At 41.8% G+C, this 119,144-nt stretch overlaps 4 protein-coding genes across 6 annotated transcripts; all 4 read left to right on the forward strand.

Annotated features, from left to right (window-relative positions):
* Positions 1–17,609: 17,609 nt before the first annotated feature.
* Positions 17,610–23,569, forward strand: LOC119911386 (mas-related G-protein coupled receptor member X4-like). Its single transcript, XM_038730274.1, has 4 exons — positions 17,610–17,801; positions 18,035–18,226; positions 22,706–22,893; positions 23,003–23,569. The coding sequence occupies exons 2-4, from the start codon at positions 18,050–18,052 to the stop codon at positions 23,499–23,501; spliced, it is 864 nt and encodes a 287-aa protein (XP_038586202.1). The 5' UTR covers positions 17,610–17,801; positions 18,035–18,049; the 3' UTR covers positions 23,502–23,569.
* An 11,847-nt stretch (positions 23,570–35,416) lies between these two features.
* LOC119911384 (G-protein coupled receptor 4-like) lies at positions 35,417–80,363 on the forward strand. Of its 3 annotated transcripts, none has more exons than XM_038730272.1 (4): positions 35,417–35,514; positions 51,234–51,449; positions 53,868–54,055; positions 54,165–54,714. In XM_038730272.1, exons 2-4 carry the CDS (start codon positions 51,249–51,251, stop codon positions 54,658–54,660), a joined length of 885 nt encoding a protein of 294 aa, XP_038586200.1. In that variant the 5' UTR covers positions 35,417–35,514; positions 51,234–51,248; the 3' UTR covers positions 54,661–54,714. The 3 variants fall into 3 exon arrangements, 2 of the variants coding, with proteins under 2 accessions (XP_038586200.1, XP_038586199.1); XM_038730271.1 differs by lacking the exon at positions 35,417–35,514 and adding an exon at positions 50,309–50,982; XR_005445850.1 differs by lacking the exons at positions 35,417–35,514; positions 53,868–54,055; positions 54,165–54,714 and adding exons at positions 50,310–50,982; positions 80,271–80,363.
* Positions 61,992–72,849, forward strand: LOC119911424 (G-protein coupled receptor 4-like). Its single transcript, XM_038730319.1, has 4 exons — positions 61,992–62,179; positions 69,857–70,044; positions 70,154–70,657; positions 72,813–72,849. Exons 1-4 carry the CDS (start codon positions 61,994–61,996, stop codon positions 72,814–72,816), a joined length of 882 nt encoding a protein of 293 aa, XP_038586247.1. The 5' UTR covers positions 61,992–61,993; the 3' UTR covers positions 72,817–72,849.
* A 12,627-nt stretch (positions 80,364–92,990) lies between the features above and the next one.
* Positions 92,991–102,137, forward strand: LOC119911413 (synuclein-like). Its single transcript, XM_038730307.1, is given in 7 exon segments — positions 92,991–93,214; positions 93,217–93,246; positions 98,322–98,363; positions 98,533–98,660; positions 99,154–99,180; positions 101,244–101,297; positions 101,979–102,137. Coding segments are annotated over 6 exon segments (369 nt in total). The 5' UTR covers positions 92,991–93,126; the 3' UTR covers positions 101,979–102,137.
* Positions 102,138–119,144: the final 17,007 nt, after the last annotated feature.

A 119,144-nucleotide genomic window follows, 5' to 3' on the forward strand; every position in this document is an offset into this window, starting at 1 on the left:
AATTAACAGTAAATAAAATGACCTTTCACTTTATGACCTCATCCGTGACGAGCCCCCCCGTTCAGACACCGTTAGTGCCTACAGGACACCTTCGATTCCGCAATGTGCTTGTTGTGGATTGTTGCAAAGAGAGCAGCACAGTTGTTGTGTATATTACTGTGTGTCGCCTGCCTGTAGAAGTAACATCAGCTGCCAGCTAACACGCCAACACACCGACAGCTAACGTTACTTCTATACACAGATAAACAAAGGTGCTCTGTTCACTTCCATGCTCTGTTTGGGGGAGAAAAGTTTCACGGGCGTCAAGAGGTCTGATCTTTTCTATGTAATTTGACTCAAATCTTTGCACTTGAACTAGGATTATTAATTATTATTTTATTATAAAAAAAAGCCTTGTGCCTTAAAATAAGTATAACAACATTGGTAAAATTCTAAGCCTATTCCTCCGACTTCCTCTTTATCAGCAATTTAAAAAATTATCATTAAATTCAGAACAGTATTGAATATATTACATATTGACAGCAACAGTAGTGTTTACAACAACTCAACTACAATAAAAACTCAATAACTGGAAATAGATATAAAAATGTCAGTGCCAATGTAAAAAAAATAATATTCCTGACATCAAAGTAAAGAGTGAAGAACAAATGGCCCTATAAGATTTCAGAAAAATGTATGAATTGTTAAAACAAACATAGGATATATATTAGCTGATTTAAGAATTATGTGACCATGAAAAGATGTAACGATTGTTGAGTGTTTGGGACTGGCTCACAGTGGCTGACTGCTCACAGAGCTGCACACCAAGAGCTGCAGGTAACATCTCATTTTCATCATTCTTTCTTTATCTGATTTTAATTTAAAACACTTTCTTTATTGTATGTTTTCACCTTAAAGTGTTTTAAGGAAAGAGAGTGAAAATACCCCACAGGAAATAAAACCTAACTGGTTTAACCTCAGTATCCTGTCCACCTACAGTCCAAAGCTGTCTGCTTGTTACAGTTTGCATGTTCATTTATCTGTTTAATACGCTCTACATAGAAGAAAAAAGTAATCTGTTCAAATTTACTTTTAAAAGCTGAGAGACCCACCTGAATGAGTTCCTACACCAGTGGCCGATGTTTGTCCTCTGCATCCAAACCTCAAATATGGGAAGTGATAACAAGCGGCAGGCTGATGATGATCTACAGCTGCTCTTCTAAGGAAAAGGAGTGACGTGAATATGGAAATGATGCATCATGGAAATATAACACAAAATGTTAGCGGGAGAAAAACCTGTCACACTCCTCAAAATGTATTTGACTAAGAAATGTGCATGTGACCTGCTGACATTAAATGGCCACAGTGATGTCACACCTGTTGATGTTTTCTTCTGCTTTCCAGCAGCTTATTTCTCTTTCTAAGGAAATCAGGATTTAAAAAAAATCTAATCATACCTTTAAAATCTGTCTACTTAATGATGCTGATTATGTTTCATGAACTTTAATTTCTTAGCTGTCATCATTTACTGGAATAAAACATCAGATAATGTTAGCATTAATGTTTAATCAGCACAAACAGCAAATTAATAACAAATACAGAATGAAGTAAAAAGGTATGAAGTAAGAACTTTGTGAGCTTTTACTAGACTCCATTCCTGAAATTTCTAAGCACCACCTTGCTTTCTTTACCAGCAGCTGTGGCTCAGGGGGCAGAGCAGTTGTCCACTAACCGGAAGTTTCCCCCAGTCTGTATGTTGTCCGTGGACAAGACACCCCAAACTGCTCCTGGTGGCTGTGCCATCACTGTGTGAATGTGAACGAATGAATGTTTATCTCCGTTCTGATGAGCAGTTGGCACTTTAGCATTTGTCCAATATTCAAATACATACCATTTACCTCATGTTCTTTATTCAATCTTCCATGATTGTTTTTATTCTCTAATGTCTCTATGGCCTAGTCCACACAAACACGGGAGTTTTTATAAAAAGAGTTTTTCTTCCTTAAGCTGCTCTTCGGAGCAGTTTAGAGATGCAGCGTAAATTGCCAAAGTGAACCACCTTCGTGGTACTGGAAACCCAGGGTTAACCCCGAAGTTACAGGCCCCTGCTGGTATTATTTATCAAAACAATAAACATTAAAGAGGTGGTATTGTGCTCATTTTCAGGTTCAAAATCCTATTTAGGGGTTGTTCCAGAACAGGTTTACATGGTTTAATTGTCAAAAAACACCATATTTTTGTCATACTGCACGTGTGAGTGAGTTATTAATCTGTATCCATAAAGTTTTAACTGAGCTCTGTCTCTACATCACAGGAACAACTTTATGTCCACTGACTGCCTGGAGGGTAGCTAGTGTTTGGAAGGGAGAGGAGAGCTGTGTGAGTGTTTTTCCACCGCTGTTTTTGAGGGCGTGTCAGACTAGTCGCTCAGCGAGCATTATGACGTATGACGTATTTTCATTGTGACATCACAAGAAAGGGAAGTAAAGGCTGGACTACAAACGAGCTGTTTTCAGGCAGTTCAGAGCAGAGTTTTCTGTGGGAGATGGGAACTCCCTTTGGGCTGGACTTTGGGCTTTTTCACTTTGCAAACCTGTTACATGCACAAAAAAGAAATAAAACTCAATAAAGGAGAGGGAAAAAAGCCTAAAAGCAGAATACCACCTCTTTAAAATAACAACAACACTTCCTGATGATGTGTGGACATGTTCGTTAGATCTGATGTGAGGCTGAACGGCAGTCACATCAGCAAGCCAGCTGTTGAAAAATGATTTACAATTCTGCAAACATACATTCACACAACTAATTCAACTCAGATATGACTAAGCTCACATCTCTCCGCACAAGATGGTTTAGAGGAGACAGCTTGTTACAGTTTGCATGTTCATTTACATTCACAGAGTCTGTTTTGTCCTCTGTCTCCACACAGTCTGCAATGATGTAAATCTTTCTGAAAACATGACGTGTGGACCTGGAGATGACTTTTCATGAGTCAATTGACTGCTGTCAACAACAACAGACTGTTGAGGCTCAACTCAGGGAAAAAGCGGCAACATGTGAATATGGAGCCTGGAGAGATGAGTTAATCAGGGACAAAATAGTTCTTGGCGGATGCTAAGGGAAAAGGACTTAATGCTAGCCAGTAGCCTACTGTTGATGCAAAGCTGAGATCCATGGAGCATGAGAGATCTCACTTGGACACTGTAAATGTCATAGGGAAACAAATTTACAAAAGATCAGCCTGCATTACAGAAAGAAGAGACCGCAACAGAGCACAGGGTGAGGGTTTCTCCACATGCAAATACAGTGGCACATCATAGGGCTGGGGAAAAGAACGCTGCCCAGCATATATTACTACTACTAATAATAATAATCTTTATTTATAGAGCACTTTCCAAAAACAAGTTACAAAGTGCTTTAACAAGTGCAAAGGATATAAAACACATAAAAACAAATACACGGCAAAAGCAAGAAAACACTTAAGAGACAAAAATTACATGTTACAAGTAAATATAAATATATATAAACATAAATAGAATAAAATTAAATAAAATCAGGAAATGCTCTTCTATTAAAGTATGTTTTAAGAAGGGACTTAAAAGAGTTCACTTACTCAGCTGCCCTGATTTCCTCAGGCAGGCTGTTCAGAGCTTCGGGCCCCTGACAAATGCTTTGTGCCTTTTAGCATGTGTTAAGGCCTGCAATGCCTGTGGCACAGCCAATCATTTGGCAGGACTGTGTGAGAAAAGTAAGAATAAGATGGGAAACTCCATGCATTTGAGGGGTTGAAGAACAGACAAAGATACACGGTCTTGGAAACAAATGATGTGTATGCAACAGAGAGCATCGGTGCAGTGAGAACAAAAGGCAAAAAATGGTTTGTCATTCTTGGGCTAAATGGAAAACTACAGAGGAGCTACGTGCAATGTCCTGAGTCTCAGAGACAATAGGAGACTAGGTCCTAGAGAGAAATTAAAACCTTGTAGCACCACTCTGAAACTTTACTCAGACCAAGGACTGGAATCTTTAGGGGTCTTTACCTCAGAGTGTGTTGTACAGGGCTGCAAATATGACCTGGATTTTGAGGTTGTGCACATCAGAGGAGATGGAGCTCCTACACTTCTCCATCCCAGATGAGCTCAGAGTAGAAGGGCTGAACATGGTGGATGACAGCCTTGCCGTGCCTCTCACCAGAAGTACGGTCATCAGAGCATCTCATGATGTCTTCACCAACCCTGTGGAGGTGCACTTTGAGTTGGACCCAGCTGTTCAGCCGGTGCAGTGTGCACCACACAACATCCCGGTGGCCATGAAGGAAGCTGTGAAGGCTCAGCTCCACAGATATGAAGCAGAGGGCCACATCACAGTGAGTCCACAGATTGGATCAGCAAGACAGTCACAGTCAAAAAAAAGATAAGCTGCACATATGCTTACAGCCTCATCATCTCCACCCAGCGCTCAGGATGCATGATATCATGCACTCACTGGAGGATGTGCTTTATAAACTGCCAAACGCCAAAATCTTCACACTGGTGGACGCAAGAGATGCTTTTCTGCAGGACAAGCTGGATGAGGCAGCCTCATGACCACCTTCTGGACACCCTGGGGCAGGAAGAGGTGAAACTCCCGTTTGGTGTGTCAGTTGCCCCGGAGGTCTACCAGTGAAAACAACACGAGCTGCTGGAAGGGCTTGAGGGGGTGGAGCCTATAGCTGATGATATCCTCATCGTAGGCTGTGGAGACAGCGAGGAAGAGGCAGGCAAAGACCATGATGCCAAGCTGGTAGCCTTTCTGGACCACTGTCGACAAGTCAAACTGAAGCTCGGGGTCAAGAAGCTTCTTTAATTGCTTTCAGAGCCCAGTTATGTTCAAGTGATTGTGTAACCATGTCTTTGGTTTAGTTCACAATTTGTTAATACAAGTGAAGTTTTCCTTACTTGAAGAAAGGGGAGATGTTTAACGCTGGCTCCATTTCCACCTTGGGCTGGGACAAGTTTCTCAAACAATAGAAGTCAAAGCTATGGGACGAAAGTCATTATTCACTGTAGCAGAGAGCTTTTTTAGGCACTGGTGTTATAACAGACTTCTCCCACAAGGCTGGGATGTGTTTAAAGACCGTTGGATTATAAGACACCGTGTTGGTGTTGGTTCCTCTGCACAGCAAAAAAAGCTGGCAGTCCTCTGGGCCTGTGGACTCTTTTTGAAGAGACTCTGAACGCTGGATGGGTCCACTTCCAGCCAGCGGGTGGTATCAGTATCTGTCAAAGACCGATACTGGCCACACACTGTCCAACTCCTGGAGAAGTTTTGTGACTCAAACTTGGAGACGCTCTCGCTCCCGTCTTCCTCGCTTTAGCCATGGCCGTCTCAGTGTACTGGTGTGTGTTGCTCGGATGACGGAGACAGAATATACAGCATGTTGTAGTCTACATTCCCACTGTGAAGTTGTTGCAGGACACGAAACTAAAAGGTCACTAATGACCTGAGCAGCTGAAAGGAGTGTTGAAGGATCCTGATGGAGTCTGCTGTTCTTTTAATTCTGTGGCTGTAAAGGTCTGAAAGTTAAATTAGAGTGGTGCCCGTGATTTGTGTTGCATGTTTAGTGATTTAGTGAGTTTTTTCTTGCTTCTCTCTGTGAGGAAGTTGTACCAGGATGCAATGTTGGATTTGAAAACTGATTCAATAAGTGACCAGTATACTGTTGTTAAAATCTCCTGTCTGACATTAAAACCTTTCAGCCTTGTCAGGAGGAACATGCGTTAATGTTTCTGTTGACCCCATCTGCTGTGTGAAGGACAGGTGGTGGTTGATCTCAGTGTCCAGTGTATTTATAGCCCTCGACCTGTTCCACCACCTGCCCCTCCATCCTGAGTGGTTCAGAGAGGGTTTGAGGTATCAGGTGCCCAGCACCACCCGCAACACAGCTATTCGTCTTACTGATGTTCAGTTCCAGGGAGGTCTCCTGGAACTGAACAACCATGATGTCCACATCCTGCCTAAATGTGGAGAGGGAGCGTTTGTCTGTCAAGCAGCACACTTAACTACTACTACTACTACTTAACTATACGACTTAAAATGTGTCAGTCCGTTGCCGGTGATGTTGCTTGTTATATGGAGAAGAAGATGGGGGACAAGACACAGCCCTGTGGGACCCCAGTATTTCAAACTATGTCATTGGATTTAAGACCATTCACAATGACATGTTGGGGTCCATCCATTAAAACATTTCTAATCCATAAAGCCAGTGTTGTGTTGAAGTGTGTTTGTGTTTACTGTGTTTGCGGTGCATAGCTACAGTTTCCAGGACATAGGCTGGCATTCCCCACTCCCCGTTTCACCTTGGAGGCAAACTGAAGCGGCTCCAGACTCTCACCCACCATGGTGGAAAGCTCCCCCACATCCACCCTCTCCATGCATTTGCAGAGGTTGGAGGTGATTGCCACAGGCCTGAATTCATTCATGGTGTTGGCGGGTGGCATTATGGGAACAGGGATGATGGTTGGCTCCTTCCATGACCCGGGGAACAAGCTGGTGTTCAGGAACAACTGCTAAGCCCGGCACTCCCTCAGAATGCGGCTCTTCAGCCTGTCTGGTCCAGAAGCTTTTTCAGGTGTAGCTTGGAGAGGATGGTGGGTGTAGCTGGCGTTAGTCGGGGTCCATTCCTCCACGGGCTCAGTCCTGTTGAACCTGGTATAGAAGGGGAGGCAGGTCCCTGGCAGTTTTCTGAGCTCTATCCATCATACACATAAGCAAGAATCACAGTCTGTTGTGTAAACTCACGAGGTAAATAGTGAGGATAAAATGACATTATTCTGTGGTGCTGTGAGCAGTCAGTCTTTCTGTAAAGTCGGTTGCCCATTCATCGTTTGAGTCCATGAAAAATGTCCCGGTCAAAATGTATGAATGTAAATTTAAGGGTGCATTTACACACTAGTTTAGTCTAGTTGAACTGAACCCTGGAGCGTTTACCTCCTTGGTGCGGTTTGTTTGGGTTGGTGTGAATGGCGTACTTGACCTCCGGTGCTGATCAGACAGGCACTGCTGCACAATCATCTTATTAATTTTTTGCAATTCTGTTTTCTTTAAAAAATCTTTACATATCTAGAATAAAAAAAGGTCTGAAAATGTCCCGTTGAAAGCTGCATGACAACAATGACCTGCATGAGTTCTATAAATAGTTGATGCTTTGTGCTTTGCATGAAAACCTGCTTCTAAAGAAATGAAGGCAGGCATGAACACAGTGTATGTAAAGTACATCAGAACAACAGACTGAATCAACAAATGCTACTTGTACGGCCTAATAGTCATCCAGGATCACCAAAGTTGGGCTCAGTGAAGGTGACCCAAATAGAAATTGAACTTCATGATACCGTCCCCTGAACGAGTTCCCTCTGCCACAGTGAGATGTTTTGTCCTCTGCATCCAAACATTCTGCAATAATGTGGAGCTTCCAGGTGTGAATGTGTGTAACTGTGTGAATACTAGCAGAGTAAAAAAGTGAGCACTGTTCTCTGCCGAATGAATCTAATGTGGCAGATAAATAAAGGTAGAATAACATTTCTAAATGTCTTCATTTATTGTAAACAGCAAAAGACTCAGTGACCCTGGACAATCAGAACCAGTTTGGGCTGAACAGAGCTTTATGCAGCTTTGGGCTTTCCTCTGGTTCGTGTTGAAAGATTTGAAGCCTGAACTCAGCTGACACAGTGACATCTGGTGGTTTACAGAAAATACAGCAGCCCAAACACTAAAACACCTCACTGATTTCATGCTGTAGTTTTAATCCCAGGGATCAGTAAAAGTCTAGGAAGGCTATGTATTGTTTATTTGATTTATAATATTCTCTCCAAGTTACTGCAGTAATATTATTGAACTTATGAAAAAAGTATTTATGGTAGTGACCGCACTCTCAGCCCAAAGACTTATTGATATTGATAAAAGGAAGAAATCTGGCTTCAATATTCAACTGATAAGCAAAGCAGTGTTAAACTGCCACAAATTGAACAGGTAGATTTCAACTGCACTTATCAGGGCTGTGTTCAATAATGGAAAACTAGCGTACACTGTTCAAAGGGATTTGAATGATAGTATCATCACATCAAGGCCACTTTTTCCTTTAGCCCCAAAGCCAGATCAAGATCCTTTACAGACAGACAGACAGACTGTATAAGAGAAACATGAAAATACGAAATACAAAAATCACCTGCATTAACATCTAAGTTATTTTGGCAAAAATGTCATGTAACCAAATGTAAGGTTATTGTGGATAGAAGTACTCATAGTCAGACTAAATGTCTATTGCTTGCTGGGTGGCTTATCAAGGTAACTTCAGGAGTAACTTTGTGACATCGGGTGCAATTTCCCGAGTAACCCGTACTATGAAAGGCAGATAGATGTTAGCCGAGGTCTGTTGCCATGGCAGTTTACGCTGCATCTTTAAACTGCTCCAAGCAGGTTTTGTTCGTGGTTAACTCGAGGTTACCCTGTATGTGTGGACTACACACCACATCTGTACTCAGAGTTGATGATGAGAAGTATTAATACACACCACTTGATACAATATTTTAAGATTTAATCCTGACCTGTTCCAATGCAGTTGTAGCTAAAATGACGTTATTCTTGAGAATAACAGCAATATATGAGAAGCCGCCTAATAATGCTTGATCATACATACATACACGTTCGCACATACATACATACTGTCATTTGTAAGTATGTATGTATCCGCAAGGTGAGTATTTTTGTATGCGCAAGCTTAGTATGTATCTATGTGTGAGTTTAAGTATGTGTATATGTGAGGGTAAGTATGTGTGTATGTGCAAGGGAGTATGTATGAACGTGCATGCAAAGTATTAAATTTTGGCCTAGGCGGCTTCTCATATAAACAAGAGACACAACTTGTAATTTGAAACAATACAAACAGTACTGTTTCAGAAATTTACTTGCCGTGCTCGAAAGCAGTTTTTTACGAAGACGGCCGCGGGAAACAATGACGAAATCATGTGATATTTGGCCGCTCCATCAAGGGTTGCGCGCTGAAGGTGCTGTCACAGCTTGGACTCCAAATGCAGTCAGGGCTCTGAGAAAATCGCTGTGTTGCTTTTGTCCCGTGTTACTTTCGTCCCGTGTTACTTTCGCCCTGGTTTACCCCTTCCGGCCTGGATCCGCTGTTGCTTTCAGAACGGTCTTACTTCTTCGTGACATACTTTCAACAAGGTGTTGTTGCATTTTCGTCCACACAACTGCTGCTCACTGGATATTTTCTCTTTTTCGGACCTTTCTCTGTAAACCCTAGAGATGGTTGAGTGTGAAAATCCCAGTAGATCAGCAGATTCTGAAATACTCTATACTCAGCCTGGTATAGAGTATGATGACCTGGATACCATATTGTGCCAGACAGATTTTACTTTAACAAGAGAGTATTAATATACTCCTTTGTCTGTTTTATTATTTATTTAATTATGTATTGATTTGTCACCGGGCCGGACAGGGGGGCAGACACGGGGATGGGGGGCACAAACAGGCAGCACAGAGAAAGGACAAGACCTGTAAGAGAAGGGGATGGAAGGTGGGGACAACAGGGAAAAGTTGTGGGAAACACCAATTGCAGAAAGCAACAAAACCTGCAACAGAACAGAGAGGGGGGGCTTGGGGAGGAGAAAAACAACAACAAAACAAACAAACAAAAAATAGTAATAATAAAAGACAACCAGCCGAACAGCAGCAAAAAACAGCTGACATACAAAGACAACTAAGAGAGAAATGAAAACAAAAAACAGTCACGCACACTAAATAAGCAACACAGCACAGCCACGAGAGCTGGAATAATAACAATTAATTTAAATAAGTAACTTTAAGAAAAGCATCAAGAATAATTCTTCTCAAGGATTCAATTGATCTAAAATAATATCTGCTTTGCTTCTGGGATGAAAGGAGAATAATGACAGACATCAACTTCCAGCTCCAAACTAATAAAACACATTTTATTTCCATGTGTTGAAGCCATCACAGTGAACCAGAGCAAGTTGACCAAAACATTTCCCAGCAGCCACTTCTCCCACAGCAGAGTCCAAACAGTGCTTCCTGTTCTCTACAGTTAGGTGTCTTATTGGAAATGGTCTCAGTAGATGACAGGATCTGTCTCGTCTCTATCCTTTCTATTGGCCTCCATTTCTCCTCCTGTTTCCTCCCCTTTCTCTCTCTCCCTCTTTCTCTGCCTACATGAAGCTGACTTTGGAAATGTTGTCATCATTCATACTGATGAACTGCTGATATCATTGCTGTCCATTCTGCAGCAACACACAGAGGCCAAAAGCTTGTCTATGAACCCTTTCCTCATGAACACATACAGGACTGAGTCTGCAAGAGGACTGAACCTGACAATCATAAGACACAGAATGAAATTGTCATGAATTACATCCAGGTAGAATATGATGCTGGGCAGGAACAGCAGCGTGTAAATAAGCAGCAACAGAACCAAAACTCCCATAGTTCGTCGTTTTTCATCAGAGGGGACCGAGGTGGAAGCAGACAGGGATTTGAGGGTCCCAACCAGGGAGAAGATTAACAGCAGGAAGGGAAGGAGGAAGAGGACATTATGTATGTCCCCAGATTTTCAACAAAGAAATAGAAACGGACGGCACAGACAGGAGAAAGGACCCAGACCAGGACACAGACCACCACAGAGGTCTTGATGGTTCGTCTGAAGCGGTACCACAGTGGGTGGGCGATGACCAAATACCTGTAATACAAGATGGACACAAAGTCTTTGAGGAGCTTCAGAGTTATAAACTAATATAATGTTCAGACACAGAAGGAGCTGCACACATACTGGATAGACAGACAGATACCTTTCCAGGGCGACGCAGACCATGAAGTAAACACTGGCAAACAGAGCAGAGAAGTAAATATACATGAAGATGTCAGATATAATCTCATCCACAGTTGGTGCCACATCAGCAATCATGCAGCAGAGCTGAATCAGGTCGGTAATGAGAAGGTTGATGACGTAGATGGGAGCAACATGATCTCTTCTCACCTGCAGGAAAACATTGGTAAAAGTCAACAAGCAGTTGGAAACATGTTGTGAAGTCCACCTCCTCCCAAATCTGTCATCCTGCTCTGCCCAGCAGCTGCAGTCAGAGCCATTTCTGACTTTTTCATCCAACAGAAATCTCAGATGTGACCCACTGGCCAATCACTGCAGGAACAAGACTAAGGGCCAGATTTCCTGCAGCTTCTGCAGCAGTTTTTCAGCCACAGATATGAAGCGTTCTGTCTCAAACACATGACCTGGATTTATCCAGACTGGAGTCGCAGTTTGAGGCTCATGTTTGTGTTTGTAAGGTGAGAATCTCTCCTCCTTGAATCAGCATTTCAGGGAGGATCGCACAAATAAGAAGAGGAGACATGTTAACAGAAGGTGGGAGTGAGCTGGGAAAGTCTGAGTTTTAGTTTCCTGAACAGATGATCAGAATTAGTTCAATCAACTCAGGTATGTTGAACCTGATGGAAGCGCCTGCGTGGGGATGAAAAAAAATCATCTATTGAGCTCTGATACTACGTGGGTAAATAACGAGCAGAGCCCCCATTTTAATCCAGTGGTGCTGTAGAAACATGGATGGGTGCCAACGTGGACCATGACAAAGTCTTTAAAAACAGGAGTGGAGGAAGGATCAATACGTTGTGTCACATTTTATACAGCGTTGCTCATTCATCATTTAGCAGACTGGAATTTCATTAATAAATGATAAAGTGCTGAAATTCTCCTGTAGCCTATTAGGCTACTTCCAGTTTTTAAATAGGTTGTGTTTATTCAGCTGGAACCTGACGGGACAAAAGGCCGGTGCCTGAAGATGAAAACATGGATCAAATATAAGACGCAGTTTTCTCGTGGACCTGTGATTGTAAAGTCACAGTCCGACCCAGCAGGTCAGCCTATTAATGATTTTCTTGCAGCTGAAAATGTGTGTAGGTTCAAACTGACTGTTTTGACGTCTATTTTACTTTAATAAAATCTGGCTCATTTTGTATTTTATGAAATGCTGTCACACACATTCAGACTCTCAGCAGCTAATAATGAAAAACTCACTTATAAAGTACATGAATAGTTTCAGCTGCACCGCAGTCATCCTCACTCAGAAATAGTCACATTATCTCCAGCATGATAACTAGATAGGAATGCTCCGATCAGTGTGACTATAGTATGAAAGATTAGGCCTCTTGTTCACTGATCAGTTTTAAACAGATTAGTTTAAACAGTGATCACTATGAAGCTCACAGTAAGTGTTTCAGAGCATCTGAACCTGACAGCTGCCTTGACGTCCAGAGTCACTGTGTCATAAAGGACAGTGCAGCCTATAGATTCTATTCTGTGCTGATGTCCAAAGATAATCCTCTGTCCATACATCGATGACAGATTGAGTGGTCATGTCCAAGATCATGTTTGGGTAACAAACTAATAGCTTATCTAACTGGGATTTTGATGTTTCTAACGCCGTACTAGCGTTCCAGCATGTGCTTTGATATCGACAGTCTGAATGAGGAAATGTCAGACGGCGCTTCAGGCTCCGCAGGAGGAGTCAGAGAGAAACTCAGGGTTAGTTGAAGTCAACCTCCTTCTGAGGAGGTCAGGTTCGCAGCGTAAGTTTAGAGTTTATCTGATCTCGGTCTGTGAAACTGAAAACCCAGAGTTTCCCTCATCTCAGGCTGAACATACTCAGAGTTTTCACTAAACCCACTTTCTGAATCGGGGCCCTGTTTAAACCTGCTTTAAATCTGTAATCGACTAGCCTAACCTGTTTTCTGTCTTGTTTCCATCCTGTTTTTATGCTGTTTTGCTTCGTTATCTAGTTGTTTGTTATCTCTAGTTTCTCTATTGTGGTTTATATCTTGATCTTGGTGTCTTTGTTTTGTCATGTAAAGGGAATTTGAGTACCTTTAAAAGCGTTATAGAAATAAAATGTAGTATCATTATTATAATTAAATCATTGGACGAATGAACATTTATGACCTGATGATGGCGCTAAATGAAAAGTCGGGGGATCACGAGTGTTAGTACGATTCATCCTCCATGAATGTCTCAGAAGGATTTTTAAAAATCAAACAACAAAAGGCCGAAAATTTAACTTTACTGGCTTAACTAACGTTACCTGCGCGGGAGCGAATGAGAGAGCGAGAGAGATTGTTGTTATTATTTATTCTCCTGCACAGTAGCAGACAATAAGATGATCCAGCTGTAGCTCTGTGTCTGTCCTCTCTGCTCCACCTGAAGCTGTGAGCTGCACTTTATCAGAGGCGCTGAAATTAACTTGTGTGGATTTGTAGTGAGGTTGATCACCTGATAGGCAGAGGAGGCATTAGACATATTTCATTTCAAAATCTATGTTTGGTCCCACCCCTTCCTGGCTCAGGCGATTTCGGAGCTGGCATATAGAGGAGGCGGTTTATTAAGAGAACAATCAATCACACAGTCCACATCAGTCTCGGGCAAAATGTATAGAAATGTTGAGGGAGAAATAAAAAGTTACTCGAGGCCGGTGCAGCTTCTTCTTTTGTGCTGCTGTTACTTCTGAAGGCAGCAGTGATGATGTCTGCAGCAGGGGTGGGTACATCTAATGTAGACCTACTCTTAACTTCGCTACATTCTCCATTCAGACCTTTTATAACTTCTCCAGTCCGTAATCTGCATTTTGCTTCTTTAACCAAAATGAGCTGTGATCCAGGCTGTGCGCGCAGTTCAGCAGTAAAGCGCTGGTCGGGCGCTTGTCACAGTCACAGAGCAGATGCAAACTTTTAGAAAATCAGGCAAACACCTTCTCAGTTTAAGGCTTTATTGTTCTACTAATACAAATGAAATCCAGTGAGCACACACCACGGCACTGGTGACCTGCTGGAAAGCAGCCTGCGTCACACTTTAACAAGCCGGCAAGTGAAAAACTTCTTAAAAGCGTCTTAAGTTTCCGCAGAGCAAATGAAGACTTCACACTGTAACATCTACGTCAGACGATCACTGCATTGACTGAGATATATTAAAAGTGTCCTGTTGTTGAACAGAGCATCGCTTTGGACATCAGCCTGTTTCTTTTCTTTATCTAGCTATTTGTTTTATAGCGATGTCCGACGGTGAGTCCATAAACCGAAGGTCGCCGGTGAAACTAATCTTTCACTCAGCAGCTAACAGCTGTTATTGTATTTTTGAGATGCATAGAGAGAGAGAGAGAGAGAGAATAATTCTTTGCGTTGTGAAGATTATTTAGAGGCTTCAGGAATAATCAGATTGCATTGGCAGCCTGTTGTGCTGCAAAGCAAGCGGTTTGGTCGGCTATCTCCACAATAAAAGGCACAGGCAACAAAAGTGATATTTTAAAATGATCTTATAAACACCTTCATGGAGATTTAAAAAGGAAAATTAAAGCTGCAAGCAGCGTTGGGCGGGCCCTCGCACTTGTAGCGCGTCCGCGTGTGAGCCGGCCGAGTTGCATATTCTGGAGCTCTGCCGGTGCGGCTGTGAATTTCCTAAGCGGTTCCGACGCCGCATGAAGGTGCTATATGTCACTTCCTGTGTCCCCTATGTGGAGCTACATAGCACTTGCCTCTATGAATATAAATCGGTATTGACGTGTAGATGTCTGCGGGGTGGGAGAGTTATCAAGCACGTAAAGTTTGTTTCAGATGTGACCATGTACACTGAACAATAAAATAAATTCCTTTTATATTTCCCTGCCTTGTTGTTTATGTGTACATACAGAGGAAGAATGTGAGAACAGCACACATTTCATCTTTACTGTGTGTTAGAGCATGGGAGAACAGTGGATACTTTTAATACAGCCCACACCCCTAATACTGTGTAACTATAACAAGTAGAGAACAGAAGAAAAAGATGTTCTTTCTTTACAACTGTCTGCATAGCTTATTCATATTGTGTAATGAATGAAATAAATAGGCCTACTAGGCTCCTCTCTACTTTGACATTTAAGATTAGCTGGTTTGATCCACCTTCATACACATGTGACATTACTGTACAACTTGAGAAAGGTGAGTTGTTTTCTGCTCCAGCCTGCCTAAAAGAAAAGCGTTTTTGGGATTAAATGGACTTTATTAGCTGCTGCAGTGCAGGATGAACTCAGAACAGACCCATTTCTCACCTTATTATTCTAAATCATGCAACGAAGAAGAAGAAATGCATAATAAATCCTGGGACAAAATCTGTCCACAAATACTGTACAGCATGTAGTCTGATGAACAAGACTTGTGTTATAGCTGACTTGGGCAGTGAAATGTTTAATTTTTTTAATTCATGTGGTCATAGTTGTCCACAACTCAAATCAGAATATAAGAAGAAATGTTTTATACCACCTCAAGAAGGCTTCCTATCAGAAAGGTAGGAAGGTATTTCAAATGTACAACTGCAGTACTTAAATCTAAGTAAAGTAATTTCCCTGACATTTTTGTGTTACTTTACTTTTAATAGACCCATGTAAGAGGTTTTATACTTCCTGTGAGTATAATCCAATCAATCTTATTTTCATACTTTATATCTGTTGTGTAATTTGATAAATTGTGTTGTATGTGGTGCTCGCATCGGGTACTACTGAGACTTCATTGCCCTCTTCAGAGAAGACTCTGACTGCAACATGCGTCTTTGTAAAGAGAGAAACGGACAGAAAAAGTCTCTAACTCTGCCTGTCAGCTCGCTCTGCTCCGTTAAAACTGAATTTACCATACAGAATTGAATACGAGTGCACTCCAGATTTAGCTGCAGCCAGCTGACCGTGTGCTTCTCCCTATACCGCAGTTCTGTGTCCATGCATGCAGCAAACTGAAAGCACTGTCTGTCGGAGCGTCTACGTGAAAAGAGAAGGAAGACATGGCTGGTAGTGTCTTCAGAGTTGTTAAACACCTCAGCGCACTGAAGGAAGCCATCTGACTGTGTGAGGGGCAAGATCGTTGATGTCTGCAGGCAGAGTAGGAGCTCTCCTGTCTGACTGGTCCACCAATAGCAGAGAAGATGACCCCTTGAGACACAGCCCCTCCTCATTTGCATAATGAGGCAGAAATGCATACAGAAATTTAAAAAAAGCTTGGATGTGTCTGCTTGGATTTCACTGTTCTATGGCCCCTCCCTTGAAGGTGTAGTTACTCTTGAAGCTCAATTAGGACGAGGTCACGTTCCTGAAGCTCGGCTGAACAGAAACATTTTGATTTACAGCAATGGAAAAAGTTTCATCAGTCTGCAAACATGAGGTCAAGCAGGGTCCTGCCTTACGTGCGACGTGTCTCTTCAGACCTACGTGACTCAAGAGGGCGCCATATTGTTCTTTCATTCACTACATTCATTTTGCACTCTGTCACCAGGAAGTCCTGCATCTCATCAACCCCCACAGAACATCTGCATGTACTGTTTGGCTACAGAGGAGAGATTCACATTCTTGCACATAATGTTCAGCAGATTTATTGCCCTCCTCCTTTAGATGAATAAACTTTGATGCTGGGTCGAGTCTGTCCACGTTCAGAGTTTTGTCTCCCCTGTTTGTTATCTGTGTGTCTGTCGGCGTGACTTTCCTTCCCCCACGTCTCCTGGCTGCTGGCTCCACACACCTGTTCACAATCCACCAATCGTCCTGCTCACCTCACTCACCTGCCTCTCATTAGTTTGCTCACCTGCAGTACATCAACTGCAGTTTTCCATCCACTCTTCACCAGATGTGTTTTCAGCCTTAGTGATTCTCTCAGTCAGCAGTTTGCTCTCTGGTGGATTTTGCTTGTTGTGCCTTGTCTGTGCTTTACCTGTCTGCTAACATCTGTCTCTGGTGCTGCAGGATCATCACATGCCCGTCTGCCTCCTGTATGCTTCCTGCCAGGCTCGCTTGCTCCTTGAGCCACATAGATCCATCACCTCCACTCTCTCTCCGCCTCCTCTGGATTCCCCTGCCGCCACATTCATTCTCCCATTATCACCTGGTTTGCAGCAAAGACTTACGGTACAACAAGTCCTGCGTTTGAGTCCAGCCTGTTAGCAAACACAACGTACCTGTGTAGCGGTGTAGATGGGCAGACGGTTAAGTTTGTGTTTCAGAGGACCCAGGAGCAGACACACACTCTGAAGTTTGTTGACAACAAGGTATTTTAATGAGCAACACAACGAGGCTGGAGAGGAAAGGGGAGCGTGGCTGACGATGGTGGGAGGCTGGCTCGCTGACTGAAGAGGAGTAGTGGTCTGAGGTGGTCTGAGGAGTCTGGGGTGCAGAATATGGAACAGGAGCCGAGGAGACAAAAAAGGCACGTGAGCGATACAGTGAGAGAGTAATGGAGAATACAAAAGACAAACTAGTTTTCTGGGCAGAGAGAGTAAACGAAACCATCAGGTGACGAATGGCAGGAGAACAGGAGCGTCTGAGTGGAGGAGGTGATTGGGATCAGCTGTGGAGCTTTTTAGAAAATTGTGATTCACAGATTTTGAAACACACAAGTGTAACAGAGAGAGGATTTTGCTGCCGTGCTGGTAAAGCAGTTCACGTTGGAAACCATGTCATTATTTTAAGACAAGCAGAGTCCATCTTTTCATTTCAAGCCTACAGGAAGAGTTTGAGACTCAAAGCAGCTCATCTAAACTTACAGCTGAGGTGACGACAGGCAGTCATCTCAGGACCACAGAACAGAATAATGCATATTTGTGCCTTTCTCACATCTTCAGAAGAGGAAGTGCAGATTAACAGGAACCTACTGCATGTGATCACTTACTATATTTACTGTAGACTGTTTAGCTGCAGAGGACAACACATCAGACTTTGCAGTAGCAAAAACTCTTGCAGCTTTCAAAGGTAACATTGCTTTATTCCTATATGTAGAGTTAGAACTTTAAACAGTCATGAAGATGGATGTGCGGGAATATAAAACTGAAAGACAGCAGTTTGTGATTTGATATGATTGTGGGTAAACTATAGGGACACTGTGTTTGTGTGAACTTCACCTCACAGCTTTAGTGATGTCACTGAACAATGTTAGGTAGATATTAAAAAACCTGCTCCCTTTAATAACCTGATCTCTCAAACAGGTTTCACTCTGAAGAATGGAAGGTCTCTACTTTAACAGCACCTCACAGGACCAAAGCTATGATTACAGCGACAACACTGAGCTCGATGACTATAACAGCAAACTTTATTTCATCATGAAAGTGGTGACATGCATAATTGTTGCTGTCGGCCTTCCTCTGACCCTGGTGGCCATCTATGCTCTTTATTCTATGGTATGTACATTCTGACTGAGAGTTATTTATTTCCTGTCTGTGTCGTGTGTCTGTCCTACAGTCTGTCTGTCTGTAAAGGATCTGGATCTGGTTTGGGGGCTAGGTGTCAGGGGGCTGGGCAGGGGCGTTTTTAGGATCTTTAAACACTGGGGGCTTAGCCCAGCCCATAAAACTTCATATCTTCACATAATAATTGACCTCCACCCCCCTTCCCAAAGTTAAGTCTGTAAAGCAGTAAAGTGACAGTAAACGTCCTCTACTTCCTCTCCTCTGGCACAACAAAACTCACAACAACACTAATAACTGTCTCATTTTGATGTTGCTAAATTGTAATGTCATGTGTCTAATTATAATATTATAACAACAAAGCTGCGACAGTATGAACACCCAGTATGTCTGGGTGTTAAACACTTAATTTCCTGCATTCTGGTCTTTTCTGCACCAATTTATTGTGGAAATTATTTATGTAAAGGGACACACAAAATTCAGGTGTTGCTGAATTGTGGTGAGTATTTAAGAACATTTTGATAATTTATGACCTTGTAACTGATTATTTATTTCCATCGTAAATGTGCAATTGTACTACTTCCTGCCTTGGCCAGGACACTCTTGGAAAAAGAGTTTTTCTGGTTTAATAAAGGTTTAATAAAACAATTTAAAATCTAAAACTGTAACAGAATATAATGCAGAGCAGCTCTCAGCTTTCAGATATGTTTCTCCTGTAGATCAACTTTTAATATCATCACTGCTGAATCAACAAACACGCAGACGTGACTGATTGGGGTAACCTCTTTAAATGCATGTGGCACCTTTTTACCTCATCAATAATAAATTAAATCATTTTAATTCAGTGATAAACTCCTGGACTTTAATAGCTCCTGTGTTTCAGCAGGTTTTCTGCTCATGTTCAAAGTTCTGCACATTCAGAATCTAACTGGGTTCTCTGACATTTCCACAATAAAGGATATTTTGAGAGGTCAAACAGGATAACTCATCATAAACTTTGCAATCAATCCGCGGTCCACCTGCGTGCCGCACCGTGTGAAAGGGATCCATACCACGGATTCTGCACCACTACTATCCATGTTGGTGTGGGGATTTAATTCTTGCATGTTTTGTTGTGCAGGATCACAGCCCCTGTGTGTCCTCATGAGGAAAGGTTAAGATAGGCTATCAGAGTAAAAGTGGACTGTCTATTGCATCAGACAGGCAACTTGATGAGTTTATTTTTTTAAGTAGCCCATTAAAATATTCCTGCAAATGTTATCTGTAATTTAGCTGTTTCTACAATTATTTTCCTTTTTAAATCTCCATGAAGGTGTTTATAAGATCATTTTAAAATATCACTTTTGTTGCCTGTGCCTTTTATTGTGGAGATAGCCGACCAAACCGCTTGCTTTGCAGCACAACAGGCTGCCAATGCAATCTGATTATTCCTGAAGCCTCTAAATAATCTTCACAACGCAAAGAATTATTCTCTCTCTCTCTCTCTCTATGCATCTCAAAAATACAATAACAGCTGTTAGCTGCTGAGTGAAAGATTAGTTTCACCGGCGACCTTCGGTTTATGGACTCACCGTCGGACATCGCTATAAAACAAATAGCTAGATAAAGAAAAGAAACAGGCTGATGTCCAAAGCGATGCTCTGTTCAACAACAGGACACTTTTAATATATCTCAGTCAATGCAGTGATCGTCTGACGTAGATGTTACAGTGTGAAGTCTTCATTTGCTCTGCGGAAACTTAAGACGCTTTTAAGAAGTTTTTCACTTGCCGGCTTGTTAAAGAGTGACGCAGGCTTCTTTCCAACAGGTCACCAGTGCCGTGGTGTGCGCTCACTGGATTTCATTTGTATTAGTAGAACAATAAAGCCTTAAACTGAGAAGGTGTTTGCCTGATTTTCAAAATGTTTGCATCTGCTCTGTGACTGTGACAAGCGCTTTACTGCTGAACTGCGCGCACAGCCTGGATCACAGCTCATTTTGGTTAAAGAAGCAAAATGCAGATTACGGACTGGAGAAGTTATAAAAGGTCTGAATGGAGAATGTAGCGAAGTTAAGAGTAGGTCTACATTAGATGTACCCACCCCTGCTGCAGACATCATCACTGCTGCCTTCAGAAGTAACAGCAGCACAAAAGAAGAAGCTGCACCGGCCTCGAGTAACTTTTTATTTCTCCCTCAACATTTCTATACATTTTGCCCGAGACTGATGTGGACTGTGAGTGACTGACTGGTCTCTTTGTAAACCGCCTCCTCTATATGCCAGCTCCGAAATCGCCTGAGCCAGGAAGGGGTGGGACCAAACATAGATTTTGAAATGAAATATGTCTAATGCCTCCTCTGCCTATCAGGTGATCAACCTCACTACAAATCCACACAAGTTAATTTCAGGCCTCTGATAAAGTGTAGCTCACAGCTTCAGGTGGAGCAGAGAGGACAGACACAGAGCTACAGCTGGATCATCTTATTGTCTGCTACTGTGCAGGAGAATAAATAATAACAACAATCTCTCTCGCTCTCTCATTCGCTCCCGCGCAGGTAATGTTAGTTAAGCCAGTAAAGTTAAATTTTCGGCCTTTTGTTGTTTGATTTTTAAAAATCCTTCTGAGACATTCATGGAGGATGAATCGTACTAACACTCGTGATCCCCCGACTTTTCATTTAGCGCCATCATCAGGTCATAAATGTTCATTTGTCCAATGATTTAATTATAATAATGATACTACATTTTATTTCTATAACGCTTTAAAAGGTACTCAAATGCCCTTTACATGACAAAACAAAGACACCAAGATCAAGATATAAACCACAATAGAGAAACTAGAGATAACAAACAACTAGATAACGAAGCAAAACAGCATAAAAACAGGATGGAAACAAGACAGAAAACAGGTTAGACTAGTCGATTACAGATTTAAAGCAGGTTTAAACAGGGCCCCGATTCAGAAAGTGGGTTTAGTGAAAACTCTGAGTATGTTCAGCCTGAGATGAGGGAAACTCTGGGTTTTCAGTTTCACAGACCGAGATCAGATAAACTCTAAACTTACGCTGCGAACCTGACCTCCTCAGAAGGAGGTTGACTTCAACTAACGCTGAGTTTCTCTCTGACTCCTCCTGCGGAGCCTGAAGCGCCGTCTGACATTTCCTCATTCAGACTGTCGATATCAAAGCACATGCTAGAACGCTAGTACGGCGTTAGAAACATCAAAATCCCAGTTAGATAAGCTATTAGTTTGTTACCCAAACATGATCTTGGACATGACCACTTTTATGATCAATCTGTCATCGATGTATGGACAGAGGATTATCTTTGGACATCAGCACAGAATAGAATCTATAGGCTGCACTGTCCTTTATGACACAGTGACTCTGTGGACGTCAAGGCAGCTGTCAGGTTCAGATGCTCTGAAACACTTGAGCTTCATAGTGATCACTGTTTAAACTAATCTGTTTAAAACTGATCAGTGAACAAGAGGTCTAATCTTTCATACTGTAGTCGCACTGATCGGAGCATTCCTATCTAGTTATCATGCTGGAGATAATGTGACTATTTCTGAGTGAGGATGACTGCGGTGCAGCTGAAACTATTCATGTACTTTATAAGTGAGTTTTTCATTATTAGCTGCTGAGAGTCTGAATGTGTGTGACAGCATTTCATAAAATACAAAATGAGCCAGATTTTATTAAAGTAAAATAGAAGTCAAAAACAGTCAGTTTGAACCTACACACATTTTCAGCTGCAAGAAAATCATTAATAGGCTGACCTGCTGGGTCGGACTGTGACTTTACAATCACAGGTCCACGAGAAAACTGCGTCTTATATTTGATCCATGTTTTCATCTTCAGGTGCACCGGCCTTTTGTCCCGTCAGGTTCCAGCTGAACAAACACAGCCTATTTAAAAACTGGAAGTAGCCTAATAGGCTACAGGAGAATTTCAGCACTTTATCATTTATTAATGAAATTCCAGTCTGCTAAATGATGAATGAGCAACGCTGTATAAAATGTGACACAACGTATTGATCCTTCCTCCACTCCTGTTTTTAAAGACTTTTGTCATGGTCCATGTTTCTACAGCACCACTGGATTAAAATGGGGGCTCCGCTCGTTATTTACCCACGTAGTATCAGAGCTCAATAGATGATTTTTTTTCATCCCCACGCATCTCACCTTGCAAACACAAACATGAGCCTCAAACTGCGGCTCCTGTCTGAATAAATACAGCTCATGTGTTTGAGACAGAACGCTTCATATCTGTGGCTGAAAAACTGCTGCAGAAGCTGCAGGAAATCTGGCCCTTAGTCTTGTTACTGCAGTGATTGGCCAGTGTGTCACATCTGAGATTTCTGTTGGATGAAAAAGTCAGAAATGGCTCTGACTGCAGCTGCTGGGCAGAGCAAGATGACAGATTTGGGAGGAGGTGGACTTCACAACATGTTTCCAACTGCTTGTTGACTTTTACCAATGTTTTCCTGCAGGTGAGAAGTGATCATGTTGTTCCCATCTACGTCATCAACCTCCTCATTACTGACCTGATTCAGCTCTGCTTCATGATCGTTCAGGTGGCACCAAATGTGGATGAGAAGATATATAACATCTTCTTATACATTTACCTCTCTGCTCTGTTTACCCGTGTTTACTTCATGGTCTGCATCTCCCTGGAAAGGTATCTATCTGTCTATCCAGTATGTGTGGAGCTCCTTCTGTGTCTGAACATTATATTAGTTTATAACTCTGAAGCTCCTCAAAGACTTTGTGTCCATCTTGTATTACAGGTATTTGGTCATCGCCCACCCGCTGTGGTACCGCTTCAGACGAACCATCAAGTCCTCTGTGGTGATCTGTGTCCTGGTCTGGGCCATTATTGCTGTCTGTGCCATCCGTTTCTATTTCTTTGTTGATGGTGTGGTCACACCCATAATCTGCGCCGTCCTCTTCCTCCTTCCCTTCCCACTGTTAATCTTCTTCCTGGTTGGGACCCTCAAAGCCCTGTCTGCTTCCACCTCAGTCCCCTCTGATGAAAAACGACGAACTGTGGGAATTTTGGTTCTGTTGCTGCTTATTTACACTCTGCCTTTCCTGCCCTTCATCATGTTGCTTTTAGTAACAAATTATTACATCGTCACCATCGTGTCACAAACATTTCTTAGGTTGAGTCCTCTTGCAGACTCAGTCCTGTATGTGTTCATGAGGAAAGGGACCATAGACAAGCTTTTTGCCTCTGTGTGTTGCTGCAGAATGGACAGCAATGATATCAGCAGTCCATCAGTATGAATGATGACAACATTTCCACAGTCAGCTTCATGTAGGCAGAGAAAGAGGGAGAGAGAGAAAGGGGAGGAAACAGGAGGAGAAATGGAGGCCAATAGAAAGGATAGAGACGAGACAGATCCTGTCATCTACTGAGACCATTTCCAATAAGACACCTAACTGTAGAGAACAGGAAGCACTGTTTGGACTCTGCTGTGGGAGAAGTGGCTGCTGGGAAATGTTTTGGTCAACTTGCTCTGGTTCACTGTGATGGCTTCAACACATGGAAATAAAATGTGTTTTATTAGTTTGGAGCTGGAAGTTGATGTCTGTCATTATTCTCCTTTAATCCCAGAAGCAAAGCAGATATTGTTTTAGATGAACTGAGCTCATTCACGTCTTTATCACTTTTTACTTTCTCATAAATACTCATTTTCTCATACACGTTTTAATTTACTTGTTTTTTAATGTATGTTTTCCCAAAACTGTGTTCATTTATCTCTTAGCGTTTTGTTCTTTGCTGACTAAGAATAAATAACATGTTGTTTATTTCTCTTTATTTAATCTAAGTGTAATTTCTGCTGTTTTAGTGGTAGGCATGCTGCTGTTTAGGATGGGATTCAGAGCAGCTGTTTTGCAGCAGCTGTTGTGTTTTTGGCAATATGGATAAAATCTTAAACCACAGTTTATGTCAGTTTATATGAAATTGTACATTTTCTGGAAATCCAATAAAAATCAGTTTGTAGACCAAACTGTGAATGTTTGTCTTTGAGCAACTCAGTGAATTAAAAGCTGACAAATGAAGGTTCAACAAAATCTCTGCTGGTTGACAAATCTCTGTTGTCTATATGAACATAAAGCCCAACCTGCTGTTAGCAGGGAGGCATCCTGCACTTTCTGACCAAATGAGGTTTCCTCACAACTCTTAAAGTTTTCAGACTTTTTTAGATAATAATTTGGGGCAGAAATGATAAAGTGTGACAGGGACAGTCACAACAGATCAGACCAACATGTTTCAGTAGAAGTTAGTAAAGTCTGCTGTATGTTTCCCCTTTTTAACCTTTAGCTCATTATTAGCTGAGATCCAACAAGAACAAGCAGATTTCCTGTCAGTGTTGCAGAGAGCTGGGACTGTATGTTGTTTTAGGGGGATTCGCTGTAGAAAACTACAGACCTGTAGACCACTAAAAAGACCTGTAGAAAAACCACAGACCTGTAGACGACTACTGACCTGTAGGTCAGTACAGACCTGCAGACCACACCAGACCTGTAGACCACTACTGACTTTTATACTACTACAGACCTGTAGACCACTAAAGACTTGTAGACCACTACTGACCTTTAGTCCACTACTGACCTGTAGACTACACTGCAGACCTGTTGAAAACTACTGACCTGTAGATCAGTACAGACCTGTAGACTACACTGCAGACCTGTTGAAAACTACTGACGTGTAGAACACTACTGACCTTTAGTCCACTACTGACCTGTAGACCACACTGCAGACCTGTAGCACACTACAGACCTGTAGACCACTACTGACCCGTAGACCACACTGGAGACCTGTAGACCAGTACTGACCTGTAGACCACTATTGACCTGTAGACCACACTGCAGACCTGTAGCACACTACAGACCTGTAGACTACACTGCAGACCTGTTGAAAACTACTGACGTGTAGATCAGTACAGACCTGTAGACTACACTGCAGACCTGTAGACCACTATAGATCTGTAGACCACTACTGACCTGTAGACCACTACTGACCTGTAGACCACACTGCAGACCTGTAGCACACTACAGACCTGTAGACCACTATTGACCTGTAGACCACACTGCAGACCTGTAGCACACTACAGACCTGTAGACCACTACTGACCTGTAGACCACTACTGACCTGTAGACCACACTGCAGACCTGTAGCACACTACAGACCTGTAGACCACTACTGACCCGTAGACCACACTGGAGACCTGTAGACCAGTACTTACCTGTAGACCAGTACTGACCTGTAGACCAGTACAGACCTGTAGAAAAACTACAAACCTGTAGACTAGTACTGACCTCAGAATCAGCTGCTCTGCCAGTATATCCGTCTGGTCAATGAATTGAAGGATTTTCCGGTACAACAGCATTAACAGGGACCGTGTGACAGTTAGTTTCACGGACAACAACATTCTGTGGGGACTTTTGCTGTTTTGAAAGGGTGATCTAGGTAATATTAATGGTGTTCACACTACCAACACTAATGTTTTCCATAGCCAACTAATATGACCTTTCCTTTACCTAAAGGAAACGTAGCTTAAGTTCAGCAAGTAACAGTCACAAACAACAACTTAGAGTTGATTTCTAGATTTCTATCAGCTTGAAGGGTAGGCAGCTTTCATGCTTTGATTTGATGTATAGGTTAACAGGCTAAGGAATGTCTTGTCTTATAAATCAATTTCAGTAATTTCACACTGTATAACATTTTGTCCAGTTGGCCCGAGGAGTAGAGAAGACTTGTATGAATATCTCTTATACTTTAGTCACATTCACATTTATTCATTGACGCTTTTGTCTAAAGTGACTTATGAATGAGGAAACTTGGTTTTGTCTGTAAAAAGTCTGAGAAGCAGACAGTAAAACAGGAAGCTGCTGCAGGGGATCACTGACACCATCTGTTAACTGACAGATTAGTAAACTCTGCAGCACTTTGAGGCTTTCATCTCAGAGCTTTCACACTTTGAACTGTATGTTTTCCTTTTTAGTACACTCGATGGTTGATCCGCTGTTCATCAGACTGTAGTAAATGAACACGTTTCAGGACATTCTCATCTTCCTGACTGATTGAGATCAGGTTATTAAAGGGAGCAGGTTTTTAATATCTACCTAACATTGTTCAGTGACATCACTAAAGCTGTGAGGTGAAGTTCACACAAACACAGTGTCCCTATAGTTTACCCACAATCATATCAAATCACAAACTGCTGTCTTTCAGTTTTATATTCCTGCACATCCATCTTCATGACTGTTTAAAGTTCTAACTCTACATATAGGAATAAAGCAATGTCCCAACTTTACCTTTGAAAGCTGCAAGAGTTTTTGCTACTGCAAAGTCTGATGTGTTGTCCTCTGCAGCTAAACAGTCTACAGTAAATATAGTAAGTTCCTGTTAATCTGCACTTCCTCATTCTGAAGATGTGAGAAAGGCACAAATATGCATTATTCTGTTCTGTGGTCCTGAGATGACTGCCTGTCGTCACCTCAGCTGTAAGTTTAGATGAGCTGCTTTGAGTATCAAACTCTTCCTGCAGGCTTGAAATGAAAGATGGACTCTGCTTGTCTTAAAATAATGTCATGGTTTCCAACGTGAACTGCTTTACCAGCACGGCAGCAAAATCCTCTCTCTGTTACACTTGTGTGTTTCAAAATCTGTGAATCACAATTTTCTAAAAAGCTCCACAGCTGATCCCAATCACCTCCTCCACTCAGACGCTCCTGTTCTCCTGCCATTCGTCACCTGATGGTTTCGTTTACTCTCTCTGCCCAGAAAACTAGTTTGTCTTTTGTATTCTCCATTACTCTCTCACTGTATCGCTCACGTGCCTTTTTTGTCTCCTCGGCTCCTGTTCCATATTCTGCACCCCAGACTCCTCAGACCACCTCAGACCACTACTCCTCTTCAGTCAGCGAGCCAGCCTCCCACCATCGTCAGCCACGCTCCCCTTTCCTCTCCAGCCTCGTTGTGTTGCTCATTAAAATACCTTGTTGTCAACAAACTTCAGAGTGTGTGTCTGCTCCTGGGTCCTCTGAAACACAAACTTCACCGTCTGCCCATCTACACCGCTACACAGGTACGTTGTGTTTGCTAACAGGCTGGACTCAAACGCAGGACTTGTTGTACCGTAAGTCTTTGCTGCAAACCAGGTGATAATGGGAGAATGAATGTGGCGGCAGGGGAATCCAGAGGAGGCGGAGAGAGAGTGGAGGTGATGGATCTATGTGGCTCAAGGAGCAAGCGAGCCTGGCAGGAAGCATACAGGAGGCAGACGGGCATGTGATGATCCTGCAGCACCAGAGACAGATGTTAGCAGACAGGTAAAGCACAGACAAGGCACAACAAGCAAAATCCACCAGAGAGCAAACTGCTGACTGAGAGAATCACTAAGGCTGAAAACACATCTGGTGAAGAGTGGATGGAAAACTGCAGTTGATGTACTGCAGGTGAGCAAACTAATGAGAGGCAGGTGAGTGAGGTGAGCAGGACGATTGGTGGATTGTGAACAGGTGTGTGGAGCCAGCAGCCAGGAGACGTGGAGGAAGGAAAGTCACGCCGACAGACACACAGATAACAAACAGGGGAGACAAAACTCTGAACGTGGACAGACTCGACCCAGCATCAAAGTTTATTCATCTAAAGGAGGAAGGCAATAAATCTGCTGAACATTATGTGCAAGAATGTGAATCTCTCCTCTGTAGCCAAACAGTACATGCAGATGTTCTGTGGGGGTTGGTGAGATGCAGGACTTCCTGGTGACAGAGTGCAAAATGAATGTAGTGAATGAAAGAACAATATGGCGCCCTCTTGAGTCACGTAGGTCTGAAGAGACACGTCGCACGTAAGGCAGGACCCTGCTTGACCTCATGTTTGCAGACTGATGAAACTTTCTCCATTGCTGTAAATGAAAATGTTTCTGTTCAGCCGAGCTTCAGGACCTCGTCCTAAGTGAGCTTTAAGAGTAACTACACCTTCAAGGGAGGGGCCATAGAACAGTGAAATCCAAGCAGACACATTCAAGCTTTTTTTAAGCAGCTGCTGTTTTTAACACAATATGACTTTCCTATGAATAAAAACACCTGTATTATCATGTGCCAACTAGACGCTTTGTCAGTGTGTAGCTCCTCCAGGGGGTGGGGGCATTGACCTCTTGTTGTCAGCAATTCAGGTTTATACATTCATTCAGTCCAGTCCTCTAGCAGACCTGGTTCTGTATGTTTTCATTAGGGAAGGGGACGTAGACGAGCTGACGAGCAGTGATTTTAAAAGTGTGTGGGGCTGTAAGGGAGGGACGTGAGGCCTTTGGCCCTCGTTTCAGTCTCCACAGTCTCTGCCATACTGCTCAGTGTGAATGCCCTCAAAACAGCAAGTGTAAGAAGAGAAGAGATAAGATGAAGTAAGAAGTACGAGAAATAAAAACACTAATTGAGACACAGTCAAGGAAACTAAACTAAAACTCTAACAATAGATCAGAAAATCTCTCTTCTATGTTTATACTGGTATTTGTGTGAAAGAGAGGGTGTCACAACAGCCATGGATGCTTCTTTAGCTAGTTAAGCTTTGTTTGGCCCACTAATCAGCAACGCAGTAGTTTGCAGGACTGTGATGATCAGAGAAAATGAAAAGTTGTTGGTTTTATCTGTGCCGTAATTCATAGTATATCTGAGTCGATGAATTACTTAGACTGAGTATGAAGCTAATTTACTGTAGTGAAACTCTGCAGGTGTTGACCTCATTAATAAACACAACGGGCCGTACTTCTCTTCTAAACGTGACTCCAACACATTTCTCAGTCAGGAAGATGAGAATGTCCTGAAACGTGTTCATTTACTACAGTCTGATGAACAGCGGATCAACCATCGAGTGTACTAAAAAGGAAAACATACAGTTCAAAGTGTGAAAGCTCTGAGATGAAAGCCTCAAAGTGCTGCAGAGTTTACTAATCTGTCAGTTAACAGATGGTGTCAGTGATCCCCTGCGGCAGCTTCCTGTTTTACTGTCTGCTTCTCAGACTTTTTACAGACAAAACAAAGTTTCCTCATTCATAAGTCACTTTAGACAAAAGTGTCAATGAATAAATGTGACTGTAAAATATAAGAGATACGTAGAGATACGAGATAGATTCGTGTTGAACTGGATCAGATACAAGTCTTCTCTACTCCTCAGGCCAACTGGACAATATTTTATACAGTGTGAAATTACTGAAGCTGGTTTATAAGAGGTGTTCCAGGCACGTCCAGCTGGGAGGCGGCCTCGGGGAAGACCCAGGACTAGGTGGAGAGATTATATCTTCAGCCTCGGGACCCCCCAGTCAGAGCTGGTTAATGTGGCTCGGGAAAGAGAAGTTTGGGGTCCCCTGCTGGAGCTGCTGCCCCTGTGACCCGACCTACTCTCAAGTCCCTTTGAACAAACATATGCTAGTTTTCCATTATTGAGCACAGCCCTGAGAAGTGCAGTTAAAACCTTTTCAAATATGTGGCAGTTTCACACTGCTTTGCTTATCAGCCAAATATTAAAGCCAGATTTCTTGCTTTTATAAATGTTAATAAGTTGTTGGATTGAGAGTGTGGTCATTACCACAAACACTAATATTTATTTTTCAAAATATTATTGCAAGGGGAATAATATAGATTAAATAAACAATACATAGTTTCTAGATGTTTACTGAGCACTGGGATTAAAACTACAGCATGAAATCAGTGAGGTGTTTTAGTGTTTGGACTGCTGCTATATTTTCTCTAAACCACTAGATGTCACTGAGAGTTCAAGCTTCAAATCTTTTCTTAGCCCAAACCAGAGGAAAGCCCAAAAGCTGGATAAAACTCTGTCCAGCTCACATTAGTTCTGTTGTCTGGGTCACTGAGTCTGCTTTAGCTATTTACAATTAAAGAATACATTTAGAAATGTTATTCTACCTTTCTTTATCTGTAACATTGCATTCATTCGGCAGATAATTTTCTCCAAAACCTAGAGCAAGTGCGTTTAAACTCAGCAGCCACACTTTGGCCTTCTTGGACTGTGCCGTCCACACTGAAGAGGACAGGATCCTCCACACTGGAGTATACAGGAAACCCCCACACACAGATCAATACTTACTCTCTGACTCTAACCACCCTCTGGAGCATAAGCATGAGAACCCTGAACCACCAACAAGTGCCTAAGCCCCTGACAAGAAGTAGGAGAAGACATCCTTTATTAATCCTGCAAGGGGAAACTCAGTGTTGTTTCTGTTATTCTTGTTGTAAAGTGGAACACACAGTCTGAAATACACACACAGGCAACAACACACGGAGAGATGTCAGAGCCAGGGGGCTGTCACCTAGTAGGGCACCCCGAGCAGTTGGGAGTTCAGGGGCTTGCCCAAGGCCACCTTCAGCAGTGGGCAGAAGGGGGTATTTGTTAACCTATCCTATTCAGGAGCAGTGGGCTGCCATCCTATGGCACCCAGGGAGCAGTTCAGGGTTCAGGGCCCTGCTCAGGGGGCACCTTTGGCATTGGTTCGTGCTGGACTCGATCTGGCGAACCACCGCTTTGGATGGATGGACCCCAACATTGTCTTAAATCCAGTGACATAGTTTGAAATACTGGGGTCCCACAGGGCTGTGGCTTGTAACCATCTTCTTCTCCATATAACAAGCAACATCACCGGCAACGGACTGACACATTTTAAGTCGTGTAGTTAAGTAGTAGAAGTAGTAGTTAAGTGTGGCCTTGGAGACCTCCCTGGAACTGAACATCAGTAAGACGAATAGCTGTGTTGCGGGTGGTGCTGGGCACCTGATACCTCAAACCCTCTCTGAACCACTCAGGATGGAGGGGCAGGTGGTGGAACAGGTCGAGGGCTATAAATACACTGGACACTGAGATCAACCACCACCTGTCCTTCACACAGCAGATGGGGTCAACAGAAAGGCCCATTAACGCATGTTCCTCCTGAGAAGGCTGAAAGGTTTTAATGTCAGACAGGAGATTTTAACAACAGTATACTGGTCACTTATTGAATCAGTTTTCAAATCCAACATTGCATCCTGGTACAACTTCCTCACAGAGAGAAGAAAACTCACTAAATCACTAAACATGCAACACAAATCACGGGCACCACTCTAATTTAACTTTCAGACCTTTACAGCCACAGAATTAAAAGAACAGCAGACTCCATCAGGATCCTTCAACACTCCTTTCAGCTGCTCAGGTCATTAGTGACCTTTTAGTTTTGTGTCCTGCAACAACTTCACAGTGGGAATGTAGACTACAACATACTGTATATTCTGTCTCCGTCATCCGAGCAACACACACCAGTACACTGAGACGGCCATGGCTAAAGCGAGGAAGACGGGAGCGAGAGCGTCTCCAAGTTTGAGTCACAAAACTTCTCCAGGAGTTGGACAGTGTGTGGCCAGTATCGGTCTTTGACAGATACTGATACCACCCGCTGGCTGGAAGTGGACCCATCCAGCGTTCAGAGTCTCTTCAAAAAGAGTCCACAGGCCCAGAGGACTGCCAGCTTTTTTGCTGTGCAGAGGAACCAACACCAACACGGTGTCTTATAATCCAACGGTCTTTAAACACATCCCAGCCTTGTGGGAGAAGTCTGTTATAACACCAGTGCCTAAAAAGCTCTCTGCTACAGTGAATAATGACTTTCGTCCCATAGCTTTGACTTCTATTGTTTGAGAAACTTGTCCCAGCCCAAGGTGGAAATGGAGCCAGTGTTAAACATCTCCCCTTTCTTCAAGTAAGGAAAACTTCACTTGTATTAACAAATTGTGAACTAAACCAAAGACATGGTTACACAATCACTTGAACATAACTGGGCTCTGAAAGCAATTAAAGAAGCTTCTTGACCCCGAGCTTCAGTTTGACTTGTCGACAGCGGTCCAGAAAGGCTACCAGCTTGGCATCATGGTCTTTGCCTGCCTCTTCCTCGCTGTCTCCACAGCCTACGATGAGGATATCATCAGCTGTAGGCTCCAGTGTGAAGATTTTGGCTTTTGGCAGTTTATAAAGCACATCCTCCAGTGAGGGCATGATATCATGCATCCTGAGCGCTGGGTGGAGATGATGAGGCTGTAAGCATATGTGCAGCTTTTCTGTTTTTTTGACTGTGACCGTCTTGCTGATCCAATCTGTGGACTCACTGTGATGTGGCCCTCCGCTTTATATCTGTGGAGCTGAGTCTTCACAGCTTCCTTCATGGCCACTGGGATGTTGTGTGGTGCACACTGCACCGGCTGAACAGCTGGGTCCAACTCAAAGTGCACCTCCACAGGGTTGGTGAAGACATCATGATATGCTCTGATGACCGTACTTCTGGTGAGAGGCACGGCAAGGCTGTCATCAGGGGTGGACTGGCCAGTGTGGTCCATTTCAGGCCAAACCGGCCAGGAGTCAAGAGTTTTATTTTTCAGATTCTGTTTTACTTTATGATCTGCGACTGCGCCGGCCGGCCAGTCCGCTGCAGCGAGCGCTGTCTGTGTGTCTGACTGAAATCTGTTTGGCTCAACAGGGCCGATCAAAGACCTTTACTTTCCATTTGGTGCTAGTTTAATCTCCAAACGTTTCATCGGGGCTGAAGTCAGCGCTGGGTTGTGTGATAGGCTCAATAGAGACGGCAAATGTGGAGAAGAGAGTAAAAGAGGAAAATGAAATGCGTGATGCCGAAAGAAAAAGAATTAAGAAGATGTTGGCATAAGAGGCAGCTAAACGTGCCAAATTAACCGAGGAATCTCTGTATGTCTTTATGTATATTAGCTGTGGAGGTGATACAGAGGGACAGGGTGATGATGACCCCAGTCATATTGATGAGGAAGGAGAGAAGGGACAGAAGGAGCAGCAGGAGGAGAAGAAGGTAAATGGAACCAGAGTGTTTTTAGAATTAGAGAATGGATTATTTTAAGTCATATTTATTACTGATGTCCTTCTTGTGCATATGTAACTGTACAATCAGTAAAAGCAGAGTGTCCAGCACAGCTGAGCCAAGGAGAGGCCTACTCAGAGAGAAAGGAGAGGGATTTGATTTTTATTCACACACATACACACTGCTCTATTTTATGGGAATGTATTGTAGTTTTGATTATATTGTTGTGTACCAACAGTGTGGATTTGTGCATTTTATATTAAATACATTTGGACTACTCCAAATTCCTCCTCTCTCTCTCTCTGGGAGAAAGAAAGGAGGGGGGTTTGATTATCAACCCTCTACAGACAGCCGAAGCGACCCCAAAGGAAGAGGTTGAAGGGTCGCTTTCCCTAAGTGCTGTCTCTGAGCAGCCTGATCGTAAAACTGGCCACCTTTTTACGCGGTGCTTGACTGTTAAACTGACAAAAGGAACATTGACCAGCGATTAGCGTTTTCCTGAACAGCCTATCAAAACTCTTTGTTTAATCATATCACATCAAAGAGATACTCCTTTTCACGCCCAGGTGTGAGAAAATCCAGCCCTGAACTCCTTTGTGTAAACAAGAGCACTGTCTCCCCCAAGACTCAAAGCATGACCTTGTTAATTAAAGTTACTAGACTAGGTCTCTCCACTACATCTGAGTAGTTATGTTACCATGTTGTTGTTGTTAATTGTTGTTGAAAAGAATCTAAATAAGTTAATTTTGCAGTGTTTTTATTTTCAGCAAGGTTAATGACATTCCTTCATTTTATGTGTAACCAAATTTCGCAGTTCCTGAGCAAAGATTGTTTTAGGATTAATCAGAGCTTTCCTCATGTAACCCGAGCTCCCCCAAGCGGACAAAATAAGTATTACATGCCATCGTCGGAAATGTCATTAATGTATAAATGTCACTCATTATTTATCATGACCAGTAATCTGACAACTGTTTCCCTTATCAAGTGCTTAAAACTAAGAACGGTACACGTTTGAAAACTGAGGTTTGATTGTGGGAAGATATTTGATTACAATACGTGCAAATAGATTTTCTTTTCCTTTTTATAGACATATTTAAAGTTTAGAAAGCCAGTCCCTTGGGAAACCGGAAACAGCCCTCAGGGACACGAAGGACTGCCCTCTGGGAACCACGCTCCACTCTTCTCTTGCTCTTTGCCCTCTGCTTGTTCCGGGCTCTTGCGCCCGGCAACGCCCTAAGAGTTCGGCCCGCCGCAACAAAAGCTTTGTTCGCTTCAAGCTACGCACACAAAGTGCCGCGACATCAGTTTTCCCTCGTTTTCCAGCTATTTACTTGCTTTTTATTTTCCTTTCTTTTGTTTGTTAAAAGTTATCAGACCGTGAAATTACACTACTTTAATTCAACACACAATAGACTTCCATTCTCAGTGTTTAGCCATTGTTTATTTCTTTGATGTATTTAACCACATTTTTACATCACCTTAGTTAATAAATTCACTGTAATCAAGGAATTATGTGTATTGCCAAGAGAATTTACCCCTTCCATATGAGATTGACTGACTGATTGATTTAAGATAATTGAGCGATTATTAACTAACTGATCACTAGTAAATAATTGTATAATTATTAAAAGCTACCTAGAGGTCCGGAGACTCTGGGTTAATAACATCTCCGGTGGTGCTTTTATGAATTAATAATTTCTGAATATTAAAATTCATAATTTGGTATTAATTCTCATAAATGTATTACATCAATGTAGACATGCAACAATATTTAAGTATTTTAGCCCTCTGACTGACTCAGGCTTGCCTGACCTGGTCTTGTTCAGTGCGGAGCTGCCTTGCTTATACAAACTGAAGAGGCAGGTGTCATCCTGAAGTTTCTTCAAAGTCTTCATCATAATCTGATTAACTGTATACAACAAAAACACTCATATGTATTAAAATAACTGCAAAAAGTATTTATGCTCGCATGAAAGGCCTCTCCGTCTCAAAGTCCCGGGCTGAATTTCAGTCCCAGTACACTTTGAGTAGTACACACTACTCTGAGCTCACCTGGGATGGTGAAGTGTAGGAGCCCCATCTCCTCTGATGTGCATTTTTCAGGAATAGAAATAAGTAATAACTGGAAAGAAGAGGAAAACATCAGCAGGTGTGTCAGCACTGTGGCCAGTTATTGTGAGCGGCTCACATGCACATTTCCCAGTCAAATAAATGTTGAGGAGTGTGACGGTTCTTTTTCCTGCTGATGTTCTCTATGTGTTCACTATTTCTGTGATGCATTATTTCCATTTCATGTTTTTCCTTCTTCCTTAACAGAGCAGCTGTAGATCATCATCAGCCTGCTGCTTGTTATCACTTCCCATATTTGAGGTTTGGATGCAGAGGACAAACATCGGCCACTGGTGTAGGAACTCATTCAGGTGGGTCTCTCAGCTTTTAAAGGTAAGATTACTTGTTTCTTCTATGTAGAGCGAACAGATAAGTGAACATGCAAACTGTAACAAGCAGACAGCTTTGGACTGTAGGTGGACAGGATACTGAGGTTAAACCAGTATTTTCAATCTCTTCCCTTAAAACACTTAAAGGTAAAAACATACAACAAAGAAAGTATTTTAAATGAATTAAAATCAGATAAAGAAGGAACGATGAAAATGAGATAGAGTATAATTATCCTTGCCGTTGTGTTTATTTCATGTTCATTAGTTATGTGCTCCCGGTGAAAAATGACCAGCACATTAGAGTTGAATGTTTTATATCCATTATAATAAATATGTCATCACATAATGTTGGCATAGATCTTTTTATCAGTTTAAGTTCTTGTGCACATTACATGTTTTAAACTTCTATTTCCTGTTTATGGGCTGTAGCCCTCATTGACCTGAGCTCATAAAATACGTTTTTGAGTAATATATAATAATAATAAACTTTATTTATAGCTTATTAAATGTAGCAGTCCTCGGCATCAATAAACCCACGTAGAGTTCGACCGGTGCGATATCTTTATTATTCCATCACGCACCGTGAAGCCTTAAAACACATCTTCCACTGTACTTGAATTCACATTACACATAATCAATTTTTCACAGCACACGTACCTCGCTGTGCTTAACTTCATCTAATCCTCACCATTCCTTTAAACAAGAGGCTCTGTGCTCATTGACGATGTCGGTATACTTTGAGCAAGACTGACCAATACTAGCAGCCTTTAGTTCGTCGTTAAAGTAGTGACTTTATGATCTGACACAAACATCTCCTTCATTTCCAGGAATGATCATTTCACACCAAAAACTAAAAACCAGGTCTAGAGTGTGGCCATGGTGATGAGTTTGACACTTGTTGTTGAAAGTTAAAAGAATTTGTGATAATAAATCAGAAATGAGGACATTAGAAGACTCATCAGTGTGTTAAAAATCACCACAAACAACAACTCAGTCACAAAAAGACTGGATATAGATTCAGGGAGGTCCATCAGAAAGGGGCCGATTTATAAAGGGAACCTTGTTTACAATGCTTACAATGAAATGTCAGAGGCGCCACCCCTGATATTTTTTGCCCCAGGCAACTGCCCATGTCGCCTAAGCCACGGGCCGGCCCTGTCCAATAGGGTTTGATCAGGGCTCTGTGCGGGTCAGTCAAGTTCATCCACACAGAAGTCATCCAACCATGCCTTTATGGACCTTGCTTTGTGCACTCAGGAACAGAAAAGGGCCTTCCTCAAACTTTCCCCGATAGTTGGAAGCATAGATGTTTTCCAATATGCAAAAGCTGAGGCTTTAACATTTTTGTTCAGGGGAACTACCCTAGAAAAACAACCCCTTGGCATTATCCCTCCTCCACCAAACAGTCAGGCAGGTTTTGTTCTCCAGGCATTCGCCAAACCCAGACTCATCCATCAGACTGCCGCACAGAGAAGTGTGATTCGTCACTCCACATTTCCACTGCTCCAGAGTTTGATCTTATACACCTGTGGCAATGATTAAGAGGTGTGTCCCAATACTTTTGGTCATATCATTTGGGTGCATTTGTAGTGCTTCCTATAACCAACTGTAAATCAGTAAAAGAGATTAAATCATTTGGCCATCACCAGTTAGGGGTGGTACTGGAGCAGTGGATAAGACACGTGTCTCTGTTCTGTTAAAAGTGATGTAGAAATTGGAAATTAAGTTTTGGAGTTTATCTTTGTTAAATTATTTAAATTGCTGCTTTGTTTGAAGGACTTTTGTGAAATTGCAGTGTCGGGAGTAACGTGTTACAAAAGTAACGCAATTACAGTAACGTATTGCTGTAACGCAGTAATATAACGGCAGACAAAAACATATCTGTAATATTCTACCCGTTACAATCTCAGTAACGCGCGTTTTGGTTTTTTAATAATTCACCGAGAAACATTTTGGCTGCAGAAAAACAAATCCATGAATTAAAGAGTATCTGATCTGATGGTCGAGATTGAAGGCAGGGTGCAAACTCCTCTTAACAAGACGATGGCTCCCCAGATGGATTATGGGTAAATAGATTTCTACAGGCTGTGTTTGTGCTTCAGTGAATAACTTTCATGATTAAAGAGGCTGCTGTTTTTTAATGAGGACTCTGCTCGAGTTCTGTCAGTTTTCAGACTTTCAATGACAGCCAAGCTGGGGACAGTGCTTTTCATCGGTTGTGTACGTTGCAGCTCCTCGCACATGCCCATGTTCTCTCCATAGATTACACACAGGTCTCTGATCCCTGCGCAGCTTTAACTGGTCTGTTATTTACAGGACTCCCTGCATTACAGCTGTCAGTTCATCCTGACCGATACTGTCTGAGTGTCGGCTGATTCAAATAATATCTGCTGTACCTCGTGCGTAAATGAGGAGACGATTCATCCTATTTCAACCTTCCCCCCTCTCCCCCGCTATTATTATTCAGAATGTTAATTCGGGGTTGATATGCAACAAATATTTATTCCAACACAACCCTGAAGATAAAATCTGCAGATCATGTAAACCTCCTGATTCAAACTCAGAGGGGCATCGAGTACAGGAGACAGGCAGGATGTCCTAAACCAAAGAGCATTAACATTAAACATTAAGTTACTGAAACAGCTGGACGAGGTTCTGTGGCTGCAGTAACGACCTCACATCAGCACGTACAGATATTTGTTCTTCTTTTCTTCTTTGATTAAATAAAAGTTAAATGTAACAAATGTTGTGGAATGATGATAGAAAGTGAAATACAGCAGTTTGTGATTTGATATGATTGTGGGTAAACTATAGGTACACTGTGTTTGTGTGAACTTCACCTCACAGCTTTAGTGATGTCACTGAACAATGTTAGGTAGATATTAAAAACCTGCTCCCTTTAATAACCTGATCTCTCAAACAGGTTTCACTCTGAAGAATGGAAGGTCTCCACATGGACAACACCTCTCATCAAAGCATCATCTACAACTACCACAGTTACAGCCACTTTTCACTCATCACATCTATGCTGACATGCATAATCATCGCCACCGGCCTCTTGTTGACCCTCATGGCCATCAGTGCTCTTTATTCTATGGTATGTACATTCTGAATGAGAGTTTTTTATTTCCTGTCTGTGTGGTGTGTCTGTCCTACAGTCTGTCTGTCTGTAAAGGATCTGGATCTGGTTTGGGGGCTAGGTCCCCTGGGGGCTTACAGGAATAATCTACTGCATAATTAAAATGTCCATGAAGCTGATTGGACCCTAAACAGATGCAGTTTCCATGTGTGGCTCCATCCAGCCTTCTCTTAAACTGTTGAGGTTAATGGCACCATTTAGTTACAGCTCAAGACAAACATCAAACAGTCAGAGCAGTTTGTGCCGCAGTATTTGATTGTTTTTTATTAAAACACTCACTCTTCCACAAACACAAACGGAGCAAGTGTTCATTGTTTTTTTGTTGTTGTTTTCTTTCCTGCTATTATTACTGATTGACTATTGATTTTATGAATTGTACTTCATTTTTACCTGACGCTTTGGCAACATTGTCTTTGTTCCATTCATGCAGAGAGACAGAGGTTTATAATAACTTTATTTAATGCACCTTATTATTATGTTTCTCTACAAACTGACAGGTGATAAATTGTGACTTCAGTAAATCCAGTTAAAGCACTAAAGATGCAAGCGGCGTTGGTTGGGCCCTCGCCAGCAGTAACTCAGGACCCGTCGGGAGAGAGTGGCGTGAACGTAATGTTTGTAAAAATACTGAATACTGATCTTATAAATACATGTGCAGAAAAACAGTAGTTCAAAGGTCAGGATTTACTTGCTTTATTTTTTTTATTTCAGCTGGTGCGTTAAGAAACGTGTTTGTAGATGTGTTCAGGGCGGGACTCTTATCGAACGTGTAAAACTTACAGATGTGAGCTTATACAGTAAAGTTACAACAATACCCGAAAACTCCCCAGTTTTACAACATGGCTTCATCAATGTGCTAAGGGTTTTTTGGGACAGTTTTGAAGTTGATACGTCCAACTTGCTAGCAGTAGTACATTACAGCATAAAACGTGACATTTCCTGTTGCCAGCAGGTGGCGCTATGACTTTGAGGGAATAGGTGCGTTTGACTTCATGCGGCGTGCGCAGCGCTGACTTAACGTGATGCATGCTGGTTAGAAATCGTGTCCGACTTTAGCCGGCGCTGCAAAACGTCACCATGTCACATGACATTAAATCCTCGCGGGAGCAAGGCGACTGCAGGCGCCGAGACCGACGGCCGCAGTTGTTTTTCTCAGGCTGCATAAAGTTGGAACCACAATATTACCTGGTCATTGATCTCAGCTCCCAGTAAGCTCACGCAGGTAGAATATGTCCGACTTTACGGCGCCGTTTTTATACCCCGCCACTGCAGTCAGCTGCAACTCACGTTAGACTATGAAGTCGGCGAAAGTCAGCTGCCGTCATCTTGAATGCACCTAATGTTGGCATGTGGCTGTGTTCAGGGCGGGACTCTTATTATACATTTTAAATTTGGTGCAGATGTGAGCATGTATATTGAAGTTAGAACAACTTCCTGTTCGTCCTGGCCAAAAATGACCATTAAACACAAAATGGCCGACTTCCTGTTGGGTGTCAGACATCGCTCCAAAAGGCTTTTTTGTACAGTGGGTACGGAAAGTATTCAGACCCCTTTAAATTTTTCACTCTTTGTTTCATTGCAGCCATTTTCCAAAAATCTAAAAAGTTCATTTTATTTCTCAGTAATGTACACTCAGCACCCCATCTTGACAGAAAAAAACAGAAATGTAGAAATTTTTGCAAATTTATTAAAAAAGAAAAACTGAAATATTACATGGTCATAAGTATTCAGACCCTTTGCTCAGTATTTAGTAGAAGCACCCTTTTGATCTAATACAGCCATGAGTCGTTTTGGGAAAGATGCAACAAGTTTTTCACATCTGGATTTGGGTATCCTCTGCCATTCCTCCTTGCAGATCCTCTCCAGTTCTGTCAGGTTGGATGGTAAACGTTGGTGGACAGCCATTTTCAGGTCTCTCCAGAGACGCTCAGTTGGGTTTAAGTCAGGGCTCTGGCTGGGCCATTCAAGAACAGCCACGGAGTTGTTGTGAAGCCACTCCTTCGTTATTTTAGCGGTGTGCTTAGGGTCATTGTCTTGTTGGAAGGTAAACCTTCGGCCCAGTCGGAGGTCCAGAGCACTCTGGAAAAGGTTTTCGTCCAGGATATCCCTGTACTTGGCCGCATTCATCTTTCCCTCGATTGCAACCAGTCGTCCTGTCCCTGCAGCTGAAAAACACCCCCACAGCATGATGCTGCCACCACCATGCTTCACTGTTGAGACTGTATTGGACAGGTGATGAGCAGTGCCTGGTTTTCTCCACACATACCGCTTAGAATTAAGGCCAAAAAGTTCTATCTTGGTCTCATCAGACCAGAGGATCTTATTTATCACCATCTTGGAGTCCTTGCAGTCCTAAACTAACAAACCCACATTGAATGAAGAATAACTCCTCAACCATTTGCCCTGATACGCATAATTCTGGTCTCCTTTGAAGTAGAACCATCAAATCAGAAGAACCACCAAAACCATCATAAGATAGATTATAATGCAACTGAACATATTTTAATACACCTGGAACGCAATTGTAACTGTAAATGATGAAATGATGAAAATAAACTAAAATACAACAGTTATCATACAATATTTTAAAAATACACCAGGAAATATTTACTTGACTTTTATTTAATTTTAATTACTTTTGTCAACAACTGAGCTATTTTTGGTCATTTGAGTGATGAGAGCTACACATCTGATCTCAGGGGGAGATTAGTTTTGGTCTGAGAGGTTGGACGTGAGGAGACGTTGTGATTAGAGATAACCAGGTGCTTTTTGCAGCCATGTACAGTGATTTCAGAGCGATTTCTGTTGTGATATAGGCTCCTTTAGATGCTTGGTGTTTGATGGGTGTTTTGGATGTGGATAAAAATAGTTGGGCTGAGCTTCTAGCTGAGCCTTCTAGCTTCACAGAGGTGTGTAGCATGTGTAGAATAGAGCCATACTATTCAGCAACCCTCTACCTATTTCCATGGCAAGGACCCAATCTCACCTGATCTCACTCACTCCTCAATGGTCTACTTTATAAACTCCACCTATTCCCTTTGTTCTGGCTGGCAGCAACACAAACCACATGTGAGGGCCCTCTGTCTCTGTGATTCAGATATACATCTAAGGTTGTGTGTGATAAAGTGAGTTTATTGCCTTTTCGTATTTACTGGTTATTTGTAAACTTGATGTGATTGAATAATCTACATATTAGTAGATGCTCTGTTCCTCCGTTTGATTGTTTGCCTTGAGACTACAGATATCACATTGTGTGTAAGTGTGCAGTGCACATGGTTTGTTAATTGTAGTTCTTATGGAAAGGCAGTAAACATTATAACTTAACTTAGACCATGATGAATTTCTTATATTGTTATATAAATGTCTTTGTTATGTAGTACTTTATCATTTCAGTAGTGGTAGGCCTACCCTTCAGCCCCTTTGGTTAGAGTACTAATGTTTATTGATTGTTAGGCACCTAGTTGTTAAGTTAAATGTTATACAATAATAAATAAAGAAAGAAGAATTACAATACAGTAAACCAAAGTTAAATGTTATACATTGGTTTACTGTATTGTAATTCTTCTTTATTTCTTTATCATTTTGTAGAAAACCATAACCGTCAAGCCTCATCATCAGCTGTTGCTCTTCATGTGTGAATAGTGGCAATAAATGGCTTAAACAGAATCATTTGCCCCCTTGTGCACTTATCGATGTACCATGGTTACGATCAAACTCCTGTGAACCGAATATAGAAAGATTTTACAGCATGCATAGGGTTATGCAATACTAGTTTCAGACACTAATTTTCCATTTGCATTTTGCGCAAAAATCACCTGCTGCCCCCAGTAGAGGGGGCGTTGGTGTGCAACAGGTTTTAACATGTCTCCAGTACTTATTTGAGCGATCCTCCCAGAAAAGCATTTACAATGAGGAGAGATTCAGAATGCTTCATATCTGTGGCTGAAAATCTGCTGCAGAAGCTGCAGGAAATCTGGCCCTTATGGTGCTTTCAGACCAAAAGTGCGAGTGAGAAATTCGCATGACGCTGAGTCGCGATAGCCTATCTACTTTGAGATTGTCCGTACGTCACCAACTGCTTCAGAGCGTTGTGTGGAGAGATCCAGGCAGAGCGGGCAATTGAAAATCTGCTGCCCAACTAAGAGCTGCTACACTTGGGGGAGAGAAGCAGGGAGCAGCGCTCCAGCTTTTGGACAAATAAAACACCCGTGGTCGGACTGGATTCTGCTCTGACAACTAGGCCGTTTGCTTGCGGGAGGAGCTCGGAGTTAACTACTTTTATTAAATCAGCTTTTTACTTTAGTTTTTGGGACTACAATGTTGATTTATCTTCACTCGAGCTTCTCAGCAGCTGGCTTCCGTGCACATCCGGTCCCACTGTTGTTAGCTTCGTTTGGCACTACTTCATATTTATATAAAATTGGACATTGCGGGGAGAAATTAAAGCGAGGAGGTTGAACCACCTGGTGAGTTTAGAAAACGTGTATGGAATTTATTCCAGCTATCGTACTTTACTGTGACTAAGTTAGCATTGCATAGCCCTGATCGATCCGAACTCGAATTTTAGAAGACCTGACAAAACATGAATTTATATTTTTAACAAATCGGCATCATATTGTAGTTATTTCGGCATCAGTTTGACCCCTTTATTGCTATTTAATCACAGCAAAATGTTAACTTTGGGTTCATACAGCTGTAGTAATGGCGAGTTGTGTTTATTCGCGTTATCGCGTTGTGTGTGAACACTCAGCAGTTGTCCAGTGATAAAACCCCCACGAGGAGAGCATTGCGTGGATTAAATTCGCGTTTGGTCTGAATGCAGCATTAGTCTTGTTCCTGCAGTGATTGGCCAGTGGGTCATATCTGAGATTTCTGTTGGATGAAAAAGTCAGAAATGGCTCTGACTGCAGCTGCTGGGCAGAGCAAGATGACAGATTTGGGAGGAGGTGGACTTCACAACATGTTTCCAACTGCTTGTTGACTTTTACCAATGTTTTCCTGCAGGTGAGAAGTGATCATGTTGCTCCCATCTACCTCATCAACCTTCTCATTACCGACATCCTTCAGCTCTGCTGCATGATCGTTGCGCTGGCACAACCTGAGGATGAGAACATATCTCTCATCTTTGTATATATTTACCTCTCGGGTCAGATTGCCAGTGTTTACTTCATGGTCTGCGTCGCCCTGGAAAGGTATCTATCTGTCTATCCAGTATGTGTGGAGCTCCTTCTGTGTCTGAACATTATATTAGTTTATAACTCTGAAGCTCCTCAAAGACTTTGTGTCCATCTTGTATTACAGGTATTTGGTCATCGCCCACCCACTGTGGTACCGCTTCAGACGATCCATCAGGAGCTCTCTGGCGGTCTGTGTTGTGGTCTGGGTCCTTTCTCCTGTCTGTAACATCTTTATCTTATTTTCAATCACAGACATAATCTTCCCCGTCGTCCTCCTCCTTCCCTTCCCACTGTTAATCTTCTCCCTGGTTGGGACCCTCAAAGCCCTGTCTGCTTCCACCTCAGTCCCCTCTGATGAAAAACGAAGAATTGTGGAAATTTTGGTTCTGGTGCTGCTTATTTACACGCTGCTGTTCCTGCCCAGAATCATTTGGTACCTGGAAGTACTGGTACTAAAGAATGACGAGACTCTCAACAACCTGTCTCTCATGTTAGTTAGGTTCAGTCCTCTTGGAGACTTATTTCTGTATGTCTTTATGAGGAAAAGGACCCCAGACAAGCTTTTGGGCTCTGGGTGTTGCTGCAGGATGAACAGCAATGATATCAGCAGTCCACCAGTATGAATGATGACATTTCCACAGTCAGCTTCATGTAGGCAGAGAAAGAGGGAGAGAGAAACATTACAGAGACATCAGCATAAGAAGCATGAGCTCCTGAAGATATTCAGCTTTTTGTTTTAAAATGTGATAAACTTTTATTTTTCTGACCAAAACTGAATAATGAATAATTGTTTAAAGGAAGTACCTTCCTGGAAACAAGAAAAACAGCTGAGGACTTGGGAAAATCCTGCTCAACTGAAAAGCCCAGCAGCAAACCTGACCAGATGCCAAACTGACAGTTAGCTTGACTGAGTCAAACAACAAGCTAGCTAACAAGAGCTAGTTTAAACAACAAGCTAGCTAACAATAGCAGAGTCAAACAACAAGTTAGCTAACAATAGCTAATTCAAACAACAACAAGCTAGCTAACAAGAGCTAATTCAAAAAACAACAAGCTAGCTAACAACAGCTAATTCAAACAACAAGCTAGCTAACAACAGCTGGTTCAAACAACAACAAGCTAGCTAACAACAGCTGGTTCAAACAACAACAAGCTAGCTAACAACAGCTGGTTCAAACAACAACAAGCTAGCTAACAACAGCTGGTTCAAACAACAAGCTTCAAATAACAAGCTAGCTAACAACAGCTGGTTCAAACAACAACAAGCTAGCTAACATCAGCTGGTTCAAACAACAAGCTAGCTAACAACAGCTAATTCAAACAACAAGCTAGCTAACAACAGCTGGTTCAAACAACAACAAGCTAGCTAACAACAGCTGGTTCAAACAACAACAAGCTAGCTAACATCAGCTGGTTCAAACAACAAGCTTCAAATAACAAGCTAGCTAACAACAGCTGGTTCAAACAACAACAAGCTAGCTAACATCAGCTGGTTCAAACAACAAGCTTCAAATAACAAGCTAGCTAACAACAGCTGGTTCAAATAACAACAAGCTAGCTAACAACAGCTGGTTCAAACAACAACAAGCTAGCTAACAAGAGCTAGTTTAAATAACAACAAACTAGCTAACAACAGCTGATTCAAACAACAAGCTTCAAATAACAAGCTAGCTAACAACAGCTGATTCAAACAACAACAAGCTAGCTAACAAGAGCTGGTTCAAACAACAAGCTATAAATAACAAGCTAGCTAACAACAGCTGATTCAAACAACAACAAGCTAGCTAACAACAGCTGGTTCAAATAACAACAAGCTAGCTAACAACAAGCTCAACAGTTGTTAAGGAGTAGTAGCTGCGCTGCAGGGCACATGGATTCAGCCACAGTTTGTTACAAGGTCATTGTACAGCACAAGGCTGCATAACAAAACGAAATTTGTATTTCCTGCATGCTACACACACATCATATAATACAGTGTATGCCTATATTAAAATATGGTAACCTATGAAATAAAATAAAATAAAACACAATACAGTTATTTATATACATACTATACAACCCGAACATTCGACAGTGAATTTTTTGAATTTGCATCTGGGCTGAATGTAAACAGCAGTAACCAGATGATGATATGAAAGTTTCATCTTCAGTCCATCTTGACTGTGTTCATGCACCAAGCATCATCAATGTAAAACAGTCCACTTCCTCTCATCTTACCCGAGTCTTGAGCTGACAGCATTGAACATGGACCACCTGCCGAGTGCTTGATCCGGGATGTTGATGGGGCAGGTCTCAAGCTGTCTTCAGATGTCCCAGAATTCCTATTTTGTCCAGACTGGATCTTTAGTAGCAGAACCTAACCCTCCTCTCCTGGCTCTCTCCAGCCGCCGTGGTGCCTGGTCCAGTTGTTTGGGCCGGGTGGATCGTGGTCTGCTGCTCTTTAATCCTAAAAAAACGTCTTCATCTTCCAATGACTGGATTTATGTCAGAGGTAACGCATGTTTTGGCAATAAAGCCGGAAAAAACAGATAAAAAAACAAGTGTAGTGAAGTTTGAAGGAGCTACCGACTGCTGCTTCTACAAGCGCTGCAGTGACCTGCCTCATCAACATCCCGGATCAAGCACTCAGCAGGTGGTCCATGTTCCAAGCTGTCAGAGCAAGAGTCTGGCAAGATGAGAGGAAGTGTTTTCTACATTGATGATGTTTGGTACATTGATGATGCATGAACACAGTCAAGATGGACTCTCTGTGTTGAAAACGGGCTCGGACAGGACAGCGAGGCATCGAGTGTTGTTCGAAACGGCTCCAACGATCTCTTCCTGTTGTTTAAGATGCCTTCAAACTGCCCCCGTAACAGCCGATGGTGACTTGATGCTGCCTTTACCCATAAACCAGCGCGGTTGCAGCCGGCGTAGCTTTTGAAAACTGGTCAAGATGGCGGACAAACAAGTGGAATTTGTACACAAATATACATTTTTAAAGGTTTTTAGTAGTTTTCTCGCTTCGATTTATGAAAAGTTAGTGAGAACTAAACACTGAACTATCATAGTAGCCCGTGACTGTAACCAACCAAGTTTGTTCAGTATGATTTCTGAGGCGTCTGTTAGCCATATGGCTTTTAAATATCTAGTTAGCTGACGATAAGGCTAGCGTCTCTTTTAACAGCCAGAAGAAACAGAAGATGGCGTGCTGACGTCACATGATGCTGTTAGTGCAGCCCTAGAAGGCTGTCCGAAACTACTGTTAACAGAGACTTCACTTGAAAGTGATGCCTTCTGAGGCAGCTGCCCTCCGTTTCAAACACAGCCATAGTATATAAATAACTGTATTGTTGTATTTTATATGTTACCATATTTTAATATAGGCCTACACTTAATTACATGTTGTGTGTGTAGCACAAAGGAACTACAAATTGTGTTTTGTTATGCAGCTTTGTGCTGTATAATGATAAAAAACCTTGTCTCTGTCCACAGACACAGGTGGAGACAGGCTGTGTAAGTAAGTAAAATTTATTTATATAGCATTTTTTACAGATAAAATCACAAGGTGCTTCACAGTATAACAATAAAATACAATTCTTGTTAGACACCAGAAACACATTGACATATTACAGACAATGTGTCTTGCTCTGGTTCACTGTGATGGCTTCAACACATGGAAATAAAATGTGTTTTATTAGTTTGGAGCTGGAAGTTGATGTCTGTCATTATTCTCCTTTAATCCCAGAAGCAAAGCAGATATTATTTTAGATGAACTGAGCTCATTCTAGCCGCCTCGCTGTCTTCTTCCTAAATCTTTATTTGGACTGTTGTTTGGATGTTTAACTCAGGGAGAGCATCTCAACACGTCTTTAGCACTTTGTACTTTCTCACACACATTTTAATTTAGTTGTTTACTAATGTATGTTTACCCAAAGCTATGTTTGTTTTGTATTTTTGTTATTTTGTGTAAGTATAAGTACTTGTATAAGTTAGTAAATAAGAAAAATACGTGTGTAATTTCTGGTGTTTTAGTGATGTGATTCAGAGCAGCTGTTTTGGAGCAGCTGTTGTGTTTTTGGCAATATGGATAAAATCTTAAACCACAGTTTATGTCAGTTTCTATGAAATTGTACATTTTCTGGAAATCCAATAAAAATCAGTTTGTAGACCAAACTGTGAATGTTTGTCTTTGAGCAACTCAGTGAATTAAAAGCTGACAAATGAAGGTTCAACAAAATCTCTGCTGGTTGACAAATCTCTGTTGTCTATATGAACATAAAGCCCAACCTGCTGTTAGCAGGGAGGCATCCTGCACTTTCTGACCAAATGAGGTTTCCTCACAACTCTTAAAGTTTTCAGACTTTTTTAGATAATAATTTGGGGCAGAAATGATAAAGTGTGACAGGGACAGTCACAACAGATCAGACCAACATGTTTCAGTAGAAGTTAGTAAAGTCTGCTGTATGTTTCCCCTTTTTAACCTTTAGCTCATTATTAGCTGAGATCCAACAAGAACAAGCAGATTTCCCAAACTGTCAGACTGCTTCTTTAAATACCTTGGCTTTCTGCAGGGGACACTTTGGAAACTAGCAAACTGCTAAAAAAGATAACTCCCAATAAAAATAAACATTTCAACAGTAAATATTGCCAAAATATGACATTCGCCTGGTATATATTTTTTAAAATTGATGTGTTGTATTTTAGTTTATTTTCATCAAATTTACAGTTACAGTTGCATTCCAGCTGTATTAGAAGACATTCAGTTGCATTATCATGTGTTTGAAGATGGTTTTGATGGTTTATTGCATTAAACTATAGCTTGCAGGCGAGGATGAAAATATCATACTTTTCTTTATTGTATCTCCATTTAGTCTGTAATGGTAAAATAAATATGTCAGTTACCAATGGATTTATATTCCTTAGCTTCTGATCTTTAAAAGGAGACCAGAATTATGCATCTAGGCCTAATGGTTGAGGAGTTATTACTGATTACTGGGTTTGTTATTTTAGGCGTTTTTCCTAGAAAAAGGTGACAGTCCCCAAATAAAACCTGCAGTGGGCAAAGCACTGTTTGGTCGAAGATCACACTACAGACATTGTCTTTCTCCCCACTGCTTGGCTCACTAAAATTGCATTAAATAAGAGATTCAGACACTCGAGCTCTGATCAGGTAGTGTAAACAGGGAAATCTTGGTATACTAATCTTCACAACATTTGGCTAAATGTATCTGAAATGTAGCCAACAACTGTCATCACAGGACAATACTGTTGGAATGACTTCTGCAGACTACAAAAAGGGCACTACTGTTACTATATGACAATAGTAAAAATACAGCAGCTTAGTGCTGAATTCAGAGGGTGCTCTAGTTGATATTACAGCCTAATAATTTGATGTCAGCAGCTGTTTGCACTTGTTTTGTAATGATTATAGGAGCTGCATTGGTGCGATGTGCTGATCATCTCTGACAATATCTGAATACTCATGTAGGCATAAATCATCCCTCAGCACCTCGCCCAACTAATTGTTTTCTCAAATTTATCCCAGCTCTACCGGTCCTTGTAGCTTCCCAGGTGGTTTCATAATTGTGTTGTATTGACGAGTGTTTTCTTTAACGGTTTACTCTTATGTTTAGAGAGGCTGCTGTCAGTCAATAAAAGGTTTCCATTGGCACATTAATGATACAGTGGGACATTTAAGCCGCAAAACAAAAAAAATGTAGTAAAAAACTTGACAGGACAGACAGAGTAAACTCTGCAGAGGAAACAGAATTCAACTTTTAGCCTCTGAAATGTTTAGATGCTCTGATGGAGCTCAGGATTGATCAGGGGTGCGTTTCCCAAACAACCGCAGAAGGTAGCATTGAAATATGTTGGTACGATGTATTGTTAAACTAACCAACATCTGAAGTGAGACCGTTTCCCAAAACTGTCGTACCTTGTTGGTACCACCGTGGTTTGGACCAACATAGTTACTAACTAACTAACTAACATGTTTACAGGTGTGTTTGTCTGACTTTCACAGCAGGAAACTCACAAAACGTTGTCATAATCTGCCTAAATATGTCAGTTGTGCCCCATAATTAAGTGACATTATTATGCTAACTTATTATTTAGGCTTTTCATATTATAGTCATTCTGGCAATTGGGCATGTTCCCCAAAAGAAAATACTTCTTTGCAATCTCACATCCTCACAGTTGATTTGTCCACACCTACACCTCCACTCTCTCTCCGCCTCCTCTGGATTCCCCTGCCACCACATTCATTCTCCCATTATCACCTGGTTTGCAGCAAAGACTTACGGTACAACAAGTCCTGCGTTTGAGTCCAGCCTGTTAGCAAACACAACGTACCTGTGTAGCGGTGTAGATGGGCAGACGGTTAAGTTTGTGTTTCAGAGGACCCAGGAGCAGACACACACTCTGAAGTTTGTTGAGAACAATGTATTTTAATGAGCAACACAACGAGGCTGGAGAGGAAAGGGGAGCGTGGCTGATGATGGTGGGAGGCTGGCTCGCTGACTGAAGAGGAGTAGTGGTCTGAGGTGGTCTGAGGAGTCTGGGGTGCAGAATATGGAACAGGAGCCGAGGAGACAAAAAAGGCACGTGAGCGATACAGAGAGAGAGTACTGGAGAATACAAAAGACAAACTAGTTTTCTGGGCAGAGAGAGTAAACGAAACCATCAGGTGACGAATGGCAGGAGAACAGGAGCGTCTGAGTGGAGGAGGTGATTGGGATCAGCTGTGGAGCTTTTTAGAAAACTGTGATTCACAGATTTTGAAACACACAAGTGTAACAGAGAGAGGATTTTGCTGCCGTGCTGGTAAAGCAGTTCACGTTGGAAACCATGTCATTATTTTAAGACAAGCAGAGTCCATCTTTCATTTCAAGCCTACAGGAAGAGTTTGATACTCAAAGCAGCTCATCTAAACTTACAGCTGAGGTGACGACAGGCAGTCATCTCAGGACCACAGAACAGGATAAAGCATATTTGTGCCTTTCTCATATCTTCAGAAGAGGAAGTGCAGATTAACAGGAACCTACTGCATGTGATCACTTACGACATTTACTGTAGACTGTTTAGCTGCAGAGGACAACACATCAGACTTTGCAGTAGGGAACTCTTTCAATTGGGGTATCAGAGCTTTCAAAGGTAAAGTTTAAGTAAAGTTTGTGACATTACTTTTATATGTAGAGATGATAAGAACTTTAAACAGTCATGAAGATGGATGTGCAGGAATATAAAACTGAAAGACAGCAGTTTGTGATTTGATATGATTGTGGGTAAACTATAGGTACACTGTGTTTGTGTGAACTTCACCTCACAGCTTTAGTGATGTCACTGAACAATGTTAGGTAGATATTAAAAACCTGCTCCCTTTAATAACCTGATCTCTCAAACAGGTTTCACTCTGAAGAATGGAAGAATTTTACTTTAACTCACTGAACCAAAGCTTTGATTACTGGAACATCACCTCTGACTACTATCCTTGCATCGACTACACTGAGCTCGATGACTATAACAACAACCCTGATTTCATCCCGAATGTGGTGACATACGTAATCGTTGCTGTCGGCCTTCCTCTGACCCTGGTGGCCATCTATGCTCTTTATTCTATGGTATGTACATTCTGACTGAGAGTTATTTATTTCCTGTCTGTGTCGTGTGTCTGTCCTACAGTCTGTCTGTCTGTAAAGGATCTGGATCTGGTTTGGGGGCTAGGTGTCAGGGTTGATTCCATAGATAAAATGTACATGAAGCTGATTGGACCCTAAACAGATGCAGTTTCCATGTGTGGCTCCATCCAGCCTTCTCTTAAACTGTTGAGGTTAATGGCACCATTTAGTTACAGCTCAAGACAAACATCAAACAGTCAGAGCAGTTTGAGCAGCAGTATTTGAGAGGAAATTGTGAAATCTGGAGACATTAATTTTGTATTTTGTTTTTTGAAAACTATTTGATGGATTAACAAAAAAATGATAGAGACATTCATGGAGGATGAATCGTACTAACACTCGTGATCCCCGACTTTTCATTTAACGCCATCATCAGGTCATAAATGTTCATTTGTCCAATGATTTAATTATAATAATGATACTACATTTTATTTCTATAACGCTTTAAAAGGTACTCAAATGCCCTTTACATGACAAAACAAAGACAACAAAATCAGCATATAAACCACAATAGAGAAACTAGAGATAACAAACAACTAGATAACGAAGCAAAACAGCATAAAAACAGGATGGAAACAAGACAGAAAACAGGTTAGGCTAGTCGATTACAGATTTAAAGCAGGTTTAAACAGGGCCCTGATTCAGAAAGTGGGTTTAGTGAAAACTCTGAGTTTGTTCAGCCTTAGATGAGAGAAACTCTGGGTTTTCAGTTTCACAGACCGAGATCAGATAAACTCTAAACTTACGCTGCGAACCTGACCTCCTCAGAAGGAGGTTGACTTCAACTAACGCTGAGTTTCTCTCTGACTCCTCCTGCGGAGCCTGAAGCGCCGTCTGACATTTCCTCATTCAGACTGTCGATATCAAAGCACATGCTGGAACGCTAGTACGGCGTTAGAAACATCAAAATCCCAGTTAGATAAGCTATTAGTTTGTTACCCAAACATGATCTTGGACATGACCACTTTTATGATCAATCTGTCATCGATGTATGGACAGAGGATTATCTTTGGACATCAGCACAGAATAGAATCTATAGGCTGCACTGTCCTTTATGACACAGTGACTCTGTGGACGTCAAGGCAGCTGTCAGGTTCAGATGCTCTGAAACACTTACTGTGAGCTTCATAGTGATCACTGTTTAAACTAATCTGTTTAAAACTGATCAGTGAACAAGAGGCCTAATCTTTCATACTATAGTCACACTGATCGGAGCATTCCTATCTAGTTATCATGCTGGAGATAATGTGACTATTTCTGAGTGAGGATGACTGCGGTGCAGCTGAAACTATTCATGTACTTTATAAGTGAGTTTTTCATTATTAGCTGCTGAGAGTCTGAATGTGTGTGACAGCATTTCATAAAATACAAAATGAGCCAGATTTTATTAAAGTAAAATAGACGTCAAAACAGTCAGTTTGAACCTACACACATTTTCAGCTGCAAGAAAATCATTAATAGGCTGACCTGCTGGGTCGGACTGTGACTTTACAATCACAGGTCCACGAGAAAACTGCGTCTTATATTTGATCCATGTTTTCATCTTCAGGTGCACCGGCCTTTTGTCCCGTCAGGTTCCAGCTGAATAAACACGACCTATTTAAAAACTGGAAGTAGCCTAATAGGCTAAGGAGAATTTCAGCACTTTATCATTTATTGATGAAATTCCAGTCTGCTAAATGATGAATGAGCAACGCTGTATAAAATGTGACACAACGTATTGATCCTTCCTCCACTCCTGTTTTTAAAGACTTTGTCATGGTCCACGTTGGCACCCATTCATGTTTCTACAGCACCACTGGATTAAAATGGGGGCTCTGCTCGTTATTTACCCACGTAGTATCAGAGCTCAATAGATGATTTTTTTTCATCCCCACGCAGGCGCTTCCATCAGGTTCAACATACCTGAGTTGATTGAACTAATTCTGATCATCTGTTCAGGAAACTAAAACTCAGACTTTCCCAGCTCACTCCCACCTTCTGTTAACATGGCTCCTCTTCTTATTTGTGCGATCCTCCCTGAAATGCTGATTCAAGGAGGAGAGATTCTCACCTTACAAACACAAACATGAGCCTCAAACTGCAACTCCAGTCTGGATAAATCCAGGTCATGTGTTTGAGACAGAACGCTTCATATCTGTGGCTGAAAAACTGCTGCAGAAGCTGCAGGAAATCTGGCCCTTAGTCTTGTTCCTGCAGTGATTGGCCAGTGGGTCATATCTGAGATTTCTGTTGGATGAAAAAGTCAGAAATGGCTCTGACTGCAGCTGCTGGGCAGAGCAAGATGACAGATTTGGGAGGAGGTGGACTTCACAACATGTTTCCAACTGCTTGTTGACTTTTACCAATGTTTTCCTGCAGGTGAGAAGTGATCATGTTGCTCCCATCTACCTCATCAACCTTCTCATTACCGACCTGATTCAGCTCTGCTGCATGATTGCTGATGTGGCACCAACTGTGGATGAGATTATATCTGACATCTTCATGTCTATTTACTTCTCTGCTCTGTTTGCCAGTGTTTACTTCATGGTCTGCGTCGCCCTGGAAAGGTATCTATCTGTCTATCCAGTATGTGTGGAGCTCCTTCTGTGTCTGAACATTATATTAGTTTATAACTCTGAAGCTCCTCAAAGACTTTGTGTCCATCTTGTATTACAGGTATTTGGTCATCGCCCACCCACTGTGGTACAGCCGCAGACTATCCATCAAGACCTCTGTGGTGGTCTGTGTCCTGGTCTGGGTCCTTTCTGGTGTCTGTGGCGTCTGTTTCTATGTCTTTGTTGAAAATCTGGGGACATACATAATGTTCGCCATCCTCTTCCTCCTTCCCTTCCTGCTGTTAATCTTCTGCCTGGTTGGGACCCTCAAAGCCCTGTCTGCTTCCACCTCGGTCCCCTCTGATGAAAAACGACGAACTGTGGGAGTTTTGGTTCTGTTGCTGCTTATTTACACGCTGCTGTTCCTGCCCAGCATCATATTCTACCTGGATGTAATTCATGACAATTTCATTCTGTGTCTTATGATTGTCAGGTTCAGTCCTCTTGCAGACTCAGTCCTGTATGTCTTCATGAGGAAAGGGTTCATAGACAAGCTTTTGGCCTCTGTGTGTTGCTGCAGAATGGACAGCAATGATATCAGCAGTCCATCAGTATGAATGATGACAACATTTCCACAGTCAGCTTCATGTAGGCAGAGAAAGAGGGAGAGAGAGAAAGGGGAGGAAACAGGAGGAGAAATGGAGGCCAATAGAAAGGATAGAGACGAGACAGATCCTGTCATCTACTGAGACCATTTCCAATAAGACACCTAACTGTAGAGAACAGGAAGCACTGTTTGGACTCTGCTGTGGGAGAAGTGGCTGCTGGGAAATGTTTTGGTCAACTTGCTCTGGTTCACTGTGATGGCTTCAACACATGGAAATAAAATGTGTTTTATTAGTTTGGAGCTGGAAGTTGATGTCTGTCATTATTCTCCTTTAATCCCAGAAGCAAAGCAGATATTATTTTAGATTATTTGAATTCTTGAGGTTCCTTTAGATGAATGTTTTTTAATGAGCAAGCATTTCATTAGTGTATTTTATCTGCATGATGAAGTCTGGTTTTGATGTGTGGGCTGTTACTGTTGAGCAGCAGTTGTGTGGACGAAAATGCAACAACACCTTGTTGAAAGTATGTCACGAAGAATTAAGACCGTTCTGAAGGCAACAGCGGATCCAGGCCGGTACTAGCAAGGTGTACCTAATAAAGTGGACAATGAGTGCATAGGTATACGTGAAGATGATTTTATTTTATTGTGTCGTTTGTTTGTCCTGCTGCCTTTCTTGGCCAGGATGCCTTTGAATAAGGGATTTTTATCTCAATGAGTCTTTCTTTAAATATAATAGATGAACTGAGCTCATTCTAGCCGCCTCGCCGTCTTCTTCCTAAATCTTTATTTGACTACACAAATAAGAAAAAAATGACATTTTAATTTAAAATAAGTTTAATATTTGGCGTATTAGTGATAACTGCATGTTACAGACCTATTACATGAATCGGATGTATTTTAAAGGTTGTAAAATTTAATCAGCAAAATAAGCAAATTAATAACGGAAATACAAAATAAAGTAAAAAGATATAAAGTAGGAACTTTTTGAGCATTTTCTTGATCTACAGACTCAAACCTCAAACCTCTTCTTTTTTCTTTCTGTCTTTACCTCATGTTCTTTATTCCAAATATTCTACCGTCTATGATTGTTTTTTTCCTCTGCTGTCTCTTGTTACACAATAAAATATTTATATTTCCTACTTTCTCTCCGGGTGCTCCGGCTTCCTCCCACCGTCCAAAGACATGCAGGCTAGTCTAATTGTTGGACTGGCGACCTGTCCAGGGTGGACCACGCCTTTCGCCCGATGTCAGCTGGGATTGGCTCCAGCCCCCCGCGACCCTGTACGCAGGATAAGCGGTTGATGATGGATGGATGGACATGTCAGAACTGAAGCAGTAACTGGTTTAACCACAGTATGCTGTACACCTCCAGTTCAAAGCTGCCTTGTGCTTTGCATGCAAACCTGCTTCTAAAGAAATGAGGGCAGCCATAAACACATCTAGACAGTTTATCCAGTTTAAAGCTATTTTTTTAGCATTTTGTTTAGGTTTTTTGTTATTTTGTACCATACCTTACCTGCGTTAACAAGTTTTGAGACATTATTTGCAATTCAGCAAATGATGTAAGAGAAATGAACCAAACATCGACACATTCACAGTGTCCAACAACACTAATATACAACTAATTCAACTCAAATATAACTAAGCTCACATCCCTCAGCACAAGATGGTTCAAAGGAGACAGACTGTTATGGTTTTCATGTTCATTTAAATTCTCCGTTTTGTCCTCTGTCTCCACACAGTCTGCAATGATGTAAATCTTTCTTAAAACATGAGGTGTGTTCCTGGAAATGACTTTTCATGAGACAACTGACTGTTCTGAGACTCGACTCAGGGAAAAAGCGGCTACATGTGAACATGGAGCCCTGAGAGATGTGTTAATCAGGCACAAATAGTTAATCATTAAGTCCAAGGGTCTACAGATGCAAATTAGCTTGAAGCTATAATCTGGTACAGTGCATCAAATGGTAACGTTTATGTTTTACTGTACGCTGTCCCTTTTAAATAGATAAATAAAATAAGTGAATGCTAACATTATCTGATGTTGATATTTCTCCAGTAAATGCTGACAGCTGAGATTTGAAAGAGAGTTTCATGTGTTGTGACATGATTATTGATAAATGTCTCCCAGAGGGAAAGACGTGTTTAACCAAAGAGAAGTCGTAGACAGTTAATGATCCCTCCTGTAAAGGCTGTGTAGGTGCACAGAGTCTAAATGCATTTAAGCATTTATCTGGATGTTTGGAGTGAAAGAAGAGACTCAGTGTTTCTCAGTCACTGCTTGAACATAGTGACATTTCAGTTCACCAAGCTGTATGTTTGTGTTGTTAGACAGAGTGAATGTGTCGGCCTGCAGTTTCTCCTGATCCATTTTCATGCTAAAATGGTGGTTAACAGTTCACCTTTATGTTAAAATGTTGTCTCAATAAGTGTGAAGGCAGCAGAGTGCAGATTCTGCAAATGAAGATAAAATATTCAGATGGTTCAACAGTTGGATTCATCAGACAGACAAGCCTCCACCTCCAAAGGGACATTAAACAGGTGGAGCAAAGAGTGCAGAAGACAGCACAGCGTCCCAGAACAAAGCTCCTGTACCTCAAGTCACTGAAGGATCTGGATCCAAACCTGATTCAGTGGCTGCAGTAAGTAGCTCACATCAGCACCAAAGAACCTCCTCTGTGTCATCAGGGAGCCGTTTATGAAATATAATAAGCATCGCTATTAAGACAGATTTTAAAAGTTTGATTAGATTTTTTAAATCCTGATTTCTCAGGAAGAGAAATAAGTAAAAGCAGAAGAAAACATCAGCAGGTGTGTCAGCACTGTGGCCAGTTATTGTGAGCGGCTCACATGCACATTTCCCAGTAAAATAAAATGTTGAGGAGTGTGACAGTTCTTTTTCCTGCTGATGTTCTCTATGTGTTCACTATTTCTGTGATGCATCATTTCCATATTCACGTCACTCCTTTTCCTTAGAAGAGCAGCTGTAGATCATCATCAGCCTGCTGCTTGTTATCACTTCCCATATTTGAGGTTTGGATGCAGAGGACAAACATCGGCCACTGGTGTAGGAACTCATTCAGGTGGGTCTCTCAGCTTTTAAAGGTAAATTTGATCAGATTACTTTTTTCTTCTATGAAAGAGCGTCTTAAACTGATAAATGAACATGCAAACTGTAACAACCAGACAGCTTTGGACTGTAGGTGGACAGGATACTGAGATTAAACCAGTTAGGTTTTATTTCCTTTGGGGTATTTTCACTCTCTTTCCTTAAAACACGTAAAGAAAGTATTTTAAATTAAAATCAGAAGAAAGGGTGATGAAAATTAGATAAAGTGTTATTATCACTGCCGTTGTGGTTACATGTTTTCAAACTTCTATTTCTCTTAATGGCCTGTAGGCCTCATTGACATAAGCTCATAGAATAGTTTTTGAGTAAAAAAGCTTTGGATAAAAGCTAAATGAGTAAATTTTAATCTAAAGGTGCCAGTGTAAAAAGGCCAAACCAGGTATGATGTGATGGTACCTCTTTCTTGTTAAAAGCCAAGCAGCTGAGTCTGTAGATTCAAGTTCTTTTGATGATTACAGGAGAAAAGGCTGATGCAATAATCAAAAAGTGAGGAAATAAAAGCATGTACAACAGGTTCTGCATCTCAAAGCAAATCTTACTTTGCAATATTTTTTATAGGTGGCAAAAACACGACAGGACAAACGTGATGTGATGCTCAAAACATAAATTGCTATCAAGACACCAAGATTTCTTCTAACAGGCTTGATATATTGTGAAAAGTGACCAGTAGATGACAGTAACTGGTTTACAACATGTTAGGGGTCCACTACAAGGGAGTAAGCCAGATATCGAACAGTGTAGGCCCAAAAATGACGTCAAGAACCTCCGACATGCCGTCGCACATGAGCGATGTAACTGTATTGCTTAGATTATAACTCTCTTTGTATATCTAAAAAAACACTATTCGGCTTCAAGCGACGCTACATTGGTGTTTGGCAGGAGAGCTTGTAGGTGGGCAGATTAAACAGTGATGATCCGAATCAGACAAACACACTGAGGCAAGAGAGTTTTGTTTGTTCAGCCAAGCATCTACCAGATTATGGTGTTTCTGCGGTTGCTCTACATCATTAAACCAGTGATCTGATCCAAACATCTCCTTGATTTCTACAAATGATAATTTTACACCAAAGACTAAAAACCAGGTAGGGTGTGGTCATGGCGATGAGTTTGACCTGACACTTGTTAAAAGAATTTGGGATAGTTAAAAAATCAGTAGTGAGGACATTAGAAGACTCATTATAATAATTCATGATTTAAGACCAGACTGGATATAGATTCAGGGAGTTTCATCAGAAAGGGGCCGGCTGGTTTAGGGGGCAATAAATAATAATTAAGACCAGGAGTGGGCCACCAATTCTTAACATGAGCACTTCAAAGGAAGTAAAAACATTACAAGCTACCCAATATGGACAGACGTACTGAGAGACCTACACACTCACCTACAGAAGCTTTTATGACATCCCATTCTAAATCCATAGGCTTTAATATGGATGTAACAGCTTCCACTCTTCTGAAAAGGCGTTCTACAAGATGTTGGAGTTTGTCTGTGAGAAATTGTCCCCGTTTATCCAGAAGAGCATTTGTGAGGTCAGACACTGATGTTGGACGAGACGGCCTGGCTCACAATCTCTGCTTTAGTTCATCCCAAAGGTGTCTGATAGGGTTTGATCAGGGCTCTGTGCAGGCCGGTGAAGTTAATCCACACCAAACTCATTCAACCATGCCTTTATGGACCTTGCTTTGTGCACTTGGGAACAGTCATGCTGGAAAATGCAAAAGCTGAGGCTTTAACATTTCTGTTCAGTGGAACTCGGGGGCCTAGGCCAACCCCAGAAACACAACCCCAGGTTTTGTTCTCCAGGCATTTGCCAAACCCAGACTCATCCATCAGACTGCCACACAGAGAAGAACATTTCCCCTGCTCCAGAGTCTGGAGTTTTATTTTATATACCTGTGGCAATGGGACTGAATGAAAACTAAAATATTAATGAGTAAGAGGTATGTCCCAATACTTCTGTCCATATAATTTGGGTGCATTTAAAGTGCTTCCTATAGCCAACCACAAAACCAATGTAACCAAACATTATGTTACTAAATCAGTAAAAGAGATCAAATAATTTGTCCATCGCTAATTAGGGGTGGTACTGGCGCAGTGGATAAGAAACATTCCTTTGGTGTGAGAGATCAGGGATCAGTTCCCACTGTGACATGTTCACCAATGTGTCCCTGAGCAAGACACTTAACTCCTAGTGGCTAAAGAGGCGTGCGACCTCTGATATAGCAATTGGAAGTCACTTTGGATAAAGCGTCAGCTAAATGGAAAATAAAACTTTATTAGTGAGGGATCTAACAATGAGTAGAGTCGTCTATTCTGGGTTAAAACTGAAATGAGGTTTTGGCGTTGTTAAATAATTAAAATTGCTGTGTAGGTTGTGCCTGCTTCTTTTGACAGAGCTATCTGAAATTACTGCAGGAATCTTTAGACTACAAATTGCAGTGCTAGAAGGTACCGGGCTCCTAATGTGGACAGGAGTAAAAAGTACTATGAGCCTTCACACCGGGGAGAAATTTCAAAGATGATTCTGTTGAAGATGAGCGGTGGCTCTAAAAGTCACTTCATAGTGTTCTTCTTCCAAAAGCGACAAACACTCCATGTGAAGGGCTCATGATGACCAGTAGGTGAAGCTCTCTTCTTTTGGACCAGTAGGCTTCACTATTATTTAAATTATTGTTTGTATTACTGGAGCCAGGTATGAAGGCTGAGGATCTGGCTCCATGACCCAGCGTGGAAACTGGACCTGAGATTTAAGCCGACTTTCCACTACTGTTGAGCAGGTCAAAGAAGAGGATAAAGTCGCATTTCGTCAGCTCAGGTTGCTGGCGTGCGGTATCATTGGTCGATGTAGCCAGCAGACCAGGGAGCTTTTCGAGGATGTCGATGGCTGTAGTACTGGAAAAAACTGTGTGAATGCGTTAGCGAAGTGGATGTTCCTTAATATGAAGTCTCCGACTACTATCAGCTGTCAGCTGCAGCTGCATGTAGGGTGGTCGCAGCCAGAGCCCATGTATGCTTGGATGTCTGCCTGGTCCACCTCCTTTCATTTGTCTCTGTAAACTTCTTCCCTCCAAGTTCACCAATATGGTTTCAATTTCCTCTGCCAGGAACAGTTCAAAGCAAGATTTGATGTCATCAACCCGGGATATGGCATGTCTTGTTGGACTTGGGAACATCTCTGGAGATGAAGAACAGTATATTTTCCCATTCTTATAATGGAATAAAACAACCTCAGCAAGTTCCTCATGGCTGGATTGTTCCTCATCAGTTGTGTCTTGGTCTGGATTATAATCTGTGCTGCTTTGAGTCTTCTGACACTTCCTCCTCTGTTGCATCTCCATTGTCTGTTTCCTGGTCTCTCTCCTCCTCACCAAAGGCTCACAAATAAGATTGAAAGCGTCCCTTCAGTATATCATTTCTACTGAATTATGAGCAAGGTCTCAAAATAGATTCATATACAAGGGGTGCAAGAAAAATCTATATCTTCTTTAAACGTTTACTTTTTTGTATGAATACCAACAGGTTGGGTTCCTGTGGGGGTCTAATGGGGAAAGGTTCCCACAGGGGCTACCATGGAAGCCAATAAGGGGAATTCAGGTGTGCATGTGTGCCTCGAGTAAATTTTATACACCAATTTTTACATTGCTTATTGAACCGCTCTTCCTGGATTCTGCGTCTCTATGGCGCTGATAGGTTGCCCTCAAGTAGGCGATAGGAAAGGCCTCTGGATGAGTAATATGGCGGAGAGTTTTCTGACTGCAGCACTTCACATTAGTAATATCAATTATGTGTTGGTCTTTTTATTTATGTTCTTTATTTTTTCGTTAAAGTCAACTGGAGTATAGATAAATAAATAAATTCTTCGGTTAAAACAAACACACTATCTCTCTGCTTGCTTTTGGAAGTGTGTGTGTCGGTTGTGTGTGTTGATTTTATTAGTCATGTAAACCTCCTCCAAAAAATATTTGTTCAGAACTTGTTAATCTTTTGTTATTTGATAAAAAAAATGTTAAATGTAATGAATATTTAAATGAATCTACAAAACTAAAAAGACAGCAGTTTGTGATTTGATATGATTGTGGGTAAACTATAGGTACACTGTGTTTGTGTGAACTTCACCTCACAGCTTTAGTGATGTCACTGAACAATGTTAGGTAGATATTAAAAATCTGCTCCCTTTAATAACCTGATCTCTCAAACAGGTTTCACTGAAGAATGGAAGATTTCTACTTTAACAGCACCTCACAGGACCAAAGCTATGATTACAGTAACAGCACCTCCAACTACCAGGATAACAGCAACATTAACAACGAGCGTGGCATCATGTATGTGTTGACATGCATAATCATTGCTATCGGCCTCCCTTTGACCCTCGTGGCCATCTATGCTCTTTATTCTATGGTATGTACATTCTGACTGTCGTGTCGTGAGTCTGTCCTACAGTCTGTCTGTAAAGGATCTGGATCTGGATGTAGTTTTCAGCGGCCACTAGCGGTGCAGTCTTAAGATTGCAGCCAGGCGTGTGCTCGTAAGCGTGCTCGCTTGAACCATAGACTGTATAAAACAATGGACGTAGTGCCAGTGATGCTGGTTTCTGAAGAGCCGTTTTGAAGCTCTATTTTGGCAGAGGTGGCCGTCGCCATCTTGCAGACATCACCGTGCATCACTCACTGATAACCAAAAATGGGCAAAGAGGCGGGTCATGGGTGGAGCTGAAACCGCGCCTGTCTTGATCAGCATTACTGAGTTAGCTCAGGCTTAAGAGCTAATGCTATATGCTACTCTGCGTTAGCAGAAGTAGCTTGCCTGGTTGGCGTTTGGTAGCCTGTGGCCGCATACCAGCTTATATTGGAGGTAAGTTAACCTCTAACTATACAACAGCACTTAAAGTAACTATTTCTCTGTTATTTAGGTTATACTATGCAAGGTTTAAAATGATTCAACCGTTTGTCATATATATATGTGGTAATTTGCCACATTAATTACTGTTGAACTGGTCCTACTTGACATTTTTTTATCGAGAATTTTAACCTGTCCACCTGTCAATCAAAGCTGCCACACCCCTAATGACTAAGAACTTCAAGGCTTAATATAATTTAAACAGCTGAGTTATAAAAAATTCACCTCCCACATAGTTGTCATGAGGGGCAAAATTAGTGATATACACTAAATCCATCTTTTGTACCAGGCTGTAACATTTTATTCTGCTCTAAAGTTGGGCATTTTAACATGGGGGTCAATGGGGATAGACTCCTTTTCGGAGCCAGCCTCAAGTGGCCACTCGATGAATTGCAGTTTTAGGTATTTCTGGTTTGGCTTCAGCCTGGAGACTGGAAGGTTGCCGCTTGGCTTGAACTCATGAGCGAGTAAACCTGAAACACAAACGCTTTCATACGGAGACACCGCAGTAAACCCTGTGGCTTTTCTCCTGACATGTTCAGGCTCTGTTACTTTAACGTTCCCGGGTCAGGGGCAGAGCTACATGATAACATACATTCATTGCATATAGCCAACGTGATACGTTGTCATTCGCTCCCCTGCTCTGTATATCTTTCACCGGAGGCTCAGCAATGTGAGCACAGCTACATGTGATGGATGATAATGAAACGGTTTGTGAGCTGGACTGAATATTATACATGAAATTGTTGCTTATTAATAGTAGATAGTTACATTACATTCCATTTACTTATTTGGCAGACACTTTTATCCAAACCGTCTTACATTTGAGAAACAACATACAAGCATCAACAAAGCATCAATACAGTATGAGATCTACAACTGATAATACATACTGTATTGATGCAATAAATACTAGTAAGAACTATTAGCACGTATGGCATCAATGGGGTACATACATAGGGAAAGAAGTAAGAGTTAATAAACCCAATCTGTTGGTAAAAATAAAACAAATAAAAACAACAACACATAAAATTGAAAACCATATAGCTAGTTAAATGCTTGTCTAAAAAGATGTGTCTCAAGGTGTTTTCTTAAAGTTTCCACAAAATCCAAGGCTCTCAAGGCTTAAGGGAGAGAAAGCACGATCTATCACCTCTTGTTTTAAAATGGATTCTGGGAACAGTTAAAAGGTGTTGGACTTAAAACCTCTGAGAGCGACCAGATCCTGTGCAATAGATCCTAAATGGAAAAGGGAACTTGACCATGAAACGCTCTGTAAGTAATGGTTAAAGTTTTAAAATGCACTCTAAAACCAATTGGTAGCCAATGAAGAGCCTTAAGCACAGGAGTAATGTGTGATCTCCTGCTGGTCTTTGACAAAAGTCTTGCAACTGCATTCTGTACAACTTGCAGTTTGTCCATGGGGGATTTGTTTAAACAAGTGTGCAGTACATTGCAATAATCCAAACAAGAAACAAGAAATAAAAGCATGAACAAGCATCTCCAGCTCTTCTTTAGAAACCATAGATCTAATCTTAGCAATGTTCCTGAGATGGAAAAAACAGGAACGAACCACAGATTTAACATTAAAGCTGCAAGCAGCGTTGGGCGGGCCCTCGCACATGTAACGCATCGAGCTGTGAGGTGGCCATGTTTTGTCAGAAACAGCTTACTTCCTTTTACCAGTGGGTGGCGCTATGAGGTTGAGTGAATATTTTGATGTAGATGTGTTCAGGACGGGACTGTTATTGACCATGTAAAGTTCTTGTTTCATGGCAAACCGGTAATGTTTGATGCCACGCCACGGACAAGCCCAAATCATTTTTACAATCTAAGAGCATTTACATATTAAGGTATCTGACTCTAAGTCTTTCATTTGGGATTTAAATGCCTTTAGCGAGATTAATTCTGTGAGTTTCAAGTCCTTTTGCAACATACACCATGCTGAAGTTGCAGAATACAGAAATCCCTTCTTTCCCATTTCCATACAGGTATTTGGCACAGTGAGCATAAAGAAGTCTTTAGAACGCAAAGAGTGTTGCCCATTACTTTGCTGCATGATATGAACACATAGATAGCTTGGCAGAGCTATGCATATATAAAAAATTGTGTGCATCATATATAAAAGATCACCATAGTCCAGAACAGATAAAAAAGTGGTGGCCACAAGTTGCTTTTTTACATTAGAAGAAACACACAACTTATTTCGAAAATAAACACACAGTTTTAGCCTCAGCTTTTTCACCAGGTACAGCACATGTGGCTTAAAAGTCAGGGAGTCATCAATCAAAAGACCGAGGTATTTATAGGAGTTAACAACCTCTATTTTACTTCCCCACAGAGTGACAACCAGAGGAATGCTTTGTGGCCTGGTCCTGGATTTGGCAAACAACATAAGTTTGGTCTTATCTGCATTTAGAACTAATTTCAGCTGCATAAGGGTATTTTGGACTTCAATAAACACATTTTACAAATATTCAATTGCTTGTACAAGAGCTGACGCGCAACAATATATGACAGTATCATCAGCATAAAAATGAAGATTAGCATTTGACACATTTTGACCTATATTGTTTATGTAAATAGTGAATAAAAGTGGATCTAATACAGAGCCCTGTGGTCCACCCTTAGTGACTGCTACAGTATTGGAACATAGACCATCACATCTAATACACTGAGACCTATTGCTAAGGTAGTTTGAGAACCAAACAACTGCTTGCTCATAAAGTCCTGAGTTAATAAGTCTAAGTTTTAATACTTCATGATCAACAATATCGTAAGCTTTGGACAGATCAATAAAGATTAATGCCAAATGTTGCTTCTTGTCAAGTGCTACCAAAACGTCATTTACCACCTTCATTGCAGTTGTGATGGTGCTATGTCTTTTTCTGAAGCCTGATTGATATGTAGCTAAAACGGCATTTGAGTATAAAAACTCCTTTAATTGATCACTCACAAGACCTTCAAGAATTTTAGCTGGTACTGATAAATTAGATATTGGCCTGTAATTATTTAAAATAACTTGGTCACACCCTTTTAATAAAGGGAGAACAAAAGCTGATTTCCATATCCTTGGAATTTCCTTATTTTCCACTGTAAGGTTAAAAAGATGTGTAAGAGGCACAGCTACAAAATCAACTGCCAGTTTCAAGAAATAATTATCAATAAGGTCAGGTCCTGAGGTTTTTCTACAATCCAAGGATTTTAGGGCTTGATGGACTTCTTGCACCAAAAATTAAATTTAAAGACTGATATATTGATATATCCTGGCTTGTCAGTACAGGGATTTACAGACTCAGGACAAGTAGAATCAGAAAGCGATTTTATGGTTTTTCAAAATCTCCTAAGTTATATTCAGATTTGGCTGTCTTAATAAAAGAGGCTGTCTAAATGCAAGCCAATCAGATGTAGAACCTGTTATGCTCATGAATAATTTCTGCTGGCTCTGGGGAAAACCAGGGGTTGTCATGTCCCTTTACTCTGTATCTCCTGAATGGGGCATGTGTATTTACAGTTGGTACGGAAAGTATTCAGACCCCTTTAAATTTTTCACTCTTTGTTTCATTGCAGCCATTTTCCAAAAATCAAAAAAGTTCATTTTATTTCTCAGTAATGTACACTCAGCACCCCATCTTGACAGAAAAAAACAGAAATGTAGAAATTTTTGCAAATTTATTAAAATAGAAAAACTGAAATATCACATGGTCATAAGTATTCAGACCCTTTGCCGTGACACTCATATTTAACTCTGGTGCTGTCTATTTCTTCTGATCATCCTTGAGATGGTTCTACACCTTCATTTGAGTCCAGCTGTGTTTGATTATACTGATTGGACTTGATTAGGAAAGCCACACACCTGTCTATATAAGACCTTACAGCTCACAGTGCATGTCAGAGCAAATGAGAATCATGAGGTCAAAGGAACTGCCTGAAGAGCTCAGAGACAGAATTGTGGCAAGGCACAGATCTGGCCAAGGTTACAAAAAATTTCTGCTGCACTTAAGGTTCCTAAGAGCACAGTGGCCTCCATAATCCTCAAATGGAAGACGTTTGAGACGACCAGAACCCTTCCTAGAGCTGGCCGTCCGGCCAAACTGAGCTATCGGGGGAGAAGAGCCTTGGTGAGAGAGGTAAAGAAGAACCCAAAGGTCACTGTGTCTGAGCTCCAGAGATGCAGTCGGGAGATGGGAGAAAGTTGTAGTAAGTCAACCATCACTGCAGCAATCCACCAGTCGGGGCTTTATGGCAGAGTGGCCCGACGGAAGCCTCTCCTCAGTGCAAGACACATGAAAGCCCGCATGGAGTTTGCTAAAAAACACCTGAAGGACTCCAAGATGGTGATAAATAAGATCCTCTGGTCTGATGAGACCAAGATAGAACTTTTTGGCCTTAATTCTAAGCGGTATGTGTGGAGAACACCAGGCACTGCTCATCACCTGTCCAATACAGTCTCAACAGTGAAGCATGGTGGTGGCAGCATCATGCTGTGGGGGTGATTTTCAGCTGCAGGGACAGGACGACTGGTTGCAATCGAGGAAAGATGAATGCGGCCAAGTACAGGGATATCCTGGACGAAAACCTTTTCCAGAGTGCTCTGGACCTCAGACTGGGCCGAAGGTTTACCTTCCAACAAGACAATGACCCTAAGCACACCGCTAAAATAACGAAGGAGTGGCTTCACAACAACTCCGTGGCTGTTCTTGAATGGCCCAGCCAGAGCCCTGACTTAAACCCAATTGAGCATCTCTGGAGAGACCTGAAAATGGCTGTCCACCAACGTTTACCATCCAACCTGACAGAACTGGAGAGGATCTGCAAGGAGGAATGGCAGAGGATACCCAAATCCAGATGTGAAAAACTTGTTGCATCTTTCCCAAAACGACTCATGGCTGTATTAGATCAAAAGGGTGCTTCTACTAAATACTGAGCAAAGGGTCTGAATACTTATGACCATGTGATATTTCAGTTTTTCTTTTTTAATAAATTTGCAAAAATTTCTACATTTCTGTTTTTTTCTGTCAAGATGGGGTGCTGAGTGTACATTACTGAGAAATAAAATGAACTTTTTTGATTTTTGGAAAATGGCTGCAATGAAACAAAGAGTGAAAAATTTAAAGGGGTCTGAATACTTTCCGTACCCACTGTATGATTTATGTAAAACCCTCATTAAATAATGTCCAAGCTGTCTCCACATCAGGGATAAGCTCTATTCTACTCCAATTAAAATGAAAAAAAATCATGATAAAACCAATGTTCATTAAAATGTTTAAGATTCCTTTTACAAATGACATGTGATTTTAATTTAGGGACCTTAGTGTTCCTGAGGGCAGCCACATCACAATGGTCACTTATGTCATTGCAAGAAATCCCCAATAGATGAGAATTTATGAGGAACATTTGTCAGAATCAGAAGTTGCATCATAGACTGTAACGCATAACTTGGGGCAAATATCGTCAATATTTACTGCCAGAACAGTAATTCATTTCACACCTCTGAAACACGAGACAGGTTTGTCGGAGGGGGACAAAAAAAGTCAAATGTAGCAAAGGAAAACTCTTGCACACTGTCTAACTTGCAAAAAATAATTATTAATATATTAATATATCAAGTTACAACAATTTTCTGTGTCATGGCGAAGCGCGGAACTTTGGTTCGCAGTGGATTCAGCAAGGGCAGCAGAGTGGCTCCTCTTCATGGCCACCACAGCGCTTTATCAGTATCTAAGGCCACTTTCACAGCGCTACTCGTAGTGGCTCGTGTCATACTCAATGGACAGATAGATGAACAGCCTGATCTGCAGCAAGCCATCTTCAGCGTTCCTTTGGGGAAGGAGAATCAGGGGTTCTACTACTGTTACTTCCTGGACAGGAAGAAGATGTGAGGAATGAGGCCCATCCTAGATCTGTCATTGTTCAGTAGGGTGATTATGGAAAGACTTTTCTGCATGTTGACAGTGAAGCAGGTGTTGGAGTATGTGTGCCAGGGGGACTGGCTCACCTCCATTGACCTAAATGAGCGCAGGTAAGGGGTCAGAGAGCGGGGGTGACAGCGTGGCAGTGGGGGAAGGTGATTGTTAGAAGATGGTGTTGGAGTGGGGGAGAGGTGTGACTGTGGGCTTCTCAAACCTACAGTAGAATCCATTCAGCTCGTCAGCCGGTCGTTGAGTACCAGTAGTGTTGGAGGATGGTCTCCTGTAGTTTGGGAGTGTCTTCAGGCCTCTCCACACTGACGCAGGGTCGTTGGCTGCAAAGCTGCTATTTAGCTTTCCAGCGCAGCGCAGCTTTGATCTCTTTAGTCAGTGTCCTGGCCTGGTTGTACAAGACTCTGTTCCCACTTCTGAAGGCCTCTTCCTTGGTCTGACAAAGCTGCCTAAGTTTTGCTGTGAACCAGGGTTTTCGGTTGTTGTATGTGCGGAAGGTTTTATTCGGCACACATATCTCACAAAAACTGATGTAAGATGTCACAGTGTCAGTTAGTTCATCCAGGTCAGTGGCTGCAGCTTCAAAAACACTCCAGTCAGTGCAGTCAAAGCAGGCCTGTAACTCCAGCTTTGTAGGCTCCTACTTATTCTAGGCTGTTCAGTAGCCTAAATGTTTTGATTCAGTATTTTCAAGTCTTTCCTTAGAATTCAATATGTGTTTTCTTTAATGATTTCCTTTCTTGATTAGAGAGGCTGCTGTCAGTGCATCCTGGCCGATCCTGTCAGATTGTCTGAGATTTAAATAATCACTGAAGTAATGCTGCAGTAGCTTATACCTTACCTACAGCGTCTTTCTTAATGGGGCAACAATGCATCCTATTTCACCCATCCACAACCTACCCGCTATTAATGAGAAGGTTGATTTTAATGACAAAGACCCACCCGATCAGCGGATATAACTGTGATCCGCAAATCACTAGAACCCACCTATGCAGTCATATATTACTATCTGATCCATTTAATAGTGGTGAAAGTAACTCAAAAATAGTATTAAGCATTACAAATCAGAGACAGTAATATTGTAATATAAGTAATTACTCTCAAATGACAATACATTTTGGAAGTAACTTGCCCAACACAATCCATGATTAGTTGGAATGGTGTTCACCATTCAGAGCAAGATGACAGATTTGGGAGGAGGTGGACTTCACAACATGTTTCCAACTGCTTGTTGACTTTTACCAATGTTTTCCTGCAGGCGAGAAGTGATCATGTTACTCCAATCTACGTCATCAACCTTCTCATTACCGACCTGATTCAGCTCTGCTGCATGATCGTTGAGGTGGTACCAAATGTGGATGACATTATATCTTTGGTCTTCTATTGTATTTACCTCTCTGGTCAGATTGCCAGTGTTTACTTCATGGTCTGCATCGCCCTGGAAAGGTATCTATCTGTCTATCCAGTATGTGTGGAGCTCCTTCTGTGTCTGAACATTATATTAGTTTATAACTCTGAAGCTCCTCAAAGACTTTGTGTCCATCTTGTATTACAGGTATTTGGTCATCGCCCACCCACTGTGGTATCACTTTGGACGAACCATCAAGATTTCTGTGGTGGTCTGTGTCCTGGTCTGGGTCCTTTCTCTTGTCTTTGTCATCCTTTACTATTTTTTTGATTATCTGGTCACAGACATAATATTCGTCACCTTCCTCCTCCTTCCCTTCCCACTGTTAATCTTCTTCCTGGTTGGGACCATCAAAGCCCTGTCTGCTACCATCTCGGTCCCCTCTGATGAAAGACGAAGAATTGTGGGAATTTTGGTTCTGGTGCTGCTTATTTACACCCTGCTGTTCCTGCCCAGCATCATTTGGTACATAAAATATCTGAATGAAAACTATGACGAGATCCTTGACAGCCTGTCTTTCATCTTTGTTAAGTTGAGTCCTCTTGCAGACTCAGTCCTGTATGTGTTCATGAGGAAAGGGACCATAGACAAGCTTTTGGCCTCTGTGTGTTGCTGCAGAATGGACAGCAATGATATCAGCAGGTCATCAGTATGAATGTAGTGAACAGCCAGTGTGGATTTGATCATTTTATATCAAATAAATTTGGAGATCCCAAATTCTTTCTTTGTCTCTCCCTGAGAGAAAGAGGAGGGGGGTTGAGATATCAACCCTCAACAGACAGCAGAAGTACCCCAAAGGAGGGGGTGAAAGGTTTGTTTTCCCCTAAGTGCTGTTTTGGGCAGTTAGATCGTAAAACTTACCACCTCTGGTGAAGCTGAGATACACAGACTCTATGCATGACTGTTAAGATGACGATATTAACATTACACAGAGACTAACCTCAAACTGAACCAGGCCGTGAGGACCTCAGCAGCCGTAAACTAAACAACCTCTAAACACTCCCAAGACCAAAAGGGACAGGGTAACCACGGTAACGAAGTTCTTCTTTCAGATTACTTCCAAACATCAAAGATCTCCTCTTCAGTTTTGACTCTCTACCCCACCAAAGAGCCATTAATTTGGACTCTTAACATGCCCTCTCACTTTCACAGCTAGGTTTGAGGAATTCCAGACGCCAGAGAAGGACACTGCCCCGAATTCCTTTGTGTCGACAAATGAATACTGTCTCTTTATAACTTGCCTATTACCTTGTTTAATTAAATAATCTTTAAGTTACTTAGGAGGTCTCTTCACTGCATTTAAGTAGATATCTTACCATGTTGTTGTTGTTGAAAAGAAGAATCCATAATTTGCTTAGTTTTAATCTTCCTCACTGATATTCCTTTAGTTTATGTTATACTAATGCCATGCTTCAACACCGTTTTATATAGTTTCTTAGAAATTATATGATAAAGAAATGTTATCCTGTGCTACTTGATTAATTTTCCAGCTCAAATGTAATGTTAAATAACTAATTTGTTTTAAAGAAATAATCGAAGTGATCTTCAGTCTCCTCATGGAGCCAGAGTTCCCCCAAGAGGACAAACTAAGTATTACATGCCATCGTTCTGAAATGCCGCTTCTGCTGTATTTCATTGTTCATAATATTATGCCATGTTCGTATAACTTGCATATATATATATATTTAAATATGAATTTTTAAAAGCCAATATTATCCAGGAAGCTACTTAAGTTTCTTAATCTGACGTGGTCTCTACAAAATGTTAACCTTTTTAATGTTTAACTATTGACTTTAGTCAGCACTGATTGTTTTTACCCTTTTTATCAAATGCTTAAAACCAAGAACAGTATAACCGTTTGACATCTAAGGTTCCATTGTGGAGAGGTATTTGATTAAAATACGCGCATATAGTCTTTAGGACCATATTAAAAGTTAATACACCGAAGTCTCGGAGGAGACAGGAAGCCAAGCCCCCTGGTGACACGCCCCAAGGGGCCAGACAAACGAAGTAGTAACAAAGGACAATCAAACCAACAACCCGAGCCAAGGTTAAAAGCCTACCACTGCAAGTTTTCTTCAAACCAAGCCAATTGAGGGTGGATCTCCAGAGAAATTCCCTGGCAGAGAAAGCGAGTCCTAACCGAGAACGCACGAAACTCAGCCAGTGTGAAGCAGGCCGAACACCAACCGACTGGAGAAACAACAAGCAGTGAGGCTAAAACCCTGCATTCTGTGGTTGAGTTAATGTCCAATAGTCTGTTCATCCATTAGCTTTAATCCTTAATCATTCCAGCCTAAAACTCCTAGACAAATTTAACTGAGTTAGTATCATATAAACTGCACTTATTAGTTCTCTTTCTCTCTATGTATCACATAACAACTCAATTTACATTTAACTCCACTACATTCTCATTGTTTGCATCATGTTTGTTTAGCCATTGTTTATTTCTTTGATGTATATTTAACCGCATTCATATCCACCTTTTAGTTATAATAAATTTATAAATTTCACCGTAATCACAAGAAATGTGTGTGTGTGTGTGTATTGTTTAGCTCCAGGTCACTGTAATGGAGGATTTACGCCTTCAATATGAGATTGACTGACTGATTTTATAGAAGTGATTAAGCAATTACTTCTAACTGATCACTAGGAATAATTGTGTAATTATTAAACCCATAATGTTACCCATGGATTCCAGAGACCCTGGGCGAACAGAATTTCCCTCGTTGGTGCCCTAACGAGGATTTATTCTGAAATATTAATATTCATAATTTGTATTAAAAATCATACGTAGACATGCTACATGAATGATGACAACATTTCCACAGTCAGCTTCATGTAGGCAGAGAAAGAGGGAGAGAGAGAAAGGGGAGGAAACAGGAGGAGAAATGGAGGCCAATAGAAAGGATAGAGACGAGACAGATCCTGTCATCTACTGAGACCATTTCCAATAAGACACCTAACTGTAGAGAACAGGAAGCACTGTTTGGACTCTGCTGTGGGAGAAGTGGCTGCTGGGAAATGTTTTGGTCAACTTGCTCTGGTTCACCGTGATGGCTTCAACACATGGAAGAGAGAAATATACAGTGAGGAAAATAAGTATTTGAACACCCTGCTATTTTGCAAGTTCTCCCACTTAGAAATCATGGAGGGGTCTGAAATTGTCATTGTAGGTGCATGTCCACTGTGACAACATAATCTAAAAAAAAAAAATCCAGAAATCACAATGTATGATTTTTTAACTATTTATTTGTATGATACAGCTGCAAATAAGTATTTGAACACCTGTCTATCAGCTAGAATTCTGACTCTCAAAGACCTGTTAGTCTGCCTTCAAAATGTCCACCTCCACTCCATTTATTATCCTGTTTGAGGTCGTTAGCTGCATAAAGACACCTGTCCACCCCATACAATCAGTAAGAATCCAACTACTAACATGGCCAAGACCAAAGAGCTGTCCAAAGACACTAGAGACAAAATTGTACACCTCCACAAGGCTGGAAAGGGCTACGGGGAAATTGCCAAGCAGCTTGGTGAAAAAAGCTCCACTGTTGGAGCAATCATTAGAAAATGGAAGAAGCTAAACATGACTGTCAATCTCCCTCGGACTGGGGCTCCATGCAAGATCTCACCTCGTGGGGTCTTAATGATCCTAAGAAAGGTGAGAAATCAGCCCAGAACTACACGGGAGGAGCTGGTCAATGACCTGAAAAGAGCTGGGACCACCGTTTCCAAGGTTACTGTTGGTAATACACCAAGACGTCATGGTTTGAAATCACGCATGGCACAGAAGGTTCCCCTGCTTAAACTAGCACATGTCAAGGCCCGTCTTCAGTTTGCCAATGACCATTTGGATGATCCAGAGGAGTCATGGGAGAAAGTCATGTGGTCAGATGAGACCAAAATAGAACTTTTTGGTCATAATTCCACTAACCGTGTTTAGAGGAAGAAGAATGATGAGTACCATCCCAAGAACACCATCCCTACTGTGAAGCATGGGGGTGGTAGCATCATGCTTTGGGGGTGTTTTTCTGCACATGGGACAAGTGGGAGAACTTGCAAAATAGCAGGGTGTTCAAATACTTATTTTCCTCACTGTACATGACATTCCATCAAACTAATTTTGACAGGTATTTCCCGTCCCGCCCCCATACCGGATATGTGTATGTAACTGATAAGAGGGGTGCGTACATCCTTCCGTTGTGTTTTTGACTGATAATTGTAGGAGGTTGTTCATTGATTTAAAGACTTTATTAAACACACTTTTCCCACTACACCAGAGAGCTGTCTATGGGAGAAAAGCAAGCCACTGTCAAGCTGAGAAAAGAAGGAAAATCGAGCAGAGCCATTGGACAAACATTGTGCAGAGCAAGCACAACAATGTGGAACGCCCTGAAAAAGAAAGAAACTACTGGTGTACTGAGCAACAGACGTCCAACAGGTCGGCCAAGGAAAACAACAGTAGTTGATGACAGAAATATGGTGAGAGCTGTGAAGAAAACCCCCAAAACATCAGTAAGTGACATCAGCAACGACCTCCACAGTGCAGGGTGAAGGTATCACAATCCACTGTTGGAAGAAGACTCAGAGAGCAGAAATATAGAGGCCACACCACAAGATGCAAACCACTCATCAGCAGGAAGAGTCGGAAGGCCAGAGTGAAATTTGCAAAGAAGTACAAAAGTTCTGGAGCACAATCTGATGGACTGATGAGACCAAGATTAATCTCTAGCAAAGTGATGGAAAGGCCAAAGTGTGGAGAAAGAAAGGAAGTGCTTATGATCCGAAGCGTACGAGCTCATCAGTAAAGCATGGTGGAGGTGATGTCATGGCTCAGGCTGCATGGCTGCTTCTGGAACAGGCTCATTAATATTTATTGATGATGGAACTGATGATGGTCGCAGCAGAATGAATTCAGAAGTGGACAGAAACATTTTGTCTGCCAGTTTTACAGAGAAATGCATTGAAACTAATGGGGAGGAAGTTTATCATGCAGCAGGACAATGAGCCAAAGCACACTGCCAACAAAACAATGGACTTCATCAGAGGGAAAAAGGTTTTAGACTGGCCAAGTCAATCAGCTGACCTTAACCCAACAGAGCTGCATTTCACCTCCTTAAGAGGAGACTGAAGGGAGAAACACCCCGAAACAAACAAGAGCTGAAAGAAGCTGCGGTAAAAGCCTGGAATAGCATCACAAATGAAGAATGCAACAGTTTGGTGATGTCGACGGGTCGCAGGCTTGAGGCAGTTATTGCAAGAGAGGGTTCTGCCACCAAATATTAAATGTTATTTACTTTAATATTATTTGTTCCACCTAAGAATGCTGTGGTCTAATACAAACGGTGGTTTGTCCTGAGTTGTTTAACACATCTAGATGTGAATACCAGGAAATAAAAGCTGAAATTCTGAACTCTTGTCTCATCTTTTGATCTTAAACCCAAATGTCTTTAGTGAACAACGAAAACAAAGGAATTTGCCTCACTGTTCCAATAAGGGAGGGGACTGTAAGTCTTCATCAACTTGCTAAACTTCTTTATCTCACCTGAACCTGGCTCACAATATTAAGCTAACCTCACAAAGAGATTAGCATAAACATGAGTTGCCGGAGTTAATATTCTAGGGTTTATCTGATCTTGGTGTCCGAAACAGAAACCCAGAGTTTCCCTCGAGTTTTTACTAATCCCGCTTTCTGAAACCATAGACTGTTTATAAGAAGTGGACGTAGTCATCATGATGTCACCCGTTGGTTTGAGGACAGTTGTTTGAAGCCTTGCTGAGTTAACAGGGCTGACAATTTTGTCTAGCAAACAACATTCTTACAACTAAATGTACTCACCAGAGAAAGTGTACAGCCAACTTGGCTTTTTCAATGGCGCTGGTTAAATTTACCCAGTGCCATGGGTATGAGTCACTTTATCCTGATTGACAGATAATCCCGCCCCGAAGTATACTCTGCTTTATGGTCTTTTTTCCTCTAAATTGGACCATAATTTATTAAATGAACATCATGCTGTGTTGAAGAAGACTTGAAACTAGCGACTGAGACCATAAACTTATCTCCAAAGTGTTTACTGAGGGAATAAATCAGCTGAGAAGTAGAAACATTTTATCATTATTTCTAATGGAACCTGACTTATTTTTGCAACCAGAAGAGTCGCCCCCTGCTGGCTGTTTGATAGAATGCAGATTTAAGGGACTTCTGCATTGGCTTTGCGTCTCAGATCGGAAGCTTCCCGCTTGTCTGAAATGGGGCCATAATCTTTATGCGAGTCTGTTGGCATAAGCTTTCCTATCACCACCTCTCCTGGCTGCTGGCTTCAGACTGTAAGTAAATGAAACATATATCAGTATAGTGTCAGTGGTGAATTCACTTCATGGGTAGACAGAAAATTCTAACAAGGGGAATCTGTTCAAAATGATCATTGAAATAAAAATGCAGAGAGCTTTGGAAGGTATATACTGGATATATACTGGGTTAGACCACTTACAGAGAATTTAATTTGTTCTTCCTTAAATATGATGTTGACATTTAAAAATCAGTATCTGACTGAGTAATAGCTTATAAGCAATTCACAGATTTTGAAAAATTCTAAACAAGTTAAAGCGAGTGGATTTTGCTTCAGTGCTGACAAAGCAGTTCACATTGGAAACCATTTATTGGTTTTGAGGCTAACAGAATACATCTTCCATTTCAAGCCTACACTTTTAGCTGAGGTTAAGGCAGGCACTTATGTCAGGACCACAGAACAGAATAATGCATTCACAAGCTCTTAAACATAAACGGTCATCAGCTTTAAAGCTCTGCATGTCCCTAATGCATATTCGTGCCTTTCTCACATCTTTAGAAGATGAGGTGTATATTACCAGGAGCCCATCTGCATGTTATCACTTTGTATATTTACTGGATGCAGAGGACAACACACCAGACACTGGAGTAGTGAACTCATCTCGCAGCTTTCAAAGGTAAAATGTGTGACATTACTTTTTTCTTATATATAGAGATGACAAGAACTTTAAACAGTCATGAAGATGGATGTGCAGGAATATAAAACTGAAAGACAGCAGTTTGTGATTTGATATGATTGTGGGTAAACTATAGGGACACTGTGTTTGTGTGAACTTCACCTCACAGCTTTAGTGATGTCACTGAACAATGTTAGGTAGATATTAAAAACCTGCTCCCTTTAGTAACCTGATCTCTCAAACAGGTTTCACTCTGAAGAATGGAAGGGCTCAACATTAACAGCAGCTCACAGAACCAAAGCTACTGTATGATCACAGCAACATCACCTCCAATTACCAGAATTACACCAACACTGAGCTTGATGAGTATTACATCAACTATCCATTCATCATCAGTGTGTTGACATATGTAGTTGTTGCTGTCGGCCTTGCTTTGACCCTGGTGGCCATCTGTGCTCTTTATTCTATGGTATGTACATTCTGACTGAGAGTTATTTATTTCCTGTCTGTGTCGTGTGTCTGTCCTACAGTCTGTCTGTCTGTAAAGGATCTGGATCTGGTTTAGGGGCTAGGTGTCAGTGGGCTGAGGAAAAGGCTTGTAATGGTCTATAAACTTAAAGGAATATTTTTCTCCATAATTAAAATCATCCTGACCTCCTTGGAGCCCTAAGCACAATTCTGCTATGGGGCCCTCCACAGTCACACCTGGCACTGCAGGGCACACTACAATCCTCTCTTGTTTAAAAAAGCATGTGTCTGTAATGAGCCTGGATGGAAAAAGAATAATCCAGTACTGGTTTTAATGGACCTCTGCGCACTAACTCAGTCCTCATGAAGTCTGTTAAGACTGGCGTCAATCTCCTGGGTTATTTGGTGGAGCAGCAGCTGTTCCATTTGGGTCGGAGCTGCCTGTATCTGATGCCGGCTGTACATCTCTGGCCGTGCTCGTAGTTGAGGCTGCCTGTATTTCACCCTGGTCACTGAGACTTGCTAAAGACGTCTGGACTGGGTATGTTCTAGTACTGGCTGAGGCTGGATGTGGATGAACTGTGCTTGCGCTATCATCCACACAAAACATCCAAGAGATAGACACGGCATGGTGAAGACCATGACGCTGTTGTGCAGATATGCTTTGACACTCACTGCACTGAAAAGGGCCGTGGCCACACTTCGGGTGGAGTGTACACAAACTTCTGAAGGTGGGTCTGTTCCCTCACTACTTTGCGGAGGTAAGAGCTACCGGCAAGGCTGTCTTGAGAGATGTCATTTTCAGAGAGGACTGCCAAGTGGGCTCATAAGTTGCGCATCTTAAAACCTTCAAGGACAAGACACAAAACATCGGTTGCTATCTCCTCACGCCCTGCAGAAAACGATTTACGAGGCAGTGGACAAAGACTGGTCTGTCACCAAACCCTTTGTGACATATATGGCTACCGCGTACACCACTTAGGTTTGAGGGCAATAAGTTTTGGTAGATGCCCTCGCTGTCTGGATAGTCTGCACGAGCTCAGAAGATAGGCCAGCCCATCGCATTTCTGGGACCCTAGTTTTTGTGACAGAACCACAGAGTTAATTGGTAGTGGTCATGCAAAGCAACACAAAGGAGGTTAACCCTGTCTGCTAGCACATCGGCATGAGGCCAATGTACGCAGCTGTAGGGTTAACCGGTCGACATGCATACAATCTCTTCAGGATTAGGCACACACCCTTAGGATGTTAAGGGTAAGGGGGTTGGCTGTCAACACTTAAGAGTAACATAGTTTGCTTGCTATCTAGCTGTCAGTGTGAAGTAGTAGTGTGTTTCATTCATTTTACCTAATCTTGTATATAACTCAGGAGGAACAACTAGTAATTGGTGTGATTACTGATGTGGCCCATTCTGCGTCCAGACCTGCCAAACTGCTGCATTTTTATAATGTGTTAATATTTCTTTGTTCCTCTTTCTGTGCTGTGGAAACTAGCATTCACACTCACTCATACACAAATCGGGGTTCAGTATCTTGCTCAAGGACACTTCGACACTCAACCAGGGGGAGCCAGGGATTGAACCGCCCGGTAGCTGTGGCCAAACCGTGGCAGGAGGTCCAACTGGTCAGAGGAGTAGGGGGGGAGGGGGGTCTTTCAGGGTCACAGATGCCGCTGCGACTATCGGTTATATTATCGGAGCCAGTGGCGGACGGAGCACACAAGGAACAGCTGTCTCAGTGTGGCCCTGCACACGGAAGCCAATAAGTCCGGCCATGGGCGCTCTCGTCTGCAGCTGCTCATTCCAGAGAAGAAAGTGGGCTCTGCACAGTGAGTTGGTCCGAAGAGCCCCTCTCAGAGGCGAATCACCGGCACAGATGGGGAAAATAGACTGAGGAGGAAAATTGCTCTTTAGAAGGTGACCATCCTTGGAGCAGATAGATCAGTGAGTGCTTTGCCATCAGCTGAAGACAAGAGGATGCTGATGCAGGTGGGATTTTTACGGTACACACCTATGGGCCCGTGTCCACCCAGCTGCTCTTCTGAAAATGCCCAGCAGGAAGCTTTTTTGGCGCAGCGTTTTTTCCGACTGCTTTGGTTGCTATGATACATAAAATCCGTGGAAGTGATGTTGCAAGTAATCCTACCTAACTTTACTGGATGTAAAAATGTCAACACATTGTATAGAGTAGCCTACTTGCTCTGGCCCTTGCTCTGTATGAAGAGAAGGCTGAAGCAGGTAGGGAGAGGACGGACTCGCCGTATGTGGGTACGGCAAGTACCACCGTTTGGAGGACGCCCGGTTCCAGGATGGGAATCGTCGCTACAGTGTGGTATTTGTCCTGCCCCTCCTCTACTGTGATTGGGTAAAAAGTGACAGTGACGAGCGCAGCATTTTTCCCAAAGTTGAACATTTTACTCTCAACTCTCGGCGACCAGAGAAAAACGATCAGCGCCTCGTCACGCTGCTGCCGTTTTTACCAGCTTGTAAAAAATGCGGCGCTCCCATTGGAATGAATTGAAAAAAAGACGCTGACGTCAGAAAAAATGCTTTGGTGGACACGGGCCCTATTAGTAGCGATATCCCATTGATCGGCTCCAATGCGATTTTTTTGTGAGCAAGTGCGTGCATGTGAAGAAGTATTACACAGTAGATACAGCCAGTAGAGGGCTCCTCCTGTGTGAGACCAAAATAAATTCTCTTTTTATCTGGGGAAAAACTGAATCTATGATATTTGGTTTGAAAATAAGGTTGAGTATTAAAGCTCAGTATTAATTTGGGAGACATGTTTCCAACTGCTTGTTGACTTTTACCAATGTTTTCCTGCAGGTGAGAAGTGATCATGTTGCTCCCATCTACGTCATCAACCTTCTCATTACCGACCTGATTCAACTCTGCTTCATGATCGTTGAGGTAGCACCACGTGTGGATTGGGAGATACATAAAATCTTCTTTTGTATTTACATCTCTGCTCTGTTTGCCAGTGTTTACTTCATGGTCTGCATCTCCCTGGAAAGGTATTTGTCTGTCTATCCAGTATGTGTGGAGCTCCTTCTGTGTCTGAACATTATATTAGTTTATAACTCTGAAGCTCCTCAAAGACTTTGTGTCCATCTTGTATTACAGGTATTTGGTCATCGCCCACCCACTGTGGTACCGCTTCAGAAGAACCATCAAGACCTCTGTGGTGGTCTGTGTCCTGGTCTGGGTCCTTTCTCCTGTCTGTGCCATCCAATTACATTTCGGTAATTATCTGGCCACATACATGATCCTCACCGTCATCCTCCTTCCCTTCCCACTGTTCATATTCTTCCTGGTTGGGACCCTCAAAGCCCTGTCTGCTACCATCTCGGTCCCCTCTGATGAAAAACAAAGAATTGTGGGAGTTTTGGTTCTGGTGCTGCTTATTTACACACTGCTGTTCCTGTCCAGAATAATTTTCATCCTGGGAGTAGATAACATGACCCTCGACAACCTGTCTAAAATCTTTGTTAGGTTCAGTCCTCTTGCAGACTCAGTCCTGTATGTCTTCATGAGGAAAGGGACCATAGACAAGCTTTTGGCCTCTGTGTGTTGCTGCAGAATGGACAGCAATGATATCAGCAGTCCATCAGTATGAATGATGACAACATTTCCACAGTCAGCTTCATGTAGGCAGAGAAAGAGGGAGAGAGAGAAAGAGGAGGAAACAGGAGGAGAAATGTTCTGACTCTCAGATACGAGGCATGCGACATTATGAAAAACGAGACCTGACCCTTCCCCTTTTATGCTTGCGCACAAACTCCAATTTAGTTTACACCAAATCAACTAACCGACATCTTATTCACCATCACTGCTGTACCGTTGGTCAACCCTGACTTTCCTTGACAATCACAATTTATTTTCTGTAAACCACTAGAGGTCAATAAATGAATACATTTAGAAATGTTACCTTTATTTATCTGCTACATTACATGCATTTGGCAGATGCTTTAATCCTCCAATACTTACAACAAGTGCGTTCAATCTCCTCTGGAACAAGAGCCAGATGTCATCAAAATGTGAAGTTATTCCCTGATACCTCAGTAGTTTTACAAAGAACAATGCTCTCTTTTTCATTCTGCTGACGTTCACACAGTTACACACACTCACACAGTTACACACACTCACGCAGTTACACACACTCACGCAGTTACACACACTCACACAGTTACACACATTCACACAGTTACACACACTCACGCAGTTACACACATTCACACAGTTACACACACTCACGCAGTTACACACATTCACGCAGTTACACACATTCACACAGTTACACACATTCACACAGTTACACACACTCACGCAGTTACACACACTCACACAGTTATACACACTCACGCAGTTATACACACTCACGCAGTTATACACACTCACGCAGTTACACACACTCACGCAGTTACACACATTCACACAGTTACACACACTCACGCAGTTACACACACTCACGCAGTTACACAGTTACACACACTCACACAGTTACACACATTCACGCAGTTACACACACTCACACAGTTACACACACTCACACAGTTACACACACTCACGCAGTTACACACACTCACGCAGTTACACACATTCACACAGTTACACACACTCACACAGTTACACACATTCACACAGTTACACACATTCACACAGTTACACACACTCACACAGTTACACACACTCACGCAGTTACACACACTCACGCAGTTACACACATTCACACAGTTACACACACTCACACAGTTACACACACTCACGCAGTTACACACACTCACGCAGTTACACACATTCACACAGTTACACACACTCACACAGTTACACACATTCACACAGTTACACACATTCACACAGTTACACACACTCACACAGTTACACACATTCACTCTGGAAGTTCCACATTATTTCAGAATGTTTGGATGCAGAGGACAAAACATCTCACTGTGGCAGAGGGAACGTCTCAGGTTACATATGTAACCCTGGTTCCCCGAGAAGGGGAACGAGACACTGCGTCGGTTACGACACTATGGGAACGCCTCTAGGCGTAGCAGGTCTGAACGTGAATGAAATCACTCCAATCCTATTGGCTTGTTGCTAGAACGGTAAGGTGTGACGGAATAACCGGAGGAGTATAAAGCACACCTGTACACACTCATCATTAACTTAAACTATGAAGCAGGCGCTTCAGGCGGGGAGAGAGGTGCGTCAGTTACGACACTATGGGAACGAGATACCCACTAAACCGTGCCGAAACCCCGCCTGCCCCTGTCTGCAATAAAGTGGCACGACTAAGAGGAGAGCGCACGAGTGCCAGGTGCCGAAGGAAGGTCAAGACTGTAAAACCGAATGAATGTGTGCGGAGTGGCCCAGCCAGCCGCTAAACAAACATCCTGCAAAGAGGCCCCGGAAAGGAGGGCTCGAGAGGCCTCTGGTAGAAAGAGCCCTCACAGCCACAGGTGAAGGCAAACCGCGCCAGGGAAATAGTCTGAACAATCCAGTTGCTAATAGTATGTTTGGATGCAGGGGGCCCGGCCCTGGGAGACCCAAAACACACTAGCAGCTGGTCAGCCTTCCTCCAACGGGAGGACCTCAGAGTGTAAATACTCAGTGCTCTGACAGGGCAGAGCAGATGAAGTCTCCCGTCTTCCGCCGTCACATGAGGTGGAGGATGAAATGCCCGGGGCAAACTCCAGGCTTTGCGGGGAAACCGAAAGCGCTTGGAGATCCCCCACCCTCCTCAGAGAGGTGATAGCAAGGAGAAAGGCCATCTTGAGGGTCAAGTGCTTAGCCTCAGCTGACTCCAGGGGTTCGAAGGGGGCCTCAGCCAACGCCCCAAGAACCACTGCCAGATCCCAAGTGGGAACCTTGGACCGAGTCACAGGTCTCATCCTCCGGGCACCACGGAGGAAACGTACAACCAAGGGAAGTTTCCCCAAGGACCCCTCCCTCAGCTCGGGACGGGGCCCTGGAGCTCAGGAGGGTCTCGACTGCTCCGGCTGTTAGACCCGCCTCTAGGTACTGTGCCCCCTCAGGGGCCAGACCCACAGTCGCCATATGGCGGGGCAAGGGTGAAGAACCCGGCCCTGCGCCTGGGACAGCAGGTCTCTCCTCAGAGGGACCCGCCACGGCGGGCTGTCCAGGAGCGACATGATGTCCGAGAACCACACCCGGGTTGGCCAGAACGGGGCTACGAGCAGTAGGCCGACATTGCCCTGGCGGACCCGCTCCAGAACCCCCGGGAGCAGAGCAACTGGGGGAAAAGCGTACAGACGTAGCCTCGGCCACGAATATACCATGGCGTCCAGACCCAACGAGGGTGGAGGAACGAGAGAAAACCATAGCGGGCAGTGCGTAGTCTCTTGAGACGCAAACAGATCCACGTCTATGGGGCCGAACTCTTCGCACAAGAGCTCCACCACTTCGGGGTGAAGTCTCCATTCCCCGGGCATCAGCCCCTGCCTCGACAGCAGGTCTGCTCCCTGATTCTGCGTCCCCGGGAGATACATCGCCCTGAGCGATAGTAACCTCTGCTGGGACCACGGGAGGATCTGACGCGCCAGTCTGTCCAGAGGGCGCGAGCGCAGACCGCCCTGGTGATACAGATAGGCCACCACCGCTGTGTTTTTCTCTTCGGAATGAACCAGGACGTGGTGGCCTTGGAGATCGGGCAAGAAACTCCTTAGAGCCTGGAACACCGCCAACATCTCGAGACAGTTGATATGCCACTCGGATTGATGCACCTGCCAGGATCCCCTTGCAAAGCGGCCGTCCATGACCGCGCCCCAGCCCGTGAGGGAGGCGTCTGTCGAAATAACCAGCCGGCGACAAGACCCTCCCAGCACGGGCCCCTGGGACAGGAACCAAGTTTCCTTCCAAACTGATAGGGAACGAAGACACACTAACCCAAATCAGACGGAGAGGATTTCCCCTCGGGGAAAAACCCTTGTTCCTTAGCCACCACTGCAGGGGTCTCATGTGCAGCAGTCCAGATGGTATTACGCTGGACGCAGCCGCCAGGAGACCCAACACTCGTTGAAAGTGTTTCATAGTGATGGCGTGGCCTAACTTCACCCCTTTCACAGCAGCCAATATGGTGTCGACACGTGCCAGAGACAATTGTGCCCGCATCGTTGTCGAATCCCATACAACCCCCTAGGAACGTAGTCCGTTGGGTGGGCGCCAGCACGCTCTTCTTTGCGTTGAGCCTCAGCCCTAAACGCTGCAGATGAGCCAGAACGATCTCGATGCCGAACCGCCAACTCTCGAGACTGGGCTAGGATGAGCCAGTCGTCGATGAAGTTGAAATCCGGATGCCCTGGAGCCTCAGCGGGGCCAGTGCTGCATCCATACACTTGGTGAATGTGCGAGGGGAAGTGCCAGGCCGAATGGAAGAACCCGATACTGGTAAGACACACCCCCGAAGGCAAACCTCAGGAACTTCCAGTGAGAAGGACTGATGGAGACCTGGAAATAGGCGTATTGAATGTGCGTCATGATGGCGGGGATGATGAGCATCTTGAACCTGAATCTCCTCAGAGACCGGTTAGAACCCGCAGATCCAAAATAGGGCACGCAGCCCTCCATCCTTCTTGGGGACAATGAAGTACCGGCTGTAGAACCGGTGTCTCTGTCTGGGGGGGAGACACGTTCCAGTGAACATCTCTGCCTCGCTCTCAGATGAACAGAAAGAAACATACAGCTGAAACTCGAAAAGTTTGCATATTGTGCAAAAGTTCATTTATTTCAGTAATTCAAATTAAAAGGTGAAACTAATATATTATATAGACTCATTAGATGCAAAGTGAGATATTTCAAGCCTTTATTTGATATAATTTCGATGATTATTATGTACAGCTTATTAAAACCCCAAATTTAAAATATCAGAAAATTAGAATATTCCATGAAATCAATAAAAAAAGAAGTGTCAGCCCTCTGAGAAGTATAATCATGCATATGTACTCAGTACTTGGTTTGGGCTCCTTTTGCATGAATTACTGCCTCAATGCTGCGTGGCATGGATGCTATCAGCCTGTGGCCTGCTGAGCTGTTATGGAAGACCAGGATGCTTCAATAGCGGCCTTCAGCTCTTCTGCATTGTTCGCTCTCATGTCTTTCATCTTTCTCTTGGCGATGCCCCATAGATTCTCTATGAGGTTCAGGTCAGGCCAGTTTGCTGGCCGATCAAACACAGTAATCCCATGGTCATTGAACCAGGTTTTGGTACTTTTGGCAGTGCGGGCAGGTGCAAAGTCCTGCTGGAAAATGAAGTCAGCATCTCCATAAAGCTGGTCTACTGAAGGAAGCATAAAGTGCTCTAAAATGTCCTGGTAGACGGCTGCGCTGACTCTGGACTTAATAAAGCACAGTGGACCAACACCAGCAGATGACATGGCTCCCCAAACCAACACAGACTGTGGAAACTTCACACTGGACTTCAAGCATCTTGGATTGTGTGCCTCTCCGTTCTTCCTCCAGACTCTGGGACCTTGGTTTCCAAATGGGATGCAAAATTTGCTCTCATCAGAAAAGAGGACTTTGGACCACTGAGAAACAGACCAGTTCTTTTTTTCCTTTAGCCCAGGTAAGACACTTCTGACGCTGTTTGTTGTTCAGGAGCGGCTTGATTTGAAGCCCGTGTCCAGGACCCGTCTGCGTGTGCTGGCTCTTGATGCAGTAACTCCAGCCTCAGTCCGCTCCTTGTGAAGCTCCCACACACATTTGAATGGCCTTTTCCTGACAATCCTCTCCAGGCGACGGTCATCCCTGCTGCTTGTGCACCTTTTTCTTCCACTTAACTTTCTATTAATGTGCCTTGATACAGCACTTTGAGAACATCCAACTTTGCAATTACCTTTTGAGGCTTTCCTCCTTGTGGAGGGTGTCAATGATGGTTTTCTGCACAGCTGTCAGGTCAGCAGTCTTCTTCCACTGAACCAGACTGAGAGACCAATTAAAGGCTCAGGAACCCTTTGCAGGTGTTTCGGATTAATTAGCTGATTAGAGTGGGACACTTTGAGCCTATAATACTGAATCTTTTCACAATATAATAATTTTCTGAGATTTTGAATTTGGGGTTTTCATAAGCTGTATGCAATAATCATCAAAATGATGTCAAATAAAGGCTTGAAATATCTCTATATAATATATTAGTTTCACCTTTTAAGTTGAATTACTGAAATAAATGAACTTTTGCACGATATGCTAATTAATTGAGTTTCACCTGTAGAGCAATATAAAAATACATTTAAATATAATTTAAAAAGATAAAACAGCACAGCGAGTTACAGTGCAGTGTAAGATATTAATCAAAAGCCTTAAAAATGTTTTGCTCTCACCGTTGACTACTGTACATATATTTTCCGGAATACATGTTTGTCTTACTATCTTTGCGGGGACATCTCATTGACATGATGCACTCCTTAGCCCCAGACCCTAACCATCACAACTGCATGGTCCCCACAAAGTTGGTCGGTCCCCACATGAATATTGAGTCCTGGTTTTTGTGCCCTATGAACATAATAAAACAGAAACACACACTCAGCTAAAACGCTCCTCTGGTGGAGGTCAACCTGAAGGAGTAGTGTTTAGTGGAGTTGTTGCTGAGTTTGCAGAAACATTCATGTCACTGCTGTTATGAAACCAGAATGATTACAGAGACATGCATGTGGGAAACTAACTAACCCCAACACACAACCACAGTCGCACACACCACCCTCATTAAAACACTGCACCTATCAATTAGCAGGCAGGTGTCGAATTCCTCCCAGAGGTGATTTGGAGCGAGATGTACAGTCCCGAGATCCTCCTGGAACTGAACGCTCCACAGACTCTTCACATGAATGAGTCTACCGTCTGTTCCTCTAACACCTTTCAGCTTTATTTCTTTTACTGGACTGAACTCTCATTTTGCATCAGACCTTAAATCGGTGTATTTTATTCTACTTATTTCCAGATGTAAGCAGATATCCTGTTATTATGAGGTTGCCAATTAAATGTTAGTGTTTTTTATGATTCCATATAACCATTTGTTCCTAAACAGGGGCAAACTTGCACAAGTGAAATTGATGAAATGTGTTAAGTCTCACTTTAAAGTCCTGCTAATGACTAAAAACCAAATAAACAGTTGTTGTACTGACAGCTTATAAGACGGGCTCATCTCCCCTCCTACATAAGAGTGAGACACCCAGACTGAAATATGACTCTGTTTGTCAGTAATAAGTAACTTTCCTCAGTGTGCATGTCAGAAAACATTAAATCAGCTGTTATGGAGAAAAGGCTTGTTGTGTGTGTGTCATTGTGTTGAAGCTGTTTTCCACTGTATTATCTTGTTTCCTCTGAATTAAAGACTCCATTGTCGGCTGACAGAGACACACAGAGCTGCTGTCTGTAACTCTGCTGAAGGCTTTTAACCAGCAGAACACAGCTGTGTGGTCTGAATCATTCATCTGTTAGATATTTAGATGGAGTTTGTCAAAAACTGATTCATCTGATGAGCCTTTGAGTGGTCCACCCCTAGGTAGGGAACCTCTGAACTAAACTAGCTAATTGTATAAAGCAGTTAAAAGTAGCTCAGAGGCTGCAGATTAATCAACGCATCTGTGCTCCCTTGAGGTAAACTGAAGAAGAAACTTTTCATTGAGAATAAAGCAGCTGTTTTAAAACAGCTACTGGAAGAATCATTCCTTCACAGATAAATGCAGAATAATATTCTGGCGGTCCTGCATTGGACACATTTAATATCATTTTTGATGCAGATTTAAATGCATCTACTGGTTGGAAAGTGATTAATCAAATTATTTGAAGTACATATTTTAGCATTATTCTGTTATAGTGTTTAGTTGCTGTGTCCGCCTCCAGTACCCGAGGTCCCCAGTTTGAGTCAGGACCATGCATGATTTAATTCAAACACTCACTGTTGACTTTTTGTTTCACACAGGAAACCAACACTGGTCTCCTGGGTGAAAGTTTCTGGCACACCCGTCCACCTCCAACCGCCTCCTTACTCTGACTTTACTGTTATTTAAATCCGACACTTACTTTTAGCACTCATAAGTGACACTACAGGGCTTCCCCTAGTGTGTTACAAACTGACGCCGAGGGGTCTTGACCATACGCCCACGTGTGAGTGAGAGACGGGTTGGAATAAACCACCTGTTTGTTCCTCTCACCTGTACACTGTGCACTAAAAATACCACACAGACAAGCTAGTTTAAAGGTCAGGAGAGCTCTGTGTGAATGAAGGGTTTGCTTGCCTCATGCCCCTTGAGGAATAAATCAAGTATTTTGAAATGGACTGAAGTTGAGTCCATGTACAGCAGTCTGTGAGCAACAGTAACAGAGAGCTGTAGCTACGTACAAATAAGAGTTAATTATACTTTACTTGAGTATTTTTTTTTGTTTTAATGCCACTTTCTCCTTCTGCTCCATCTCAGAGGGAGATATTGTACTTTTTACTACTACATTTATCTGACAGCTTCAGTTACTAGTTACTTTTTACAAGTTACAAATTAAAACTATTACACACATAACATGTGATGAATTTATAAAATATGATATTTTATTATAAATTAACTCCCCAACAGTTTATACAAGTACAGCTAGTACATTAGATGATTGACAGAAATTTTTCTATTAACTATTTTGATACCACTATTTTGTCATGTCAGCAGCCCCTGACAAACATAACTATAATTTTTTCTTAAGTATTTTTACACCTACTTGCTGTACTTTTACTAAAGTAGATATTTAAATTGAAGACTTACTTTTAGTGGAGTAATATGTAGCAACTGTATCTGTACTTTTACTCAAGTACAGGATTTATATACTTTATCCACCACTGGTGAGCAGACCCAAATAGAGAAGGTTTTAACCAAAACGAATACAGAACGGATCGTTACTGAGACAGATGTTTCTGTCACAAATTGTGTTTCAGCCCAAAGTTTCATATTACATTTAAACAGAGAAAAATGATGAATGTTTAAAAGATTAATAAAAGAGAAAAGAAGGTGTTTATCATTTCATTTCGATCAATGACACAAACCATCAGTAGGTGTGTGAGTGTGTTCATGCTGCCATTAGAGAATCAATACAGTTTTACATTACTGTGTGTGTGTGTGTGTGTGTGTGTGTGTGTGTGTGCAGGCTGATGGTCAGTATTGATCAATACTGTTGTGCGGACAGCTCTCATCTCCACGGTAACCAGCAGCAGCCCATAATGTTGCTGCTGATGCTCCGTCCTGGAAAGTATGAAATAAAACGTGTCTAAAAATAGACCGGCGCCGGCTGACAGCCAATCAGAGAAGGGGTGAGTCCGGGAGAGAGAGTGTGTGGTGCTGAGTCACATCCAGGTTCCTGTAAGGACAGAAAGGGAGGATGACTTCTCCTTCCTCCTGTCCTCGTCACCTGGATGTCCTCCCCCCGTGTTAATATTCAGCATGTTAGCGAGCTAGCTTAGCATCTGCCCAGCTTTAGTATGTTTTGTAAAATAAGCTCGTACCTTGTAGCTTCGGTGTGTGAACATCAGATATATCTTTCACGCATCACGTCTACTCGTGGGCAGATATTTGGAAGCCATTCTGAACCAGTACCATGTCCTAACCACGACCTGGCAGACCCCCCCGCTGCGTTGTCTGCAGTTCCATTTCATTAATATCTTTGTATGTTTTCGTCAGGATTAGGCTGAAATATTTAGTTCAGGACGAATGAGCAAATTCAGCATATTGGCGGAGCTCTTTCTGCTTTCTTCCCTGTTATTGTGTGAGTGTGGGGGCGTGGCTATCTCCAGCTGGCTCCTCCTCCTCTCCTTCACACCTGCTGGCAATCATCTCGTGACCCCCCTGCTGAAATACTCCTGGTTTCCAGACAGTCAGATTGTCAGCGTGTCACAGTGGTATCACACCAGTTTTCTTGTGCTCTTTTTTTTCTAATCTGCCTGTATTGTTTCCTGTGCTGCAGAACTCCGGCTTCTTCTATGTCTTCCACGCCTCTGACCGCCGTCGTCTCTTCCCCAGTCCCCCCCTGCTTTATCAGCTCTCATTAAACTTGTGTCTGTGGAACCACTAAAGCTAAACACTGAGCTCCATTGAATACCTTTTTGAATGTTGATGCATGATGTCCACCGCAGTGGTCACATTTCAAAATAAAATACACTGGGGGTTACAGACGTAATTTTTCTCGTTTCAAAGTAAAAATAAACATAAAAACTAAATGTATATGCATATACAACACATCAAATGAAATCTGGTAGAAGATGATGCACGTACAGATGCTGATTTTTTTAATAAGCTATTTCTCAACATTACCCTGGCTGGTGATCGGATGGAGACTCAATCTAACTGATTGTGGTAGTGAGTAACATTCATGTGATGATCTGAAGGAAGTGGGATGTTCAGTCCTTCCCTGCTGCAGTAACTCTGTAAAATGTGTCTGCATCATGTTGGCTATTGAAAATGATGCAGCAAATCAGATCTGCCATCAGATGAACATTAGAAGGAGCCTCTGCAGCAGCAGTGATGATATCACTACTCCAAACAGATTAAAGGAAGTTATAGACTTATGATATGAACATTTTAATGTCACGATTATCAAAAGAATTGCGATTTACGATGTTATCCCGATTATCATCTAAATAAGCCTAAAACTCTTGAAATGTAACTAAAAAAGTGAACTAGTGAAACTATTTTAAATAAGGTCATAAATCAAAATGTCCCCCTGCATAAATAGAGTTTATCTTAACACGATATATCTCACACTATGATGTACAAACAACCATTTCTTCAGTTGTATCAGTATGTAACGTTACCCCTTAACCTTAAAAAAATACAGTAAATATCCTTTACCAAAAATACAGTCCAGCTGGCATTGTGGCATTCATCAAACATGGCTGCTGGCCGCGTGGCCTGCAGAGACTCTGTTTTAGTTAGCATCATGTGTGCTTCTTCTAGCTAACAGAGCTAATCGCCAGGCAGATGCTAGTGTGTGTGTGTGTGTGTGTGTGTGTGTGTGTGTGTGTGTGTGTGAGAACAAAGACTAGTAATAAATGATGGATTGTACATCTTGTGTTTAATCCCTGTGTGAGTGTGTACTGCTACACACCGAGTACCTGGTACACAGTTTGCTTCAGATTCACATGGCTTAACAAATACACACTTTAGGTTACTAAACATTTCTACAGCCTTTAAAAATGTTGAGGTCGCTCTCATGCCATTTTAAGGTGTGACCAGTGGGTAAAGGTGTGATCCAGTGTGTAGTTTGCATTAGGAAGTGCATAGAAAACAGTGCAGCAGATAATCCCACAGAGCAGCTAACGGCAGACGGACACATTTGTCGAGCGCTGACTTTGATTTTAGAATCGGGTTGAATTCTGATTCTGGCGCATCAGGTGTTGTTTGTTCGGTTTGAGGTCACGTCGCCTGGTTAATTACCTGAATATCTGCAGCAATAATGGGTTTCTGTCGAGTCACATGTTTTCCCCCACTGGTTCTACACAAAGCCCCGCCCTACCGAGTTGTGATTGGCTAATACTCTTCACTTCGACACATCCTTGTGATTGGACGCTAGCTTGAGATCTTCAGCGCTCCCTTAACATGAGGTTAAATGGAGCGGCATCACCTCCGTAGACATAAGGACTTAAATACTCAACGTCAGTAGGATCAACAGAAAAACCAACGCATCCAATCACAAGGACGCGCTGAAGTAACGAGCCAGCCAATCACAGCACAGAAGGGCGAGACTCGGTTTAAAACCTGTGGAGGGGAAATAACGTGTTATTAACAGTAGTGAGTTCAATTTTATATTATTGTTTAAGATTGTTTGTAACTTTATAAAATGGATCAGTGGGTCCGTGTTCGTGTTCAGTGTGAGCTCCACCCGAGGTCGGTCGCCGGGAAGCCATTTAAAATCATAGAAGACTCTTTTTCGGATGAAAGTTTAAAAAATCCTGCTGGTTTTGGATTGTTCAACCAACTTAAGTGATGTTTAAAGATCTCAAGTCTTGAGGTCGGGTCACTGCCAGCCGATCTCTGAAAGATTTATTAAAACATGTTGGATTTTCGTCACTGTTGTTGACGACTGATGATGACGGAGACGCACCTGTAAACAAAGCTCCACCTGAAGTTCCCTCTGTGGCCCCCGGCCAGGCTCCCACCACACTCTGTGCTCTTCGCCTCCTTTTTTTTTGACCTTTCCTGCACAAACGTCTCTGCATGTGAACAAGCTGCTGGTTGGCATCCAAGTTCATTCTGGTACAAGAACTCGTGACACTTTGAATGAATTCCTTGGCTTCCTCCTCTCTCTTCTTCTGTCCCAATGTTGTATTTCTACCTCTCCCCACAAATCACTTTCTCTCCCTCTCCCTTTCCTCTCACCCCCGTGTTTCTTTTTCTACCTCTCTCCACCGCTTCCCCTCTCTCTCTCTCTCTCTCTTCTCTCTCTCTCTGTCTCTCACTTCACTGCACAACAACAGTCCCATGTTGCTCTCTCTCTCTCTCTCTCTCTCTCTCTCTTACGTGCCCTCTCTCCACCCCTTCTCTCTCTCCCTCTCTCTCTCTCATCCATTAGCAGGAAGAACAGATCGCTGACAGACGAGAAGAGACGAGACGGCCGAGGCAGACGGAACAGAAGAAGAAAGAGAGACCGAAGAAGAGAGAAAAACGACTAAGAAGAGAAGCAAAGCATCATGGACGCTCTGAAGAAGGGATTCTCCATGGCAAAGGGTGGAGTGGTGGCCGCCGCCGAGAAGACGAAGGCCGGCGTGGAGGAGGCCGCGCCAAAACCAAGGAGGGGGTGTTATATGTTGGTGAGAGGGCGGATGGATGGATGGATGGATGTAAAGTGAAATTCAACAACAAGTTGTACATTTTATTGTAAGAGTTTGAGTTTTCTCGTGGTGAAAAGTGAGATGAGTGGATGAAAAAGTAAAAGCTGGGATAGAAATGAGGATAGAAAAGACAAGTGGAGGAAGAGAAAATGTGAGGGGATGAAGGGATAAATGGATGAAGGGATGAATGGATGAAGGGATGGAGGGATGGAGGGATGAATGGATGGAGGGATGAAGGGATGAATGGATGAAGGGATGAAGGGGTGAATGGATGAAGGGATGGAGGGATGAATGGAGGGGACAGGGGACGAACAAAAATAGGATTTAGCAAAGAAAAAGTTCAATATGAGATGAAATGTTTTTGATGGGAATTGAAGGGACGGAAGGAGGGACATGTGGAGGACAGGAAGCTGAATGTTAAAATATTTAATGTGGAATTTGTCGTCGTGCATTAAATTTGAAAATGGGTGTGTCTACTTGAAAGGAAAGAGGAACAGACGAGGGAGGTACAGAAGAAAGGATGGAGAAGAATTATCGCACCAAAGTGCACATAAACTTCTCAGATCTGTAGGGTTGGTTTGGGAGGAGGAAGGAGGGATGGGTGGGGTGAAATTCAACAGCAAGCTGTGATGGGGGGGGGGGGGGGGGCAAAGGAAAGAAGCTGAATACTAAAATATTCAGAGTGTAATCCATTCTGATGATGTGCATTAAATTAGTTTGCAGCAGGAGCGAAGGAAGAAAGGATGGAAGGTCAGAAGGAAGGACAGGAAGGAGATGAATCAGCAGGAAAAAGTTCAGTTTGATCAAATGAAACGTTCAGCTTTTATTTTGGTGGGTTACGAGGGAGGGATATGATTTATAGATGATGTGTGTTTCCTGCATCTTACACACAGACAGCTGTGACTTCACACAGCGCAGCGCTCAGTGATTAATCAGTGATCACTAATCGCCGTCTCGTGCTCGGCGTAACGTGGCGGCAGCTTTTTCAGGAAAGTTTTCAGGACATGTCGCCGGGAAAACGACGTCTATGGCAGCGCGGTCGACACAGTTTAGGTGTTAGCGCGGGAAGGGCGTGGCTGAGGGGGTGCAGCGCCCCCTGCTGGCCAAAGTGAAGCACTGTTCACGTTCAGGTGCTTGTGGATGAAATATTCTGTGTGAAACAGGCATTCAAGGGTTAATGGTTCAGTTTTCCGTCCCCCTTCTTTAAGACTAGACTGAACTAGACTACCTAACTAAACTCACGGCTGGTTACTTTCTATTTTACAGAACAGAGAAACAGAGAACAACTGTACTGCTTTGAAAATAAGGACAGAAGAAATGAACACACACAGACGGGCTGTTTTCTGTTGACATGACAAAACACACACAGGCCCACAGGAAGTGATGTCACACTCCCCGTGCCGGTGTATTTTACTCGCCCGAGAGTGTCGGGTCCAATCAGGTTTAGGAACGGTTCATGTTGATGTCTGAGTGGAGGAGAGAGCTGTCAGTCATCTGTTTTTCAGCCGGTTGAAGCCTCGTGTTTGCACCATATGTTTTACAGACTGTGTTCACACCTCTTGTTTGGTTCAGTTGAATCGATCTCAGGTTTGTTTCCCCTCTTGGTGAGGATGTGTGGACCAAACAACCATAACGAGACCCAGATAATATAAGTTCTAATTCTGGTGTTGTTCGTTTAAGGTGTGAACGTGGACCGGCCTCAATCCGACCCAACTGCAGACAGAACTGCACTTTTTTGGAGTGAACTCGTAGCGCTCTTGTGGTTTGACCTGAAGCTCTGAAGGGACGTGCTGTCTGATTTATCACAGCTACTAGACAGGATTAAAAAAAAATGCTGATGTGTTCAGTGAACAGACGAAGAAGAAGGGATTTGAGCGAAGTGCTGCATAAGAAAGAAAAAGTGCAAACTTTGCACTCAGAAGATCTCCGTCGTTTTCAGGCTTCCTGCTTTTCCCCGCTCCTGAATATCTGTCCAATGAATGGATGACTTGCAAAAAGGGCAGCGTGGAAGCCAAACAAATTGGATTTGGTCCGGAACAAATCAAGTAGACTTTCCAGGTGGAATGAAACCTGAGATCAGTCTGGTTCAAACACCAGAGAAGAGATCTGAGTGGAGCCCAATCAAACATATTTCTCTAAATAAAAATGCTCAACTTCTCCCTGATGCTGTTTGGTTCTCTTGAACTTTTTTCTGTGTGAAAAGAAACTGAACCAACCAAGAAAACAAAGTTTACCAACTCACCCGATGATTCAGACCACAGCCAGGAAAACACACAACGTGTTTTAGGTTAAAGGTCATCGTTGCATCGCGACTTTGGGAATTGGGTGAAGAAATGTTCTTTCCACAGAAACGTCCCGTTGTCGTCTGACAAACAGCATTTTTGTTAAACTGCCAAGTAGAACATTAGTTTGAACCCAGAATGCGGACTGGATGCAGGACTAGACCGAAGATGTTTCACTGAGACCCAACATTTCCCACCATGAGAAAGCGCTTGGCCACAGAGGCAAGACCTTTAACAGGCAGAAGCCTCCATCAGAACCTGGACTCAGGGTGGGCGGCGCTTGCTGGTCCTGCTGTTATTACAGAAGTGACCGCAGACACTCGACTCGCCCGTGAACTCTCCGTGATGTTGAACCTGGGGCTTATGGGAAACAGTGTTCATAAAAGGCCACTGAAAACATGCACTGTAGATTAATTTACCGTCCTGACTGCTGATCTAAACGTGAAGAGAGCCACACGACATACTGTTGACTTTTACTTATTAGAACAAGCTACATTTCTGGAGCAGAACTTTACCCAGAAGCTCTGGTTTCACTTCGGTTCTCTATTCTTAGATTCTTTAGAAGTTTTTCTTGAGCTGTGTTGTTATCTGGATCTAAAGAGTTCCTCCTCTCTGACTCCACCACTTCCTGACATTTCAGACTCCGTGTGGACAGCGGACATTTGCCAAAGATGAACGATATGACTTGTTTATAGATCATAATTGCAGTGATACACGAGCAGGAAAAGACGGACACGTCCATTACAGGAGATAAAACCTGCGTTCTCATCAAATATGCATTATATCTGGTAAAAGCCGCCTTCCTGGAACCGATGCAGAGCAGCAGATCCACGTCACGCTCTGCCTGTTTGGAAGCAGCTGCTGCGTTTCCACAGTGTGTTTCTGTGTTTGTGAATGTGTTCACTCAGACAAAGACTCTGTTCAGTCGGATCCGTCACATGTCTGAGCAGCACGACGCCCACCGGGAGAACCATCACCCTGGACCTGGATCTGGACCAAACACCCAAAACAAGCCGAGCGTTGAAGGCAGTTCCTTTGAAGTCCACTGGATACTGAGCCTAATTAAAATGATCACACAGACGACTGCTGGAATTTAATTACTGTACTTTAGTAAAACTTTGAGGTACTTTACCTGACAAATATCCTAAATATAGGCCATAAAACGCTGGTGCGTACGGGCTGACTGTTCTGAGGGAAATGTTGTAATTTTTACTCCACTACATTTATTTGTCAGCTTTAGTTATTGGTTACTTTAAAACAAAATATGATTCATATTCAACAACAATCAACTGATAAATTATGATGGAACTTTATTATGAAGCTGCCCAGCTGTGAGCTCCACTTTTACCAGCTGCTACTCAATAAATACACCGTAAACTGAATTGACCCTGCCTATATTTGGGAAAGACCTTTAATTCCTTTTGCACAAAACTGAAATCGACTACTTTTAAACAGTTTATTTAATAGACAGGCGGCTTATGCACTTTTATTTGGAAGGCAGCAACGTAACGAAAATAAAAACACGGTGCAGGATGAGAGGTTTTATACATCCAACCGTGGAGACCTGCACTTATTTGTCAACATGTGTTCCCACACCAGGCCAGGCTATTTGGGACTCTGCTATTAATTGAAGTTTCACGGTTTATATAAATGCATCAATAACTCATCATCACTTGACATCAGTAATATATATGTATATATTAATCTACATAATGAATACTTTTACTTTGATGGTAATACTTAACATTTTGAATGCAGGACTTTTACTTGTAACAGAGTATTCCTACACCATTGTATTACATCTTTTGCTTACGTAGAGGATCGGAGTCCTTGTTCCACCGCTGCTTTGTGTAAACCGGGTGACATGAATAAATAATTCAGAAACCAGCTGAGCTCCGTTTGTCTCTGCAGAGGAAAGCAGGTCAGATTCACACTCAGCTGCAACAGCTGTTTTTATTTTACCCTCAGCTCCGTCTTTTCTACACTTAAACATCTGAGTGAATGTGAACTTCTGATCTGGAGCTTGACTGTGAAAACACAGAGGTTGGGGGGGGGGGGGGGGGGGGGGTCACCTACCTGTACTAAGTCTTGCATGATAAATTCAGGATAATGAACATTTCCACAACTGATTCTGTTCAACAAATGAAATGATCTGTGTCCGTACTGAATGGGGTTTAACCTGTACATGAGCAGGACCAACCAGAAGTTATTCAAGTGTGAATTTGAAGTTACTACATTATTAGAAAACTAGTGACTGTTTTATTAAAAGGTTCCTATATTTATAGTTTATTAGAAAAAAAGACATTTTACTCTGGTGATACTCGTACTGGTAAAAAGTACATTATCTGTACCGGCTACGCGTTTCAACCCCACACGACACTTTCTGCAGATGATAAAATTAAACGAGAGAAGTTATACACCTTTAAGGCCTGGAAGGTTTTTAATTTGTGTTGAGTTTCATTGCAAGCAGCTTAAGAAGGATTATAGAAAACAGCAGAAGCAACTGGACATAATGAGTGAGTGAAAACAGATTAGTTAAAGAGAGAAAGTGCTATGAGCAGACTGACAGGACTGACATCATACTGAGCTCATGAGGTGCAGGTGGACCAAGTGTTCAGGAGCAGATCAGAAAACAGGACTCCTACCAACATTTCTAATGTTCTAATAAAACAGTGCAGACTTGGCTCTACGTAAAATAATCTGAACGTTCACAGGTTATAATTTGTTTGATTTCATTTATTTCAGCAACCATGTTTTTTCCCTCCTGTCCAGGAAACAAGACGATGGAGGGAGTGGTGACCGGCGTGAACACAGGTAACCAAACACACAACAAACGAACAAACAGTTTCACCGTCACAGACATTCCTTTGTTTAGTTTCTTTATTTGTTGGAATGATAATCCTGAACAAACAAATCCAATGTAAAGGAGATTAAGTGATGCTGAACAGCATTTTATATCTTCTTCCTGTTTCCTGTCGTCCAGTTGCCCAGAAGACCAACGAACAGGCCAACATCGTCGCAGACACCGCGGTTACCGGGGCCAACGAGGTTGCCCAGGCAACAGTGGAAGGGGTGGAGAATGCAGCGGTGGCGAGCGGATTCGTCAGCACGGTGAGAGACGTCACATCACGTGACCCCAGTCAAATAATCTATTACGGTGTTCTAACATATTTAAATATAAGTTATTATAGTTTGTTTCTTTTTAAGTAACACAAACAAAAGATTCAATTCAATGTTCACATTGTTCTGGCATTACAGAGGCGGTTGTTGCAGGTATTTAACAAGAACGTCTAAAAGACATTTTATTTCATGTAGTTATTCACATTTACATTTTTCTGTTTGTTCATAAAACATTGTCAAATTTCATTTTTCAACTTTGCTCATTAACAAAATACTTTGATTTAATTTAATTTAACTTATTAAGTTTTACAAAAACATGCCTGGCTGATAAATATATGCAGCATAAAAGACAAAGTATGAATTACATTTCCCTCTGTCACTATTTAAACAGTCCTCCTGTTGTTAATATGTTAATCTGTGTTGTGTTGGTAACATTCATTTTTTTGTCTTTACTCACAAATGTCTGGTGACTGGCTGGGAACAGGAGGAGGCGGGACCAAAGGCTGAGGAGGTGCCTGATTGGTCGGGGGAGGTTGAGTGATTGCATGGCATGAGGCTCTTTGCCTGATGTGACTTTCTGGCTTTTCAGGACTCACAGCTTCATAAATCCGCTGCTCGTCAGAGGAAGTGAACTGGATTCAGAGCGGCTCAGTACATGTTGCATATCAGGGAAACTGCATGCAAAAGTACTCTGTTACAAAAATATATTAAAAGTATCAAAAGTAAAAGTACTTATCAGGATGCAGAAAGGCTCCTGTCGCTGTGATGCAACAGGATCATATATTATCCGATTCATTATTTCTAGTTTAAACCTTTTTCTGACATTTTTTAATGTCTTTAATTACTTGGCAGATAAATGTAGTAGAGTACAATGTAACTGAAACTTAACTTAGTTACTTCCCACTGCTGTTTTCTGTTCTTCTTTTGGCTTCATTATTAGAAATGTTTTGAGTTCAACATAATGAGTTGGACTATAATCACCTTCACTTATTATAACGGGCTCACTTTGTGTGTTTTCAGCTGTCTCATAATTTGTTTTACATTTTTAATGTCACTTAGGCTGCAGAAATGTATTCAAGTATGTTAAAATACTGAATCATAAAATACCTGTGTTCCATTTGATTTTAGCCAAATCAGCCAAAACCCCAACATATCCAGAAGAAATAACTTTAATCAATCAATAACCAGGCCACAGGGGGCTAATTAAATAAAGGAAGCTGTGAAAAGCTGCACTTAGTAATTGTACCTTCAAATCTCAAACTCTGGCCTTCTCCTCTTGGCTGGTCCCTGGTGCCAGGTCTTCACCTCATCATGTCTCTTGCTCTGTAAAGACTACTACTCTTTAATAGTAGTATTTTTATTAGTAGTACTTATAGTGATAGTAGTATCGTAGCAGTAATAACAGTAACTATAGTACGAACAGAGCAGCAAACAGACAGATTAACAGATATTTCATCAGGAATCCAACATGGCTGCTAATGTCAGAGTGACGATCGTCATAAAACTAACAAAGCACGAAGAAGAATGATGCATGGCAGAAAAAATGCACGTGACGCCTTTCTGTACTAACAGCCGCACCCTTTATTAAGAGAAAGGTTACCTTGGCTATTTCTTTACAGTTTATAATTACGTGTCTTCTTTCTTAGTTTATTTAATGAATTGTTGTCCTGAAAAGTCTAGGAAACAAGGAAACAACTCTGGGAAAAAAGGAAACAAGGAATCAAGTCTAGGTAACAAGGAATCAAGTCTAGGTAACAAGGAATCAAGTCTAGGAAACAAGGAAACAACTCTGGGAAACAAGGAATCAAGTCTAGGAAACAAGGAATCAAGTCTAGGAAACAAGGAATCAAGTCTAGGTTACGGGGAAAATAAAGAACAAGTTGAAAATAAGCAGTAAACTTTTTGGGATGTAGAAATGTTTCCTGTTGCAGGATTGAGTGGCACCAACATGAACGCTGCACTTTCAACATAAACAACAACTAACTGTCTCTTTCAGCTTCGCTCATCTTTGGCTTCATCTCACTTTTCCCAACAGAAAGATTTCTGCACGGGGGGGCAGCTCTCCTCTGTTTTTACTCTGCTGTAGTACCATCGTATCCTAATGAAGTTACTCTTCTCCCAAAGCAAAGGATCGTTAAAAGATTAAATCAGATGAGACTGGTTAGACTGGTTAATGTGACCGCACACAGCCTTTTAAACGGGCTGCTTTGTTTTAGCTTCTGTCCCACAGACCCAGACTTGCCAGAGCAGGTAAATCGCAGGTGTAGCTGATAACATTAAGAACTGCTTCATTCTGTTTAAGCCAAAGGACAAAGCAGAAGAAGCTGAAACCTACAAAGCAACATAAACTCTGCAAGAACGCCAACCGTCACCAAAACAAACACGGACGGCAACCAGCAGCTGGTTCACATGCAGCTGAAACTGGACCACCTAAATGGAGCGCAGCCATTATTCCTGTAACTAATGACACGGGTCTACTTGTTGGGGGAGAAATGTATCTTTGTGAATGAATGGATTTGTATGGATGTGAAGATTGATGGCCGCCATGTGACCTCTGCTCTGTCTCTCCTGCAGGCCGACCTCCCAAAAACAAAAGCAGGAGAACAGACTGAAGAGGCTGCACAGTAGGTGAGAAAGCCTCAGAAAACATTTTGGACATTTGGTACAGTGGCTTTTATCAAATAGGAGGAAATAGTGAATCTGTTGAAGATGTTACCCCCAGAATGTAGGTGGGACTCTTTGCAACGCTATGTGAAACTGCCGTGACATCATCTTCAACGCGACACAAACACAGGATCTCTGGCTGCACCCAAACAGAGTAACGTCAGTACTTCATCATTTTAAATCTGGGTGAAGTGAATAAAAAAGTCCTGACTGATGGTAGCGTGGCTTGGTAAGAATGTGCAGGATGTCCCGTGTCGTGCAAGTGACGAGTCACTCTCACTGGTCTGCAGTGTTTTAGCTTCACCTTTAAGTTCAGCTCGCTTGGAATACCAAAAAGAGTACCAGACTTCTGCCAATGGAAAACCAAAAAAAAACAACAACCCGGAAACCGGCTAAGCCTGCCTAGCATACTGCTAAATGAATCCATTTAACCGTCTTAGACTGCTATGAAATCTATTGGTTATGAATACAGCCCTTTTTTTAAATGGCCGGAGATTTATCTAAATATCAAACCACGAATAGTAATAGTATCCGAAAGTATAAGTGTCTCTTTAAATTATGAAAATGTCACAATTTCTCTGTTCATTGCTTTTAATCTAATTAAATTGTCTTCTCTTTTATTTGTTTTCTTTTTCTCTCTCGCAGTCACTTCCTGTTTCGTCCCGTCCAATGAGAGAAGAGGAACCATCACATTTTTAGCCGTCACTAAACCCTTGACCTCTGACCCTCCCTAACCCCACAATATTCTTCAGCTGCTGTGTGTAACTAAACCTCATTAACCAATAGAAGCCCTCCTCCTGTGCCATGGTTGCATGGTCTCTGCATCACACTCATCGTACACACTGATGTCAGTTTTTAACGCTCAGATGAGATGAATTTAATCAGGTTGTGGACTCTCAGCTTATTGGTCGGTGTGGGATGACATCACCCAGGCCGAGTGTTCATATTTGATGCTGCAAGTGTCCTACAAGCCCCGCCCCCGCCCTGACCACGCCCCCTGACAGACATATCTGAAGCCTTTTAAATGCATGTTGCTTTACTGACTTACTGACTTAAAATACTAGAAAACCCAAAAAACTAATAATAAACACACACACACACACACACACACACACACACACACACACTTCTGTCTGTCGCTTCAGAGCTTCTTTTACAAAACAACAGAAGTGAAATAAACACGAGTTTGAAATCCACCTGCACATCTTTGTTTCTTCTTCACAGTTTCACTGTTACATTGAAAAAGAATATTATAACAATAGAATCAACACAAGTGATAATTAATGTCAAACCACCAAATTATATTTAACTTTAATATTTAAGTGCCTCCTGAAGGATAATAATTCAGTCAGGCTTTAGACGTGCTGTGCTGCAGTCTTTGTAGATCCTGTCTGAATCTTTTGGTTCTGTTCATCACAACATTTTGTTAACTCAGCTGCTTTCTGTGAGTTCTGATGGATGATGCTTCTGCTTACAGCTGGTTTAAATGCCGTCTCTCTGCTGGAGTTCAGACTGTTGATGATTGTTTCAAATTTAGTCCCAAAATGGTTGATAAAGGTGTCCCTCAAGGATCAATATTAGGGCCCCTGCTTTTTACTCTGAGCATAAAAATCATGCATAAATCTTGGAAGAGCCTTCAGTCTTCTCCAGAGCGCACTCTGCTTTTAAAAGCCTCCAGATGTCCCCATTTAATTTACAGTTTATTCTGAACTCCAAAAAAACTAAATGTGTAAATTTCACAAGTGTGAACCATTAAAGTCTCCTATCCTACACACGCTCTACATGGAAATCTAACTGATGCAGAACACCATTATCAATAATTTAGTGAGACAGCAGATTGTCCTACAATATTCATGTCGAACATCTTGCTCCAAATGTACATTCTGAGTTGGATTCTGAAACAGAGCTGGTTCCTGCTCTATTTAAAACATGGACGCTGTCTTCATTCATCAGACTCATCTCTGAGTTATATGTAAGGGTCAGGCTTATGTGTAGGGGAGCAGATGTTAGCTCGGAGTTTTAAAACATATACTGTGAACATTTTTTAAAAATGTTCACAGTATATTTGAAGCTGCAATAATCAATTTTTAGCACTAGAGGGCAGAAAAGCTCCAAAAGCTGCTTTCATGTTGATTTATTCACTTCAGCACAACGTGTCTGAAATTACAGACATATTTCCTAAATCAAACTCCTGCAGAAACCTTTTGTGATATAAGAGCAGACATGAACTCACAATGGGCGGTTTCTGTCTGCACCTGACTGCAGAAACTGGATCAGTCTGATTTATTTCCACCTTCATCACATTCCACCGCTCAGATTTCTGTCTGTCACACAGACAAAGCTCAGCAAGATGCAAAAAGACAGTATTTAAATATATGCAGAAAATGAAGATATTCTCACATTAAAAGGAGGAAAGTATTGAATGAAAGACCAACTTTAAGAAAAATAAGAATATCATAATAAACAATGAAAAAGTTACATTTTTAATTTTATTTAGCAGCGAGAAACAAGCTTTGTTTTAAATAAAGACCTAAATGATAAATAATAATAAGTTTGTCCTGTTCAGAGACATTTCCAGATGTCGTTACTGTCGTGAACATCACGCGTCTGTACTTCTATACTTGTGAGCAGTGATGGAGTAAGAACTGTACTGCGTTCTTCACTTCTTTTGTGAATCTCCCAAAGAGGTTTAATCCCCTGAAGTTAAAACTGAATGATCAAGCGGCCCCGCCGTGTGTGACGGACAAATAAAACTCTCACATCTTAATGTATTACTACTATATTTACTACTGCTGCTGCTGTTGTTCCTGAATGTTTGCAAGCTGCAGGATTTACTGTTTGCTATTTACCAAACATTTCATTAAATACTTCTTTGTATAAATCTGCTGCTGCTTTAGTTTAAACTTACAGTCACTGTCCCTTTAAGGCAAACAAATGCACATGATTGCGTGTGAGTAAACTGGTTCAGGGTTATTAATAACTTTCAGTGCTGATTATGTTTCGTAGTTGTGGCTTGGATGTGTCGGTTCATTTCTCCTCCCTGCAGGATCTCCCAGACAGACGAGTGTGTGACTGATGGAACTTTTTAAAAACGACCTTGAACACTTCACAAACCTGTTTCTCTGACAGCAGCTCAGCTATTTCTCTCTGCTGTTTTGCCTTTATTATCGAGCTCTGTGGGAGAACAGACGAGTGTTACCACGTCGTAAACATGACTGACAGCTGTCAGCTAAACAGATAATAACTGCCTCCAGCTCCTGTGTTTCCAGGCGGTGCCAGAAGTACTCTGACTGTTCTACTTCAGTAAGACTACTTAAAACACAGAGTAGAAACACTCTGTAACAAGTAAAAGTAACAGTAAAAGTCCTGCTTGTAAAAGCACAAATGCATCAATATGTACTTAAAGATCATTATGTAGAATGTCTCATTTCAGAATATCAAAAAATAATTTGATGAGATTTATAATTATTGAAGCATTGTTGTGTTCTTAACAAATCGTCTAGTTAATCTAAAATGAATCTGGATTATTTAAAGAGTCATATGTTTACTGCTGTTGCTGAAGAATCAGTGTGCTGAGGACGCTTAAGACGGCTTAGATCATCGATGATTCAAACTAAGCTGAATACTGCGGCCACGTGTCACGAGCACCAGGAGAAACTGGACAGACTAGACCTTGAAGGAATATGCGTCTTTTATCTGTGTGAACAAAGAGCACAAAAGGATCCTTTGTCTGAAGAATGGCGAGTCAAAACAGCTGTCAACGCCTGGAGAAAATGAGAGCAGAGCAAACGCTGCACACTTGAGTTTACTTGTGAACATGTAAATAAAAACAAGACTTTGCTAAACCTTGGACACAGTATCTGAACTTGTCTTTACATGACAATGCACAGATTTATGTGTGTGGTTCATGGTCCTACTTTTTCTGTCACCACAGACAGTCAAACAGGAAAAGGTAAAAAAGACAAAAAAGTAATACAATATACTGACAGACATTATGGTAATAAATAAATAAATAAAACGTGCTTCCCACGTGTTTTTTAATATTTGTGAATGGCAGGAAATTAGTTTTCAAATTTTTATTGTTTCTGCGCTGATTTGATCTGAGGAAGACCATGTGATGTGATCAAAAGCTCCAGACCAGCTCCTGATCTGATCCCCGTGATCAGATTGTTTCTGTCAGTTGCTGTAAACTGTAAACTCCCAGCATCCACTGCTCCTGTGTGAGAGACGGTCTCTGTGGAGGAACCTTTTTCGGGTATTTGCATTTTGGAACATCAAACAAATGTTTTCATGTCAGACCAGGTCTCGTTGGCACGGAGACACAACACAGACACGTGTTCCATACCTGCTGGGTGAGGCCCGTCACATCCATTAAACACACACACGTTTGATTGTACACCTGGCCCGGAGCAACACCTGTACTCCAACAGACACCTGATCCTCCTCGCCGGCAGCATCAACAGAAACAACCTGCGTTGTCATGAAGCAGGAGGACAGGTCTGACTGCAGAGACCACTCTGACAGCAACATGTAGCGCAGTCAACTTCAAAACTTCAAAACTCAAAGAAAAGAAATGACTGGATACATTAAACCAGTCCAAGAGTACAAAGAGCTGCAACAGTCGATCTGAACGGTCCCAGAGGAACAATCTTTTGCTCAGAATGGTCTTTTCTTTATCTCTTGAGAAAACACTAAGATCTCAATAGTAAATCTTTTTGAGGTCACTCCAATCGGAACTGTTGCTCCTCAAAGCCCTGAGGAGAAAAGGATGAGACGAAGAGAGACTGAGGTTTTGAGACTTGGGTAAGACAGACCCAGCTCCTGCTGTTCAAACAACACTGCCGCTGCGCCATCCAGCTAAAATTAATAATGAAGCACTGATTGTCTTTAAATAGAGTAAAATTTTCTTTTACTTAAAAAAGGAGAAACACCATATCCACAATTAAAGTCCTCAAAATTCTACTCAAGGAATAGTATCAAAAGTAAAAGTGCTCATTCTGTAAGACAGATACATGTTGTATCTCAGTTCTTGTCATTTCAAAGTGCATTATTTTCAATGTCTAAATTTATTTTATTTTTCTCACTAACTTGTAACAGATAACTAACAATAAATACAATAAGGATTTGAAATGAAGGCGAGTAAAAGTACAAGCCTCCATAAAAAGAAAATACTCAACCTCAACATTTGACGTAAGTAAAGTACTTGAGTAAAATAACCCTAAGTGGTCTTGGAGCTTTTTTTCTGATCTACATTCTGGACTGAAATTACACTTAGTTAAGATCAGTTAGAGATCTTTTGTTTTGATTTGATATGGTTGTTTCTCCTGAGATGAATTTGAGAAGTGGGAGAAAAGGCCTTTGGTCTCAGCTTGGTATTAAAAGCAGCTCATTTGTGTCTCGGAGAAACTATGAGATCTCATCTTGGATCTTGCTTTCTTACTGTGTTTATTGTTATGACCCCAGGCCCACTCCTCCTATGTGGAAACCTACTTGGCAACAACAAACGAAGTGAATGTGGCTGGTTGCAGGAGGAGACGTGGGCGATGCTTCCCACCTCTGCTGCCCCCGATGTCCTGAGGGTATCCCTGATTCATTGGAATGAATCATCCTAAATATCCCAATTATCAACATGCCTTCATGTGAACATGTTGTGTTAGGTCACGCAGCCTTTTTAAAATTCTTCTGAAGGGAGGAAACCATATAAGGAAGACACACCCGAACACGTGACTGTGCAGCCACACCTGATTCCTCAACAAGGCGAGACCAGAGAGGCGTCACCCGCAGGGAGGAGGACACCTGCTATAAGAGTAAACCTCCTCCATCCTCGAGCACAGTCCTGACTCATCACACCGACATCATGGCGAACCTCCTCAACAGCGCGCTGGGAAACAAGGGCATCGCAAAAGTGGCCGGGCAGAAAGCTGGTGAGTCTCACTTGGAAAACATCTTGGAGGTCAGAGACTGAGATTTAAAGATGCACAAGTTGTTACACTTTGTTTGTGGAGGAAGTCAGGTGATTGTTTTAAACCTGCAGACGTTTGGTTCAAATTTTAGAAAAAAGGAACCAAAGAGATCAATTAACCTGAATTTGGAGGGAAACATGTCTAAAATGTATTTAATTATATATTTGGTGTGTTTGGCAGCATCACACAGCTTAAATACAGTGAGGGAACAGGCTAATACACAATCTACAGAATGGACATGGATGTTTATTAGTCAGAGTGGAGAAATTTTATTTAAATTAGGTTTCAGAAAGGTAGCGTTTTAAAATGAAATGCAATCCCATCTTTAGTTTGAGCTGCCATTTTGTGATTGTCATGTTTTTTAGGCTGAAACAACTCAGAAGTTTAACATTCAAATTCTGTTTTTAAAAATGTTTTAAAATACATCTGTCTCCTTTCGGCCTTTAAAGCCTGTGAGCGACATGTAAACAAAAGATTTGACTCAAATGAAGTTTCACTTTTCCTGAGACAGACACACGGAGGGCTCTGTCTATTTGCTGCAGTCACCTCCAGCATTTCTTTTAATCTCCTGCGAGAAGCAGAGTCAGGTGATATAAGCCTCGGGTGAATTACTTCATCTGGCTTCAAATATCTGCTCATAATCCCCACCCGTCTGCTGCTCCAGGCTGGTTAAATCTAACGCAAATCCAGTTTTTACTAGAAATACAACCTGAAGCCAAACTGCTCTGCACTCTTTCCGTGTGGAAATATAAACTTTAAATATAGTGCAGCTGTTGTGCAGATGGAAATATATTTGAATCTTTAAGCCTCAGAGTGACTGACAACCGACAGCTTAGCAACCCTGTTAGCAGAGCCACTGTCAGCTTCTGCATGTGGAGAATAAACCCACAAAAATCACTTGGGAATCTACAACACTTACATACAAATGTTTCCTGGCTCAACCACTTCTTTTTGTAGTCTTACTTAAATCTGAGTACCATTTAAATAAACACCTGGAACCTCATTAGAAACCAGACACATCAGCGTCGCCGCGACTTTAATCATGTTAACTTCATTAACAGCAGGAGCTTCTAAATCAAAACCGTCCAGTTTAAACATTTCCAGATGACTTCTTAGAAGTATTTATGCACGCTGTGTTAAACCAGATACTTTATGTGCATATTTACTGACTTTTTTACCCCACGGAGTAACAGCACCGCCCACCAAAATACAAACCTGGTGGAGTTCCAATCATCTTTCCCAACGCTGCCACCTTGAGTTTGTAACAGTATCAGCAGCAGCCTTCCTTTAACCTGCAACACAACAGTGCACGTTTCAACATTTAACTCTTTATTGACCCTTAAAATATTATTTGAACATAAGTGCAAAATAACATTTAAACTGTTTATAATGATATTAAATGTAAGTGAAAATTATACGTTTTATAAATGTACAGTTGCAGTATGTTTATACCTGTTTTATACAGTGCATGGTTTACATATATATGTGCAGTATGTAAGAGACTTCACTTTTGTCTAGTTGTGCGTTGTGGACATTTTTAAAAGATCTTCCTGTTGTGAAAATAATTCATGTGAAATCAAACAAGGTTTTCAAGAGAAACATCTGGTGTCTCCAGCCGGGTTAGCTCGGTACAAAGAAGTGTGAATAAATGATTTGAATTAAAGGAGAATAGCAGCACCGACGTGTAGCTGACATGCTTTTAAACTATCTGTTGAAATTTACTGATGATACTGCGGTTCTAAGCCTTCTGCAGAAGGATATTAAGTGGTGTGACACTAACTATCTAATTTTAAACATAAAAACACAGGACATGGTCTTCGACCTGAGGCAGGTTACCGACCATGAGGCTGTGGTCATTAGAAACCAGGAAGTAACTCAGGTGTCCTCATCCAAATCTTTAGGCGTCCACATGGACAGCCTGTGTGACCAACTGCAGCAGATCAGATCATGATTTGAGAGCGTCATCAGATATGGAACTACTGCATGGTTCAACGACGGAACAGTTCAGCTGTAAAACGTGCACAAAACAGCCATGAACATTATAGAGACAGGCTGGGTAAATTACTTCAGACTAGGGCTTCAAGTTCAAGTTCAAATTTATTTATAAAGCAAATTTAAAAACAAGCCCTAGTTGATGAAAATGCTTAGAATACACAACAAATACAGACGACAAAACAGGAGAAAAGCCAGTGATGTCAGTACTCAACTCTGTTTTAAGACCAATGAATAGAGATTGGTCTTTGGCAAGGATTTGAAAATAGCTGGGCAATATGCCCCAAAGTTTCTACACAATACAAATATTCAATATCAATAATTATCAGGATAAATGTCAAATCATTATTTCTTTTAGGTTTAAAGTCTGATTTTTGCTCCTGAGTGAAAGTTAATTGTGGTTTTAAACTTTTCTTTCTGGTCGGAACAAACACTTGATGCCGAACAGTGAATCACTTCACAAATCTGAGACATTCAAAACTATTATGACAAAATCTGTTCAATCTGTTCTTTTCCTTTTCAACAAAATAAATACCTTAATAGAAAAATTAAGTGCTAATCCTTTTGTGATTCAAATGAATTAAATCAAACCTTTTTTTACGTTTATTTGTTTTATTTTATTGAGGAAATTTATACTGTGATATTTATCATTGTTTTATTGCCCAGCCCTACTGCAGACTACCAATATCCCTGAATACAAAACCCGGCCAACAGGAAGAAGACTGCGTGTACCAATACAAAACCACCTAAGTCACCTAAATGATCATTTGAGCCAGCCTCCATTAAGCCGCTGAATAATGTGCAATAAACATACTAGCACCTTAGCTTTAATCCATGGCCCCATGTTGTCACAATATCCCTTCCTACCACACCAAGTCAGTGCTTCTCAGGTTCGTGTTGATGATGAGCAACGATGCACTGTTCCCAAACCAAATTTCCGTTGGGGACAATAAAGTTTAACCTAACCTGACCTCACGAGGACCTGACGGCTGTTTGTTCTGCAGGTGAAGTAGTCGAGGGAGCGGTGAAGAAGGCTTTGGGTGGAGCTGAAGGTAAGAAGGAGGGAGCAGCAGCTGATGCAGGAAAGAAAGATGACAACAAGGCAGGATTCGATGCAGGAGACGTGCTCTCATTGGTTGGTGTTGGTGACAAGAAGGAAGGCGAAGGTGAGTCCTTCAAACCGACTTAAGGCCTCACAAACATTTCACTGCAATTGCTGTTCAGCCCAATGGAGCTGCCACGGTTAGTGAGTTTGGGGAGTCCAAACATGGAGGAGGCTGTTAGCTTCTCAGACTTTGTTGCACCATTTGCTTCTATTTATTTTTCAAACAAGCTAACAAGGTTTTAAACTGACTCGTTATTTCCCCTTTTGAGTAACTTTTGTTTGTTATTGATGATGTACAATAATCAACAAAATGCCAGGGGAGTAAACAGAACAGTAAGAGAAAACCCAGGCTCTGCTGTTGTGACTGACTGTTGTTAGCAGTTAGCTTAGCAACTAACGCAGTGAGAGGTTGTACTCAGGTACAGCATCGTCATGCAAGCGTGCTAACAGTGCCAACGCTAACATGATGATATCAAGTATAATGTTTGCCATGTTCACAAAAAGCGTAAGCACCAAGTACAGGTGAAGCTGATGAGAAAGTCATTAGTTCTTCAGCAACCAAAGTTCAAATGTGACGATGGCGCTAGATGAAAAGTCAGTACAGAACATACTGATACATACATGTACGCTCAGGGGTTAGCTAGTAACGGAAAGAAGGACATAACAATTAGGAATTTAAAACTGATTTTATTCTGTATGTCAACAACATATTCTGGTATTATGGGGTACAGAATGACCTACTGAGTAAATAAACAAAGCTAATGTTAGCTCACTTTGCACAAGCTCAAGTGTCAGAAACCAAAACTTTCTTTCTTTTTCCTTACAAATGGTGAATTTCGCTGAAAGTGTGGCAGAGTTTGCAGCTGTGAACCTGATCTGTTCTTCTGTGTACATTTGCCCAAAGGGTTAAGGAAGTGCTGGAAAATAATGGTCACACAAGATATTGACACTTTTGGCCCAATTTTCACTTAGGGGTGTGCTCACTGTTGTTGCCAGCGGTTTAGACATCATTCTGTGTGATGTGTTATTTTGTGGGGACAGCACATTTACACTGTTATACAAGCTGTACACTCACTACTTTACACTGGAGCAAAGTGTCATTTCTTCAGTGTCGTCACATGAAAAGATATAATAAAATATTTACATAAATGTGAGGGGTGTACTCACTTCTGTGAGATACTGTAGGTGTTTTGTGGATTGTTTTTAAAAATCTCTGTCTTGGTCACTTTTCTCAGGGCTGGATGTGAAGAAGAGCCTTGGAGGACTCTTTAACTAGAAACCCTGAGGACCTCCAGCTTCAATCCACGAGCCTCCATGTGCTGCCAGAATCATTAAAGAATAATTTACCTGTTTAGAAACATGCACAACATGCACAACAACATGTAAATAACAGAATTACTCGCTTTATGGTTGGCCCAATAAACATGTTTCTGTATTCTTCACTGGCTTTACACCACGAGAGTGCTGACAAGCTTTAATCAGTAAAAATGTTTTATCTGTACTGATGACATCTGGTAGATCAGTTATGAAAATGTTAAACTGGATTTTTGTGAAAATGCGGTTCTTAAACAATGTTAACAAATCTCTGATGCCACCTGGAGTCGACCAGCATTTCAGAAATAAATTAATTAAAACACTAGTGCAAATTGTGTCTCCTGTATTTTGGTGCTGATAGTAATTAAATATGAACTGTCTGATTTGCGTTTTGCTTCTTTCACTGCATATTCAGCAGAAACTCCAGGTTTTAATTTGATCAATTAGTAGGATAAACTGTACATTTAAAAACACAATACTCTTTTAGAGATGCAGGTGATTTCAGTTAATGTCAGTGATGTCAATACAACATGTTAATAAATTAAACTATTAAATCATACAAATATCAAAAGTCTTAACTGTGTAAACTGTGCAGCTTATCAAGTCATTACTTTAAGCTTTTAGCAGTTTATCTTCCTAAAATGCAGTTTGCTAGTTTCCAAAGTGTCCCCTGCAGAAAGCCGAGGTATTTAAAGAAACAGTCTGACAGTTTGGGAAATCATCATTTGGTCAGAAAGTGCAGGATGCCTCCCTGGTAACAGCAGGTTGGGCTTTATGTTCATATAGACAACAGATATTTTATTTCCATGTGTTGAAGCCATCACAGTGAACCAGAGCAAGTTGACCAAAACATTTCCCAGCAGCCACTTCTCCCACAGCAGAGTCCAAACAGTGCTTCCTGTTCTCTACAGTTAGGTGTCTTATTGGAAATGGTCTCAGTAGATGACAGGATCTGTCTCGTCTCTATCCTTTCTATTGGCCTCCATTTCTCCTCCTGTTTCCTCCCCTTTCTCTCTCTCCCTCTTTCTCTGCCTACATGAAGCTGACTGTGGAAATGTTGTCATCATTCATACTGATGGACTGCTGATATCATTGCTGTCCATTCTGCAGCAACACACAGAGGCCAAAAGCTTGTCTATGAACCCTTTCCTCATGAAGACATACAGGAACAAGTCTGCAAGAGGACTCTCAACTTAACAAAGATGAAAGACAGACCTAAGTGGATAAGGTCATTTTTTGATCCCAGGAACAAGCGCTCTTGACTGAATACTTCCAGGTACCAAATGATGGTGGGCAGGAACATCGTATAAATAAGCAGCAACAGAACCAAAACTCCCACAATTCTACGTTTTTCATCAGAGGGGACCGAGATGGAAGCAGACAGGGCTTTGAGGGTCCCAACCAGGGAGAATATTAACATTGGGAAGGGAAGGAGGAAGAGGACGGGGTAGATTATTGCTGGGACCAGATAAACAAAAAAGAAAAGGACAACACAGAAAGGAGGAAGGACCCAGACCAGGACACAGACCACCACAGAGGTCTTGATGGTTCATCTGCAGCGGTACCACAGTGTGTGGGTGGGCGATGACCAAATACCTGTAATACAAGATGGACACAAAGTCTTTGAGGAGCTTCAGAGTTATAAACTAATATAATGTTCAGACACAGAAGGAGCTCCACACATACTGGATAGACAGACAGATACCTTTCCAGGGAGATGCAGACCATGAAGTAAACACTGGTAAACAGACTAAAGACGTAAATACAAAAGGACATGACAGATATAATCTCATCCTCAGGTGGTGCCACTTCAACGATCATGCAGCAGAGCTGAAGCAGGTCGGTAATGAGAAGGTTGATGACGTAGATGGGAGCAACATGATCACTTCTCACCTGCAGGAAAAACATTGGTAAAAGTCAACAAGCAGTTGGAAACATGTTGTGAAGTCCACCTCCTCCCAAATCTGTCATCTTGCTCTGCCCAGCAGCTGCAGTCAGAGCCATTTCTGACTTTTTCATCCAACAGTAATCTCAGATATGACCCACTGGCCAATCACTGCAGTACAGTTAAATTGAATAAATGCAGGCTTACATTTAACTAGAAACAGTTATTATAAATGTTTCTTGCTCTGCATGAGTGGAACAAAGACAATGTTGCTAAAGCGAGATTTAAAAAAGAAAATCATGGATGCAAGCTAACTTCCTCTAGCTCAAAAAAAGAGCAAAAATCTGAAATCATCATCATCCACTCAAAATCCCTCATCAGTCCTTTCAAAACTTCTCCCTCTGCATCGATGGTTCGACTGTGATGTGTTCATCATAGGGCGTGCCCGTGGCGAGACGTCCAGGAAGTTGTTTTAACGTCAGTGTACAGTACAGGCTCAAATCTGCCAATCTCCAACGGGAGTTTGTTCTAGAGTGAATGAGAACAGTCCCACCTGAACACATCCATGTGTCAATCTTCACATAAAGTCATAGTGCCACCTAGTGGCAACACTAAGTGTCAAGATTTGCCCTGTCATGTACTTCTCCAACCAGGTTGGCCAAACCCACCTCAAAACTGTTGAAGAGCCTCAAGACATTTATGATGAAACTTTTTTCTAAACGGCGTCTCGGTGGCGTGGCGTTGAATTTTGATGCTTTGCCTCAAGGCAGGAAGTTGTTGTAACTTCACTGTGCTCATATCTGTACCAAATATTAGATGTTTCATAAGGGTCCCACCCTGAACAGGCCAATATTCACTCAAACTCATAGCACTATCCCTTCAATGAAGCAGCCCCTGCACCCTGTTTCGCCTAGATGCAAGAAACCTTTGTTACACATGTATCATACCAAGACACAGACAAAAGCCTCTTGGAGCTATACCCTAAACCCAACAGGAAGTCCACCATTTTGATATGAATGTTCAATTCCAGCCCATTTGTGGCTGTTTACAGTTTCCATACTTAAATGAACTCCTCCTACAGAATCTGATCAACTTCAAATTTTGGCAGTTTAATCTATATAAAAGGTCAATGAAAGTTGTTCTATCTGTGAGTTTTCATAAAAGATGTGTCCGTAGCGCAGCGTTGAATATTGATGATTTGCCATGAAACAGGAAGTTATTAATAATTTCAGTGTACGTGCTCACATCTGAACCAACTTTACATGTTGATAAGAGTCCCGCCCTGAACACATCTATTGGCCAGTATTCCATTATAACATAGCCCCACCTACTGGCAACAGGAAGTAAGCTTTGTGTGACAATTATCACGTGATTTACATGAAAGAATTTCACAATTTCCTCAAAAAAAATAAACAAATACTGCTGCACAAACTGCTCTGACTGTTTGATGTTTGTCTTGAGCTGCAACTAAATGGTGCCATTAACCTCAACAGTTTAAGAGAAGGCTGGATGGAGCCACACATGGAAACTGCATCTGTTTAGACTCCAATCAGCTTCATGGACAGACAGACTGTAGGACAGACACACCACACAGACAGGAAATAAATAACTCTCAGTCAGAATGTACATACCATAGAATAAAGAGCATAGATGGCCACCAGGGTCAAAGGAAGGCCGACAACAATGGTAACGCATGTCACCACATATATGACATCAGGCTCATTATATAGGTACTCATGGATGCTCTTTTGGTAGTTGCAGGTGATGTTGCTGTAGTTAAAGCTGTGGTCCGGTAAAGTGCTGTTACTGTAAAAATCTTCCATTCTTCAGAGTGAAACCTGTTTGAGAGATCAGGTTATTAAAGGGAGCAGGTTTTTAATATCTACCTAACATTGTTCAGTGACATCACTAAAGCTGTGAGGGTCACACAAATCAAGCACAGTTAGTTCAGGCAGGCAACATTTACATTTACATTTACTCATTTGGCAGACGCTTTTATCCAAAGCGACTTACATTTGAGGAACAACATACAAGCATCAACAGAGCATCAGCTACAGCACGAGATCTACAACTGACAATACATATTAATAAAAGCAGCAATAAATACTAGTAAGAGCTGATAGCACATATCATAAAGAGTTAACAAAAAGTGCATTCAATACAAGATAATTGTAAGGGGATAGAAGAAGAAGAGCACAGGAAGTGCGTGTTAGATGTTGGGAGTTAGAGGTGTTACAAAGTCAAGCTCAGCTCACAATTTCAGCACAATAGCTGATAGCAGCCATCTTAATCCAGCCACATCAACTGACAGCTCAGCTGATTCCTCTCTTAGCATTCATTGGCTAATTCCATACAAGACACTTCATTAAAGCTGCTTTAGCCCGCCTGCCTGCTCATGGCCTGCTGCAACCCCAAGCTCCGCCTCTCCAGCGGTATCTGATCAATCATGTATTTGGTAAAAATGGCTGCTCTGTTCTGTACCTGGGGGGCTTCGCTGCTGCTCTCTGCCTTGGGGTTTCCATGTATGGCCATGGATGGTCAGGATGGGCAGGGAGGTGCTCTCCAAGCTAAAACGTATAATATAATTGACTTGAAATGATGTTTCTTACATCTTCAATACCTTCCCTGGCCACAGAGGAATGTGCTACATTACAGAGGAAGTCTACCAAATTGCCAGTAGCATGAATTATAGATTTCAATAACAATTAGGCTACATTTTGTGTTCTCAGGTGGATTCTCTGCACTCCCTAAAGTGGCTTTAGAAATGAACTGGGACAATGCTGCAATATTTCCTGACAACATGGGAGACCAATATGTCATTATTTTTTAAATGGATTAATTGCTTTTTGATGTACAGGTTTCATAATCGTATAATCCTTCCAAATAAAAGTCCCAGTTCACTGGACCAAGTATATAGTGTACTGTTCATTAATGAAACTTTTAATTTTTCCTGGGATCACTCATCTGCTCAGAGCTTAGGAGAGAAAAAAATTACAATTGTTAATACATTGTGTTACAGTTTTGCTTACAGTGTGCATTAAAATGATCACTTTCAAGTTTCTAGATTTCCAAGCGCGTTTCCTCAGAATCTCTTTTTATCTTTTATATCTAGGTCCAAGACAGATTGTAAAACACATATGAATTAACACAGCAGGAACGGTGCACCTGTGGAAGTCCTTAAGGTAATACGTACTACATTGTCACACTGGCTTTCAGACCGTACAGCGTCAGGTTCCTGTTACAAATTGTAGAGCTTTCCAGCAGGTATAACTTTTGATTTACATATATATATATATGAATATATATATATATATAACATATATTATTGATGAGTCAAAGGCATTTGAAAGAATTTATCATGAGCGTTTGTTTGTAAAACTGCTAGATAGAGGTGCCCCTAAATTTTTAGTGAGAATTTTAGTGTTTTGGTATGCCCATCAAACGTTTTTGGTTAAATGGGATAATGTTTTATCTGCTCCCTTCCATGTGAGTAATGGAGTGCGACAAGGAGGAATATGTCTCCTATTTTATTTAATGTTTTTATGGATGAATTATCAGACCAGCTAAATAGGTTAAAAATTGGTTGTTTTGTGGGCAACACTGTTGTTAATCATTATGTATGCAGACGACCTAGTCCTGCTATGTCCATATAATGCTGGGCTGCAGCAGATGATGAATGTATGCTCTCAGTATGGCCTTGATTATGACATAAAGTATAACGCTAAGAAAAGTCACATAATGATAGTTAGAAGCGATGAGGACAGGAATTCAACTTTCCCGACCTTTTATTTGTCAGATAGCCCTCTTGCTGTGTGTGAGGAAGTTATATATTTAGGTCATGTCATATCTAATGACTGGACGGATGACAAAGACCTATACCGTCAGCGCTGTAAAATTTATTCTCAAGCTAATGTGCTTATAAGGTTTAGAACCTACATTAAACCACTATATACTGCTCAGTTGTGGTCTAACTATAAGAAAAAGAGTATGCAGAGGATTAAGGTAGCATATAATGATGCATAATGAGGCTGCTGCTTTGTGTCACTAGGTAAATAATAAAGTTTAGGTCATTCACACAACAGAATGCCTATTCTGTACATGGGTCTCAAAGTATTCTTAACCGAACAAAGTAGGTAATTTAACTAAGGTAAATAACTATTTAAAGGTTATACCTTTACAAGTAAACAAACACCAGTAATATTTAAGAACACTAGTCATCACCATAAGCGGTAAGATGAGATTCAGATCAGAAAACACAGGAAAAGAGCACCATCATATTACCGTCCAAATACCGTTAATATCCTAGTGATTCTAACCAGTGGTGGTTCAAGACCAGTTTTATTAAGGGGGCCAGGGTGGGGCCAGTTGTTTTGTCAGAGGGGCCATATTCAATCAGGGATAAAAGAGACAAAGGCAATGTTCAAACTTTCAAAATGTCTTGTTTAGTATATAACGTAATGTTTATATGTTTCAGTAACTTAGTTACGTTGTATTCAATGACATCATTTAAAAACCATTCCTGTTAATTTAGTTACAGTACAGTCTTTGATGCAACACTTCTTTGTAAGGCTTAATCAACAGTATAAACTCCAGTCTCTGGATCCCAGTTTGTATTTTGGATCCCACTATAACTTTTGCTAGGAAAAAGAAACTTCTCCAAATTCACCCCTGTTATTAGTCTTCATGTGAAGTATACACTTGATAGTAGGCCATCATCTGTGCGTTATAAAGGGCGGATACATATTTTGGCTGCGTGCCCAGCCTGGTAGGACCAGTAGGCTACTGTTATGGCTTTCTGTGTATGAAAAGTGCTGTTTAAATGCAATGCAGTATTAAATTGCCTGTGACATCACTTTAGCTTATTATAGCAGCGCTGCTTATTATTATAATTATTATTATTGTTGTTGTTATATTATTATTATATATTATTATTATTATATTATTATTATTATTATTATTATTGTATTATTATTATTATTATTATTATTATTAGCAAGTCTGCACTTTAGATTTTAGATGTTTATATTGCAACTAACAGTTTTAGCAGTTAGTTATAACTGGTCACAACTGTCAGACTCACAACACTATCACAGCGTGTTGATCACTCATACATTTGTTTTTCACTGTGTGAGAAAATTGATGTGTGTCATGACAGCATGTGGAGAATGTAAATGTTCAGCTTTTAACCTGAAATCTCCATCCATCGTCAACAGCTTATCAGTTTTGTCAGCCCCCTAATGGATGGAGTATTGGTGACGGATGTCCGACCGATTTCGGTGGGCCGCCTGGGTCAAAAATGCCAGGGCCGATTTTTTGTCCCAGTCCAGCCCTGGCTTGGACTGATTGTACATAAGCATGAGAGCAGCATCAGAAATATTATGACTAACAATAATCCAGTTTCTAATATATGTAAAATATGATTACCTACCCAGCTTTCTGATGGAAAGGAAACTCCTTGGATGGGCTCAGATCAGATTTCGGTAAAACAAGGATCAGTGTGAGATGGGTGGGGCCGCTCGGATCTCCTCCCAATACTGAAAGTAGTCTGACAC

This window comes from Micropterus salmoides, unplaced genomic scaffold (genome assembly GCF_014851395.1).
Source record: "Micropterus salmoides isolate LMB-PRFRI ecotype aquatic unplaced genomic scaffold, ASM1485139v1 Ms_hic_scaffold_2, whole genome shotgun sequence".
Lineage (NCBI taxonomy): Eukaryota > Metazoa > Chordata > Actinopteri > Centrarchiformes > Centrarchidae > Micropterus > Micropterus salmoides.

What these genes read in the sequence shown, in the direction of transcription:
- LOC119911386 (XM_038730274.1), top strand. Translation starts at nt 18,050, where the DNA reads ATGGAAGGTCTCTACTTTAACAGCACCTCACAGGACCAAAGCTATGAT. An exon ending in TCTATGCTCTTTATTCTATG is followed by an intron (nt 18,227 to 22,705) that starts GTATGTACATTC and finishes GTTTTCCTGCAG; the next exon opens with GTGAGAAGTGATCATGTTGT. An exon ending in GTCTGCATCTCCCTGGAAAG is followed by an intron (nt 22,894 to 23,002) that starts GTATCTATCTGT and finishes CTTGTATTACAG; the next exon opens with GTATTTGGTCATCGCCCACC.
- LOC119911384 (XM_038730272.1), top strand. Translation starts at nt 51,249, where the DNA reads ATGGAAGAATTTTACTTTAACTCACTGAACCAAAGCTTTGATTACTGG. An exon ending in TCTATGCTCTTTATTCTATG is followed by an intron (nt 51,450 to 53,867) that starts GTATGTACATTC and finishes GTTTTCCTGCAG; the next exon opens with GTGAGAAGTGATCATGTTGC. An exon ending in GTCTGCGTCGCCCTGGAAAG is followed by an intron (nt 54,056 to 54,164) that starts GTATCTATCTGT and finishes CTTGTATTACAG; the next exon opens with GTATTTGGTCATCGCCCACC.
- LOC119911424 (XM_038730319.1), top strand. Translation starts at nt 61,994, where the DNA reads ATGGAAGATTTCTACTTTAACAGCACCTCACAGGACCAAAGCTATGAT. An exon ending in TCTATGCTCTTTATTCTATG is followed by an intron (nt 62,180 to 69,856) that starts GTATGTACATTC and finishes GTTTTCCTGCAG; the next exon opens with GCGAGAAGTGATCATGTTAC. An exon ending in GTCTGCATCGCCCTGGAAAG is followed by an intron (nt 70,045 to 70,153) that starts GTATCTATCTGT and finishes CTTGTATTACAG; the next exon opens with GTATTTGGTCATCGCCCACC.